This window comes from Arachis hypogaea, chromosome 5, assembly GCF_003086295.3.
Source record: "Arachis hypogaea cultivar Tifrunner chromosome 5, arahy.Tifrunner.gnm2.J5K5, whole genome shotgun sequence".
NCBI classification, from domain to species: domain Eukaryota; kingdom Viridiplantae; phylum Streptophyta; class Magnoliopsida; order Fabales; family Fabaceae; genus Arachis; species Arachis hypogaea.
Window position 1 is genome coordinate 247,857 of NC_092040.1, and position 144,179 is coordinate 392,035.

Genomic DNA, 144,179 nt, shown 5'->3' on the forward strand with positions numbered 1-144,179 from the left:
CTTATAAAATAAATAGTGAGAGATCATATTTTATTCTTTAAAATAAAATTTAAACTTTAAAAGATTCAAATTCTAACTTTTGTAGTGGAATTTAGATCTAATGTTTTCTTAAAAAACTTTTTACATTACGACAAGAAGCTAAGTTATTTCATATTACTAGTACCATACTACCATTTTTATGTGTATCACAAACATAGCTAGCTCTACATTAATTACATTTAGTTTTAGGATATATTGTGGATTACAAGTTGTATCTTTAGTAAATTACAAGTGATCTAATATATACTTGGTGTCATCAGCGATAATATAAACTTCTTCAAACAGCACGTCAACACAAATTTAGATTAGAACAATATCAAAACTATAATAGCATAAACTAAAACATCAAACCACAAATTAAAATTGAATAATTAAAAAACGGCAATAAAAAATTAGAGAATAAATTAATAATCACAACAAACATCAAGAATAAAAAACCATCAACCAAGAAAAAACATAAGAAAAGTGCAGAAAATATCTCAACCAAAAGTAAAGAACAAATTAAAACTCATAAATCAAAACAAAAAATCAAAATAAAAAATCAAAATCAAGATAAAAAAGATCAAAATCAACAATCCTAAACCTGAATAAAAAAATAGAACCAGAACAAAAAACATAATAAAAATCAGAATAAACACTATTTCGATTCACTCTTTGCATTTATTAAAAAAATAAAAAGTGCTTCCGTTTATGATATTAGGGTTACTCTTAAAATTAAGAATTGTTCAAAAAATATGTATAATAAAATAAATATATCCTAATTTAATTTTACGGACATTAAAAATAATTTTGAATCATTTGTAACACTAAACAAATACATTTTAATATTTTTAAGAATATAATTCTTAAAAATATATTTCTTAATCTGAAAACAAATGGCCACCTAGTATCTATAAACAGAAAAATATATGAACATTATTAAAAAAATAAAGAGTAAAGTATCATTTTTGTCTCTAACGTTTGGGGTAAATTCTATTTGTGTCCCTAACGTTTGTAAAAGTGATTTAATGTTATCCTATCATCAATTACACATCATGAACGCTTTGGTTTGAATTTTAAAAATCTCTTTTTGAAGTTAAAATACAAATGTCTCGAATAGAATCGATGATCCACTCCGAAAAATAGCTCATCAAAAGTTGAAACTAATTCCTACAACATCTACATAATTCACTTTTCTAGAGACATAATTGAATCTAAACACAAATAGTTGGTATAATATTAAAATCAAACACATTAAAGTGAGACATAATTGAGAATGAATACATACAAGTGTGAGAATAATTAAAAAATATAATATGATTTGTTAGTATAATTGATAGTAGAATAACATTAAATCACTTTTATAAATGTTAAAAATACAAATAGAACAATTTAAATGTTAGAGACACAAATAAAACTTATCCAAATATTAAAGATAAAAACGATACTTTATTAAAAAATAAAAGCAATATCATGATCTAGTCCGAAACACACTATAGACTAACAACCAATTAGCAATTAATGGTTGAAATAACATTTTTATTTTTGTCGGTCCAACACTTGCGAGATCCAAAGTCCAAAGACAAATACAGAGCCCTTTAAGTTGATAGGTGGCTTTCATCTGAGAAGCCAATACCAACATCAAAGGCCTTTCATTCCATCCCAATAAGGAAACAAATATCACAAGTACATTCCTCACACCAATTTTTATTTTTCCTTACTTAGCTAGATCTCAGATATTTTCATTTTTCTTTTTATACAAATTTCTGTGTAATTTAGTGTCCCACTCACACTAACCCACACTTTTTTACCCTTTTTAACATAAAACACGCCTCCCATAAATAGTCAATAAACCACTCAGCTTCAAGTCTTCACTCCTTTGCTTTCATTTGCCTTGTCCATTTTTAGGTCATTCTATATTTTTTTTTTGGTGAAAAGTTTATTACTTTCTTTAATTTCTCTTATCAAGATCGATGGCGAGGGAGAAGATTCAGATAAAGAAGATCGACAACGCCACGGCCAGGCAGGTCACTTTCTCCAAGCGACGGAGAGGTCTCTTCAAGAAAGCGGAGGAGCTCTCCGTTCTCTGCGACGCCGATGTTGCCCTCATCATCTTCTCTTCCACCGGCAAGCTCTTTGACTACTCCAGCTCAAGGTTTCTCTCTCCTCTCTCTCTCTCTTCGCTCTTAATATATTATTTTTAATCCGCATAAACAAAATTAACCATTAAATCATTCGTCTATATAAAATGTATGTTAAAACATAAAATTAAATAATACATATATTTAGTTATTTACACACAAATATATAATTTAGTAGTTAATTTTAATATATATATATATATATAATAATTTTTATTATTTTATATTTCAAATAAAATAATTTTTTTTACAATAGTATAATTAAAATTTTATATATATATATATTCGAAAATAAGAACACTCCAACTCGTTATCAGGTGAGTGTAGGAAAATGTTGCTTAACTAAATAAGTGAAAAATGATTGATGGTCTTTCTTTTGGCTGTAGAGCCTATATATACCATATTACTGTGTTTAAGCTAGCAACAATTACAAACATCTCATATTATAAAATCACTTATTCCAAAAACTTAAGCTAATTTATATTAGTGCAGTCTTGAACATCTCTAAATACAAGTTGGTAAATTATAGAATGTTTTGTTTTAATGGTGTTTATATAGAATTCAGATCAATTTTAATGTGTTTAAGATTGTTCAAGAAGTTCTTAAAAAGTCTTAGAAGGATCGTAATGTCCTAGAAGATTCTAGAAAAAAGTAGATGCGCTTAAAAGACTCTACAACTAGGTAAGAAGAATCTATAAGTGTGAGAGAAAAGTGGATATAGGCTAAATATTTGTGATGAAAATTTTGGATAGTTGATCTATAAATTGTGCATTTAGTTCATATAATGGTGTGATATCTATTATCTTGAATATGATTTTTTTTTTAAATGTTTCTAAAAACTTTTCATTATAAATTAGACTATTTTAAATCTATTTAAAAATTCACACTTTCTAGCTAACGGAAAAAAGAAAGCAGTACATAATCAAACGTGACCATCTGTGAGAAGAGATGGGAATTATTATTATTATTATTATTATTATTATTATTATTATTATTATTATTATTATTATTATTATTATTATTATTATTATTATTAAGCAACCTATATAAAGAAAAATGATTTTTATTTTTTGTTATTACTATTACTTTTACCTTAATTCTTTGATTTTAACGTGTCCCTCACTCCAAGATAAACGTCTTAACTACTTTTGACTACTCTATGATTCCGAACCTTTAACTAGCGTTTAGTGTCCATAAACATTGAACTTTTTGTCTGAGCAAATGTCACTAATCTAAATATATATAATTATAATGTCACGTATAGATAGAGCTAAGCTATCTCTATGTCAAGTATTGTCAACCCAACCTTTGATGATTATTGTTTTTAATTTGCTTTATGGAAATGGAAATTTAAAGCAGCTATATTAATATTTAATTATGTATTATATGTATATGCATGCATACATCACATGCATGCAATACATTCACTAATAATTGCCTACTTTGCTGTGCAATAATTATCCCTCGTCCTCTACCCTTAATAAGCTTTTCTTCCATCATAGATTTATGCTCCTAAAAAAACCAAAGTGACATAATATAATATTAAGGTATCCACTTTTGGAGAATTAATTTATTTATTAATTGGTTACACGGTGGCTTTTAAACCTAAGACCTCATGTTAGTAACTCATATCTTTATTTTTTCATGATTTAGTGGTTTAAAGCTTTCAAAACTTAGAAAGATTTAGGGTCCAAAGTAGTTAACGGTGTTTGTATGTTTACACCAAACAATCTGAAGTAAAGTAGATTAGCGATAGTGTTTTCCTTTACTTTGACAGAATACTTTAGAGGGTGTTTAATTTGCGTTGTTATTTTATATTTTTATTTTTAGTGTGTTCTATTTTTTAGATTTTGTAAAAGAAAAAGTGAAAACACGATGTGAAAATAGAAAACATGATGTTATTGTTTTCATTTTTTTTTCACAAAATCCAGAAAACAAGCAAATACTGGAAATAAAAATGAAAAATAAAAACGCAAACCAAACGTACTTTTAGTATCCTAATATCTCATTGCTTGAAAAAACGGATTAGTCTATTATCAAAACCTATTGCATTTGTATTGTTAGCTTCATGTTTGGTATTATATTCTTGTAATTAACTACAAAAATGATATATAGATACTAAAATTAGTTATCATGTATATAAATACATATATTGTTTAAGATATTTTTAATGTGTATTTTATATTCTACCATGTATTTTATATTAGTGATTGCTTTTAGTGTATTCCTAACTAGCATGGTTGATTGTTGTAATTAACTACAAAAATGCTATTGAAATACACAAAAAAATATATTAAAAATAAATTAAATAATATATGTATTTATACAAATATAAATAGTGACTATTAGCTGATTTTTTATGGACATATACTTTTTCACAATTCTACCTTGTTCCAAACTCCCATTTTTCACATTTTTCAAATTGAGGGATTTTATGAAATTTAAATTTAAACTATTTTCAACCATTTTCAACCATATTAGATATATATTATAATTAACTACCACAATCAGTCATAAATATATAATACACATTAAAATATAAAATACATATTAAAAATAAGGTAAACTAAATATGTATTTATATATATAAATATGGTGGCTGATCTTTGGTGTGCAATAGCATTTTTGAATTATTTTTTATTTCTAATAAATTCTTGTATTACATTTATTATTATTTAATTCTTTTATACTTAATATGTTAGTAAACAATAAAATTGTAAAAAGAATATAGTAAATGTCATGCATATTCTAAAGATTGTTTATTATATTGCTTAGAATCTAGTGGCTAGCCAAAAATCTAAGAATAATATATGGAGCTCTACTTTAACTGAATTAGTTCAACAAATTGGGTTATAATATACTAGACAAATTTTATATTAAAAAGTTAAAGATTATTCCAATCTCAAAAAGCAATACTCCATTCGTTTTTAAAATAAGGGTCGTTTTCACTAATACATTCAATGAACCCAAAAGGTAAAAGCTGACACTAGTTTTAAAATGGAGTGAGTATAATAATATAAGATCAGAGAATTTGTCTCAATTTGAGAGGATGAAACAACTCATGCACATAACCATATTTAATTTGTTCTTGCACAACGTAATATTCTGAGATCTATATGCAATATAATTGTAGCTATGAGGTTAGGGACTTGGGGTGGTGGAGACAAGAAAAGACTACAATGATTCCAATGGAATTTGTTGTCCATTACTTTGTTGCCTAAATCTTGAAAAGAATATCTACAAGTGTTTTTTTTTCTCCCTTTAATAGTTCTTTAAGCATCTTATAATTATATTATTATTGGTAAAGAGATAAACAATTCCTTCTTTTTATATTATTATTAGTGAACACTACTCGTGTTTAGGGTCCATACTATTTTTCGTTTGTTGAAATGATTAGGCTCCTCTTAATAATTAAAATAATCTTGACTTATTTATTTATATATATATCACTCTGAGAGAGATGTTTTAACTACATATTTTGTTTATTCATACCTGTTTCTAAATAATGAAAAGATGTGTGTGTTGGATAAAATCAATACAAATAACACATGTCAGTTAATTTAATTGGCCTGGGAAGCATACATTATGTGACTTTGATGCAATAAAAATGTTCTTATATATGAAGTATGAAGGAAATACTTGAAAGGCATCATTTGCACTCAAAGAATCTGGCAAAGATGGAACAACCCTCTCTTGAGTTGCAGGTTGGTGCACTTATATGTATATAATATGGTTATTAATTATTAATTTATCGTTACAAATCCTCCATTTAATTAATTAGTACTTGCAATAATGCAGCTAGTTGAAAACAGCAACTACACCAGACTTAGCAAAGAAGTTGCTGAGAAGAGCCATAAACTAAGGTCACTGGCTACAACTAACTCTCACAATTTTCATAGCTTTTTTTTTATTTTTTATTTTTATATTTGGTGTGTTGAAATGCGTTAGTGTTTAAAGGCAGCTGAGAGGAGAGGATCTTCAGGGATTAAATATAGAAGAATTACAACAATTGGAGAGGTCTCTTGAAACTGGATTAGGCCGTGTAATAGAGAAGAAGGTATATATATTTTAGGTGAAAACTCACATGCACCAGTTGTTTACATGTGAAGTTGTTAGTTGAAAACCGTTAGATAATTTAACATGTTTGACTAAATTGTTATCTAACAGTTTTTAACTATCAAATTTATATGAAGACAACTGCATGTGAGTCTTTATCTATATCAGTTATTAGCATTATCACTTATATATAACTGAATAATCTTTGTTCTTTAATTCAGGGAGAGAAGATTATGAGTGAGATCACTGACCTCCAAAGAAAGGTTGGAAAGAGTTATATTGGAGATATTCCATTGTTATTTGAGTATCCACTCATTGAGAATGATGTTTCATGAATATATGAGTATATATAGTTATCGTTTCATGCTTCTAAGTTCTAATTAAATAATAAGTTAAAGAAGTTGTTAAATTTCATTTTATTTCCTAATATTAACTTACAATAACTCTTATCCTTCAGGGAATGCAATTGGTGGAAGAAAACGAGCGACTAAGGCGTCAAGTATATATGTGATCCTATCTTTATTAATTATTTGTGTTATGTATTTATTTATTTACTAGTGATTATACTACGTGTACACCAAAATCAGCCACCAAATTCAGTCATCAGTACAAAATACATGATGGATACAAATACATGACTGATTTTGGTGTACGAATAACATTTTTGATTTACTTATAATTGTTTTGCATGCATGCATGCATTATCTATCTGAATCTAAATCATTACTCAGCATAAATATCATGATTTTAAAATTCCTTAAGGGTCAATTTGAATATTTATTCTATTTACTGAATTTATTGCATCTTCTAATGAAAATGTGTATATATATGTATGTGTTGTTGCATTGAATTAGGTGGTGGAGATTACTCATGGGAAAGGGCATCATGGTGGTGGTGAATCTGAGATCATAGTTGGGGAGGAAGGCCAGTCTTCAGAGTCTGTTACAAACGTTTGCAACTACTCCAATAATAATACTAACAACAATAATAATGATAGTTCAGAAATTTCACTCAAGTTGGGGTCAGTAGTTTACTACTTCATCACTTTACACTTTATTCATTCTCACATATATATTATTTAATATGAATAAGTATAATATTTGCTAACTTTTTTAATTATGAAATTATTTTTAAATTCTTATGTTTTGGAATATTTAAAGTTTAGAAACAGAATTTAGAGTTTACATTTTTAAAATTTAGGATAAATAATTTTAAAAAATTGATTAGTCGATAATGTAGAATAGGACACTGCATTATTCACTACGAATTTTTTTAACCACTGAATATTTTTTTCGTATTTATTGTATTACTTAAAAAAGAATAATAAAAAGTGGTGCAATATTGGAACGTTTATTATAACAATAGTGTATGAAATGTAGGAAAGGAGGACTTGATACAATTTTCGTTTTGATGAAAATTTTTCACAATTATTTGCAGGCTATCGTATTCTGGTTAAGGATCTGAGTTTCACTCTGGCAAAGATGAACAGAGATTAGATTATGGTCTAAAAATTTAATTTGCTAAAGTAATCTGGCTCTTGGTGGAGTGATAATGGTAATGTATAGGTATAATTGTAACGACTTGTACGTGGTTTTTTCATCATCCAGGAACTGATTTGAAAAGTAATTGAATGTTTCAATTTTCAAGTCACATTTTAACCTCTGCAATTAATTAATTAATTAATGTGGTACCATCGGCTCTCAAGGTAGAAGAAATAAAGGTCTGATATCTTTGCAGGATTTAATTTGGAATGAAGGCTTGTTACAATAATGGATTATGGCTAACGAATACAATATTGATTAATATTCATCAGTCACGGAGAATTCATATGTTAATATATATTTCTCATATTATGAAGAGATAGAGATGAACAAAAGTTTTCCTTCTTATTAATACATATTTTGCCTTCTTAAAGTGGATATGAATATGAATAATATCTCTATCTCTACTATATAATATATATAAAGCTATTAATATAACACTCAGATCACAAAATTAAATAAATCAATAACCTCCATATAAATAGCCAAACTAAGCAATCACAAACGAGCAAAAAAAAAAAAGGGAACACGAGCTATATATGTTCTCAAAAATTAAAATCTAACTGATGTGAGCTATTTATTTAAACTCAAATAGTCTAAGCGATTAGTTCAAACCAGGGTTAGAACAAGTTTTAACTTAATTTAATTCACGAAAATTGAATTTAGTTTACAATTTAATAAAAATTAAACTTTTTATGTGTATTAATATATATAATTATTAATTATAAATTTTTTATTTATGTCTTACATAAAAAATATAAATTGAATATATATATATATATATATATATATATATATAATTAAATCAGCTTATTATGAGTTATTGAACTGAATTTATTCAAATTCAAATTCAACTCATTTAATTTATAAGTACATCGTGTATTACTGCATCTCTACTCTTGAATCTGTGACTAACCCTAAACTCTATACCACCATCTAAATTGTAATAGTCTTTATTTGTGTTGGAAAACGGAGTTTTCTCGTACATCGCGTTCAGATCTAACTTCTAATATTGATTGAGTACAGCTGATATAAGGCCATAATTGGTTGCGGAATAAAAAAAAGATACCAAACTTATGCCTCCACCGGCGTCTCGGTACAAATTCCTTTTCGTCATCATCTTCAGAAGAACCACTATTGTTGCTATCCGCAACATGCTCCTCTTCGGATTCCTCACCATCCACATCCACGTCTTCTACTCGCAACATGTATCAATGGTTGTACAATAAGTGGGTCGTCCTGCACAAAATTCGAGTGGTCAAATCCATCGCCACCAACATCATCGACTTCCGCAAAAAGCTCCATAACTTGTTCCGCCATAATTTTCCTATAGATGTCAAATATGAGCTGCACATACTCGTCGCCATGGAAGCAACAAAACCGAAAAACTCAATTTTTCATCGGTTCTAACAATCTATACCCCACCCTTCCGATCTCTTTTCTTCCACTATCACCAACACTACTCAAAATCAAACTCTATAACTCCCGACAAAGAATTAATTCGCCGGGTGTGCAACAGAATAGGATTATCACACTCAAATATGATCCTAATGTCATTATTTTTTATATGGTAATTGGGATACACACTTACAACCACATATCTATTACCATTAGACATTTTAGCTTATTTTTTAGAATAAAAATGAATTAAAGAGAAGAAGAAATGAGATGTTTATGAAGAATACAAAAGATTGTACATCTTTTTATAATTGCTGAAAATTTATTATAATTTATCTCGTTTATACTGTAAATGTCATAATATTAGATATATAAATAAATTATTATTTAGAAAAAGATGTATTACTTCTCTTATTAAATATATAAATAAAGGATCCGCTAGGGAGACAATGGACTATTTATACAATGTGTACAATGGGTTATTGAGTTATAAAATGAACATCTCATATACTATTTAGAATAACCATCCGAGTACTAGCGATAATAAACATCTTCTCAAAAATTTAAACTAATTTTGGGGTTCACCAAAGATCGAACTCTTGACATTTCGAATCTAGTGTTCTAATACCATGCATGATACCACTCATCCCAAAAGTTTCAGCTGATGGAAAAGAATAACATTAATGATTATATCTCTAATATTCACTAAACCTCCATTGTCTACATTGTATAGATATTTCATTGGCTCCTCATACTTTCCCATAAATAAATTTACGGCAAGTGAATTTTAATTTTTTTTTTTTGCGAATGACTCAATAATTATTCAAATTTTTTACAAAAATTTCCATCAAATAAATAAATTATTTGTTAAATACAAAATATGTTCGTACATAAATGGTATGACCGTATCTGTATGAGTACCATTTTGGTAATTTAACAAATATTTTTTGTTTGGTAGTGCTCGGGCCGTTGGAAACGCGGTTGGTATTTATAGCGGTAAATCCGATCCTCCCGGGAATTTGTTCAAATTGCTCTTCACTCACTCCTCTCTCTCCATTCTCTCTCTTTTCTCTCTCACTCTCTCAATCTGCACTCTCATTTTCTCTTTTCTCTTTCTCTTTTTCTCGCGCCATGGATGAAGAATACGATGTTATAGTCCTCGGAACCGGACTCAAAGAATGCATCCTCAGCGGCCTTCTCTCCGTCAATGGCCTCAAGGTACTCTCTCTCTCCCGCACATTCTCCTCTATTTTTTTCCTTCAATTTTTCGTGAAATCACATGCGCAATTATGGATCTAGATTTAAAAGAGGAGCAACAAGGAATTCTTATTGAGAAAAAAAATAAAATACGATTGATCTAGATTGTGTTGTTTTGTTTTGTGATCGACTTGTACGAGACGAATCTGAAATTCATTAGTCAAGGTATATTATCGATTTAGAGTGTGTATAAATCTGAAAAAAACTGCGTTCACTTACGCGCTTGGATTTGGATATCGGATCAGGTGTTGCATATGGATCGGAATGATTATTATGGAGGAGAATCCACGTCGCTTAATCTTAAACAGGTAAATAATGTTTGCCACTCTCATTTTATTTAGGATCTTCAAAGCGTATTATATGATCGGAATTATAGTTTAATATCACACATTAACTGTCACTAATTTCTTGTAGTTGTGGAAGCGATTTAGGGGGGATGACAATCCTCCAGAGACTCTGGGATCAAGCAAAGAATACAATGTTGATATGATTCCTAAGGTACACACATCCTTTCAGAATTTTCTTAATCCATCTTATTTTGGATATAGAATTTGCGATATATTTTATTTTATTTTATTTCTTAAATTAAATTTTGCAATAATGGTAATCCCCCTTTCGAGAAATATTAAGTTTGTTCTCCAGAAATTATTATAGAATCCGAGCTCTCCCTTGAGCCATAGTATCCCTCTAGCAGAGTATCACCTATATTAATGTTTAAGGACAAATTTCACATGGAATACTTCCTTGAAAGACCTTATTGCCTCTGTCTGAGGGAGTGGTAATAATCAAAAGAAATTGGCTGTAGAAATAATTGATATGTGTACTTATTCTTTTTTCTTTTTCTTCTTTTTCCAAGACCATGCGACTCATTATCGTTAAACCATCAACGATAATAAAAGAATTTAAGTATATACCGTCTGTGTAAAGGAATTTTATACAAAAAAAGCCAACTAATAATATATTCTCACATTGGAAAAAGTAACTAACTTTCAAATTCACTACTTAAAAAGTCATGTAAATATCTGAGTACGTAAGACCTATCACCCTTTTAATTAACCTTTTCGGCTTTTCCCACTATATTGTTTTCTTTATCCTTAAACAGTTCATGATGGCAAATGGCGGTTTGGTTCGTGTTCTCATCCACACTAATGTGACCAAATATCTGAGTTTCAAGGCGGTAGATGGCAGCTTTGTTTACAACAAAGGAAAGGTTTGAAGCTAAATATACGTCTCTGGGCCTAGAATCAATCATATTCAATACAAAACGCCATTCTCAAGGTCGAATTCATCAAGCTGATGAATTTCAATCCTTCTTTCAGATTCATAAAGTACCAGCAAACGATGTGGAAGCTTTGAAATCCCCCCTCATGGGGCTGTTTGAGAAGCGGCGAGCTCGGAAATTTTTCATTTACGTACAAGACTATGACGAAAGTGATCCAAAATCTCATGAAGGAATGGACCTTAACAAAGTGACAGCTAAAGAACTCATTACGTACTGTATCAATAACATCCCTCTGAGTTTCTTTTTCCTGTGCTTGTGTGTGAAGAATTTGAACAACAAATGAACAGTTATTTCTCTAATATGGACACTCAATTTTGTTCAGGAGGAACTGTCAAAATCAGCATGTTCTGTTGGATTTAAAACATATCAGTGGAGTTAAATAATCCTTTTCAGTAAAAATGAAAAAATCATATATGACATGACTTTAAAGCTACTGAAAGAGAGATAGTTATTAACACCGTATTAGAGGAAGGACGTTCTTCTAGAATGGTTATCATCCTATATGACTATTCATAGCTTTCTGGTTTGTATAATAACTTTGTTTTTTAATTTAATTAGGAAATATGGTTTGGATGACAACACAATTGATTTCATTGGCCATGCGTTGGCTCTACATTTGGATGATTCTTACTTAAATCAGCCTGCAATGGATTTTGTGAAGAGGATTAAGGTATCTAATTTTCCCTTATAGATATTTCTGGTGCAATACTTCTTGTTTCCTGCATTTCTGTGTCGAACTTAACTCTTTCTTTAGGATTAAATTTCCATGTCAGTTTGTATAAGAAGCAGAAGAAGCAAGATAGCACCAGGGTGTTACAACACCGGAATAGTATAATTTCGTGTATTCTGCTTATTGAGAAACAACTTTTTCCTCTTTTGGTTCTTGGGAAGTCCCATAGACTAAGAGCACAAGAATTGGGAATGTGGGGATTTATCGCTCACCACAGAACCAGTACATCCAGTATAATTATTACTTTTCTTCACTGGGAATATGGCTGGTGCATTTAACAGAATAGAAGTAAATTTGTTTATAAAGCCTTCTACTTTAGGGAAAATTAATTAAAAGAAAAAAGAAAAAGGGGGATTTTCTAAAACTTCACCGTTTTAGCAAGAAGGGATTAGTGTCTTGCTTACTAGCTATTATTAGCACCTTCTGATTTTCTAGTTGAAGAGGCTAAAGCATGCAATCTTGTAAGGGATGAAGTTGTAAACCATAAAGCTATTTTGAAAACTTTAAGTTATTTCAAACTTCAAATCCAGATATCAAATATCGTTGTGCCATTCCATATTTGACGTTTTTGTTAGTCCGAGAATTTTTTTCTCTCAATCATGCCGTGCCTAGCTCGTTCTGAAGCACAACCAATCATAACCTTTTCATTGAGGAGTTGTGAATTGTCCAATTTCGAAGGCCTAATCTAGTTTAACTTTGTTTTTAATAAAGCTATATGCAGAGTCTCTAGCACGCTTCCGGGGTGGATCTCCATATATTTACCCACTCTATGGACTGGGAGAGCTTCCTCAGGTTTTTATGACATAACTAGAATATTAAAAACTACCCTTTGAGAATATTTTATTTACTTTGACTGTAATGATACGAATTCGGCAGGGATTCGCTCGTTTGAGTGCTGTTTATGGTGGCACCTACATGCTAAACAAGCCAGAATGCAAGGTATATTAATATATGCTTCACAATATACAAGTGGGGATGTTTATATTTACAAGTTCAACCAATCTAATAATTGAACATAACGACTTTATGCCACTACTGTGTCCTACATTTATTGAACATTATGTGTACTATTTTTGTATACATCTCTCTTGTACACTTTTCATTTTTAGTATTAAAACTTAAAAGTGATTAATTAAAAAGAAGATAAAATATTTATTTTTTATACCACAAAAAAAAAGATGTACAGGAAAATATATACTATTTCTATTTATTAACATGTAATGCGGAACTACATATAGCAGCTAAACATGTTATTATAGGAAGATTTTCAAGTGTACCCTCGTACTGGTGTATCAGTAATTTTTAACAGTTGATCTTAATTATATATATTATATATATTTTTTATAATTAAGATCAACGGTTAAAAATCACTGAAACACCGGTACGACGGTATACTTGAAAATTTTCCGTTATGGATGCATGTGCATGTGTCCATACAAAAGCTTAAACGCTAAAATACTTATCGAGTTAACTGGGAAATGAATGATGCTAGTTTCTAGATTCTACTGATGACAGGTTGAGTTTGATGAGAATGGAAAGGCCTTTGGTGTAACCTCCGAAGGCGAAACAGCAAAATGCAAAAAAGTTGTCTGTGACCCTTCATACCTACCAGACAAGGTATGTTACTTATAATGATCATAATATAGGAATACTGATCCAAGTCTTATTCCTTTGAATGAAAAGAAAATTGTATCTATCAATAGGTGAAGAAAGTGGGGAGAGTGGCCCGTGCTATTTGTATTATGAGCCATCCAATCCCAAACACTCACGACTCTCCATCAGTTCAGGTTATTCTGCCTCAGAAACAACTTGGGCGTAAATCAGATATGTATGTATGCCAACTTTTTCTAGATTAGTGAATTGTCTTTTTACTTTTTCTTTTCCTTATAGTAACTTGACTTTACCATGCTTCAGGTATCTTTTCTGCTGCTCCTACTCTCATAATGTAGCTCCAAAAGGAAAATACATTTCATTTGTGACAACAGAAGCAGAGACTGATAATCCTAAGGAGGAATTGAAGCCTGGCATAGATCTCCTTGGACCTGTGGATGAAATATTTTTTGATGCCTACGACAGATATGAACCCATTAACCAGCACGATGTTGATAGCTGCTTCATATCCACAGTAAGTATTACTTAAAGGGATCATGTTTCTTATCCTTTTATGTTTTTTAACACAGTAAGCGGATCCCTTTACTTCCTGAAACTTTATGCATGAGAGCTATCATGGTTCGATATTCCATCTTCATCTTGTACCTTGCAAGATTTTTTAAACAATGATACCGCTACTCGCCTCTATAATTTTCTCTTAAATATTCTTATGTATTTACTTCTCTGGAAAAATGAACTCTATCTTGCATATGTTTAGCCGTATTTCCTGTAATCATTAATCATATTCTGACATATAAATTCTGCAGAGCTATGATGCGACAACACATTTTGAAACCACCGTAACAAACGTGATTGACATGTACAGAAAGATTACTGGAAAGGTAAACATTAGTTATTAGACTGTTATTTCAAGGTTATATAGGACATGATAAATTTTCTTTGTAGTTTGATTTCAGCCATTGGAAGGAGTTTCTGATACTCTACTAATTCTACTAATTCCTTCTTTTTCACTGCTTTATATAAACTCAGGAGTTGGACCTGTCTGTGGATCTGAGTGCTGCCAGTGCTGCAGAAGAATGAAAACTGAGTTTTCAGTATACTTCATCAGCTTCACAGTGCTGACTAGTTGATATTAATCTTTTACTATTTTCCTCGAGGCTGAAATTGATCAAGGCTTGGTTTATGTGCTTTCTCACTCTCCAAGTCTATGGAGCCAAGAGAATTATTGTCATGCAGTTTGTTTTTTCTTGTTACGAACTCTTAAGGCATTAGCCTCTTGAACATGAGAAAACAAAGTTTTTCCTTTATTTTCAACAAAAATGTTGTATCATCGAATTAGTTAAAATAGAGTATTAAATAAGTAATTTTATGTTCAACAAATTATTTTTCTTCAAGTAGTTATTTATAGAAAAATATGGATATAAGGCTATTATGAATTTATTCCAAATAAATATCTGTAGAAATCTTTATCTTGGTCTACACCTGAGTTTTATGATCACCCAATGGAAATTGGGATCTCTTCTGAGCGTTGATAGAACCTTGCTTTGTAGGATCAGTATTATGGCATGTTGCACCTCAAAACGATATTCCTATGCCTTTCAACATAATATTAACACACTTGGCCTCGATGTAATAGCACAAATGGACTTACATTGTGAATTTACCGTGTTCATGTACCATATAAACATATATGTAAGACTGGCTCAGTTGAACTTGCCAGTGCCATTGAAAAAATATGCATTAGAAATTTAGCATGCAGAAAATTAGTCCCTCCTCAACTTCACTTGACAATGGACTTATAAAGTCACAAGGAATCCTCTTAAGTTGGAATTATACGCATTAATTATGTAGACTGATGCTATATGATCCCCCTTTTGTGTAGGACAGTAAAGTCAAAAGAAAGAAAGAGAGAAGAAAAAACAATTATACTTGTACCAATTTTTGGTATACTATTGAGTGTACTACACTTTTTTTTTTTAAATAGTCTAAAAGATATATCTTTTATTTTCTCTCCTTATCAGTCACTTTAATACTAAAAATAAAAGCTATATATGTAAAGTATACAACAAATATGATGCCTATAACATTCCCAAAAGAAACAGAGAAAGCAAAAATGCAAAAACAACTGAGATGTGTAGAGATATTATAGACTCCCCTTATAGTGCGAGTACAAATGGCATTTTCTATTTTTCTTTCTTTATCAATTATTATATGTACCAAATAAGAGCTACTATATGCCAATTTACTAACCGAAGCTTTTTGTTTTATATAATTGAAGTCGAGGAAGGGTGAGTAGCTTCAGTTTGACACCCAAAAAAGCCTCACAAATTGTTTCCTCACCACACATTCGTTATTTGGAATTTCGCATATTATTAGGTTCATGTACATTGAAAGGCATTATTAGCTAAAGGAACTTGCAACAAATAAACTAACAACAAAATACTTTAATTTCTTCACTCTTAAGCATACACTTGCAAGAAAGGCAACAGTTAGTTGGATACATATGTGAATCCAAACCAAGACAAAGACATGCCTATATCCTATGTTTGGCCAAAATCCAATGATAAACTACAACAGATGCTAATCATTCCCTCTTTGATTTTGAGAGCGCTTTCTTCCTCTGTGCAAGCATGTATGTATACATGTGAGGGCTTCCTGCATTGAGTTATGCCATTCAAACACTTATAAAGTCAGCCAAAAATTCTAAACTATCTAAGAACTGTGGCAGAGAGAAAAGTTATAGAGTGCTTGCCTGGGACATAGATTCCAAGTACAACAATAGCAGCATAGAAGTAGTCGAACGAGAAGTTCCATTTGTTTGGCATTCTTATGCAATACTTCTCAGATGCCTGAAAAATAGACATTATGGTATGTAGATAACTTGAGTGAAAAAAAAAAAAACCATGTCAAATTGTTCCTACATTCTATCAAGATATATAAACTTTTTCCTGTGTTTCCATTTATTTGCCACTATCACTATTTTGGCAATCTTTTCATCGATGTATCTTGGTAAAGAAGAAACATTGATTTAAGCATATACCAAACTATGACGGATACAAACGAAAGGGAATAGAGAGTGTCAATTGTCTCATCCACTTTCATCAGTTTGGGAATCCCAAGAAATAGAAGATGCTTAAGTGTTTTGAAGGTCAATCAACATGAATAGTTTCATAAAGAAGTGCTCTTTCCTCTTCGTCCTCTGCTTGATTAGTAATAAATAAAAGAGCAAAAGCACAAACCATATATGCTTGTGATGATAAAAGAAAACATGCAAAAACACAACCAGCAATATAGATATCCTATCCTAAAAAAATTGTGTACGATAACTGTTTCTTTACCTTGATGAATGGCAGTGCAATGTATATCAGACCAACTTCACTGCTAATGCCTGTTGGATACAGCAGTAAGAAAGTGCTATATCTGCAAGTAGAGAATTTCAGCCAATATATCAGGAAAATAAGATTTATCCATTACTCTACTATATGCAGCTACCGGACCTTCAATCATACCTTAGCCACAAAAGCCATGACGGGGCAAAACCGAAAGCCTCCTTGAAGCCAAAGAAAGAATAGCGAATTATCTGCAGTTGCAACAATCAAAAATGGTATTGGCTGATATATATTTTACCTTTTTAACACAGAAAAAATGGTACATTTACCCGAAGCAATAGATGGGGCGCCAAACCTAAAGGCCTACTGGTTTGAGTTACATGTAATAGGTGCTTATAAGTTATAACCATTAAATAATAAATTAACATTTCAAATGAAAAAAACATATCTAAATAATTACATTACACTACTATATATGTCACACAACAGGAAATTGTGACGTCTCAGGTCTGCCTCTATGTTTAACAGAATAAACAGGCACAATGCCAAGCCCCAATCTGACTATAAATACACAGTAGAGTGCACCAGGATAATCAGATCAACAATCCATCTATTTACTGGAAAACTTGATCTACAACTTCACATTGTCAAATATAACACGAAGTTATCAAAATTTATAAGGAGTTACATCCAAATATAACATGTTTGGACTGTAATTACAAATGGTGGCTGTTTTGTTGACTACGCCCTACAGCCTACACCCATACTTTCACTGACTTTAGCAGAGAAATCTTACTGAGCCTAATATCCCATGAATAATGAGTTATCTAGTTCTATGCTATGGCATCCAGCAATTAAAATATACTCATCAGTGTTAAGAACCCAAGTAATTAACTTACTTTGCTCTTAGCACTTTCAATTACTTCAAATATGATATTTGAAGTTAGAGATAGCAAACATAGAGGAAATGAAAGATAGATATATAATTAAGTATAAATAAATCAATAACCACCTAGAAATTGTGAAAGACTTACCTCAGTGATGGACCAGCTGATTAGTAGGGAGGTAACAAGCACATGATTCCGGGTCTGTCATAAAACATATATAAGTAACTTTTCAATAAATAACACGGCTGAAAATTGAATTAAAAGATAAATTAAATGAAATTTTAAGAGTTGAAATTTGTCTTAACCTCAGGGAAACTCCATAAGATGCCCCAAGTCAGGTACAACCTAGAACCTATCTGTGGCAAGGTTGCTGAAACTGGAGACCGGACAAGCCCTTCATCATTGAATTAAAAAGGATATTAAGGTCAATAAACAAGCATTCTCTAACACTGAGATCCCCATATTTATTAACCCCAATGTAATGACGAAAATGGGAAGAAGATTACTCACCTACCAAACCATGCAGAATCTGGTACACGATGCAATCCAAAGCCCCACCAGAAAACACCCCACAAAAATTACATATAACTTCAGAAATTCCCACAAATTGATATATTTTCCCAGAAAATAAACAAAAGGGTATCTCCCAATCTAGTCAAAACCTGTTTTTTCCCCCTTTATCATTTTGGGGGGTGACGTAGATACATACCTCTAACACAGCGGCGGTTTGAGCAAAAAGCAAAGGTTTTTCGGCTGCGTTGTAAACGTTTTCATGACCCGACTCCTTCAACGTTATCAGGACATGATACAGAACCTGAGACCTGTGTTCCCAAATTGAAAGCACCGTTCCAAATCAGAACCGAATGCATACATGGCTAATAAGAAACGAAAGATCTGAAAAAGCTCGGAAAAAAAAAACAATTTTTTGAATATTGAATAGTGAGTACCATCCAAAGAAGACGGTCCAGTTGTAAATGGAGAGGTAGAGGCGCCTGAGAAGAGAGAAGAAACCCGCCATTGAATGTGAGATCTGAGGAACATGCAAGTGTAGGGGGAGAGGAGTTGAGAGGATGAAAGATCCAATGTTAAATATTGTGGTGTGTTGTGTTGTGTTGTGTTGCTAAGTGGAATTAAATTTGTCATGTTGTGTTAGTTAAGAGTAGTTCAACTTCTTAACTGCTACCATTACTTACTTTCTTCAATGGATTTTGTTCAGTAGAACGTGAGTAGGAGATGCTGTTGTTCGTTGGCAGATGCAACAAGATAGAGACATCATAGTTATGATGATCCCATTTATTTATTATTATTGTTGATTGTTCATTCAAACGACAGTTGACACAATAAGCATCATTCATTAATAATTTGATCCAGGGTAAATGGAAAAAAAAATGCTAAATATTAATTGTCAAAAAATAAAATTAAATGTTAATGTAAAATGATACCAAGCTTAAAATTCAAGTGAATTACAAAAATAATTATAAGAAAAGAAGAAGGTTGGTGATGTATTCTCAGGTCATTGAAATTTAAAGTAATGGAAGAAGAATTGAAAAGAAGTGAAAAGAGAGAATAATTGATTAAAAGAACTACCACAGAGTACTGAGTACCAATTACAATATATATAGTAAAAGGAAAAATAAATTACTAACTAATAGTGCTGTAATTATGTCTAACAAACAAACCAACTTGACAGCTATACAAAAAACAAACTCTATTATGTTACATCCCCCGCAAGCTGGTATTACGTGGTTTGTGCAAATAAGTAATCCCAGCTTGGAAAGCAAATGAGAGAATGGTCCTGGAGGAAGGGATTTAGTGAATAGATCAGCCAGTTGTTCACTGGAGACAACGTGCCTAAGATTAGAAACCCCTTCTTTGAACTTGTTTCGAGCCACATGACAATCAACCTCAACATGCTTGGTTCTTTCATGAAAGACAGGATTTGAAGCAATATAGATAGCAGATTTATTATCACAGAAGATATCAACCGGAAGAGGAGGAAGAATGTTGAATTCCTTTAGTAGTTTGAGTAACCAAACGAGTTCACAAGTGCCATTAGCAAGGGCGCGATATTCTGCTTCTGAGGATGACCTCCAAGAAATAAGAGTTTGGTCAAGGAAGAAACAATAACCATTGATGGATTTTCGGGTGTCTTTACAAGCCCCCCAATCAGAATCAGTGTAACTAGATAGTGTGAAAGAATTGTTGACAGAGAAAAATAAGGCAGTTACTGGTGATTGTTTTAGATACCGGATGATCCTATAGGCAGCCTTCAAGTGGGCATCAGTTGGTGAATCCATGAACTGAGATAGGCATCCAACAGAGTAGCTGAGATCTGGTCTTGTGTTAGTAAGGTACAGAAGTCTGCCCACCAATCTACGATAGATGGTTGCATCAGGAAGAGGGGAGCCTGAAGCCTTAGACAGAGAAGTAGTGTACTCCATAGGAGTAGATGCTGGTTTTGCACCAAGCAAACCGCAGTCTGTGATCAAATCCAATGCATACTTTCTTTGATACAGTGCAATACCAGCATTGCTTCGTGCTACCTCCATCCCAATAAAGAACTTAAGAAGGCCAAGGTCTTTAATTTTGAACTTATCATCCAAAAACATTTTGACAGCTTGAATTTCACTCAAATCATCTCCAGCTAACACAAGATCATCAACATAAACAAGAATAGCTGTGAAAGTTGTACCTGTGGATTTGGTAAAAAGCGAGTGATCATTTTCAGATGGAGTAAACCCCAGATCAGCAAGTGCAGCAGACAACTTGATGTTCCATTGGCGACTAGTTTGTTTCAAACCGTACAAAGATTTTGTCAACTTGCAGACTAAGTTTGGATCGGAACACTGCAACCCCTTTGGAAGTTTCATATAAACGTCCTCATGTAGGTCTCCATGGAGAAAAGCTGTATTCACATCAAGTTGATGAAGATGCCAATTCTTTGCTGCTGCAACGGTAAGAAGAACACGCACAGTGCTCATTTTCACAACGGGACTAAAGGTGTCAATGTAATCGACTCCAGGAATTTGAGTGAAACCTTGGGCAACAAGATGTGCCTTATGCCTCTCGATAGTGCCATCTGGGTTGAATTTTGTGCGAAAAATCCACTTACAACCAACTGCATTCTTTCCAGGAGGAAGAGAAGTGATGATCCAGGTTTTGTTTTGCTCAAGAGCAGTAAGTTCTGCCTCAATAGCCTTCCTCCAACAATCATGCATCAGCCTCAGAATAGTGTTTGGGGTCCGAGTTATTTATGAGAGCAAAAGTGAAGGCCTGGTGCTTGGGAGTAAACAATGAATATGACAAATGGTGAGAAAGGGGATACTTACATGTTGAAGGTAATTGGGCCGCATTGATTGGATCTCTATGTGATGAAATATGGAAACAATGAAAATCTTTAAGATAAGAGGGTGTTTTTCTTTCTCGTTCAGACCTTCTCAAAACTGGTGCAGCAGATTGTGACTCAATATGAATGGATGAATGTTCCAATGGTGCCAATGCAGATGCTGATTCTAAGGTGGCGGGTGATGCAGAATCTGTTATATCATAAAGAGATGCCATAGGTGATGTAGAAGTGGCAGATAAATCAGGTGTAGTGTGTATGGTGTGAGGTGCAATTATGCCATGAGTATGCTCATATGAAGAAGTATGTGCAGAGTTATTATAAAAGAATGCAAAAGGGTCAAAATTGGATGATTCAATTGAAGGATGATCTATAGAAAAATCAGTGCTTGGTATTTGTTTGAATGGAAAATAGTGTTCATAAAATTCAGTGTTTCTTGATATAAAAATTTCTTTGGATTTTAAATCAAACAAAATGGACCCTTTTGTTCCTGATTGATAACCAAGAAAAACACATTTTCTAGCTCTAGGATCTAATTTTCTTCTATTAGTACTCAAAGTGGTAGTAAAAACAAGACAACCAAACACCTTGAGATGAGTCAAATCTGGTTTATTCTTGAAAAGTGCCTCGTAAGGCGTTTGATGATTCAAGAAGGTGCTTGGTAGTCTATTTATTAAATGTACTAAATGTTGCATAGCATAGTGCCAAAAACATTTTGGCACATTAGAATGAAACAAAAGTGCTCTTGCAATATTCAGTATATGTTGATGCTTCCTCTCAACAATTCCATTTTGTTGAGGAGTTTCAACACAAGATGTTTGATGTAATATTCCTTTTGAGTTATAGAAGGAGTTCATTTTAAATTACATCCCATTATCTGTTCTAATTTGTTTCACAACTTTATGAAATTGAGTTTGCACCATTTGAACAAAATTTTCTACTAACACTCTAGTTTTGGATTTTAGTTTCATGCAATAAATCCAAGTAAACCTCGTTTTATCTTCTACAATTGTAAGAAAATATTTATGGCCAGTAGTAGATAAAAGTGAGAGTGGTCCCCAAATATCTATATGTAACAAATCAAAAATATATTCTGATTGTGTATTACTAATGGGAAAAGACAATTTCTTTTGTCTAGCCAAGTGGCAAGAATCACAAACATGAGATGATGAAATGTATTCAATAAATGGAAATGTATTTTTCATGATTGACATTCTTTTGGATGGTAAATGACCTAGTCTAGCATGCCATAGAGTTCCTAAATCTTGCTGCACTGTGACATTTACAGAATGTGTGTTAACTTCTGGTGTAGTTAGTTTCCAAGGTTGAGCATCCATCACATAAAGATCACCAATGACTTTAGCTTGCCCAATCATCTTCAATGATGGGAGTACCTGTATCTCACAAAAAGAATCAGTAAATTTTAATTCACAATGTAATGACTTTGTGAGTTTAGACACTGAAATCAAATTATATTTAAAGTGAGGTATGAATAAAACATTGGTAAGAATCAAATGTTTAGAGAGTTGCACAGTGCCACAAATGTTTGTTGTAGTGGTAGAACCATCAGGTAGATTTACCAAAACTGGTCTCATATAATGAAAAGTTTTGAAAGACTCTTGAATATAGGATGCATGATCAGTAGCTCCACTGTCAAGTATCCAAGAAGTTTTAGTAAAATTTGATGATACACTCAAGCAATGCCTACCTTTTGGTTGAGTAAGGGTGGCCGAAGAAGTAATGTGGTTTACACTATTTGAAGTTGGCATGCGTGGTTGTTGAAGGAGTACTAGTAAGGTTTCCTTCTGATCTGGAGTCAACACAAGTACTGTATCATCACTCTTTTTATCCTGGTTAGAATCAGCAATCTCAGCACTAGAATTCTCAACTATCTCGTCAGTGCTAAGTTGATTGGCTACTCGCTGCTTTTGGTGAGTAGGAAAGCCATTTTTCTTATAGCATGTCTCTGCTAAATGACCAATTCGATTACAGTAGCTACAAAACTTTGAAGTGTAGCCTTGACTATAAGATTTTTGATTTCCTCCTCTGCCTGAATTTCGTCCACGGCCTCTGCCTCTTCCAAAAAATGAACCGCCTCCAGTTGAGGTTTGCACCTCTAAAGAGTTAGTCACTATGTTGCTATTTGACGGGTCACAATTCAATTCTTGCTCTTGTTGGGTTAACATAGATAGTACTGTGTTGATTTCAGGTAACGGCTTCATTAGCATGATTTGTGATTTAACATTTGAATATTGCTCATTCAATCCTTTTAAGAATTTGACAACATATTCCTCAGAAGTATAGTCTCGAACAATTCGTAATCCACATGAACATCCATTAACACAAGCAACACAACTAGGAATAGCACGTAAATTTTCTAATTCTTCCCAAATAGCTTTCAACATAGCAAAGTAAGAGGTAACAGTAAGATCACCTTGTTTGAGTGCATAAAATTCTTCTTTTAACGCACCAACTCGAAAGACATCTCCCTGTGAGTAACGATGTTTTAAATCATTCCACAAGTCTGGAGCTAAGCTAATCCACATCACGCTCTTAGCGATTTCAGGGCTGAGAGAGAGGATCCAGGAGAGGAGAAATTGTTACACCTATCCCATGCTTCAAAATTAGGATCACCTTCACCTGGTTTTAGAATGGATCCATCGAGGAATTTTACCTTGTTCTTCGATCTGAGTGCTCTCCACATATCGTGCGACCACTGATAATAATTTTGAGGTGTCAACTTAAGCGGAATTAGAGCCAAACCAGGACTTTCTCCTGGATGAAGAAAATAAGGGCTAATCGGATCAGAAATTGCAGAAGAGGAACTAGATCTGCCATAGTTGGATCTTCTCGCTCTGATACCATGTAAAATGATACCAAGCTTAAAATTCAAGTGAATTACAAAAATAATTATAAGAAAAGAAGAAGGTTGGTGATGTATTCTCAGGTCGATGTATAATTATTTTAAGGTTAAAAAGTAGTTTCCTCAATAAGGAAAATGAGTAACTTTCATTTTTTGGTATATTTTTTGAAGCTTTTTTTTGGGTTTCATTGATTAAAATGAAGGCCAGTACATATCTGTAACTACACTGAAATAAACCTTTACAATCAATATGGATAACTAAAATAAATCTACGCTTCTAATGAATAGAAATCTATACAGCTTTAAGAGTTTTGGATTATTTGATGATAAATTTAATGATTATGTGAGCTCCTCAGATCTCTAATCATGATGCTCAGATCACTTGGTAAAATTATGTTCGGATGTGTACATGTGCAAATTTATTATGTTATAGCGTCTAAGTTTTTTTTTTCTATTTGTGTTGCACTCTTAGAATGTCAAAACTCTATATCTTGTTAGAACGTTGGATAATTCGATCTGGATATCAAAAATTGTTAAGATAGAAAAAAAAGTTTATTATTATTCATATACATATACATATATATTTGGTTGTCTTATTTTAGTATTTAAGAAAATAGTGTTTAATAATGCTTTTAATTTTTAATTTTTTAAAAGAAAGCAACTCAACATAACAAGTGAAGCGAAAAAAGACTACAAAAACCAACATAAATAAAAGAAAAAATAAAAAGTACAAATACAAAGAACATTAATTTTTATTCCTTGTCATTTCTAGCATCGGCATCAACAATAAAAAGGATCCACACCTAGCCACTCTTTATAGTTTGTAAATGACGACCGCTTTTTTTATGCTAAAAAATCCTTCTATTCCTTTCTAACCAAATGTTCTAAATAATCGCACAAAAACACACCATTCATCTCTTACGCATTTCCTTACTAGTGGATATCTCTGTCCAACTTAGGAAATGCTCATTCAACGTCCCTGGACACGACCATTGTCTTCTAACAAATGATAACCAACAAACACACCAAACCTGCCAAGTAAAGTCACAACTCAGAAACAAATGGTGGCCATGTTCAACATCTTTGTTACATAATACGCATACAACATCTTCCTGGTTGATAACTCCAAACCTACGCCGTCTCTCCTTCGTATTAACCTTGTCAGACAATACAAACCAGACAAACAGTTCAACTCTTGGAGGAACTAGACCTTTTCAAATTGTTACAATAAAGCTGTAACTTGTTATATCTTCCGGAATTATTTTCGCCTTCAAAACCTGCACAAAAAGAGTTAGTAGAAAAGACTCCTTATTTATCAAATTTTCACACAACTCTATCCTCTCTGCCATAAGCAAGGTTGACTAGGCTCAATGCATCATGCATCTAGTTCACTAAATCCAACTTCCATTGGAACAGCTCTCGCCTCTATTGGAAGTTCCATATCCACTCTACCCCATCCCGAAACCCACAATCCTCCATAATGGATCCTCTTTAGTTTGAAACTGAGAAGAGCCTCGAAAACTGATCTTTCAGAGAACCACTATGCAACCAAACATCCTGCCAAAAACGAGTCCGTCTCCCATCACCAATCTCCATAGACAACCCAGTAACCATCTTCAGCCTTACTTACTGGTCTTTGAACTGTATCTGGCATATATCTTTCCAGAGACCCCCGGACAGGTAGAACCTGGGAGGACAGCAACACATTCAGGTTCAGGTTATTACAAGAACAAACTACCTTCTTTCACAGCGGACACTCCTCCTTCAAAAAGCGCTACCACCACTTAAACAAGAGTGCTATGTTACGTACCATGATATCTCTGACACCCAATCCACCAAACTCACCACCTCCCACCTGACCAAGGCTATACCATTCTTACCATCCTCCTTGCTCCATAGAAATCTTCTCTATAGAGAAATAAGTTTCTCTGCAATAGCCTTTGACACCTTATATAGACTCAAATAATATACTCAGAGGCTATTTAATACAGATTTTATGAGCACGAACTTACTAGCTTTATTGAGAGGCTTTTCATATGCTAAGTTTTTCTCCTACTTTGTCTAAAATTAGTTTTCAGGTCTTCACCAATCTCGGATTAGCTCCTAACGAGATCCCCAAGTATTTAATTGGGAGAGAGGCTTCCTTGCAACCCAGCACGCTGCACATATGTTGTACTCACTAATCATCACAGTTAATTGGAATCAAGCTAAATTTGTCAAAGTTAATACTTAACCTCAACATCAATTCAAAACAACGAAGGATTCTTCTGTAATTTTTAATGGTCTCTTCTTCTGGAGGGCAAAACAAAACAGTATCATCCGCAAACTGAAGATGCGACAGTTCAATATGATCTCTTCCAACCAATAATGGAGATATGCACCCGTTTCTAACCGCCTCTCCAAACATCTTGTGTAGGACATCCACGACAAGTACAAACAAAAATGGACAATGGATCACCTTGTCGTAGACCCATTTCCATCTTAAACGGCTTAGATGATGAGCCGTTTTATCAAAACTGACATAGAACACGTACTGACACACTCCATAACCCACCCCTCCATCTCCATTAAAACCCCATCTTTTGTAGCACAAAATTCACAAAACTCTACTTGATTCTATCATATGATTTCTGGAAGTCTAGCTTTATTATCACCGCTTCCTTCTTCCTCAGCTTGATCCATTGAACTGTTTCACAAGCAATAAGAGCCCCATCATGAATCTTCCGTATTACTGCTCGCATTCTCCTAACCAGCATCTTCGAAATAACTTTATACACACACCCTACCATACTAATCGGCTTGAGATCCTTGATTTCCTTTGCCCCAGTAAACTTCAGTGCCAGTGCCACCCATGTGAGATTAGCATCCATCGGTAGCCTAGAAGACTGGAAGAAGTCCAACACCGCTGCCGTGAACTCAGAGCCAATTTCATCCCAACACTTCTTTATGAAATTCATGTTGTAACCATCACTTTCGCCAGTCTTGGAAGACTCATAATCCCACACTGCTTGTCTAACCTCCTCATTAGTTGATTGCATTTCCAAAGCCAAAGCATCCTCTTCACTTATCATTTTCACCAGACAATCTCTGAAACCCACCAATGGAGACTCATCCTGATGATATAAGTGTTTATAAAAGTCCCTAATCACAATCTTAATCCTACCTTGATTCCTTATCAATCTTCCATTAATGACTAGTACATCTATTCTATTGTTTCTCCTTCTCGCCGAAGCTAAGTTGTGGAAGTACCTCGTGTTTTTGTCTATGTCGCTCGCATGTCTAGATCACGACATCTGCTTCTAATGTAGTTCTTTTCTCACATACCATTTCTCACAGCAAGCCACAAGCGCCCTCCTTCTTGCCTCTACCATCCCATCATAAACTCCATCACTCACCATGCCCTCAATCTTCTTAATCTCTTCTTCAAACTTCATAATTTTCTTGTCCATGTCACCAAAATTGTCTTTATGCCATCTTCCCAGAGAAACTGTCAAAGCCTTCAATTTATCTGTGAATTGCACCTCTCCTAATCCTCCTTATTCCTCCTTAACCATCCTCCAGAAACCTTCATGTGTAAACCATGAGTCAAGACTTCTGAACAACCTCAAACCATCTCTAATCCACTTATCTTCCACCATAATAGGACAGTGGTCAGACAAACTCCTTGGACCCCCTCGTAATCGAGTTTCTGGAAACTCCTCAAGCCATTCCAAACTAACTAGGGCCCTATCAATACAACTACAGGATTGACCTCTAAACCATGTAAACTTGCCGTCAGTAATCGGCAAGTCCACTAACCCTATATCATGTATCCAATTCTTGAATTCTTCCATCGACAAGATTAATCTATCAGTGTCGCGTCTTTCTTCTACCTGTACAATCTTGTTAAAGTCTCCCATGAAACAATAAGGAACCTAACATAATCCAGCTATGTAACTCAGCTCTTCCCATATAACAAACTTCTCATCTCTAGCGTGTGCACCATAAACTAATATAAAAGCACAATTGTAATTATTCTTCAGCAGAACCCCCTCAACACACAACCATTTCTCACTCTTATAAGAATTTCTAATTTTAAAAAACTCATCATCCCATATCAGCAATAACCCACCAGCTGCACCAACAGACTTAACTTAGTCCCACCCCCGCACAGCCATTTTTCTGAATTTTTGAAATATCAAAGCTAGTCACTAACTGCCTTTTAGTCTCTACCAAACCTAGCATGTTTAATCTATATTTTTGCTTTAAGTCCTTTACGATCCTCAATTTTCTATCATCTCTCATCCCCCTAACATTTCAAGAACTAAAAACCATTTTAAGGAATTATTGCAAACCTTTTTTTTTTAGTTTTGGGTCTGCTCTGTCTAGTTTTCGCCTTCTGTTTTGCCAATCTTTGTTTTTTGCAATTTCTTCAATTGTGGGAGAATAACCATAATGTCATCTCCTTCGTTATATAACTTTGCTCCTGACTCCTTTACTAATTCCCAAGTCATTTTGTTTTCTACCAACCCAATTTTAAATGCTCACTGTTATTGATTCATCATCGTTTACATGTCTTTTGTCTCCCACACTGTCCTCAATATTACTGTAGCTATCACTGTCATTAAGCTCTGGTATATTCCTGCCATAAGTCGCTACAATTCCTGCCCCTGAATTAGCAATTTCTTGATAAACTGAAATACTTCTTTCAGAATTATTGCTATGACGATGTCTGCCGTTAAATTCTAAATAGTTTCAAAAGAGCAAAAAAAAAAATTATCTTATTCTTTTTAAAAAAAAATTTCATCAAGCCTGTCATATCTTATAATTTGATTCATAAATAAGTATATGACATAGGATTTCAATTCCAAAATTATATATATATACTTATTTAATCAGATCTATATACACTTTTATCTAAAATAGGTAAAAATCAAATGAAAATTTTTTTAACGAAGTACTAAAATTAATTTTGCACTACTAATCTAGCATGAAACTTTTATTACTTTGTATAGGTAACCTTTTTGAAATAAATTAAAATAATTTTTTAATTCTTTGATACAAACATTCCTCTTTTTTTTTGGTAGAAATGCTTCTCGATTCAAATAGATTTTTGTATCTTATTTTAGAAAATAGAGATTTTTTGGTGACCTGGCAAATAAAGATTTATTTTAATTTATTTAAAAAAATTGCCACTCCATATCTGATACATCCATTATTTTTTTTATTTTTGGTTAACACATCCATTGTGTTTTTGGTCTAAATGTTTGTTGCAAATTATTCCAGAAACAAAAAGTGTTGTGAACTGGACTGAAGTCTTTTAGTCAAAGGAAATAGCAAAAGATTGGGCCAACGTATACGGGTTAGAACATAGAAGAAGTCAATTCGGGCTAAAACAAATTATAAAAATTATTCTTAACTTGGTTGACTAGTAAATATCTGAAACACCTTTTGTTGAGTGATTAGCTCGTTCGTCCGCTTAAGCAAGTGTCGGAAGTTCGAACTCCGCTTTGTGCATGCAGCAACCTATTGGCCAGCGGCAGACCCTTAAATGGAGTTCAGATCTGCGATGGATTAGTCCTTAACCTGTCGGGTTGGGGGATACCATTTGGGTAAACCAAAAAAAAAAATATCTGAAACACTTAAATTTTAACCCAAAAACAAATCAAGACAAAAAAAAATGTTTAGTTTATATATGTTCTAAGACTATTTATTAAAGTTGCTAACGAATTATAGTTTAAATAGCATAGTCTTTTCATATTTACTTAAAAATTACGAGTTTGAGTTTTACTCTTAATTTAAAAAAAAAAAAAAACTATCTACTAAAGTTACTAATTAAAAAAATATGTGTTTTTAGTTTTTTATATATTTATTAAATATTTATTAAAATAAAAATTTAATAATTTTTACTGATAATATTCTTAATATCTACTCTTAGGATACATATTAGTTAAAGTTATAAATAAATAAAATTATTGATTAAGGAACCCAAGTCACTATCAGTAAATTTTTATCCGATCTTAGCTAATAATCTATCATCATGTGGTTTTACTAAAAGGATTATAGGAGTAACCAAGTGTTACATAGTATATTTTTTATTTTTCTTATAAAAACAAGTAAATTTTGATACATAAATTTTAGGCACGTCCATATATCATAAGTCACAGAATAATAAATGTTAAACTCAACCGAGAGAATGAATTATTATTCTCCGCACAAACATTTAAAAATATATGATTCGTACCAATAATTCCCCCAATTATTTTGCCAAGATTATTATATTATATAGGAATTGAGTTTGGAGTTGATTAAGATTGGAGGGTTATAATATGGATTGATTACGATATTGTCGCTTTTCCCTATTGGATTATCATTTCTCTTCAATTAACGGTGATAACGATTTGAGTGATAACCTCTATCTCCGAATACTTACTTATCCAATAATAAATTCTCTCTCCTAATAATAATAATAATAATAATAATAATAATAATAATAATAATAATAATAATAATAATAATAATAATACATTTCAAACTTCAAAGGGACGCTTTCAGTATTAGAAATCAGCACCTTTGAGTTGTTATTTTTAGTTTTTTTTTTCCTAATATATAACAAGGCAGGGAATGTGTTAGTATTTCTTTTCCAAACTCCAAAAGGCACTAATTGAGTAACAGTTCAACTAGGTATCCTTTAAAAGTTGTATAATATTCAGCCTTTTATTACAATAATTTAAAAAAAATAAAACAAACATATCTAAAATTTTTAAATAGATTTAGTATCTTTTTAAAATTAAATACACATTCAAAATACAAACTAAATAAAACTGAAATTTAAAATTTAAATTTAAATTTTAAATTTCTATTTCAAATTTAATATATTTAATTATTAATATATTATAATTACAATTTAAATACACATCCAAAAATCAAATTAGTTATAATTCAAAATTTTGAATTTAAAATTTTAAAATAAATCTTAAACCGTCTTAAAATTTTGGATGTGTTTCAAACATGTTTTGTATATAAGTTAATAATTTTAGATGTGTAATAAATGAAAAATAACCAATATTTACAAACATACATTTTAATAATTTTAAAAGCATTAATGTTCAAATAAGTAACGATAAAATTCAACAAATAATAAAAAAATGAGAAATATTAGATGAATTTTATCGAATAAGATATAAAAAAATTAATTTTATATTTAATGTTTAAATTCAAATTTTTGATTTATGATTTTGGATGTGTTTTAGAAATATTTTTTGTATCACTTAATAATTTTAGATGTGTTACAATTGAAAACAAAATCGAATTTTTACAAACAAGCATTTTAATACTTTTAAAAGCATTAATATTAAAATAAGTAACGAAAAAATCTAACTATTAAAAAAAGAGAAATATTAGATGAGTTTTTCTCGAATAAGATATAAAAAATTAATTTTATTTTTAATGCTTAAATTTAAATTTTAGATTTATAATTTTGGATGTGTTTTAAAAATATTTTATGTATAATTTAATAATTTTAGATGTGTTACAATTGAAAAAAATTAATTTTTACGAATATACATTTTAATAATTTTAAAAGCGTTAATATTCAAATAAGCAATAAAAAAATTCAAAAAAAAAATAAAAGAAAGAAAGAAGAAAGAAAAAAATAAAGAAGAAGAAAAGAATATTGATATATACACTGATTATTTATTATTTAATTCAAATGTTGATATAATCTTATTAAAATAATGATGAATGAGTTTTGAATTAGTATGTAAGTCACTCGAAATAGAAACAAAATAGCACGGCTCATCTAATAACAATAATAATAATAATAATAATAATAAAATGTTAAATATGAAATAATAAATTTACCTGTAGAGAAATAATACTCTTCTATGAAAATTTTTGTAAAGAACAGTGAGAGAGAAAAAAAAAAACGTACACGAGAGAGGGGAGGGGGACGTGCAAATAAATAAAAAACTAATAAAACAACTATTTTATGAAGTAGGTAGGAAGTTAGAGAAATTCTAGTATTTGAAATTTAAATTAATTTTAATTACCAACATGTTTAGCTACAAATTAGGAATGTCTTTTAACTAAAATTTATTTAAATAATATTATTTAAATTTAAAGGCCGAATAAAGACTGAATTTTAAAGGACACATAGCATTTTCCATTGAGTAATTGTTAATTACAATGGAACTCGTTAGTTACAATGATGCTAATTGTTTATGGAGTGAAGAAGATTAATTTGCAATCACACTTAGCTTTTTTGAGTACCAAGAAGAAATAATTACCAAGGCTTATAAAAAAAAAAAAAAGTGATGAACCCGCCGTATCTTATTAAGTCATCTGTTCCATGATTTTTTTTATAATATTAATTTCCCCAAATATATTGATGGATATTTTATTTAGTTTAGAACTTGTTTGATTTCTTATTTGTAAAATTATAAATTAGAGTTGATTTGAGTGGTATATGCTCATTTCCACTTAAGCAAGGAGGTGTTAGTTCAAGTTTTGTTGATGGAAAAAAAATCTATTAAAGAAAACTAATTCATATTTATAACATGAATGATCATATCCCAGATAGGATTTCCTCTCCTAAAAGGAATAATATACATAGTAATTTCAAAGAAAAAAAATATCATTCTTGCTTTTTATATTCTAGAGCTTTTACTCAAGGAATTAACATATTGTATGTTATGGATATGTATCCAAAAAATATAGAAAAGAAAAAAAACCAATTAAGAAGACAACTTTTTTTAAAAAAAATTAATTTTAAACTTTAATTTCTAATTATTTAAAAAATAAGAGTTGAAAAAATAATTTTATAATAAAAATAATTAGGTGAGTTCTACCCAACCCCCTCTATTTCAACATGTAATTTACCCCTCGTGACGTGACATGCTTTAATTGGATGCTTAGTTTTAGTTTGAGTTAATTTAACTCAATAAGAGTTAATATGTTAACTAAAGTAGGGTAATTTTGTAATTAAATACTTTTATAAGAGAGATAAATATATAATTTCTATAAACATTAAAAAATAAAGTTATATTTTTATCATTGTGTAGAAATTCAATTTACCCAGTCCCATTTCTCTCTGAAATTGAAAGAAAAAATCAACTCATTGGGTGTTCCATATTTTGATGAACCAGGAAATAAAGGTGTATTTGGCAACCACGTTCAAAGAGAAAAAGTACGTTTAGATATCTTGAAAGCTGTAATTTTTTGTTTGGCAAATTTTTAATTCATGAACGCAGAAGTGATTTTGCATTCAAAACCACGTTTTCAAGAAGCAACAATTTTAAGTTTCTGCGTTTCACCAACGGACTTTTAGCCATTAATACTCAATCTTTATTTATTTTTTACCAATTTTATCCTTTATGCATACTATTGTATTATTTATATTATTTTTGTTTATATGAACTATCTTTTTTTATTATTTACTATTTTTTTTATTAATTATTTATTTGATATTATATACTTTTATAATTATAATTTTTTTGTATTATTTTTATTTTTTTTAATATAATATATTGATCCTATTAAGAAAGTAAATTAAACAAAAAATTAATTGTAAATAATAATAATAAAAAATTATAACATACTAAAAAAAGTACTAAGAGTACTAAAATTATACTGTATAAAAAATATCATAAATTTTTTTTATTTATTTCAATTACTACCAAAATAAATATTGAATTTTTTTATTATTTTTAGTACTCTCTAAAATTTATATTTTGTTAGTTTTAATTAAAAGTATATTTTGCCAATTTTTATATATTATTTTTATCTTAGTGTATAAATATTAATTTTATTATAGAATTAATTAATAACATCTATTCAAATATCTAAATTAAAATAATATACAAAAATTATTTAAGTTGATGTCTATTTTAGTAATTTTGTATCTAAAAGTGATTTTGAATAGTGTAATCTAAACAACATTTATTTTACTATAATTCATTTTGATATAAATATTGCCAAACATAAATCACTTAATACAAACTTACTTTTCATCAAAATCAAGTTTGCAAAATTAATTTTATTAAAACTTCCATTTGCAAACTGTAATCCAAACACACACTAAGTATTTAGAAAAAATAACTAATTAAATGGCCAGGGAAAAAATATTTGAGTCTGTCCGTGAGACCATCTCGACCTGTAGCGTGAACGATCCTCCACCGTTCAGATGGCATGCGCTTTGGAACAATTAATCACGCTCTGACCTCACGGTCATAGTTCAACCAAAGTCTTCTTAAAACTCAAGGATACAGATGTACGAGCCTATAGAACAGATCTTGTTCAAGTAAGGTCGTGTTCTGTGTTTTGTGTTCTTTGTGTTTAGTTATAAAAACTGCTTTTGTTTGGTGAACCTAGCCCAGACTAAGTTTACGTTTGCGAAATTCAGAAAATCTTAAAATTTAAGAACGTGAAATCGATTATGATGGCTTTTTATGATGATAGTGTAGAAGGGGAAGACGAAAAAGAAAATGAAAATAATGATGATGATGATGATGATGATGATGGTGATGGTGATGATGATATGAGATTTCTGGATGGCATTGAAATTAAATTTGGAGGTATTTAATTACATAATCACCCACTTTGGGCTATAATTTAATTACCAATAATTTAACCATAGTTAACATAGCAACCAATTAAAAGATGACATGTCACAGAGGGTAAATTACATGTTATTATAGGAAGGGTAGGCTAGAATTTACCAAATAATTAATATTAACTAATTAAAAATTAGTTCTGATATTTATTAAAAAACAACGATTCATATTTTTTCTCACTAAAATACATACATAGTAAAACCGAAATAATGTACATATATAAAATGGAATTTTGAGCAATGATTTCGTTCTACACGAGAGAAAAGAGTTAAACACAATACTATAGGCATATGATACAAACTATGAATATATAACACATAATATATATATATATATATATATATATATATATATATATATGCTAGATTCATAGGATATATCCAAGAAACAGCTTGCAACAAATTGACCCAGTAACCTCTTTGTGTTGAACAAATCCTTAATTGTGATTAGTGATTGGAAGTGGTGTTATTGCTAATGCCTTTCAAACATAGGACCCATTTGTCACTGTTGTTAATGTTGTATTCACTCTTATGGACATTATTGTGCCATCAAGATATGGTACAAACAAAAGCAGCACACACAATTTTCCAATTTCTTGTGTCAATATAATAACAACGTAACGCTTACTGCAGCACACTTTTGTTTACCTAGTATTCCAAACCAAAAATTATTGCTTGATAGATACTGTTATTAAAAGATGTAACATTTTGTTTATTTATTTTGACAAGGATGTAACATTATTTTTTGTCAATTGATTGGTATGCTGATTTATATTCCTTTAAACTTCTTTAACCACTTTTTTAGTTCTTAGCAAATATTTTTACCTTATATTATGTGACATTGCACTACTTAATAACCTTAGCTTCCTTTATTATTTGCCCCTTTTTTTAATTAAAAAAAACTGTTTCAACATTTAAAAAATAACTTAATTTTAATGTACTTGTCAGTTGTCATAAAGTAATTTTACACGTATATTCAATTATGTAATGTTACATCAATAAAAATAACTACTTTTTATATTAATTCTGGTATTGAAAATGGATGTAATTACACAATAATATGATACGTTTTACCTATATTAAAATTAAACTTTTAAAATAATAATAAAAATGAATGAATGTAACTCAGGATTCGTTATCACTATTGTGGTTGCGGGGGGAAACTTATAACGAATAGCTGTTAAATTTCTGTGTGATTCTATCATTTACACTTTTTCAAAAAAATTCTGATCAATTGTCTCACTACATGCTAAAATGTCCATTTAGTAATAAATAATAAAAATATTACGTGCATATAAAAAATTAGTTACTATATCAATTATTATCATGTATTTATTATGAATAAATACATGTATTTTTTATTATTTTTATTGTGTTTTTTATATTTTTTACAAATAATTAATTTATTGACAATTTTTTTTTATAGACGTGGTATAATTGAAAAAAGATTAGTCATGTTTGATAATGGATATCCAATCTCAGGGAGAAATAAAAAAGATAAAAAGAAAGATTGAAGAATAAATATTATTGTAAAAGGAAAAGCAAAAAAAAAAAAAAAAGAATCCATATAATTTGGGTGATAATTTAAGAATATTGGAAGGACAGAAAAGAGGTGAATGAGTTGTGAAAGAGGGACACCTTAAAAGGCTTACAAGCAAAGCATGAATTCAGAATCTCGTGTGCTTGTCATGCCAATTATCAAAGCCATGCATCTGATGCTACTTTTTATGCCCTCGTTGCTTTCTATAATTAAAATATTAAATCCAGACACAAATCTATAGTTTTTTAATTTGAAGATATATATTTTTTGATTAATTAAAAGTATACAAATATATTGTTTTTTTATAAAAATTTAAATGTCTCACATTTTAGAAAATAAAAGACATTTTTTAATTTTTAATTAATTGATAATTTATTTATTTTTTAAATAAAAAAGTTATGACTTATTTGTTATTTATTCTTAAATCTATATATTTGAGCATCATGTATCATATGAGCATCAGCAATTCAGGATAACAACAACAAATTTTTTTTCTTATCACACGGGATCCAATTTCATATATTTAATGTTTTTTTGTTTCTTTTTTTGGTTTCCTTGACCGTGTAGTTTTTTAATATGTATTTTTTTTTCTAACTACTGCCAATAAGTTATGAGTTAATATAATAAAGATTTTAAAGAAAATTATAAAGAAAAAACATTAAAGGCATATATCAATATCACAACTGCAAACAGAATATATATTTATATCTATATTTATAAAATATATAACGAGAATTGAGAGGTTAGATGTATAATTTTCTTCTAAAAATTAATTTTATCATATTTGTATAATATATAATGGGATACAGAGATTCGTTATATATATATATATATGATAAAATACTAAATTGATTTTTTATGTTTAAACGTAATTTTAATTTGGTCTTTAAAATTTAAAGTGTCTTATTTGAATTAAAAAAGTTTCATTTCGTTACTACGAAATCAAAGTTAAATAATTAACAAAATGTCCTACATGACAGCAGTACAAGAACAAAGTCGATAACTTGAAAAATAAATACAAGTTCTAGAAGCACAAAATCAATCGATCAATACATTTATTTATCATTCTCCTTAGTTCTATAAAAAATATTTTATTTAAATTGTAAAAAAAATAAAAAATAAAAGTATTGATACATCCAAGATTAATTTTGTGCCTATAGAGTTTGTATTTATTCTCCAGATTATCAACATTGTTCTTATATTGTTGTCATGTAGGACATTTCATTAATTATTTAACTTTAACCTAACGGTGGGACTACGTTGAAGCTAAAAAAAACTTTTTTGGATTCATATAGAATACTTTAAATTTTAAAAACCAAAACAGAATTATGCCCAAACATAGAACCAATTTAGTACTTCACCTATATATATATATATATATATATATATATATATATATATGTTTTCAAAAATATTTTTATTGTATATAAATTATAAAAGACATTTCATTTTGTTATACTAAAACTTGAATTAAAGATATTTTATATATTTATATGTGACTATTATACATATTTAACTTATAAAAGAATAATTGATAGACGTACACTATATATATATATATATATATATATATATATATATATATATATATATATATATATATATATATATATATACTCATAACTAAGATTGGGTCCTGGACAGAAGTATAGATAGCCATAATATTTTGTTGGATACAGATTTGGTCATTCTATTTATTATTCATTTAATAGGAAAAAAAAAAAAAGAAAATCCATGAAGAGCTAGGTCCCCCAATAATTGAATTTTCTTCTTGTTATTCAATCAAAAAAGTGATTGCGAAAACAACGTTAACCTTCAAAAGTGACGAGATACACCAAGACGTGTAAAAATTAAACTAAAAAGCACGAAATTATTCTTAACATGCTTTAATTTATACCGTATCATGTACTAATTAAGATAAGATAAGGTGTTAATAACCAAATTGCATCAATGTTAAATTTTCCTTAAACCGCAATTTAATTTATTGTATAATTATGAAACTGCAAGGTCAATTTAGTTCCGATAATTTTCTAATTCAACTAGACAACTGTCAACTAGTCATGCTTATTATTATTGTTGGAAGATCAATTTTGCATTTCACTCCAACTATATAATAAATGTGCCAACTTAGGTCTTAGGAGTTCATACACATCTACTAATAAATAGTCAACTTATCATGTTGAAAATTCAGAACATTGGTACTCATACAATGTTAGATTAATCTACACGATATGTAAAATGCACGATTGTGTCAAATAATATAATTTGTATGGTAAATATCGTGCATTCATGTAACTTTTTTATTAGTTTAAGTTTTAAAATAAATAATTTTTTACGATATTTAATTTTTTTTATGTAAAACGGAGAATAAGATGTATAATTATTATTTATGTATATTTATTTATTAATAAACTTAAATTTTTGGAATAAATAATTTTATGACATATATTAACACAAGATGATTGACATAATTAATAAAATATTTACACGTTAATCGATGCATTTTTTATATAAATTAAAAAATGGTACAAATTTATTTCTTTCTGTAATATAATTATAATAAGAACAAGAACACTATTTTAGTGGTTAATATGCAAATATTTATATACACATTTAAAATATCTGTCAATAAACACAATTTTTTAAGCATAGAATATATTCTAATATTGTTATAAAATTATTTATCTTACAATTTAATTTGATAGAAAAAGTATATGAATATTTACATATCTATTATATTTTTTTACATAAGATTTTTTTTAAGTGTGTGAATTTTGCATTTCTTTAAGTTTTTCAATTTTATCTTATGTTAAAATTCTTTATTTTGGAGTCTCGAACTCTCTATATATTTAAATCAAACCTAAGTAGAATCCAATCTAACAAACCTACATACGTTTTTTCCTTAAATTGTTCTATTTTATTGAATAATAATAGTGTTGATGCATGGCAAAAGATATTGACCATTATTTAGTATTTTTAATGCACAGAATACTGAAAATAGTATCTGGATCTATAACTTTCTCTTTCAGAACTCTCGAAATTGGACTTCCTTCTTTTTAAAGACTAAGCAATTTAATGACAACTAATAAAAAAAAGAGAGTATAGATTACGGATGTTATTTTAAAATTTAAATGATATGGTCTATATTAGGAGTGTATATGGGTCGGACCATATTGGGTTTGGTTTAGTTCAGATTCGATTTGAAATATAGATGGAGTCTAATTTTTAGATCTTAACCTGGTTCTAGACTAGATGAAAGCTACGCACTTTCGGGTTGGGTAAAAATCGGGTTTTTAGGATGTAAAAATCACCTAATCTCCAACCATTATTTCACAATTCACATAGTAAAATTCACTTAAAAAATATAACAAGAACCAACCCTTCTTTAAAATTAAAGTATAACCATAATCAATACTAATATTGTCTAATAACACCAAATATTTAAATCAATACAAATAACACAATATCATGTATTAGTCTAAAGTCTTATGCATTTTAAATACAAAACATTAACTTATAATCTTATAATGACTAATAACATAAAATATTAAGATTTATAATATTTAAATTTCATATAAAAATAACAATCATCCATCACTAATAACACAAAATATTAATTATGTATGAGAATCGGTGGGCCGAGTTTGGATGACCCGAACTATGGTCCGGACCCAATCCGAAGTAATGACCGGATCAATTTTTAAAATCCTTATTCGACCTTTAACCCAATAAAATCACACTAAATTAATCTCTAAAGTATTTGAGACCGGGTCGAGTCTTCGAGCCGGGCCGCACCATTTACACCCCTAACCTATATATATTGAGCAGCCTTATGCAACACGTCAATTTCAATAAAAATGAATTAAACATTTTTCTTTACCCCAACAAATCAAAACAAAAACTATGCCAATTCAAAAAGAAAATTAAATATACAAGAAAAAAACGTAAGAAGCCAGAAACTTTTTTTTTAGAAAGATTCTCTAGAAACATGATTCAGGAGGATTATTACAAACTTTTACAGAATGGTAAATAAATTTCAGTATTTTTTGTTCTCTAATAATTGAGTAAGTACATAAATTAGAACTAGAGTAACTTATTATTAGATATATCTTATTATTACAAACGGTAGCTAAATATAGTATCCCCTTATAATGATTATTATTTTGATAATGTATATTTATCTAGCTTTCATTATATTAGACCGTATATATTGTATCCAGTTTAGCCACATTATCAAAATTATAATCACAAGTGAACATTATTAACATTTTTGTAAATTGACAACTGTATTAAGAAACAATATATATTCGGCTATTCTTATGGAATAATGTTAAATTCCAACTGTATACAGTATAAATGAATAAAACGATAAATTCTAACCTTTTCTAACACACCATTAATGCATTTTCTTTTTACTAATAATATTATGTATCACATGAGTTCTCACACGCTAAAACAAATCCTTTACATTAATATAGAAACTTCATTATATATATATATGGCTGAGTCACTTAATTATTTTTCAGTCCTTTAATTTTTTATTCTCATTGAATTAGGTAGGTATGAAGACACACAGTACACTACTAAATTAATGTCTCAACTTAGAAATTAAACCATGCAACTGAGGGGAAAATAAAATAAAATATATTCATTTACTCGGTGTTAAAAAAATTAGTACAAAAATGGATCTAAAAATAGCATTTATAGTAGAAAAAGAAGAAATGATGAAGACTTGAGGGTCCAAATAAGGATTTTTCAGAAATAAAATAAAAAAATCTATATTTTTTCAAACACTATTTTTAAATTTTAATTTTTTAAATATGATTTTTTTTGTTTAGAGTAAGTTCGTCGCACTCCCAACGAACTCTATAAAAATTATAGAGTGTGAACTCCTTTCAATTTTTTTGAATCCCACGTTTTTAATCCATTATCATCATCCCTAAATAGTATATAGATCTACAAACAGTATATAGGAGTATACAAAAATATACAAACAACAAACATGATTTCTCAAAAATTTTTTTAATTATAAATTAAAAAAATAAATCATATTTAACAATGATATTTATTATTATCGTCTCAAAAAATACACAAATATACTGGACTAAATTATATTTAACAAAAAAATTTTAATTATAAAATGCAATTACATAAAAAGCCAAAGTTGACAGGATACTATTTATTTTTCCACTATAGAGGAAGGTGTCGGTGGTCACATTCACATAAAAAAAGAAGAAGCAATTACATATATAAAGTGGCCATTGACCAATCAGAAGTGGCCATTTATACACACAAACGCATCAGAATTGAACACCTGTATGTGACTCTTGTGACTCATGATGTGAACCCACCCACTTTATATAATCTTCCAAAAAAAATTTAGAAACCAAATTTTTCGTTAATCAATATTAAATTATTAATATTTACATTTATAATTTAAAATAAATAAAAATAATTAAGAAAATTAATTACTTAACATTATTGATAGTATCTTTTTTTTTTTTCCTTTCGTCTTCGTGATTCCCCCACTTTATGTTAAACGTAAAAATCCCTACTTTTGTACCCTTTCGCTTTGCCCTTTGGTTTTAGTCTTTTAGACACGACAATTTTTTTTATTATTTTTTCCTCATACAATTTTTTATTTCTAATATTATGTTTCTTATAAATATTATTAGGATCTCTCAGCTATGTGACTGACATGTAACTAATATGCACAAAAATTTATATATAATAATTCATGAATGCATATTTTTTGTCTGTATGTGAGGATTTTATATAATAGAAAGAATTAATATTTCACCTACATACATAAATTAATAGAATAAAAGGAATTTAACGTGTTGATTAATTGTTCATTACTATATATATTGTTGGCCTTGTAAATTTTTGTAAAAGATAACATGTGACCATTACTAATTTTAAGACGAATACAACATGATCACAGTTTGTAGTCCATATATATATAAAGAAATTAACTAATCATGATCTTTTTTATTATTGCAAAAAAAATCTGATTTAAGAAGTTTCCTTAAACAAAAAATCCTTTTAAAAATTTAACTAATTTTTGAATATATTTTGATAATTCAATTTAAAAATTTGTTGTTGATCAATAAATTATGAGCAATGCTAGGGGGCAGCAATTTTGGTGATTGTTAGCCATCAACTAGCCATCAATAATGATTTGATGGTGTGAGATTAGTGTGAGATTTCATCCAATGGTTCACCTTCCTCTGATGGTTACATGCTGGCTAAAATTCAATAAAACTGTTGGCCTTCTAGACTTTTCCTTAAATTATTATATATACAAAAGTAGAATTTAAATTTCTAATACTTATTTAAATAAAAAATAAATTGTTGGATCAATTTAAATTGGTTAATTTTTTAATATATCTATTAGTAATAATTTGAACATATACCCTTATTTTCAGGAAATAAAATTTACAATATTACATAGAAATGTAATGATAAATGATGAAAAGAAATTACAAGTGCCTGTAATTGGGAGACGGTGGTGTTGATAGGAAATAGATCATTTTTATTTTTTTATTGAAAAAAATAAAATATGATTTTATCTTTAATTTTATAAATAGAACAAAAAATAAATTAAAAAATAATAAATAATAAAATTAAACACTGAATATTATTTTTTTTTTCATTGAAGAGATCCATTCCCGTGTTGATAAGGACAGCAAGCCCATCATCTCCTAACAATTATTATTTAATTCGGTGAGTGCGTCCAGGTGTCCATGTGACCCTCCTTTACTCTCTCTACTTCCCTTTCCTTCCTTCCTTCAAAGCCATTCATTCACTTCATTTCATTTATTATTTTATTTTATTTTCACATACCATACACTATACACTGTATTCATAGTTATACTTATTTTTTTAATGTCTGTATTTAATAGTCCGTTGGATATATTATAAATAGGTGGGATCATTATGGTGAAGGGGTTTGCTTTCTCCTCCTTCTTCTTTCTTCTGTTTCTGTGCTCTTTATTATTAGTTTTCTAGTTACTTACATTACATTACACCGTTTACCACACACCGCGTTTCTTCTTCTCGTGGTGGCGGTGCTCAAAACAGATTCTGCAGTTTCCAGATCCGAGGTTCAACGAACCAACCTCTTCTCTGGCCATGGCAATGGAGCAGAACAACAATACTTCTCAGCCTCATAAGGCTATGCTGTTTGCACTTGCATTCTTACTCTCTCTCAACCATGCCTCTTCTATGTACACGGTCAGAGTTTTTTTTTTTTTTAGTTTAGGCCTTAGCTAGTTAGCTTCATTTCACTTTTGTTTCTTATCTTTGATTTTTATTGTGTAGTTTTAATTTTTTTTTTCGGTGGAACAGGTAGATTCGCGTTATAATTTTCTTTTGGTTATGCTATTTTTCTTTCTCAAGATATTTATTACCGTTATATACTTTTTTTTACTGGAAGATTCTGTGATGTTATTGTTATTATTATTATTGGTTTTCAGTTGTTGATAACTGTCGGTGTAACTTGAGTTGCGCAAGAGTAAAGTTTCATTTTGGGGATTGAAGTTCAGTCACTTTTTATGTGTGTCTATTATTCTTATTTTATTTGTTATTTGTTATTTTTAGCCAATTGATGAGGCCATTAATTATGATTTTTTGGTTGTTACAAAATTGGAGCAAATCACGGCTCCTTGGTTAGCTTCTTTTTTATTTTTTATTTTTTGGACATGTATTGTTTGCCAAGTGTCTGTAATTTTTTCTAGCAAAAAAGAAAGGAGGAAATCCAAATTGAAAAATCCGGAAAAAAGAGAGAGAAAGAAACGATATAGCTAAGTATCATTTAGCTTAAGTTCTGATATTTGGACAGAAATGATAATGATAATGATAGTGGGGTAGTAGAGATGTATCTTCTTGTCTCAAGATGATTTTACAGAGACACTAGATACACGATCCTATTTGGTAAAGTAGACATAGAACTAGGCAAATTGCTTCTATGCGGAGACAAAATTTTATCTATCTCTGTTTCTCCATATTTACTTGCCAAACACGTCTATTGTACCCCTCCTTTTTTTGAGTTCCAAAAATTAGCTAAAAAGTGTCTATTGACAGAAATATTTTGAAGTTATTTTGACCTTTATCCCCTTTTCCAAATATGATTGTGCATAGCAATGGGGAATGGAGGCTCTACTGGTTTTCAGTATACACCATTAATAGTGTTTATCGACTTCTAAGCCCTATGAGTGACTTAACATGAATAAGGTGTCAAGAAGGGTGGATTGTTTGCACTTTACTCTCATGATTATTGAACAAATATTTTTCCGTTCATGATTATTTTCATCACTAGTGTGATCATCATGTCAGAGGAACATTGTTGACATTATGCTTTCACTGTGCCTAGTTTTTTCTTTGGTTTGCGTATATCATTAATAATTAGATTATCTGATTGCCTTCTAACTTGCAACCTTGCTTCATGTAGGTCTATAATCCTATAAAACCTAGGCATTCGCGTCTTCTGAAGAGTGCTGTGCAACGCGAAACAGTAAGACTTAATTGAGCAACAAATGCATTTTCAAATGATTCTAACTGGATTATGTTATTGAAACATCTGTACTTGTTCTTTTCTCTCTGAATAGCCAACATCACAACTTTCTGAACTTTGGGCACCTTTGGAAGACCATGGATGGAAACCTTTTGTTGAATCTACAAAGCCAAGTAAGAGAAATTAGAATAAATTATTTTGTTGTTTGTTGCAAGTTTGAGAACATTTGATATGTCTACTAGTTTGTTTAATCTTTTTGTGGCTGGCTTTTTTATTGATTGAAGCAGCATTACCAGAAAAATCTGAGGGATATATCCAAGTATTTCTTGATGGCGGTTTGAACCAGCAGAGGATGGGGGTGGGTATTTAAAGTTTATTAACTACATCAGAAGCATTATCGTTTGTATGCATAATATTAGTTGTGCTAAGTATTCATTTATTTTTATGTAGATATGCGATGCAGTTGCTGTTGCAAAGATACTGAATGCAACTCTTGTGATCCCATACCTTGAAGTAAATCCTGTTTGGCGAGATTCCAGGTAAGTTTCGGACACCATAATTGCAATTTGTGCAATCTTTTTAACCCTATGGATTTTGCATGACGTGTAGCATTGAGGTTGCTTATTTTTCTCTGCAGCTCCTTCTCTGATATATTTGATGTGGATCACTTCATTGATGTATTGAAGGATGATATTTCCATAGTTAAAGAGCTCCCTGATGAGTACTCCTGGAGCACAAGGGAGTACTATTCCATCGCTATTCGAGAAACCAGAATCAAGGCTGCACCCGTGCATGCATCAGCCCACTGGTATCTCGAAAATGTTTTACCTGTTCTGCAGAGGTTTGTAACCACCTTAATCTGTTACTTTAATGCTAATTGTACACCTTGAATGTTCTGTATCAATTCTTTCATGCACATGTGATGCAATCATTATGGTATTTACCTCTTCTTGAAAATGAATTGATCCTTACTTCATGTTAGAGAAGTTTTCCATTTCTTGATGCCATTATTCTATATTCTTTTTCAAATAATTTATAATTCTTTGTATTTCGTGCAGCTATGGTATTGCTGCAATCTCTCCATTTTCTCACCGTCTGAGTTATGACAACTTACCTATGGATATCCAGTACCTGCGCTGTAAAGTCAACTTTCAGGCTTTAGTCTTTGTTCCGCATATTAGAACACTCGGAGATGCCCTTATAAACCGTCTGCGATATCCTCAACAAGCTGATGGAGAAATGAGCCCCAACTACATCCGAGAAGTCACTGGTGCTGGTGCTAGTAATGCAGGCAAATTTGTTGTTCTTCACCTTCGTTTTGATAAGGTATTTCACTTTTTCATTTATTGATAATCTTAAAAATCTATACGAGATTGTAATGTGTGTCTCTATTTATTTTTTCTTTTATTTTGGTGGTACGACTATCTATTCATTATGAGAGTGCTTGAGTTGCATCCATTTGGTGGCACCTTATAATGCAAACATTGCTTATCATGGAAGAGGTAAATATTAAATTAAGAGGTAAATATGTCCAGATCATTAATTGTCTTATACACAAGTTAAAATCTAAATTAGCACACCTATGAGAATTTTGTAGTTCAGGTGCGCTTGGGTGGTTCCTTCACTATGTATCTCTTTTTTCGTTTGTTACAGTGGATTTGTTTGTAAACTTGGAAGTTTAGCTATGTAATATATATACATTTTTTTCTGGTTCTCTTTTTTCGGCAGGATATGGCAGCTCATTCAGCCTGTGATTTTGGTGGCGGAAAAGCTGAAAAGTTGGCCCTTGCAAAGTATAGACAGGTCATGTGGCAAGGAAGGGTGGTTAATTCCCAATTTACCGACGAGGAGTTGAGGGGTCAGGGCCGCTGCCCGATGACTCCAGAAGAGATTGGTTTACTACTAGCAGCTCTGGGATTCGACAACAGCACTCGCGTCTATCTTGCCTCGCACAAGGTTTTTTAATCATGTTGCTTCTTAGTTTGAAGCTTGAAAGAATTGTCTGCTGCTTCTTAGTTTGACACTTGAAAGACTTGTCTGCAAGTGATTGTCATCTTCTATAATTAGGAAGGTGATTCCATTTTCATTGATTTTAAGAAATAGTAGTGATGATTTTCCAGGTTTATGGTGGAGAAGCAAGGATTTCAACTTTGAGGCAATTGTTTCCACTGATGGAAGACAAGAAGAGCCTTACTTCACCTGAGGAGAGGACCCTGATAAAGGGAAAAGCTTCTGTATTAGCTGCACTTGATTACTATATCGGCGTGCACAGTGACATTTTCATTTCCGCTTCTCCAGGAAATATGCACAATGCAATGGTGAGTTGCACTATTTTTATGTTTACCTACATTATTTTTCAATTTTTGTTCTATCATGTGTCTTGAAGTCTCTTCAATGCTATGCCTATTTCTTCCAACCTAACTAGTATTGAATAATAATGATGGAATGATATATATACATCATGTGGGCCTAGTGAAAGTTTGAAGCGTCATATCATAATGAAGTTCCCTGTTGGCCAAGGCAAAGAATTGAAATATCTTGATTTCTTAAAAATAAACATTAGGGAAATTTCAATTATTCCATTCTCCTTAACAATTATTGAATTGGACAAACTGCTACATTACAAAATCAATGTATTTGGATACAATTCCAGATACATTTATTTGAGAATTCGGATTAACTTTTGTTCTGAAATTTAAAATTAAATGTCATCACTTGGTACTTGGTATGAATAAATAGCAATGCTGTCTATCTAAAGACAGTGGAATTGAATTGGATCGTAACTAATGATCAATATTTTGGATGATGATATAGGTTGGACATAGAACCTATTTGAACCTAAAGACCATAAGGCCAAACATGGCATTGATGGGGCAGCTTTTCCTCAATAAAACCATGGAATGGCCAGAATTTCAGCAATCAGTGATTGAAGGTCACGAAAATAGACAAGGGCAACTCAGGCTAAGAAGGCCAAAACAGTCAATATACACATACCCTGCACCAGATTGCATGTGCCAGGCTCAGTAGTAGTAGTATATATATATAATAGTTAATATTACTATAATTACCATAAATATTGTTCACGGATGAGTAGTCACTAGCCACTAGCCAGTGTATTTTTATATAGGTTTTCAGTGTCCCTATTATTTGACATTTTGTATCTGGTGAAATAAAAGCATGTCCACCCTCTCTCCTCTCTTCCTCTATCTCCTATTCATGAGTTTGTTACCATGTTCTTGGTAAGAGTGCTTGATAGCTGTATTTGTGTGAGTTATGTACTTTTGAGATGATAGCATTCATAGCAAGAGCAATATTTATATTGTTGTTTATGATTCAATAACATGATCCATATTGTTGTTGACAAATGAGTTCCCCTGAATTAGATTATTCTTCAGCAATGGTAATTTCATTCAATTAAAACTAAAAGAAGAGGTCTACAAGACTACAAGAAATATGGTCAAATTGTCAATTGTAAATTGGCATCAATCCATTAATGCGGCAGAAGGAAAATAAAGATTAGAACATGAGGCACATGAAGACAGATTGGTTTGTATCATTGCAAGAGGGGAATATGACAATGATCTCTTTCTATGCACTATGATAGCTGTAAAGTTGCTGTGTCCCCATCTTTGACTAATACAACATTCACAGATAAATTAGAGGGCCCTCCTAATTGCAATATTCGGTGAACATGAATGAATCATATAATATATTGATCACCAATATGTATGTCTTTTCATATTCTATTGAGTCATAACACCACAGAAATTAAGCACATGATAATAAAAAATGCTCTTGCTAGTTCTCACTTGATGCACTTCCGGAAATGACCGTTTGTGCAATATGTAGCGAAGAAATTGTTTATAGTTCAATGTATGATGATCGCTAAATTTGTTGAGTTTTACCCCTAAACGGAAATACTTGTTAAGCATATAAAAATTGGTGTGTTTGTTTGTTTATATTTTGAGCTTCGGTTTTGTTAGGTAGACAATAATTTTTGTGAACAATATGAAAAATAAGCTGTAAATTTGGTCCAATAGAATAAAAAAGCATTCTACCCCTAAATTATTTCATCCCTTAATTTTTCTTTTTTTTACTCTATTATTCACATTGTTTCTCTATACTTTTCTTTTGCCGTTTATATAAAGATGTTTGATTATGTGTGCTCATAAAATATGCATTAAGCAACTCCCAAGCAAGTCAATTTAATAGTAAGTGCAATTCCGTACCACATCCATGGACATGAAGATATTGAGATTTGAAAAGATTGATTGCATTCTTCCATGGTCAGTTAATTTATTTCTTTAGGCAATCTTGCCAATTCGATAAAAATAGCTCATAGTGCTCATTAGCTATTGTGAGCCATAAATTACATGAAAAGCTAGTGGTAACTAATTTGGGAGTACGTTATTTTTCAAAAGATTTTTCCTTTTTTGATTTTTTTTTCTTTTTGTAAGAACATCTAACAGATAATCCAAGGGAAGGTGATGACGACATGTACATAGGTGGTTGTGGGGTGAGTTTCAGGTTCAAAAGTTGAGTGTTTACTAACACTAACAACACTCAGCCTTAAAACAAGAAGGTGGTTAAACCTCATTGATCACAATGGATATTAGATAACTAGAAACCCCCACTTGGAAGTACAACTATAAATTTTTCTTGTCATTTCCATCCCCGCCCTTTGGAGATCCATTTCCACCATGGGAAGCAGCCATTTCCTTTGCCTCTCTAGTTGCGGAAGTCTCAATACCCTCCTCAATAGGAAGGGTCCTCTTTGATCCCTCCAATGCAACACCAAGTACTATATTCTCTTCAAGAACAGGCCTTGATGCCGGAGGAGGTTGTGTAGCCAGTTTCCTTTCCCCTTGTTGCTTTGTTGGTGTATTCGTAGGAACTCCACCGGCTTTATCGACATTGCCTGTTCCCGAGGAGGAAACTACACTCTCGGATTCAATATTAGGCTTGATGTTTTTAACAGCCTGACCCTTGGAATCTGGTTTTATCGGCTTGTTCTCACCCACTTCAGGATCAGGCTTGGGTGTCAACACAGTCTTGGCATTTCCGTTTGTGATAGAATTAGATGTAGCGACTTTGGCATCCACCTCGGAGTCATCTTGTATTCCTGATGAACCAACCTTCATTTCAAGTCTGGTTTGCACAGTTGCCTTGTTATCTTGATCTCCAGCTGCTCGTGCTGATCGGACTTTTGCTTTATCATCTGCATTGATCTTGTTAGGTGATTCAATCATTAATAATGGACGGTTAGATACAGTTCCGGCACCACTAATTGGGGAATCTGAGTATGGTATGTTGTCCAATTCAGCATCACTGTATATTTTCTGCAGGGTGCGAACTGGTGTTGCAAGACGGGCTCTGTGATGACCAATAACTCTAAGAAGATCCAACAGTATAGCTTCCTAATCACAGAAACAGAATTAAAAGTTGGAAGATCAACATTTTTTTCTTCTGGTAAATAGAAAATCAGTTAAATCCTAGAGCAATATCACGAAAATTAGACGGCACATTGTAGATAAACAAGGCATGTTATTACCTTAACACATAAATATTCTTCAAAATGTGAGGTCTTGACGAAACATGACACCAATATCTGAAAATCATGGAAAAAGAGATGTATTATATCATTGAAAAAAAATATCCTAGGCATCTGATCATAAAATGTTTACAATGTAATCTCAAACTAATCTTCTATATGAAGAAAACCAAAGTCAGAAAAATACACCAAAAACTGCAACAAATAATTTTTTGCAATAATTTTGTTTATAATTATGGTACCATGACTATAGTTAGCAATTTATTGGAAAACAGAACCACCAATTTGCAATATAATTTAAGCACTTTATACAAACCAAAAGGGCCTGATTTTCAGGATTTATATTGTCAAGGAACACCCTCCTGTGCAACCTCTGCTGCTCAACTTGAGGATTTTTCGCTAGTACTTTTCGCATATCGGCAACAATATTCTGCAGAAGAACTAATCCATTTAGCACAAGGAGACATCACAAAATCCTATGTAGCAAAATAAACCCAGTTGGATAGAAACTGCATAACTACTGCTCACATTAATCTTTTTTACATCCAAATGACTAACGGCTAAATGGGTTTTGATTCGCCAATGTGTTTTCTGAGTGAGGTTTCGCACAACATTCACTGTGAATTTGTGGTTTGGAATGTGTACAGCTTCACCATCTTCACCTCTTACAATAGTAGGTGACCACCAGCCAACATGCTGCATAAACAGAAAACATCAGTGGCCAAAAGAGCCTCAAAGATATCCCAAAACACAAACAGTATACAATATTTTGTAATTTCCTTATATATATATATATATATATATTTACCACAGTCAATACTTAAGAATGTGTAATTTGACCCACCTCAACGGTACCAGAAACTTCATATCCTTCAATCTTTGTTTGAATCCACTCATTAATCACAAAAGGACGAGTTGCATGGATCATCGCACTTGAAAGGAAATTTGTAAATATCTAAAACACACAATATTTTATGTCAATGTGCACCAAAATATAACGGAATCAAAAGATCAGAAGCACAACAGTTCCCACCTCACGACCGGCAAGAGTCAACAAAACTGTCCCAAGACCTCCAGCAGTAACCCATCTCTGTGTAGAGAAGCCTAGCAATTCCATGAACAGTGAAAAAGCTGCAATCCATACGGCCGAATAGACAGCTTTTCCTGCAAATTGGAATCCCATCTGGTAGAAACAGGAAATTTATTATATACACTAGAAATTGAGCCGCAACTAATATGTTACTAATAACCAACAAATCACCACAATCTGGCTTTTTAGTTTTTAACAATCAACGTCAACAAATTTAAGTTGCAAGCAGCCTAGTTTTCATTATCATATCATTTAAATACATGTACACAGCCAGAATGAATTCTTTTAACCAAATCGATTAACATAAAAAAGACATACTGGAATTGTGAATTGCTATCAATGTGTGAAACAAACTGAGAGAGAGCAAGGATGCTGAATGCTAAATATAATAGAACATGGTATAGCAGGGAAAACGTATTCCCCAACTACGGGAAACCAAGCTTCAACAGTCAGTATATTAAATTTATGAAGTTGACAGGTAATAATTGGAAACTAGATGATAGTTTTTAGATTTTCAAACTTCAAACAAGACTAACATGGTAGTATCCTTCACAGAACACAAAGAATACATACATTTCTCGTCTCACTTGGATCAGTGCTCTCAGATAAGAATTTCTGCATTTGCTGAATCACACTGCATATTGCACAATTAGTTTTATCAAAGCAAAACTTAGTAAACAGATTATTTTGAAAAAAAAAATCACATTGAGGAACTCAAGCTGACAACAATGATATCTTGGAAAACATACAGTTTAATAGTCCAATAGAGAAAACCCCAATGGGCATAAGCAGTTAAGCACAAGTTATTTCAACTGGAAGTGATTAGGTGCATTATTAAGTGAATAGTGATCAAATTGTTCAGCAGTGTTAATAGATCATGACAAAAGCAAGGGAATCGGCATACCTTGATAAACAATAGGCAAAGGCCAGAACAGTTGACAATGATCTTACAAAATGCAGAAGCCGTTCCTTAATAACCTGGCTAGTTTCTGTAGGTAGAACTACTGGTTCCAATGCTCTGAAATTAAATAAATATTCACTATGCAGAAAATTGATGCATATAGAAAGATATAAAGTATTCATCTTCTGATAAATTTTAATGTGCCATAACAACGAAACCTGCAAAAGAGTATTGCTCCAGTCCATAAAAGTAATGGTCGAAGGTAAGAAGTTACTATATAATGTGTTTTACTTTTCTTCCAACTATTATCACTCCTCTGCAAAATAAAGTAAGCAAATTAGACTTGCATACTAATAGCCCTGAATCAGTTAATATAAACATGAAGAATAGAATAACTGCAGTGTAACCTGGAAAAGCAATTTCCTTATCTGACATGCTAATGGACCAACACCCCATGTTGCAAAAATGATAATGGCAACTGAAGGCATCAACTTTAATATTACAGGATTACTATGTATCTGATTAATAGACCTGCAGAAAAGAAGGGGGAAAAATTGTAATTGCAGACCAACACCAAAAGGAATAAGCTAATAAAAGAGAACTCAAATACATACACTTACTAGGCTAAAAACCACAAAATTTACCTTGCCAACAACGTAGCAGCCACCTTAACAACAGGTAGCTCACTTGGTTGGCTTGGTACTAGAAGAGAATGGCACGTAAATGGGCGAGACTTGTAAGATAATGTATATGTTGGCCTGTTAATGTGATGAAATTGTCGAATCCCCCAGCTATCCAGTTTCATGAACTAGAATAGAAGATTATCTCAGAGAACTCTCTAATGAATAGTAAATGCCAAACAATTTCATTAATGTTGAAAAGGAATCATTTTCATCTCATCATCTTTTTTAAACATTAAATCATAGGCAAATCCATGTAGACAAGAAGCATATTTTCCCTTGACAATGAGGAGAAATTCTTACTTACTCCATGGAGAAAATCTTTTTTTCCTCCACACCATTCATCTACCTTTTATTCTTATTTCTCTTGTTTTTTTTCTCTCTCTTACTTTTCAAATTTAATGAATAAGATCACACCATAGATTAAGAATTTATTAGTCATGGAATATATAAGAATGTCTCAAAAATGAGTCATTTCCTTAAGTCCAAAACATATCCATTAAATTTTATGTAACACAGATTCCACTGGTATTGAACCAGAAATTATTTTCCAAGAGAAAGAAATGATACAAGATAATAAATAAAGTAAAATCAAAAGTAAATAGTACTATTAAATCCGTGATCACATGTTAAACAAAACGGTACAGTATGTATGTCATAGTAAATTTTCATAACAATGCTATGCAAAAAATTTTCACATCAATTACACATTATCAGCAAGTTAAAACAATAAATATTTTAAGAGCATACCGAAAGAAGATATGATGGGCCTGTATTCAGTAAATGTAGCTTGCTTCTTCCCACAACCGACTGTACACCGTAAAGTGGTATCAATGTGAGAGCAGAGGCAAAAACAATTAAGTGTACACAACAACCAAAAAGAAACGTAAGAGAATTCTTGTACCGGATGTTTATGGCGGCCTGGTTTCCTGCAAAGTCCCAGTCCATGGGTCAGCTGCAGAGAACCGGGAAGGGCCATTCTTGTATCAAAATGGATAGCCAAGAAGGCCTCACTAGTAACCAAAGATCAATGAAATTCAACTTCTATAGTATTGCTGACTTTGACACAATTCGATACTGTCTCAAAACAGATAAAGTGGCGACTATGACAATCTGCTACTCAGCTTCCTGTAGTTAAACTGATATTAGTTGTGTGAGCAATGAAATATTAAGGATATTATATCAAATATTTAAATTTTCTGTGCATCAAATCCACCAGTAGATTTATAGAATGACTAAAACCAGCTCTTGAAGGGAAACATCATAAAACCCATACAAGAAACCTACATCTCCTATTCCCTCTAAAATCTATTAGAGATTGAAGTGCAAAATTATTGGCCACAAATCAACCAATTCACTTACTCTTCAAATTCCTTTTCACTGCTTCCTTAGCATCACCATCTAACTAGGCAAAATAGAGCCAAAATCCTAGCAGCTAAACATTTAAATAGCACTGCTTTCTTAACCACCAAATGCAACAGTTTCATATACCCAATATATATGTGTCGGAAAAAGACAAATCCCCCTGTGTAAATCTATGTCAACAACAGCAGCATGAGAATCAAAAGTCAAAACCACCAAATTAGGGGATAAAACTATATACATGAAATTGCGAGCGTGCAATCAAACTTAAAAATTAAGTTGGGGATATTGAGATACATGTCAAAAATATTCAAAATTTGGAAAGATTGGATTATGGGCAACCTTTTGATGAAGAAGGAGAAGAAGCAGCAGAAGCACCTAGGTCAGGTGACAAGGTTTATTCCGCTAAAAACTCGAAAAAGTGAGAATCTTTAAAACGATTTTGGTGTGGCTTCTTCTTCTTGTTCAGCTTCTACGAGGCGCAACGCAAGCGAAAGAAGTTTTTTCATTTCTTCTTTGTTTTTGTCATCGGTGATTTTGGGTGGACCCGACCGAAAGTCTTCGTTTGTGTGCCAGAAGAATTGTTGCTTCTAGCCACCATTTCTGTTCCACGTGTCCTTCTCCAACAAGCACTCCTTCCCCACCAATGATTTTATCGTCTCTTTTTTGTTTGTTTTTGGATAAGTTTTTAGTTTACTATTTTCAGGAGTTTATGAAAATATTTACAGATCACTTTTTAAAAAAAAAAGTATTTTTCGGAAAATTTGATAAAATAATTAAATTTATAATTTTTATTTCATGTAAATTTTATTATTTTAATTTAAAAATAATGTTATTTTATTTTTTATTTTAGAAATTTTATTATTTTAAAATAAAAATAATGTTATTTATATGTGTATATAATATTTTATAAAAGTAATTTACAAATTACTATTTTTAATTGGTGGAAACTCAGGTGCAGTCGACTTTACGTGAAGTTGATAGTTGAGAACCATTAGATCAAAATTTAGTCAAATAAATCAAACCATCTCATGTCTCTCAGCTATAACTTCACATGAAATCGACTCCACCTTTTTAATTATGAATTGTTAATATAAAATAAAATAAACCAATATTTAATAAATTGTGCATACAACTTTTTTCGTAATAAAATGTAGGAGGTTGTCACAAATTTCTCGGGAGTGGAGATTTCTGTCCAACAGAAGAACGTGCAGTGTCGATGGCGGAAGAGGAGGCCAAGGTAAAGAACGAAGCTTTGCAAATAATTTCAAGTTTCGAGAACCTTCCACGGCTCGTCGTCTTCGATCTCGATTACACGCTTTGGCCCTTCTACTGGTTAGTACCTTTCGTTTTGTAATTCCTTTCCACAAACGCTTTCCCTTAAACTTCTCTACTTTCTAGTTTTCACGTGCTTTGGGTCTTTTGATAATCTGCAAAGTCTTTTTTTTTTTTTCTTTTCTGCATGTGCTGGTGTCAATTGAAACCGGTAGTGTGAACTGTGAACAAAGCTTGAGACCCTCTGTTTTTCGTTTTATATTATATATATGATATGATATTGATATGAGGAAGTTGGTGTTTAGTTTGGGGAATTGTTATTAGCTTACTTTAGCTATGATTGTTTTGATGCATTAAAATAGGTCATTTTCTGATTCTGAGAGGAAAAAGAGTTTAATTTTGATATGGTTAAAAGGAAAAAGGTACAATGAAATCTTTTCTTTTGGAGGACTATTAAGCAGCGGTTGCTAAAGTAGTTACTTTTGCTGATCTGATAATAAAATATTGGATTTCTCTGCTGAATGCTTTGCAAAGGGACAAGGGATGAGCAAAATGAAATAATTAGATAGAACTGTTACATCTGATGAATCTTTCTATTGATATTGGTGATGTTTACAAGTGCGTATTACTTATCCTTTCCTCTATCTTAGTCTTATTTTTCGTGCTCTTGAAGCCATGGTTTTGGAAAAAGCTACAAAGAGAGTAGGTTTTATGAAAATTATCTTTGGTTCTTTTTCAAATAGAAAACTAAACATGCTACTAATCTGTATTGTTAATTGAATATAACTTCCTCTGCCTCATGAGCTGGTTCTGTCGGTTATGACTGGTTTTGATTGGATGGTTTTTAATCTTTCTGATGGAAATGCTAACTTTCGTTAATCACACTAACATTTTTATATCACCTAAATTTGTTATTTGCTTGATGGGTTGCGTTAGAAGATCTCTAATTTGTTGATAGTGTTTTGTTGCTCATTTGTTGTCTTGATAGTTTTGTTTCGTGTATCTTAAATGAGTAACATTATCAAAATGTATTAACAATTGGAACCATTGAATATCAAAGATAGACATTTCTTGGGTTATATAGTTTTCCCTTTTCTTTTTGGGTCCGTCGTAGCTATTGACTTGTTAATATATGCCCTTCTGGTATTTTGGCAGTGAGTGCTACTATGAAGATGACATGCCATATCTGTTTCCACAAGCTAGAGGCATACTATATGCACTTAAGGAAAAGGGAATCGATATGGCAATTGCTTCTAGATCTCCAACTGCAAAGATAGCAAAAACATTTCTTAATAGGTTGGGCATCCACTCTATGTTTGTGGCACAGGTTCGCGACTATTAAGCTGCTCTTTGTCCCATCTTTTACCTTTATGTGGATCCTAGATCCCTTCCTATCTCTGGCTGTGTTTGAAGATCGTCTAAGGACACAAAATACAGAGAAATTGTAAGATATAAGATTGTTTTGAGAAGAAAACAGCTATAGAGACAAGCAAAATATCTCTGTCCCAAGACAGATTTTCTCTGTGTTTTCTATCCACTAAAAATATATGGATATTGGAGACAGGGTTTTTCCATCTCTATCATCTTAATGTCTCTATTTTCTGTCTTATGACCGTTACGATTTGTTGTATATCTATTATTTATTTTTTAATATAGTATTTCATGTGTTTAGTTTTAGATGGTTGAGACTCTGATTTTTGCAGGAAATTTTTTCCAGTTGGACTCATAAAACAGACCATTTCCAGAGAATCCACAGGAAAACTGGGATTCCATACAGTTCAATGCTATTCTTTGATGACGAGGATAGGAACATTGTAGGGGTAAAGTTGTCGTTCATCCTATTTTCTGTGTTTCTGTTAACTTGTTTCTAGAATCGTTTATATATTTATTTAGAACTCCAGGAACTTGATATGCATGAAATATTTGTGATCAATATGTTGTACAAGCAGGTGTCCAAAATGGGTGTGACAAGCATTCTGGTTGACAATGGAGTAAACCTTGCAGCTTTAAGGAAAGGATTATCAGAGTTTTCTCAGAACTCAGGCTCATCAAGCAGTAGCTAGCATACTGTCTTTATAAGTTAACATTAGAGCATAAGGGATGGTTTTCAATGGAAAAAGCAAGGTTCAATTTATTGGACCAGTATGTAAACATCCAACACCACTTATTATTGAACATAATTTGATTCATGGAATATTTATCAATACATTTGTTACATTTGAATGTGGCCCATTTTGTCAACACCTCTCAGTTCTCAATGTAAGAATATACTATATTAACAAATATTACCAAGGTTTAGACATGCTTTCGAGCTCTTTAAGCACTAATAAAGATTCTTGCAGATCATGCACTAAAATGATCTTCATATAATCATATCAACATCAACATTCTAACTTGCATGAGTCAAATACTATTCTTTAATTTGTCAATCATGTTTGGCTAGGTCTACTAATATAAGATTGTAAAACTTTAATTTACCAAAATTCATATGATTTGTTGAACAAGTTACTGTTGTTTATTTGTTTAAATTAAAAAGTAGAATATTTAGTGTTTAATGAAATGGGTTTTCTTAAGTTTTGAAATTACATTAAAAGAAAATATTAAGAGACGTTTACTTGAAATCAAAATCAAAACTTGTAAATTAAATGTTCTATTTAGAAATAGAATACCTGTAACTTCAGATGGGATATGTACATTGCAGAGATGCTTTTAAATCTGTAGAAGGCTATTCATAAGAACATAAATTATAAGAACAAAATTATGTACATAAAAGGTATAAAAAAAAGGATTTCTTATGAAAAGAATTTGTGAAAGAATTGTATTGACAAGCAACACATATGGATACAGAAAACTTTCCATATACAATATACAATCTAAACAAACTTTCAACCTTCAAACAGCATCATTGCAATTTTACCTATAGCAACTAGCTATTCAGATCCTTAGATATTAGAAATTATTTCAGGTTCCTTTATCCCTGTTGGATGGTGCAACTTCATGTTCTCTTTTACCAGAAGTGCATCATCTCCCTTTCTATCATTCTCAAAAGACTGCACTATGCTTCTCAACATTTCTATTAGTTTTGTATCTTTAATAAGGGTGCACTCATCACACAATTTACCACTCAATCCAAGAACAAATGCCAACAAAATTTCCTTCTCTGATGACAAAATTGTAGAATTTTCTTGCAAGTTTCTATTCTCCAATGCAAGCTGTTCTGTTTGGCTGCAATTTTCCTCCTGCAATTCCAGTTTCTGTTCTATGCAACGAATATATCCCTGGAGTTCTGCTATCATCAACTTCTTCTCTTCAACTTCCAGCGCAGCTAGAACCTCTGCTGCCGTGATCCTTGCGCAAGCTTCTCTGAGCAGCTTAATTTCGGCTTGTTCTTTGGCAAGATGGAGAGAAAAAGATGTGGACCAGCTACTGCACTCGTCTTCCATAGGATTCTCTTGCTCAAGCTCTTTGCCTTGAGCCATCAAAGCAACCTCTTCCCTGGGAATAGAAAAAGATGTAAACGTGCTACTGAACTCCTCATCCATAGGAATCTCTCTCTCAAGCTCTTTGGCTTGAGCCATCAAAGCAACCTCTTCATGGGCAAGCTGCAAAGAAAAACGTGTCAATGAGCTACTGCACTCATCTTCTATAGGATTCTCCTTCTCAAATGCTTTGTCTTCCATGGGATTCTCTTCCTCGAGCTCTTTGGCTTGAGCCATCAAAGCAACCTCTTCACTCGCAAGCTGCGAAGAAAAAGATTGTTCCTCAAGCTCTTTGGCTTCAGCCATCAAAGCAACCTTATTTTGTACATCCTCAAAATTCGAGCCCTCCTCTTCTATGCTATCTGCTTTCAAGCGGACAAAGTGTTCCTGCAGATACTCTATGCTTCTTGTTTTCTGTTCTACTTGAGAAGCCAAGCTATCTCTCTCTTGTTTAAGGGTTTCACTAAATTCTACTTGTGCAAGGAGCGAACTTTCGAGCTCCTTACGAATTACAAAATTTTCATCAAGATCAGTCTTCAAACGTTCAGCAAATGACTTCCACATTTGCAACTCATACTCTATTTCGGTTATTTCGCATAATGTTTGGTCCGATTCGTTTATTACCATGTCCCAAGCATCGAGTAAATCCAGCATATCCCTGTGCCTATCAATTTCACTTGGCTCTAAGTTCTGCAAATCTAAAGGGAGAGCACAAGAATCAACTTGCCTCGTTAAACATGCTGTTCTGTCACATTCTCCATTTTTCATTTCAAACTGCTTCATCAATTGATGTAACTTGTCTTCTCCACTCTGGTTTACTACTTCCATTTCATGGCCCTCTCTGAAAGGCTTCCATTTAGCATCATAAATTCCACTTTTCAACACTATCAGCGTCACAGATAGCTCCTCATTCAGCATCATCATCTCAATACTAAAAGAATAAGAACCTTCCAATTCCATCTTGAGATCTTCAACCTCTGCAATTTTATATATCAACTGAGACCGGTAGTTTGTTATGGCCCGCGTCGAACGTTCTAGCTGAAAGTTCCATTCAGCTTGTCTAGCCTTAAACTTTGAAACACACTCTCTATGAATCTCTTCCAAAATTTTAAGCTCGGACCGCAGCTTCGACAGAGAATATTGTCCTGCTTCTTGAACTTGATCATCCTGAATTTCTCTAAGGGACGTTTGCAATCTCGGATTCTCTTGCTCTTGCTTCTTTTCATTATGGCGCTTTCTTCGAATTTCTTCAGCAGAAGCGAGGGCTTGTTTGCATATATGTAACTGATTTTGCAGATCCTCTGAGATTTTCATCCGAGACTCTAACTTGCCCTGCAAGGAAGAGATTTCGTAGAGCAATCTAGCTTTTTCCAACTCCCAACCTTTCATAGTTGAATTGAACTCTCCTTTAAGTTGTTCATGAACCCCCTGTAGATGTTTAAATCGTTCTTTCACGTCATCACTTTCTTGGCCCCCGGTTTTCTTGTTTGAAGCCTCAAGACACCATTCTAGGGTTTCAATCTCTTGTTTGAACACATTAAGCTGCAATTCTTGATTCTCCAGTTTCACATTAGCCTTCTCTAATTCCAACGCCAACTGTCTCTTCTCATCTTCCCAATTTCTACGCCGGTTGTCGAATTCGGCCCGGAGCTTCTCGTTTTCGGCGCTTAGATCTTTGATGATATACTCCTTGGAGCTCAAATCTCGCTTGAAATCCTTGATTTCGCTTTCCTTCTGAAGAATCTCAAGGTCCATTTCCTCGATTTTGAGCTTTGCTTCTCGTATTTCGTTGACTTTTTCATTGTGCGATCTCTTCAAGTTATCAAGTGAATCCGTCTTTCCTGTTAGTTCTTCAACAAGTCTTTCGATTTCAACGTTTGCTTCATCCAAATCCTTGAATGCCTTTTGATTCATTCAGCCTCTTCAATTTCTAATCGCAACAAATATTCAAAACAAATAAAAGAGGTGCAAATTATGAAACCTAAAACATAACACAATTTCAACCCTAATTTCCTATCAATTTCGTTATACGCATCAAATTGAACGATAAAATTACGTACATTTTCAAAATGTTACGTTCTTATAAGAATGCAACCATGCATTTCAATATATATTTCTATGCAACATTAAACAATACGATAATATTATCATGATGAAAACACGATTGGAATTAAAAAAATGTGAAACCCAGAAACTGACCTAAGTCGGAGGAGCAAGGACGTGTTTGGGTGTGGAATAATGAAAAATAGTGTTTTACATGAACATGCATGATTATACGCACTACTACGCTACGTACGTGCATGATAAGATAATCAAAGATTAACCAATAATAGACACTAAGATCCTGGACCAACCGTTTGCCTAAATCACAAACTCAATAGTTAGTTCATTATATCAAAATTAATCCTGTATAAAATTACGAATTGTATTAAAGTTGACTAAAAAAGAAGAATATATCAAACTCAAAGTGACGAGAAAAGAATAACAAATAATGTATACACCTAAAGTTACCAAAGTTTTTCTTATTTTGTTATGTATGTTAACATATGAAAACCAAACTCGTTCATCGACTCATCAGGGGTAGATTGTACTAAAATTGACTGAAAAAATAGCCAAAATGAAAATTTTACAATGCAAATCTCAGGGTGAAGAGGAAGCTAATAAGTCATGAGTTGCAACGGCAGTTGCGTATACCTAACATTTTTCTAAAATGAAATTATTTATGTGCAAGTTTAAAGGATTTAGCCACATCTATCATCAATTGTGGCGAGATTAATAGTTAGTTGTTTTTTTATAAAATATCTAATCATTTATGTGCATTTTTTTATATAAATTTATACTTTTTAAAAAAATAATTTTATAGATGGTATCGAAATTTCTATATTCAAAAATAATATAACGTTCGATTATTGTCATCTAAAAAAATAGCGTAAGAAAGACTAATTACTATACCTCTTTTATATAATTTTTCTAAATTACCATGCATCGTTTTAAATGATAATTGAAAAAAAAAATTGTATTAATAAAAATAATTTAGAGATATCATATATGTAATAAATTAAAGGAATGATATACTATACAAATGTAAACATGTAAATGAAGATGGAGAGAATGATGTGTTACATACGTTTTACGTGGGATAGATTCATGGTGATTGATGTACGTATATGTTGACATGGATTGTATATGGTGGAACTCAAGTGCAGTCGTGAAGTTAATATCTCAGAACTGTTAGATAATTTGATTAATTTAATTAAAATTTTATCTAACAACTTTTAGATATTAACTTCACATAAAAACGATTTCAGCTGAGTTTTCACTATTGTATATATTAGGACTCTTATTTTGTTTTATACGAGGAAGAGAAATTAGAAAAGACGAGATTTATGATGGAAATGGATGTAGAGAAACCATGTGTAGGGCATGCGGCATGTGATATGTGCATAGTCTAATAATTAGTACAATAATACACATTTATATATGTGCATGCGGCATGTGATATGAGCCATGCATGCATGCACTCACTAATTGTTAACCTAGCTAAGGGGTGTTTCATATGCATTAATAACACATAGGCGTCCTCTCTTCTTTTCTGGAAGCTACTTAACGCCTATTCTTTTCTGAGACTCACTTTTTCTCACTCCCTTTTTGGCCGTCATGAATTTGCACAATCATCGATCATCAAGGATTTTCGCCACTTCTAATTTTATCATCATCTTTAGTCTTATTATGTATGGTACAAGAGGTAGTTGCTTTCGTCAATCTCACTTCCACTTAATTATTTGTGCTTATGAAAATTGAACCGAACCCATCCGAACCGGTTCGTTTGATTGGTTTAAAGCCTAAACTAATTTGGTTCTTATACAAAACTGTCTTCTTTTAAAATCAGCGACCAACTAGAAAATTATATATTGGACACAAAAATTAACCGTACGTAAAATTAATAGTTAAATAATTAAATTATCATTTAATACGAAATTAATTGTACATAAATTTTTACACTATCAAAATTAGTTATATTTGTAGATGTTAGGGATGAGTATGAAGTAGGTATTGGATGAAGCGATTACTATTCATCATTGTCTCATATCCAAACAATTATCATAAGATATTATCCATATCTATTCCAAAATCCAATCAATCGTTGAAAATTCTATCGTATTTAGGGCGGACAGTCGGTCAGTTCAAATTGTCGTTCCTCTTCTCTAATCTATCTTTCTGTTTTACTCTATTTTTCTTTTTTATCTAGACGAACATCTCTACTCCATCTCTTGTCCCTTTTATTGGTATTGAATTGAATTAATTTTTAGTTAATAAATAAGTTGTTAATTTATTTAAGGATAAAGTATTGATTTAGTCTCTAACTCTTAATTTTATCTCTAATATTTGAATATCTTATTTTTAATTTTGTCCTAAATATTTTATTTTTTTTAATTATTCTAGTCCTTTGATCAAAATTAAAAACTTTTCTTTTAAAAATAGTTTTTTTATTGTGATTTTTTTTAGATAATGGCAACAATTATAATTGTATAAAGAGTTGAAAATTTAAGATTTTTTTAACAAAATATTTAATAACAAAATAAATTAGTAAAAATAATTAAAATTTATCTTATTTAATATTTATAATTATTTTTAAATTAATAAATATTAAATAAAATAAATTTTTAAATTTTTTTATCTCTTTAACATTACCGTTCCTCTAAAAAATTTTGGGATTTAGACAAAAGTGACTGTTTGACAAATTTTTTTCTCCTCAAATTAGTTTTGATATTCTAAACACAAATTCAAATATATATTAGTAATATTTTTTTATCTTTTAAAACTTCAAAATTATGAATAAAGCAATAAATTAATTAAACTAAAAAAATAATAATACTCAAACATTATAGCTAACTAGCTATGCTAGCTGGATAGATGTTAGTTTAGTACTGTAAGAAAAGACAACTAAAAAATAAGTAATAGCAAATAATCCAAAATAAAATAGGTGAGAGACTTTGTCGCTTTTGAATGCAACTTGCAAGCATAATAAGAGAAATGAAAGCATCATCAAGCACCAAATTCAGTGCTCCATCTTTTTGTCCTTTTAAGGATAGAAAATAAAAGAATCATCATCACTACGCCAAATGAGATCAGAAAATTTCAACATTTTCCTAAAGCAACCATGTCCATCTAAAGAAGAAAAATATTAAAGTGACTATAGCTACATTAGATATGGTAAACTGTACTATAGCATCTTACAAGAATCATCAACCACACTATATTATGACCCTTATATAAGACATTATTAATTAGTCAATAATGAAGCACTACGAAGTAATAATATTTTTAGAGGTCTGCTACACATACAAGTCTTTTTGGCTTACAAGTTTTACAAGTCTAATAAAACACACGCATTACACTTAATTAACGCATTACACACTTCCACATTCAAGAGTAAATGAAACGCACGTTATTCAACAACTTCCTATTTTCAAAACGCGCTACTCACCATGCATTATGAACGACTCTTCTTCTTCTTTCTCCATGAAAACAATTTTCTTGCCAAATTTGAAGATAATGGAACTTCAGAAATACACCCAAACGATTACAGAAATACACCTAAAGGATTACAGAAATACACCCAAACGGTTATAGAAATACACCTAAAGGATTACAGAAATACACCCAAAGGATTTAATACACCCAAAATTCGTTGAAGTACACCTTATGCATATTTTAGAACTCTTTCTCTTTCTCCTCCTCATCTTCTACTGCTTCTTCTTCTTCAAAAATGATTTCAGAGGTTGATGTCAAAAAAATAGAAATCGAGAATAACGAAGAAAGAAAACAGAGAGAAAAGCACGTAAATGAAGAAGAAGAACAGAAAGAGAAAGAAGAACGTGCAGCAAGAAGAAGAAGGAGGAGAAAGAGAAGGCAAGAAACGAAAGAAAAGAAGAAGTAGAGGAAGAGGAAGAAAAAACGTACAAAAAGAAGAAGAACGAGAAAGAGAAAGCAAGAAACGAAAGAAAAGAAGAAGAACGTGCAGCAAGAAGAAGAAGAAGGAGAAAGAGAAGGCAAGAAACGAAAGAAAAGAAGAAAAAGAAGAGGAAGAGGAAGAAGAAGAAGAACGTAGACTTTGTATTGCGTTTTTGGAGTTTATTCGTTAATTAACTTGTAAAGCATACAAGCCCTAATAACTTATATGCAGAACTTTTTTCATATTTTTATTGTGTAATAAAAACAAGAAAAATAATTGAGAGTACTAAATAGTAAGCCTAATTATTCTCCCAACTCTATACAATTAACACTTATCAAGATTTTATTCAATTCATTAATATGTGTTTCTCTCTCCTTATCATTAATTTCATGCATTCAACAAAAAAAAAAAAAACGATGTTGTGTGAATTTATCAACTATATGTAGTAGATCAAACATAAATTGAGTTTATCCCTCTAATGATATTATTAATGAACATGACAAGATTCTCAAATCAAACATATTAATTTCTGTGAGAATCTGTCAAGATATTTAATTTTTTGTGTGCATTATATATTTTGTCCATAATATTTGTAAAAAATGTCAAGAATATTTTTATTTTATTATTTTATTCCAAAATCTGACAAATTATTAACAGTTTAATTTTTCTAACACACTTTTTTTCCATTCCTTCATCTTTATTTGTCCTGTATCTACTCTTTCAAATAACACTATCACTATTTTAATAGAAAAAAATCGAGATTTTATGATAAATTAAATATATAAAATATGAAATAATAACAAGATTTAAATTGTAATACCATTTAATTTATTAAATTTTTTAAAACTTAATTAATTTATTTAAAATTTTAAGAATTAAATTAAAATTTTAATTATCAATATATAATGTTAAAATGGTCAAAATGAATATCCGTGAGTGGTTCAATAATTACTAAATACATAATATTATTAGAACCGGGAAATAAAAAATCTGTTATTACGTTGTCGTTTGGTGCCTAAGGACAGGCACATGGAGTGTCCAATGCAAATGTATGTGGAGAAGGCAAAGGCCCATAGGGTTCACCTTCAAGTTAATTAACATCAAGTTAGGATCAAGTATAAACCAACTTGGATTGGTCGAGTGATTAATTCATTTGTACGTTTAAGTAAATGTTGAGGGTTTGAATTTTGGTTTGTGCATGCAGTAACTCATTAATCAGCGGCTGACCATTAAATGAAGTTCAGATTTGTGATGAATTAATCTTTAGTTTATCGGATTGAAAAATACTGTGAAAAAAAAAATATTAGGGTCAAGTACAAGTGGTTGATTGTGTGTCCCACAGCCATCTTTGACACAATGCAAGTGGCCACAGGTTCAATTTGATCTTATACCTACATTATTTGTACTTTAGCACCCATGTTATTGATTACCTTAATTCATGTGTAAACTAAGGTAGATTTTGTATTGTAACAAGATTACAATTAAAAATGTTTGGTAATAAAAAAAATTGAGTTAAAAATAATATGAATTTTTTTATTAATTTCTTTAATTACAATACATATATTTATTATTTTTTTTCTCACTCTCTTCATTTTTTCTCACTTTAACAAATAATAATAATTGAATAAGATATACATTAATTACATTAATAGTAATAATAAAAAGTACATTAATAATATTCAAATTCTTTTATCAACTATTATAAAAGAATGGTGAACTCTATCATGCCCTCTCTAAAATAAAGGATAAATTACCCTTTGTGACATATACAATGATTATTGATAAATTATCTTTTAACCAGAGTTTCAAAGTTTGAATGAGATCGTCAAATCTAATTGCTATCTCTAATACGATCGCTAGAAAATTCTAAAAACGAGAGAGCTAAAAAACTGATAAAAATTTCTGATATATTAGTTAAAAATGATGGTAATTGGTGCGTGAAAGGAGACACCAAGGTATTTTATTTTTTTATCTTTAATTGCTCTTAAATTATTTTTCAATCATTATTCAGATGATAAAAATTCTAAGATGGTAATTATTGACTCATTGTTTTTATGACTAACTAATATTTTGGTTTGTTTTTGTTATATAGTTATACAATGCTACGAGGGTTGGTTATCTGAAGAGGAGTATCATTGTTGATCCGACTGAATTTTAAGAAAAATACTAGGAAAAAAATTTTAGGAAGGAGAGAGCTGAAAAATTAATAGATGTGTTCATTGAAATGAGAGATTGAAAGCATATGAACAAGTTTAAAATCCTAACCTAATTGATTGGAAATGGTGATTGGATTTGAGAGGAATTATGGTTTTAAAATTGAAGAAGAGGTGTATTTGGTGCGGATTATAAAAATAACACTACTATCAAATTTCAAGAGAAACATCGCGTCAATTGAAAAAAAAGAGAAGATAACGTGAATCTTAAAACTCTGGTAGAAGAATAATTTATGAATAATCACTGTATATGTATGTCACAAAGAGTAATTTATCCTTTATTTTGAAAAGAATAGAGTAAAATTCACCAAAAAAAATATTATCTACTATTAACAATTCTATTAAATCTGACAGATTTTTTCTTTTACCATGTATGTGCTAATTTCTTATCTATTATGCACATAATTTTTTAAATCTATTTTCTTTAATTTTTTTATTTGCTTGTTCTAAAGTGAAATGAGTTAAAATATATTTAATATAATATCTATAGTTTTATATATAATATTTATAATTTCATATTCATAACATTCATATACTTTTATATATATAATATTCATAATTAATAAATTTTTACGATTAATATTATTCAATTTTAAGATATATATTTTTTGAATTATCTCACATATGCTTTAATAGATTATAATTTTAATTTATTTTAATATTTTTTAGATAATATTCATATGTATATTTATTTATCGATTTTAATCTGATCAAATAAAAATTATATTTAATAATTTATATCATAATTTTCTTCCAATTTTATTTTTATTTTTATTTTATAATATACAAGTTATATATAAAAATATGAGTGATATAGTAAAAATTATTAAAAATTTTTAATTTAGCATTCATAATTTTATATGTATAACATTTATAATCTACGAATTAAAATTAATTTATTATTATTATTATTTTGCAACTTATAAACCAACAATTTTTTACATTTATGATATTTAATAAATTGAGATGAACAAATTTGAGATTTTGAATTTTTTTTATAAAATGTGTTGTGGTAATTTAAAAATATATTTTAGGATAAATAATATAAGAATTTAAGATTTTTATTTGAAATAAAAATTGTATAATTATGGATGTAATAAGCTAATAATGAGGGAGAGGTTTTTGAGATTTGATTCTTATAAAATTTGAATTAATTTTGGCACAATTAAATAAAAGGAGATATTTATTAAAAAAATTAATTGTGTCAATTAATCAAGGAGAGTAATTTACATTCTCTTATAAGTAAGAATATTATTAAGTATATATTTTATTTATTATTTGTGATTTTTGGCTACATAACATTACTCAATTATAGTACGTAGAGAATTGGGATTTGTAGTTGTTGCAGATCCAACTTAGAACCCAAACGGCCAGATCTTAACCCAATAAGATATATCCGTCCCAAAACCCACATACCTCGATGAAGTTCTAACAACTATTTGAATGTATGTCTGAAATAGTCTCAAATTTTGTTTGGCTAAGACTGGAAGTTGGTGGTGCTGTCGTTGGTTTCGGCTCCGATCACTCGGCCGAGTCAAAGAGAAAAAGCAACTGCTGGAAAAGCATCATGCTCATCTCACGCGCAAGGAGAAGAGATCGTGGGTGTGTTTTGGATTTGATTGGATAGGAGAATTTTTGTTTGGATCTATGTCAGGTTGTTGATCCGGATTTCTGATTAAAAAATTTCGTAAATGCGGGTAAAACCACACTTTCTATATAAAGAAAAAACACTCATTTTTCTAGAAATGACATTCTTATCCCTGGCCTATATTGATATATCTCTAAAATATTTGCTGACTTAATCGTCGAAGTGTCTTTATAGATACTACTCTCTCGCACTCAAAATAGCCGAACAGCCAACAAAAGGTCGTCTGAAGGAGTAAGAAAGCAATCTTCAATCACCGACCAGGTAACTCATGAACAATAGCCATCATGTAGGTTCTTTATCTAGTCTCATATGTTAGCTAGTTAAAATACAACACTTCATAAAAAATAAAAGAAGATATTTATTAAAAAAATTAATTATGTCAATTAATTAAGGAGAATAATATACACTCTCTTATAAGTAAGAATATTATTAAGTATACATTTTATTTATTATTTGTGATTTTTAGCTACGTACTCAATTATAATATGTGAAGAATTGGGATTTATAGTTGTTGCAGATTCGACTTAGGGGCCAAACGGCTAATCTTAACCCAATGAGGTCTGTCCTAAAATCCACATGCCTCGAATAAGTTCTAACAACAATTTGAATATATGTCCAAAATAGTCCCAAATTTTGTCTGGCTAGGATTGAAGGTTGGTGGTGCCGTCGCTGGTTTCGACTCTGATCACTCGGGCGAGTCGAAGAGAGGGGGAGAAGCATCATGCTCATCTCACGCGCAAAGAAAGGAGATCGTGGGTGTGTTTTGATTGGATTGGATTGGATAGGAGAATCTTTGTTTGGGACTATGTGAAATTGTTGGTCCGGTTCCCTAATTTAAAAAGATTCATAAATGCGAGTAAAACCACTTTCTTTATATAAATAAAAAATATCAATTTATCTAAAAATGACATTATTCTTATTCCTAACTCATATTGATATATCTCTAAAATACTTACTGATTTAATCATTAAAGTATTTTTGTAAGTACTACCATCTCTCATCTATGCGCGCACTCAAAACAGCCAACAAAAGGCCTGAAGAGTAAGAAAGCAATCTCCAATCACCCACCAGCCACCGGAAAACTCATGAAGAGTAGCCATTATGTAGGTTATTTATCTAGTCCCATATGTTAGCTAGTTAAAATACAACACTTCATAGAAAATAAAACAAAATTGAACTAAAAAAAATAAATGATGGTTGAGCTAGTATTCTTAATCTTGTAAAAGTCAATTTACATAAAATAAATAAATATGGACCATTTAAATCATGCTTAAAATTTCAAGGATGAAAGTAAAGCCGTACTAATAATTACTGTTCTTTAAATATAAACCATTTACGAATTCCAATTGTTCCAACCATTGGATTAGTAGTTCTATACGGTTTGATTAGTGGAAATGTGACTGAGAGTCAGAGATAATAATAATAATAATAATAATAATAATAATAATAATAATAATAATAATAATAATATAAAATTTAGCTGACATATATCTTAAAAACATAAATTAAAATTATTAATAAAAAATTATCATAAAAAATGTATAAAATTTAATTTTTAATATAATTATTATATATTATTAAAATAAAAAAATAAAATCTTGTATTAATAATAATCTTAACTGTATTGTTAAAGTAGTTAACTAAATCTTATCTTATATATAATATAACATGCGAGATTGATTTTGTAATTGAATGATGATAGACTTTTTCATTTTTTTTTTTGGTCTATGAAAATAGGGGAATATGACCTTTTAATCTGCCAAAAGCTTCATTGTGCTCTTCCCCAAAGAGTGATTGTCATGATTAAGCTAATTTCATTTCATATATAGCAATTTTCTCCTTTTTTCCTTTTCAACCTATCACCCTCTGCCCTCTTTTAATAAATTAATCATAGATGCTTTAATTTACAGTGTATGCATTATTCTTCTTTAATTTTCGCACTTGGTCCCATGTCATTCTTTACTCAGTTTCGGAATTTGTTTATGTCATTAGATATGGCCAAAAAAAAAAAAAAAAACAGAGAAAAGAAAAAAAAGAAAGTCAATTCGAAGCCAGGATTCTTTGGTGCCTTTAGTCAATGTTTTGGCAAATGATTTTAATGCTCTTCTTGTAAGGCTAGTTTTTTTTAATATTGAAAAAATTTAATAACTAAATATTACACTATAATTTTACTTATATCTAAAAAGTAAACGTTAATTCTTTTTTCAGTTTTTTTTTTTAAAATTAAGAGTGAGACTCAAATTTACGACTTCAAGATAAATATAAAGAAATCATATCATTTGAATTATAGTTTGTTGTCTTTTTTTTATCGGTTTTTCATTTGTATATTATTAATTACAATTATTGTGCATACAGATAATCACAAATAAACTACACAATTATACAATAATCACACAATAATAACAAATTTATATGCTTTTGGATCCAACCCATTGTATATATGGCAATTCCTCTTCATAGAGGGTAAAATTATTTTGAGTGTATTAGCAATAAAATTAACTATTTAATCTTGACAATACATAAAATATATATGATTTGGGATATATATAAGTACAATTATGCCGAGAATAATTATTTTTTCTTATTATTTTCATTTGATATGTATTTCATTCTTTATTCGTTAAAAAGTTTAGAAAATATATAAAAGAACAACAACATTATTTTTTGAAAAAAATTATATGGTACAAAATTGAGTGAATATCAAAAATGGGTTTTATTTGTGTTATATGAAAGTATGAGAGGCGAATTCGAAACTAACAAAATGCTGGGAGTGGATTAACATTTTTTAATGTCTAAAAAGGCAATTTTTTAATGATATTTTTTATTTTATATCTAATTCACCAGGGTGAATTATATTTTGTAAAAAAAATTAAAAAGCAATACGCTAGGATAAAATGTATTTTTTTTAAATAAAAGTTTAAAAAATAATTTGTCGTAACAAATTGTATTTTTTGATGTTTTTTAAAACGGAATTCGCCATAAAGAAGAAACAAATATTTGCCATTTCTATTAAGAGCTAAATTTACAACATAAATTGATAGAACAAGAAGCAAGGGTGAACAAACTCTTTTTTATAATAAGCACACTAATTTATTTTACCTGAATCGAATGTAAAACTTGAAATAAAGTTACAACATCATATATAATTAAACATTGTATAAATATTCCATTAACTTCTCGTACTTTTCCATAATTAAATCGAGACAATAACTACACCAATAGAATTAGAACAGAATAATGATCTCCAAACAAGAGCGAGTAACACCTTTATTTCTAATATTATATCTATGAATTTAATTTTCAAATACTATTGGTATAAAAATTTTATATAAATAATCAATCATGTATTATCACATTAATAAAAATAATTTATTTTTAAATTTATTAATTAAAAAATATTTAACTATATAAATTTAATTGAATGACAGTCAAATTTACTTCTTTTTTTTTTTAATATACTTAGCATATGTATTAAAATTTTATATTGTTGCAATTGATTGATTTGAATGCTGGCATCATGAGAGGCAAATAACGTTACCCAAATGGTAATGTTCTTAATTTTTAAAAAGAAGGATAGAGGCGAAGGGTGCAAAAGTCAAATAATTATTGGAGGAGGTTGTTCTAAAAAACAAAATGGATGGATGTCAAAAACATCTTTACATTTTTTTGGGTACGTTAATATAACACTTGTCGTCCTTATTTGTGTGCCATGTTTTGGAGATTACTTATCCTAATATTCTTTGAGTATTGATTACTCCATGTACACCCACTTTCATTTTCAGTTAGGCCGTAGAAAATTGATGAACAACTTCAATCAATATTTTCGTGTTAGTTTTGGGATCAATTACCCCGGTGTTTCTTAGCAATAATGAAAATGATTTGTCTAATGCAACAACTTCCAAAATACAAGTTATCTTTATCAATAACTCAAAAATCACATTTAGTGAATTTTTGTTTTTCATTCATTTATCCATATGTTGAGTTTTTATCTTTCATAAGATCTGAAAATATTGTACTCTTGTTAAATTTTACAATAAATTGGAGAATTTTTCAACTTAATGATGGCAATTAAAACATTTTTTTTAATAATATAATTTATGTTCGGAGAATATATCAAAATTTTAAAAATATTTTTAAGATTATGGTATTTAAACTATAATTTGTTGAAAAATATGTGACAATTATCACCTACAATGATGTGATTAATACTATAAATTTGACTTTAGATAGAATGGTAAAATTTAAACTTTTTGAATTATAAATCTACCTAAGAACAAATCTTAATTTAAAAGTCATTCTTTTGTACGTATTAAACTAACTTTTTTTTTGGGTTTCATGTAACAATTTTATCTATTTATTTCATAAAAATTTAATAAAATAAAAAAGAAGAGAGAAAATAATAAATAGTAAATAAATATATTAAAGAGCGAAATAATTTACAGCATAGAATAAATAAGAATTTTATTGTAATTAATCTAATGAAAGAAACTTTTCCTGGTGTTTTCCAATAAGTAACTAGGAATTCCTTATTCCTTTGATAATCATCATCATAATAGTACTAACTAGAAATTAAAAAAAAAAGTCACTTCATACCTAATATAAAATTAATTAAAAAATGAATTAAAAGAAGTTGATATAAAAATTAGAAAGTAGTTTCTTTTTAATTGCTATAACTTTTTATTTAAAGTTTAAAATGTTGATTAGAAACAAAAGTATTCCCTTCTGAAAATTATTAATGGTAACCAAGTGTATATATATTGTATGGTGAAAATTCAGGTTAAACTTATGTAAAGTTAATAATTTAAAGCTATAAATAATTTAATTAATTTGATTAAATTTTTATTTAACGATTATTAACTATCAAATTTTATATGAAATCAAGTGCACCTTAATGATTTAAAACTGATTTGGTCTTTTAACTTTTAAATTAACATTTTCTGAACATCATTATTACACGTGTCAACAAAATGGAGCGCACAGGCATCCCATGATTGGGTTTGTGGTCAACCACGTCAGCAAATTTGGACGGTAATGATCTCTCTTATGAGAAATCAACGTCCCAGATATTCTCATCATTTCTTTTGAAAAAAAACACCACAAAACACCGTTAATAGCCTCATACGGTAATCTCCTGTACCTGCCCCCACATGATCAATGATCCGGTGCAATCTCAACCGTTCGATTGAAAAGGCGCAACAAAACAACAGAACCAGCTTTCTATAAATTCAGATGAAGACGGAGTTAGAGTGTGGTGGGTCTGCGTCACTGCACCCAGAAACAGAATCAGGAACAGGATACAGAGAGTGGTAGTTCCATAATTGGCGAGTTAGGGTTCGGAATTTGACTCACTGAGTCACCGCATTGTCGCCGGAGTTTTTGTTTTTTTATTCTTTCTTTCTTTCTTTTTCTTTTTTTGGCTCCGATCATCAATTCATCATCATTACTCTTGCGGTTCTTTTTTTTTTCCGGCGAGGAATTTGGGATGTTCCGGTGAGGCGGTGACACTTGGGTCTTACTTGAGTGAGGGTGAATTCCCGATTTTGACCCCAAAGCGAAGGTCTTTATTCCAAAGTTCTTAACTTGCTAAATATCTAATGGGTTCTATTTAGGCTTCTTCTGGATTTTGCATTCAGTGGAGTGATTGTGATTTATGAATGTGTCATTGTGTGTATGATTTTGGGGTTGATTGTGGGATGATAATTATTTACATGTTGGTACTTTGGGATTGATAAAAAAGGATAAAAATTTGTTCTTTTGGAATACGAATAATGAACTTTTTTGTGCATTTCTGGGGATGCTTGTGTTTGAGACTTATGTTTGGAAATTTGATGAATTTGGCTTATTAAAATCATTGAATAAAGGGAAAAAATATACTGTATTTTTTTTTTGTTGACATTCCAAATTGGGCAATAGATCAGTTAATTCATGCTAAGTTTTTCAACTTGTTGAATTGGGTTTGATATTTGAGGAAACCTTGAGGAATTTACTGCTTCTGTTGCATTCATGTTATTGCCTTTTTTTTGTAGTATCTTAAAAAAAAAAAAACTTATGGCATTTATCAGATATTTTTCGTTAATGGCTTTGCTGGATTGAATTTATTTATTTATATTTATTAATGCCCCATATTTTTTATATTTTTTTTCATTTGGATTTTCTTTTTCTTTTGTTGGTGAAATTGAATTGAATCATTTCCTAATCTAGAGTGGTTACTGCAACAGGCAGGAACCACTGGCTGTCCACCACACTCTCAAAAATTTTCACTTGTTTCTTTAACAATTCATTGGATTCTAAAGAGAGAGAGCTTCTTCAACTCAGTTGTGTGAAGTGTAACCCTTTATGGCTGTCTCTTTGACACGTTTGTCATGGTGGTTATGGGGTGGCAAGAAAGAGAAAGAGCCAGTTTCTATCAATGGCTCATCATCATCATCCACTGAATGGGGCTTTCCAATGAAGGAAAGAGAGGCTGTGATGAAGTTCCCTTTGGTGAAGGGAACAAAGGTAGCTCCATCATCTCACAGGAACAAGGTTAAGAGGAAATGGCAGAGCAGAGAAGATAGAAGGATAAGGGATCATCATGATGATGACCATGCTAACGATATTGATGATGATGTTGTGTTGGTTCCTTCTGATGGTGGTGGTGGGTGCTTGTCTGGCTCTGAATCTGATGACTCTGATTGGTCCATTGGGTGGTTGGAGCCTCATGGATCCAGTTTTCAGAGCTTCGATGATGAATCCGATAATAGTTTTGCTGTGCTTGTTCCTTGCTATAGACCTGGATGCAAGGAGGTTGAGGGTTCCAATAATGAGCTTTTGAGTGTCATCAATGACCTCCCAAATGAGTTTTCATCTGGTAAGATTTACTTCAATTGTATAATTTGATTTCAACTTGTATTGTATAGTATTGTTCTCTTTCAAGTTCATTGCACTGCCTAACATTTTAGTCCCAAAAACATTGAGGTGATGACAATTTAGCCCCAAAATTGAGATAACATTTTGGGGATGTATAGAACAGAGAACATCTTTTAAGTACCATTAATTTCTTTGGTTCTTTTGGGGCTAAATTGTTGGTGCTTTACTCTGTTAAAGTTGTTATTGGATTGTGACTCCTTTTATTATGCTGGTTCTTTGAGGACAGAGATTATTTGTTGAGGTGTTTTATGAGTTCCGTTGTAAATTATGTGGTTGAGAACAATCTATAATTGATGATTTGGATTTAGCCTTGATGATGATGATTCTGATGAAGAAATGTATGTCATAATTATCATTGTTATTGTTAGTGTTTGTGACTTTTCTCTAATGACAATGAGGCACATGTAGCTAAGCAATTATAATGCTGAGAAAAATTTTGCACTGAATTTAACATTACTATCTAATCTAATGTTCCAAATTCTATACCATATAAACTGTGCAGTCAAGCAATTGATGACTTTCTTTGGTGATTCAATAGAAGTAACTTGCTAAGAAATAGAATCCAATCTCAGTAGATGGTGCCTTTACTAAAATATCAATCAGACATTGTAAGTAGAACAATGTCACTTTGTTGTATCTTTGTATTGTCCTTGTCCAAGCTTGATTTATCAATTTAAGACCTGCCATTTCAATTAATGGTAATGTTTGTAAACTGTCTAATGATAATGTTTGGATATGCAGCTGGAATGAACTACATGGATCGATGGCTGGCTTCTATTCAGAATTTTAGAGCTTAGAAGAAGACTGAGCCTGTTACTATGGGATCTTTCTGACCAAAAAACTAATATCTAGAAGTAGGGGGAGGCAAAATAATCTCATGCCACCAAGATTAGTTAGTTTTGTACATAGAATCCAACTCTCCTCTAATATCATCTATTATGAGTAGTAAATAGCTTTAGTAGATATGAATTTGGTCTTGGATATTAATCTCTCTAGGCCAATCAAGACTCTATCAATCACCAAAAGGAAAAAAAAAAATGTGAATATGGACTTTTTTGGTTGTTGGAATCCTTTATATTTCTACAGTAGAAGGTATCTATTCATATAATAAGATGTGATATTTTGCCCTGCTTAAAATACCAAATAACCATTGAATTTACATCCCCAATAAGGGTATTCTTTATGTTTGACATTGCGTGTTCATATTGTTCATGAACTACTTTTTAGGTATCCAAGTTATAATTTACTAGTGTATTAATATGTGTGTTTATTAATTTTTTTTTATAAATTAAATACGTATGATAATTATAACCAAGAAGTTTTGGGTTTGAGTTTTCGAAATACCAAAAGTATGCTTTTTATAGGTTAATCAAGATGGTAAATGTCTAATATTTTAACAAATGAATTTTGAGTTTAAATTTAAAGTATTTTTTTATAGGTTATATATAATATTTGAAGAAAATTTGCATAATAATTCTTTTATATTCCATTAATCCCATTTATATTTAGTAGATTATGATGCCTATTATTTATTTTTTTATTAAATGTATGTATTAATAATAAATATAAGCAAAGCTAAAATGAGAAATATTTTATTTTAGAATTAGGTATAAATTTTAAAAATGAAAATTTATTTATTTATCCTCGTTTCTATACACATGGTAAGAATGGGGTATACATAATGGAGTTTCTTTGTGTAGCGAGTAAAAGTGGTGATTAAAATATTTAAAATATTATTATATATTAAAATTAATTATTAATATATTTATATATAAATACATATAATTTAATTTATTTTTGATATATATTTATGTTTTAATATATATTTTATATTAATAATAATTTTAATAACATTTTAATATATAGATAATATAGTCGTGATGTCGGGCAAATTTTATAGGAGATTTTTAATTTTGATATGGAGACGGTGAAGGTGTTTTGCAGCGTTATGGGGGTTTGGGGTATTTCACGGAAATGTAACGGCGTTGTCGAAGAAATCGGTGGCACCGATTGGGGGGGGGGGGACGGAAATCGGTGGCAACGATTTCAGGGCGCGGAAAGAACGCAAATCGGTGGCACCGATTGGTGATCCCCTTGCCACGCGTCACGCATGTAGCTGGCTTCTGGGTGGCCGTGACTCCTATGCGTGTTTCACCCCTCAAAACCCGTGTTTCCCTATCTCTTTCACCCTCCCAACACTTTCTCTTTTACTCTCACAGAAACAATCCCTTTCTGCAACGCCTAAATCCCACCATTTCACCATTGTTGGACCACCAAAAAGCTCAGTAAAAAATCTGAATAAAAATGTCAAGAAGACGAAAAATTAAGGAAGTAAATCAACCAGAACTTCATATTGTTAATTATCTTGGACATCCAAATTATGTAAGTTTTTATTTTTTAATAATTTTATTTAAAAATAATAATAGTGATAATTTTAGACTTTATTAGCAATATATTATAATGGCATTAAGTAGAAATTAAGCATGTATGTATATATAATTCTATTATTAAGTGGTTAGAAATAGAAATTAAAATAGGAATAAACTTTGTATGTATGTATGAATATATGAATGATATGGTTAGTTAGTAAATTATATTGTACCGATGAAGGTGATATATTGTTGTATGTATGTATGAACGAGATCTGTACATATTAAATTAGAATAGGTGGATATTAATATATTATTGTTGTTATTATCAGTATTAGTAATTGAGTTTAATTAATTATTATGATTAAAAATAAAAATTTAATTTATTATTTTATTTATGATCATTAACAATTGAATTTTAATTTAGTAAAATTTAGACAATAAATTAATAATAACTAAACTTAGATTTTATGTTGTGTTAGATAATAATAATAATAATAATAATAATAATAATAATAATAATAATAATAACTAATTAGTATGTATGCTGTTTGAATAATAATAATAATAATAATAATAATAAAAAATTAGTATGCTGTTCTATATGAATAATAATAATAATAAAAATTATAATTATAATAAAAAAATTAGTACGTATGCTGTTTGAATAATAATAATAATAATAATAATAATAATAATAATAATAATAATAATAATGATAATAATAATACAAATTAGTGTGTTGCTTTATATGAATAATAATAATAATAATAAGAATAATAAATGCTTCATTATGTACTCATTAAGAAGTCTTTTATTACAACTCAATTAATAAACACACTTTATTATGTAAGATCGTTATAGTCTTATTTTTCGTTATTCCATCTACGTAAAGAATAACTAAATATCATTCACAACAAAGAATTATTAATTAATAAAAAAATCAACGCTATGGTCACAAATGTCTAGTCACATATCACATACATTACTCATTCGACTTATTGATCTGCTACTTCAGAGTTTCACATAGCTACCTAGGTTTACGCACCTGCATTCATATATTGCAGAAACTCTGGTGCGTACATAGCCTCCAAATCCAACGACCGCATGAAAGAAGGCTCCTGAAACGGATGCGGGTTTGCTAGTGCATTTGCAACTTCCGCCACATCTGCGTTCATGGCGCCGCCAGCTTCATCTTCGTCTTCACCTGGACCGACGATCTTATAGTTACTTTTAAATTCATCTTCGCTTTCACTATTATAATCTTCCAATTCAATGTTACGGTCCGCTTCAGATTGTTCAAACTCAATATATAACTCGATGCACGACATTCGGTGGCGATTTTCCATGTACATTGAAAACATTTCATGCATACTTGCTTCGCCCGTCACGTACTTGGTCTGAAATTGAACAAACCCACCAAACACAGGTAAAGGATACCTGTACAAAATACACGATATTCTCCTACATCTTTGAGAATCTATCCTCTCACAAATCACACATTTCAATTCCTCAAATGACAATGTGAACGGAATAACAACATCTAATGAATTTTCACACAAATTGAACTCCCTCATATGTTTGCAATAAGATCTGTCCGTAATAATAAATCTTCAATACAACTCTATCATCCATAACACTACACGTACTTGACTATTCTCAACCTCACAGAAATTTTTTTTACAAAAATAAAGAAGATGAATCAGAGAAGAGAAGAGAAGAGGATGAACATGGCGAGGAAGAAATGGGGCTTCTGTGAACTCACCATCCGCTTTTTGTATGCACTAACGGGCAAATCGGTCGGACCGACCGCTGCACCCCCAAATCAGTGGGTCCGATTGGTGCACTCCGGATTAAAATAAAATTTTCTCCCTCTAGTAATCGGTGGGACCGATTACTGCACTCATCAGGTAACGTCTTTCTCCACCCAGAAATCGGTGGCACCGATTTGTTCTCCATCAACCTCTCCCTCACACAAATCGGTGGGACCGATTTGTTGTTCTTCCTCTCTGCTTGAAATCGGTGGCACCGATTTCTTCCCCCAAAATTTCAAAAACGCAACGCCGTCATAACAATGTAAATCACCGGTAATAATCATATCCCAACATAACTCACACCCGCAAATTATATCCAAAAAAATCAGCCATAGGAATTAGTCATTAAATTACATTAGTGTGTCAGAGAATTTATGATTATGGTGGTTTTGGGTGTTTCTTACCTCGATAACCTCCCAATGGGTCTGCTTCTTAAATTGGGTGGCTTATGATTTTTACTTATAGAAAATGTTTAATTATTTAAGTTTTGTCGAAATTATAATTAGATTTTATATTTTTTTATATTATTTTAATTTTATAATTAAATATTTTATATTAAAATATTAAAATTAATAAAATATTCTTTTTAAAAAATATATAATTCAAAATATAATTAATGTGAGAAATAAAGTCTATCCAAAGTAGAGAACAATTAAGAAAGAAGAAGAAAATAAATGTTAACTATTACTATCTCCCATTTACAGTAAATTGAAGAGTCTTATTTATACATGAACTCTAGAAGTTATTAACTCTAGTTTCAAAAGTAACTAATGTGGTTAATGATTTTCCTTTATATATGCTATTATCCCCCCACAAACTCATGGTGGTTTGAATGCCAACCTGAGTTTGCTTTTAAACTTGTCAAAGCTGGCTAATGACAGAGGCTTTGTTAACACATCTGCCACTTGTTCAGTTGATGGAATATGTGTGACACCAATAGAGCCTTTGATCACCTTGGCCCGAACAAAGTAGAGATCTAACTCAAAGTGTTTAGTCCGATTATGTAGGATTGGATTATATACAAGCAGCACAGCTGAAATATTGTCACAAAATACAGTGGGGGAGGCTGGGCAAGGCTGATGCAATTCAGCCAGAAGATTTTGAATCCAAATGAGTTCCATGAACACTGCTGCCAGGGCTCTATATTCAGCCTCAGTTGAGCTTCGACTGACCGTGGGTTGTTTGCTGCTTTTTCAAGACACCAGATTTGAACCATAGTACATACAAAATCCAGTTGTAGATTTTCTATCATCAAGATCACTTGCCCAATCTGAGTCTGAAAAAGCAGAAAAACGTAAATCAGTGCATCTATGAAATTGCAATTTGAGCTCAGCAGTACCTACCAAGTATCTCAGGACTCGTTTAACTGCAACCCAATATTCTTGGCAGGGGTTGGACATAAATTGACTCAGTTTGTTCACTGAAAAATTGATATCAGGTCGTGTAATTGTTGCATACTGCAACCCGCCAACTATGGAGCGATATAAAGTTGGATTTTCAAAAGGAGTTCCAGCATTGGCAATCAATCTAAGAGAGCTTATCATTGGAGTCATACTTGGTTTGGATTCATTCATACCAGCACGTGTTAGAAGGTTATGTATATATTTAGTTTGGTTCAAAGAAATTAAGGAAGAGGAATGTGTTATAACTTCTATACCTAAGAAAAAGTTGAGCTCACCTAAATCTTTCAATAAAAAGGTAGAATGAAGTTTGCTAAGAACAATCTTTATTTCAGATTCGTTATCTCCAGTGACAAGCATATCATCAACATAAATAAGAACATAAATAGTAGAATTAGAAGTATATCTAGTAAACAGGGAAGGATCAGATTTTGTTACTGTAAAGCCAAAAGATTAAAGGGTGGAAGTAATTGTTAAGTACCAAGCCCTTGGGGCTTGTTTAAGGCCATAGATGGCTTTATTTAATTTGCATACAAGTTTAGGATTAGAGTGACAGAAACCTGGAGGTTGGGACATAAACACAGTTTCATGAAGAGTTCCATTTAAAAATGCATTGTGAAAATCATATTGTTGAATTGTCCAACCTTTTGATAAAGCAATGGTTAAAATCATCCTAATTGTAACTGGTTTTATAACAGGTGAAAAAATTTGATCAAAATCAATTCCAGCAGTTTGAAGAAAACCTTTTGCAACCAATCTAGCTTTATGTCTTATGATCTCACCTTTTGCATTCTTTTTAACAGCAAATATCCACTTACAACCAACTACTTTTTCATTTTCAGATAATTCAACTAAGGACCATGTATCATGATATAATAGTGCTTTATATTCTGTGAGCATAGCATCTCTCCATAAGGGATTGTGGAGAGCACTTTGAATACTTTTAGGCAATAAATCAAAATTAGAAGAGACTGAGAATTTTGCTACCTGAAGAGCTTTTGGAGTTCTATTACCTGTCTTGGACCTTGTCTGCATTGGATGGATATTTTCTGAAAGAGTGGTTGTAGATGGGGGGTTTGAGGAAAAAGGCAAATCAATGTGAGTAGAAGTAATCGATATGAGATCTTGGGTAGAAGTTGCTGTCCCATTAGCCTGTGAAGCTGTCTGCATTGGATGTATTTGTTCATGTTCCTCACTATGATGTGTATCACCAGAATTGATGTTGGGCATTGAAGATGAAGGATCAACAGAAGAGGGATGAATGGATACAATCTGAGGTAAAAAATCTAAAGCAGTAGCATTGCTAGTGCAAGTTTCATTAATAGTAGTAGAAAAAAAAGAGTGAGATGGAAATTGATGTTCATGAAACACTACATCTTTAGAGACAATTATTTTTCCACTTTAATGAGACACCTATATCCTTTTTGATTCAAAGCATAACCTAAAAATAAACAGGGTTCAGATCTGTATTCTAATTTATGAGCAGTGTATGGTCTCGTGTGAGGAAAACATAAACATCCAAAGATTTTCAAGAAAGTATAATCAGGTTTATGATGATATAATAGTTCAAAAGGTGATTTATAACCTGTAACAGATGAAGGCATGCGATTTATCAAATATACCGAGGTTGCAAAAGCCTCATTCCATAGAGTTAAAGGAAGTGTAGCAGTAGATAATAAAGCTAAAGCACTTTCGACTATATGCCTATTTTTTCTTTCTGCTAATCCATTCTGTTGAGGGGTATGGGGACAAGTGAGTCTATGAATAATTCCTTCTTGTTGTAAAAATTCAATAAATGTGTGAGATAGATATTCTCTAGCATTATCAGTTTGAAGTGCTTTAATAGAGTATCCTAACTGCTTTTCCATCTGGGTTTTGTACAATTTAAAAACACTAAAAACTTGTGACTTGTTTGTTAAAAAATATATTGTAGTGTGTCTTGAATACACATCAATGAATGAAGCATAATATCTAACACCTGTATGAGCAGTGATTGGGGATGGCCCCCAAATATCAGAAACAATCAATGATAAAGGGCAATCATAAGTAGTATTAGATGGAGAGTAAGGTAACCTATGAGATTTTGCTAAGCAGCAATGTTCACATACACTAGAATCAGAAGCATTTTTATTATTCAGAGGTAACAAACAATTAGTTACAATAGACTTTACAATTGGTAAGGCTGGATGACCAAATCTTTTGTGGTAAACATCCAATGTCAAGGTTTGAGCAACAAAAATTTGAGTATTAAATTGTCTAAAGTCTGATTTAGGAAGAGTCACTTTTTCAAAACGATACATTCCATTAATTGTTGTGCCTTGGAGAAGCACTTCTTTGGTAGCCTGAGATTTCACAAAACAAACATCAGGCCAAAACGAAAAATACACATTGTTATCTCTAGCAAATTTGGATACACTAACAAGGTTATGTGCAATTGAAGGAACATACAGTAAGTCATACAAATAATATCTTTTATCTGTTGGTTTATGATGCAAATATGAATTACCAATATGCTGAATTTTAATACCTGAACCATTACCAATATAAACTTGATCTTGTCCATGATATTCTTGTGCTTGTTGTAGGTTTGACGGATCAGGAGTACAGTGATGAGAAGTGCCAGAATCAGCATACCAAGATGGATCAGTAATTGTAGTAGGTGTAGCAAGCATTGCTTTGGGATTATGGAATCAGGGAGGTGGAGGGAGTGCATTGTGCATCGAAGAGGTGGGTGAATTTTGTTGTGCATGTTGAAATTGTTGGTCAAATCTAAAATAACAGTAACTAGCAATATGCCCCAACTTGCCACAAATTTGACATTGTGGCCGATTTGAGTTCCAAGAACCTCTTCCTCCACGATTTGTTCTTCCTCCACGCCCTCGGCGACCATAAGTGCATCTATTAGGTGTAGGCGGTGTGTTTCTTGCATAGGCATAATCAAAATTAGTCTGAGTAGAAGGTTGGGATTGAGTAAAATTGACCTGTACCATTGAGGGTTCTGGTTTCTTGAACCTCCCCACAATGTCTTCTTGAGCCATCAAGAGAGCTTCAAGGTTTGGAATGGAATAGGGTGGATCTTTGGCAGTGACATATGTCAAGAATGAATGATAATCTTCATTTAATCCATCTAAAATGACATTGGTGTATTCTGCATCAGTTAGAGGAGCTCCAACAGCGGCGAGTGCATCCACCACTTTTTTTATTTGAAGAAGATAATCTGATGCTGGACCAATCTTCTTGATCGATTTCAATTGCAGTTGAAGTTGCCTAATACGAGCTTTTGTTTGTGATGCAAAGTGGGTGTGAAGTCGGCTCCAAATGTCATGTGCAAAAATACAACCAAGAACTCGATGTTTGAACGAGGGATCAAGGGATGAGTAAAGCCAGGAAGAGACATTGTAGTCATCAAGCCTCCATTCTTTATATGTCTTTGTTTCATTTTGTGCCTTTTCATCAGCAGCTGATGCGTATCTTGTTGGAATCTTCTGTTGGTCCAGATGATCTTGAAGTTCTTGACCTGAAATTGTAAAAATAGCTGAATGGTGCCAGGTGAAAAAATTATCATCGTTGAGTTTTTCTGGTAAAGGAACAGAAAGGGGCTTTAGAATTGACGCAGAGGGTGATGCTTGAGTAGCAGTAACAGCAGCAGATGATGGATTATTGTTGATAATTTCTGGCTCCGTGAATCTTGGGCACTATCTGATACCATGTGAGAAATAAAGTCTATCCAAAGTAGAGAACAATGAAGAAAGAAAAAGAAAATGAATGTTAACTATTACTATCTCCCATCTACAGTAAATTAAAGAGTCTTACTTATATATGAACTCTAAAAACTACTACCTCTAGTTTCAAAAGTAACTAATGTGGTTAATTATTTTCCTTTATATATGCTATTAATTAAAATTTTTATTGTAGATATTTTTAATTTATAAAAAAATATTTTATTAATTTTAATATTTTTTATATTAATAAAGATTTAACTAAAAAATTAAAAGTAATATAATAATTTAATTAAAAAATTTATAAAAATTTAATTATAAATTTAATAAAACTAACTTATAAAAATTTAAAATAAATTGTTTTTTCAAATAAATTAGACAACTACCAATCATAGAATACATTATAAATTCGCACATCCACCTACACATACACACAATTATATGGATTCATATATTCTAATTTCTATATATTCTACTATAAGAGTTAAATCGAGGGCAATTTACTTAAATAAATAAAAAGGGGGATTTTTTAAGTAAATGGGCAAATCTGTTTCTTGTTACGTTTATGTGCAAAACGGATTTATATGTAAACCGTGGCAACCCACCACGGTTTCTAAACATGCGTAAACCGTGGGAGGTCACCACGGATTAGGAGCAAAAATTTGTAAGAGAAAACCGTGGTAGGTCACCACGGTTTATGAAGGAAATTTGGCAAGCATAAACCGTGGTAAGTCACCACGGTTTATGAGAAAAGTGGCTTACACATAAAACCCGGTAACCCACCGCGGTTTATGTGTGTACCTATATAAGTAATCTTGTCTAAATTTTTGTTAACAAGGTAATTATTTAATATAGAAAATCCAAACATAACATTTATTTTTTTCCAAAGATAGTACTATTATATACATTTTTTCACAAAAATCCTGTAATTAAATATTTTGTTAGTACACTTTGTATCATGTTACATTAAAAATAATAATAAAAATTAACAATAAGGTATTAAACATATATATAGGATAGCATGTTACCAAAAATAGTATAAAGGATATAACAATATAATATAAGCTATAGCATGATCACCAAAAAATAATATGAGCATGAGTAATGGTAGAAAAATACAGAATCAAGAGTACAGAACTAAGAAAAATCTTAAAATATAAATCTCCATCTGTAAAGTAAAAATAAAAAAATAAAATAATAATCTCAATTCGAGACCATATAAAAAAATAGTATATAGTAATACATAGCAATATATATGGCATATATTGTACTATTAGTAATTATAATGAACAATAGTTATAATAAGCACCAAAGAATTATGATCTATAACTTGAGCCTGAACTTGCAGCTACTGCTCTTGATTCTAATGGAGTTATTAGCATTAAGATTATCCACAACAATCCAGCACCTAACTCTAAAGGTGATCTTGAATAGATTCAATTTCCCAAACTTAATTCTGTACTCTTGATTCTGTATTTTTCTACCATTACTCATGCCCATATTATTTTTTGGTGATCATGCTATAGCTTATATTATATTGTTATATCCTTTATACTATTTTTGGTAACATGCTATCCTATATATATGTTTAATACCTTATTGTTAATTTTTTTTATTATTTTTAATGCAACATGATACAAAGTGTACTAACAAAATATTTAATTACAGGATTTTTGTGAAAAAATGTATATAGTAGTACTATCTTTGGAAAAAAATAAATGTTATGTTTGGATTTTCTATATTAAATAATTACCTTGTTAACAAAAATTTAGACAAGATTACTTATATAGGTACACACATAAACCGCGGTGGGTTACCGGGTTTTATGTGTAAGCCACTTTCCTCATAAACCGTGGTGACTTACCACGGTTTATGCTTGCCAAATTTCCTTCATAAACCGTGGTGACCTACCACGGTTTTCTCTTACAAATTTTTGCTCCTAATCCGTGGTGACCTCCCACGGTTTACGCATGTTTAGAAACCGTGGTGGGTTGCCACGGTTTACATATAAATCCGTTTTACACATAAACGTAACAAAAAACAGATTTGTACATTTACGTAAAGAAATCCCCCTTTTTATTTATTTAAGTAAATTGCCCTTAAATCGATGTCTCGAACCCAAATGTAGTTACATGAAAGTTAACAAATTTACCATTTGTATCAGGTTTCATCTGTAAATATTTATTTTTTTCGAAAAACTAAGATAATGTTTGGTTAGTGTCTTTCATATCTAAATAAATAAAAACAAAAACATAAAGATACATAAATTTTTTATTATATTTAATAATAATACACAAGACACAATAATTTAAACTAAATGTTAATTTTACCTTTCTATAACCACTACTTTACTATTATCATTACCACTATTATTATTTTCTACCACCATTACTGCCACGCCACCGATTCTTTAACTTCAGCCCAAACTAACCTTTCTTTTTTCCTTTTCATACTTCAAACTTTAATTTCATTTCTAATTGCTTAATTATTATTTTGATTAGCAGAACCAAGTTTTTGAATCCAATAAAGTCCCATATAATGCAAGCGATGATTCAAATTATTCTAACACCTTAACAACTTGTATTTTGCTTGATAAAAACATGAGAAGCACTGATTGTGCTTCCGATTTTTTATATTGGCACTTTGCACCGAACACCACACTCTCATGTGCTTGGTGGTCCAATGCATTTTCATCATTCATATGCGGTTTCTGCAAAAATTCTTCAACCCTTCAGACAAAAAATTGGCAGGCACCGAAACAATTATTTACCGAAAATATGGATTATTCATAGAACTATCAACTACACCACTACACATATATTAGTATTTTAATATATTTATAAATATTTTAATTTAGAATTTAAAATATAAAATTTAGAAATTAGCATATCTACCATATAATTACCTTTATATTTATATTAAACACTTCTTGTTCACACAAATTAACACATAGGGAAGATAGGTAAGATTTCTCTTTCAGAAGGATGAAGGATCTATTCTTGTTTCTTTCTAAAATGTTTAAAAACAGTTGGAAAACAATGCAATTTCTACAAATGGTAATATTTGCTGGCCATAGTTGTTCGCCTATGAAGCACGGATATTTGTTGGCCATAGTTTTTATTATTGAGATGCATAAAATCTCTTCACTATAACAGTATTATCTTAAAGCTATACTGTTACATTAGAAAAGCAATACATTTTTTATGCAAGTTATGTTCAATTAAGTTAATTGTCAAAAAAATTAGACCACTATATGTATATTACTTAACTTGAATTTAAGAAATTAATACCTTTGATGTTAGGTACCAGACAAATGACACAGCAAAATATAGAGATGAAAAATTAGAAATTTGTATAAAATATGGAAATAATTGAATAATTTTCTTTGAGAATTACAACTTCTCTCTATCACAAGGAGACTACAATAACACTCTCTCTTGACAAAAGGAGAACACACTTCTCTCTATCAAATATAGGAGAAAACTACTCAAAGAAATCTTATGTTATTCTATCTGGATGACTTGATTGAAATGAATTAAAGAAAAACTCAATTTATAGGTGAGTCTCTTCAATATGAACCATCCATCAATTAGAGGTATATAATTCTTTTCTTTTTCAACCATTAAAATCCTAAGGTTATAAACTAGGATTGTTTATTACCTTTTATTTTATTTAGTTATTATTTATTTATTTATTTATTTTCTAAAATTAGCTTTACTAATTTTCACAATCTCCCACTTAAAGCTAATTTTGATAAATTTTCAAAATTCATGTTGCTTATGTATTCCATAGGCCGTATGAGGATCTACACCATTCAAACTTTTCTGCGTTGATTGGTTTTGTCATGGCATCTGCTAGGTTGTCTTTAGTGTGAATCTTCTGCATATCAACACTTCCTTCTTCTACTACTTCCTGAACAAAGTGATATTGTACTCCAATGTGTTTTGTTCTTGAATGAAAGGCAGGATTCCTTGCAATGTGCAAGGCACTCTGACTGTCACAATACACAGAAATCTTCTGTTGTTTGTGCCCGAGTTCTTCTATCAACCTTTGGATCCAAATAGCTTCCTTGCATGCTTGTGTAGCTGCCATATATTCAGCTTCTGTAGTAGATAAAGCCACAACAGTCTGTAATTTAGATAGCCAGCTTACAGCTCCTCCTGCAAGTGTAAACACATAGCCTGTAGTAGATTTTCGTTTATCAAGATCACCTGCAAAGTCTGAATCGACATATCCATTGACAATGAATTCTGATCCTCCAAACCATAATGCAACATTCGAGGTTCCTTTGATGTATCTCAAGATCCTCTTAACAACATTCCAATGCTCTTTACCTGGATCTGCCATAAATCGACTTACTACCGCAACTGCTTGAGCAATATCTGGTCTTGTACAGATCATGGCATACATAAGGCTTCCCACCGCTGATGCATACGGTACTCGAGACATTTCCATCCTCTCTGCTTCACTACTAGGGCACATACTTGAGGATAATTTGAAATTCATAGGAAGTGGGGTTGAAATTGGCTTACATTCTTGCATATTGAAGCGTTGCAAGATCTTCTTCAAATAATTCTTTTGCGATAGCCAAATCTTCCTATCTTTTTTGTCTCGGTGAATTTGCATCCCTAAAATCTTGTTTGCTGGTCCCAAGTCTTTCATATCAAACTCCCTAGCCAACTGTGCCTTCAATTCTTGGATTTGATCTTTGTTGGGACCTACCACCAACATGTCATCCACATACAACAGCAGAATGATGAAATCATTATCACCAGACCTCTTGTAATAAGTACAATGATCTGAACTAAGTCTGTTGTATCCAAGGCTAATAATGAAAGAATCAAATCTCTTGTACCAACACCTTGGCGCCTGCTTTAGACCGTACAGAGATTTAGTTAACCTGCAAACCAAGTTTTCTTTTCCTTTTTCTTCAAAACCTTCTGGTTGGAGCATATATATCTCTTCTTCAAGTTCTCCATGAAGAAAAGCAGTCTTTACGTCTAATTGCTCTAGATGTAAATCAAATGCAGCACATATAGCCAAAACTACTCTAATAGTAGTTAGTCTCACCACTTGAGAAAATATTTCATTGAAGTCAATACCTTCTTTCTGAGCATATCCCTTGACAACCAATCTTGCACGATATCGTTCCACCTGATCATTACTATCTCGTTTGATCTTGTAAACCCATTTGTTACCAATGGCTTTCCGACCTGCTGGAAGTTCAACAAGTTTCCAGGTATGGTTCCTATGTAATGCCTCAATTTCTTCTTGCATTGCTGTCATCCACATAGAAGCATCTGGATTGCGCATAGCCTCCATAAAAGTTGTTGGTTCTCCATCTTCTGTCAAAAGACAATATGCATCATGGTTTGTCAAAACATAATTTGAGTGCCATGATGGTGTTCTTCTTTGTCGAGTGGATCGACGAACTTCTATGTCATTGGCCTCTGCTTCTTGTTCTTCGTGCTGTGGTTCTGCTTCAGAAAGATCACCTTCTCTGCATTTTTCATCTATTTGAACAGTGGTTATATCTTTAACAGTGCTGTCATTTTCTTGTTCCTTTTGCAATTCATCTTCTGCAAATATCACATCTCTACTGACAACTACCTTGCGGGCAGTGGGATCCCACAGGCGATACCCCTTAACTCCGTCAGTATAACCCAAGAATATACATTTTCTAGACTTTGGGTCCAGCTTTGTTCTTTCCTGGGAATTGTACATTACGTACACAGGACAACCAAATATATGTAAAGAAGAATAATTAGGTGGCTTACCTTGCCACATCTCCATTGGTGTCTTCAACCCAATTGCAGTTGATGGTGACCGATTTATCACATAACAGGCAGTTTTAATAGCTTCTGCCCAAAAAGACTTAGCTAAACCTGTAGTTTGCAACATAGCTCGTGCTCTTTCTAGGAGAGTCCGATTCATTCGCTCTGCTACACCATTTTGCTGAGGCGTATATGCAACTGTGAATTGCCGTTGAATACCTGCTTGCTTGCAAAATGTTAGAAAATCGCCATCGACATATTCTCCTCCATTATCTGTCCTTAAACACTTGATCTTCTTTCCAGATTCAAGTTCTAACTTTGCTTTAAACTCTTTGAACATCGCAAACACGTCTGACTTCTTCTTGATCGGGAACACCCATAGCCTCCTAGAGTAATCATCAATAAATGATACAAGATATTTTGCTCCTCCTAGGGACATCTCCGGCGATTCCCACACATCAGAATGAATCAACTCCAATATGTGCTTGCTCCGAGCAGTTGATCTACCAAACGTCAATCTATGTTGTTTGCTTGTAACGCAGTGCTTACAAAACGGTAAGTTTACCGATTTGAGCCCGGGAATGAGATTACGTTCTACAAGAATCTTCAAACCTCGTTCTGACATGTGGCCTAGTTTGCAATGCCATATCATCGTCATTTCTTCTTGGCTTGTTGAAGCAACTGGTGCCTCTGCTTCTTGCAAAGTATCTCCCACAAGCATATATAGATTTGCTGCAATCTTTTCTGCTTTTATTACCACAAGAGCTCCTTTAAAAACTTTCAAGATCCCACCTTCAATATGGGTCTTGCAGCCAAGTTCATCCAGTTGCCCAATCGACAACAAGTTCTTCTTCAAGCCCTTCACATGTCTTACCCCTTGAAGTGAACGAATAGAACCATCAAACATTTTTATTTTGACAGTACCTATTCCAACAATTTCTAAGGCATGATCGTTTCCCATAAACACAGATCCTTCTAAGACAGGTTCATATGTACAAAACCAATCACGATGAGGAGTCATGTGCCATGTTGCTCCTGAATCAACAATCCAAACATCAGTGAGCTGTTTGCTGCCTTTAGAACCAATTGTTGCTTCGCCATACAGGATTTCTCCATCATCAGAGGTACTCGCAACACATCTTTGAGAACTTGATCCTTCTGTAACCTTCTCTATACTCTTCTTATTCCAACAATCTTTCTTGAAGTGCCCTCTCTTACCACAATTGTAGCATTTGATCTGCTTCTTACTTTGTGACTTTGGTCTACTTTGACTCCCACTGGAACCACGCTCCATTGATCTTCCTCTTGTCATCAACAAAGCCTCTGCTTGTTTTGAGCTCTCTAATCTATCTTCCTTATTCTTGCGCCTAGATTCTTCTTCAAGAACCGCAGCAGCCATGTCATCAAAAGAAAGATAATCAGTCAAAACATTATTAGTTAAGTTAATGATTAGCTGATCATATGAATCTGGTAGACTTTGAAGTAAGAGCTCTGCACGTTCATTTTCCGCTATGGTATATTCCAACGATGAGAGTTGGGAAAATAGCGTATTTAGATTGTTGATGTGATCCGTTGCCGATGTGGACTCACTCATTCGAAGAGTATAAAGTCTTCTCTTCAAGAATATCTTGTTGTGAAGTGACTTGACTTCATATAATTTTGTGAGAGCATCCCAAATTTCCTTTGCTGTCTTTTTCTCTGCTACACTTGATAAAACTGAGTCAGCTAGTGCCAAGTGTAAGTTTGCAACAGCATTGTTGTCCATCTCCTTCCATTTTTCATCTGTAATTCCAGTGGGTCTACCTTCAATTGCTGTCACGCAATTGTCTTTTCTCATAATGGCTTTTATCTTCAATTTCCATATGGAAAAATTACTCCCACTGAATTTTGGAATTTCATACTTTGCTGCCATTTTTTTTAGACGGTAACTCGCAGCGAAAAAAAAAAAATCTTAATCAGCAACCTTTGGCTCTGATACCACTGTTAGGTACCAGACAAATGACACAGCAAAATATAGAGATGAAAAATTAGAAATTTGTATAAAATATGGAAATAATTGAATAATTTTCTTTGAGAATTACAACTTCTCTCTATCACAAGGAGACTACAATAACACTCTCTCTTGACAAAAGGAGAACACACTTCTCTCTATCAAATATAGGAGAAAACTACTCAAATAAATCTTATGTTATTCTATCTGGATGACTTGATTGAAATGAATTAAAGAAAAACTCAATTTATAGGTGAGTCTCTTCAATATGAACCATCCATCAATTAGAGGTATATAATTCTTTTCTTTTTCAACCATTAAAATCCTAAGGTTATAAACTAGGATTGTTTATTACCTTTTATTTTATTTAGTTATTATTTATTTATTTATTTATTTTCTAAAATTAGCTTTACTAATTTTCACATTTGAGCCTAGAACTGGAGAATCTGTGTGCAAAATGGAAGAATCTCCTCATTATTTTCCATCAGAAGAAAGAAAATCTTGGCAGGAGTATCAGCAACTCTGAAAGCTTTTGCGGTTTCCCGTACTAACCACAAGCTAGGAAAAACACTGAAAATTCAGCACAAAAAACTCAGAAAAGACACACATCATGATGATGAAAGTGAAAATAGAAAGAAAAGGAAAAATATACAGTACATACAATTGTTTCTGTACATGTTTAGGCCTCAAACCTCAAAGCATAGCAGCTAGCGACTCGAAAAAGCATATTCACTAAGCACATACACTTGACCCTCTCAAAGAACATATATACATCCTAAACACATTCCTCAATTTCCCCAATCTGAGAATAGAATTAGCTTCCTAAGATTATGGAGGAGAAAAAACCCAACCTGAGACATGATTGCAGCGAGCAGTGAGGATTACAGCAGAGTCGGCTCAAGCAGAGGAGCGAGGATATGAGGCATTGACGAGCCGACGACGACCAGAGACAGCTCAGGCAGCGCAAGGCAGAGAAGAGGGATTACAGCAGCGGCGGATCCGGGGCGGCGTAAGGTAGAAACGACAACAGCAGCGCAAGGCAGAGATAGCTCTAGAGGTGCAAGAAGCGGTGGTGGCGACTTCTCTCTCCATTGTCGCCTTCTCCATCTTTCTCTTCTTCCTCCTTCGATGGCGGATCTCCCTTTCTCTCGTTCTCTTCGCCACAATCCGTGTCTTTCCCCATCGCCGTGCTCACTTTTTCCCGTACAATGTAGAACCCTAAACCTAGCCCCTTTCCTTGCTCGTTCTGGTTTGAGAAATACTTCTATTATTTCCTGTTAAGTTGAATTCGTTTTATTTCAAAATCGATGGAAAACTGAAAACTGGGAAGCAAAGCTATACCAATTATAAGATTTATTTCTGAGAGAGGTATTAAAAATTTTAGGCAACACTTAGGAGGTGAAGTTTAAAATAAATTTAAAGACAACACTTATAAAATGTAACCTATTGACTTTATAATAATTGTCTTCATATATTTTGATAGAGCAACGCTTGTTAAGTGTCTTTTAATTTATCTAAGACATCACTTATAATATGTTGGTTAAAAATATGTTGTAATAGATCTATTTATTAGCAATTAGTATAAAGTGTTGTCTATTTTTATTTTAGGCAACTTTTTTAAAGTGTTGTCTTGAAAATATGTCGCAATATGGTAGTGCCTCCATGTTTTCTATGTCTGCCAGACTATCAGGAGATCTTCGAAGTGGAGCACATAATGAGATTGAATTCCCTCAATTTAAATTCAATTTTGCTAAATTCGTGTCAAACTTAGATATACAATTTCAACGATTGGTAATATATTTAAATTTTCTTATTTTAAGTTTTTCGTTATTAAAATAATTTGATAACATATTGTGATTTTTTCTGAAATTATCGGCCTTCTTTTACATCAATGCAATGCCATTGAAGGGAATAAAAGTCAGTTTAGGTTCTCGATGTGGCAATTCTATACCTTGCCGTATTGCATGGATAGCGGATGATGAATTTATTTAACAAGATGATGGTCTGAATTTGCACGAATTCTAAATGTCCAAACTTCTGATATTTCAGTTAGTTGTCGTTACAAGAATGACTCTAATCTATACGTGTCTAAGGACTATAATAGATTAAATATTATTTAAGTAATTTAGTTTTAATATTGGTCTTTGATTAAATTTGTTTTACATTAATTTAAATTTAAATTGTTGTCTCAATTTATATATTACGACTATTTTTATTGAATATGTTATTTTTAAATATTTTAATATAACATTTCTTTTTTCTGATATTTAATTTTTTTTCTTGGATATATTGCATCACTTTTTTTTCTTTTTGTATTTTAGATTAGTAATGCAATTCTTAAAAAAAGTGTACTTAAAACAAAATAAAAAATATCACTATTTAAAGGAAAAAGAAAATGTACGTGAAAGAAAATAAAAGAAAAAATTAAAATTGCTCTATCAAAAAAAATTGTATACAGTTTGTGTATGAATGGGACTGAGATTGGAGGCTATATATGGGTATCAAACATAAAAATTTATTGCATGCATTGTGGAATAATATATATATATATATATATATATATATATATATATATATATAATTATAACAAAAAAATATTTAATATATGTGATTTAAATTAAATATTTTGATGTATAATTAATATATATGTATGTATAAATAAGGAAATATTTAAAATTATCTAACAATTAATATATACGTATGCATAAATAAAGAAACTACTGTAATTTATGAAGATTACATATAATTTTTTTTTCTTTCAAATGAATTTATTCTAATTATATTACAATTAACTCATGAATAATGTATAATTATATTATTTTAAAAACTTATCTTTATTATAAATATGCATTAATAAAAATAATTACAAAAATGTATATGAACAATGAGTGCTAAAAATTCTTTTAAAAAATACAATAATATATATCAATAAATCAGGGTCATCTTACTGAGGGCGCTTGTCATCACTTTACGATGTTGCCTCCACGTGCATTCAAACCCCTTCGATATTGTACTGCAGTAGTTTATAATGGTTTATGAGGTTCAAGTGTCGCGAGTACTGGTACCGAGATTAATCTCCTTCTCAAGATTCAAAAGTTTGCTTCGCCTTTAAGCATCCACACACATGGTGCACCCTGGCGTGTCAATGTAACTTCAGGTAATACGGTCGGCAAGAATTAAGGCTCTAAAACTCCTCTTGATATCGCACATATACAGGCTTCATCTCCCGCGTTTAGGAGTCTTGCTCTAAGGGACCAATATCTCGACGGTTACAACTAGAGGTGATACGTGATACCAATTCAGATTTGAACTGATTCTTAAACAGATGTTAAGCTCGAAAGGTGAACGATCAATACGACCGGTGTTCGCGAAAATTCAGAAAGATGTCTGGTATAGTAATTAAATAAAAGTGGCAGATGAATAACGAAATGCATAAGGAGGAAAATTCAAGGTGCATTTCAAGAAAATGGTTCAAATTAAAGTCGCCATAGGGAGAACAAGGCATATCCAATTGAGTATGTCTCAGCTAATGTCAAAGAGGACGCAAGTTTGCAAAAGGGGAGCAACTCCACTTGTAGCACGCCCTTAAGATTCAAGAATTTAGATGATTATACCAAGATAAGTTCAGGTTCATACAAGTAAAAAGTAACATTGGAAGGAGGATCAATTCATTAAGAATGCCAAGAAGCTTGTGAAATATTTGCAATAAACCACAGATGTTTTGTATGACCACTTGATGGGAATTGATGAAGTTGGGAATTGTGGGTGATAACAAGTATGTTTGATTATAATAAGATTGATTCTAGTTGGTTTGATGGCATTGTAAGGGTTGAATTCGTGATTGATTACGATGGAAGGTGACTGCATGTGAGTTAAGAACAATTACATGATTATATTTCTATGTGAAATGCACATGGGGTGTTTACAAATAAAGACTACGGTTGCATTTAAAATGTGTGGTTAAAATGTGCGGTTAAGGCATATAGAAGTTGAGTAATTTAAAGGAATAGTCAACTCTAAAAGCTGAAAGAGCTTTTATAAGTAGATGAAAATGTGAACTAAGGATTAGGAATGAGAGTGATACCGAATAATCAATTATGGTATTGAAATGAGCTTGAGCAATGATTATGGGAATATTTGGATTGCTAAGTTGGGTTTCACCATGGTACATAAACGATTTGACAAAGTTGATATTGCGATTGGTTGTTATAGTGAATTGTGATAAGTTGATTATCGAAAGTCTTCTGTGTGTTAATTTGTTGAAAATTCAAGTAGGAATTTATAATAGAATTCCCAATGTAAGTTACAAAAGAAAGGCTAAGTTGGGTCGCGCAGATTTCGTTGTAACACTCCCCCCTCGCATAAAGCCTTCTGCTGTTCTCTTCCTTCGTCACTGGCATAACCGGTGCTTCTCACAAGAAAACACTTAGTCGGACATTTTTCTCTTCTAATACTCCTTTCAACTCGATCCTAGGTTCTATCGATTATAATGGTGTCTTAAGTTGCAGTACAATCAAAACTATTCCAGCTTCCGGCACTAAGTCTATCGCAAACTCGCTTTCTCTCCGAGATGGGGGTTCTCGTACACCTTCAGGATTGTTTTGGAAACTCTCTCGCTTTCTGTTTCTTCAACATCAGTAAATTGATTGAATCTTATATTCTGGTAGTTTCTGGCTTTTTGATGACCAGATAAGGTGTTTCCTTCTTACATTTATTATATCTGGTGTGCAGAAATATGTAGCAGACTTTTACATATCAGACTTCCAGTCTGGGTTAAGAGCGCTAGTGAAAGCAGGCTATGGTGCCAAGGTTGCTCCCTTTGTGGAACCAACTACTGTAGTTGATGTAACAAAGGACAACAGAGAGTTATCGCCGAACTTCTTAGGCTGGCTTGGGGACCGCAAACGCTCTAACGATGACCGTATAATGTTAAAATTTCCGTTTAATTGCTTTTGGAATTTTTAAAATCGAAGTCGGGGTTTATGCTGCATAGGTACATCAAAGAAGGTAGCACCGTAAGTGTGATGAGAGTTGTGCGTCGACATGATAATGTGCTCATGATTGTTCCTTCCACAGAACCTGTCTCAACAGGTTGTCAATGGATCCACTGCTACTTCATCAATATCAAAACCCGGCATCAATTTTTTCATCTTCATGCAAGAAAAACAACAAACATGGATTCACTATATACAATCATTGTGAATGTGTTCCAGAGCATGCTCGTTGGACTTGAAGTATAATGCAATCACTTCATTATAATGAAATCGTTACTTGAATAAATAGTCTGGAGGATCTCTCAACTCCCAATTATAGAAGAAATATACTATCAAATGAAGAGAAATGATCTGTTCATCTCTAAAATAATGGATTTTGGATCCATCCATGATCTATTGCCAACAACCAATTGAACTAGATAGAATTCATAATATGAAATTTTCGCAAGATGGAATTCATGGCAAGACTCACTATCTTTGGAGATTTTGATTTTGAAGTAAACCACGGGTTTTTTGGAATTGATTGAGGCTGAGCGGGCCCTACAAATCATCGGTAAAATCATTTAGCCGCATATAATTAAACCCAGGTAATTCCTGAATAAACAAAACTTATAAAATTATATATCTAACCGTTTATTAATCTCATTGTTTTCTGCAAAAAAAAGTAAAGAATCATTAGAAACAGTATTATCTAATCTAATTGATCCGTTCCATTGACTATAATTCGGCTCAGGTAAAATTAAAACTATAAATCGGAATTAATCTGGTTAAAACTAAATACATACATGGAGGAGTACGTGAAGAGTACGTGAAGAGTACGTGTTTTGTTCTCCTAACGAACTTATCATATACAATCAAATAACTACGTGCCAACCCAGATGGCATAGGAATCTTTCCACAAATCTCTCTAAACAAACTCACAAAACACGTACTCTCCACGTACTCCTCCATGTATGTATTTAGTTTTAACCAGATTGATTCCGATTTATAGTTTTAATTTTACCTGAGCTGAATTATAGTCAACGGAATGGATCAATTAGATTAGATAATACTGTTTCTAATGATTCTTTACCTTTTTTTTGCAGAAAACAATGAGATTAATAAACGGTTAGATATATAATTTTATAAGTTTTGTTTATTCAGGAATTACCTGGGTTTAATTATATGCGACTAAATGATTTTACCGATGATTTGTAGGGCCCGCTCAGCCTCAATCAATTCCAAAAAACCCGTGGTTTACTTCAAAATCAAAATCTTCAAAGATAGTGAGTCTTGCCATGAATTCCATCTTGCGAAAATTTCATATTATGAATTCTATCTAGTTCAATTGGTTGTTGGCAATAGATTATGGATGGATCCAAAATCCATTATTTTAGAGATGAATAAAAGGTTAGATATATAATTCTTTACCTGAGGTTTAACATTTTCCTTATCAACTTTAAACAACAGAGAAAGGATTATTTTCATTAAAACATTTGAAAAAAAAAATAGAAGAAGAGTATCATAAGAAACTCGGGTCTGTGAAGCCAACACATAATAGCATCTAAAGCACCCCTAAATTGATTTTTCTCAAAAGTGATGAAGTTAATGAAATCTACTCTTAGATCAAGAAAAATGTGCATTGTTTATTGAATCCACTAAATATTCAAATAGTGAATACAAATACTTTCTTAATTGACAATGAGCTTCTCACAAGTATCTCATTTCACCATTCATCAATACTGATACTAAACAGTAGCAACATTTTCTCTAAATATAGATCAAATATCTAAATTATAATGAGGAGTTAAAATAAACACTACTGCACTTTCTTTCGGAGTATCATTTTAATACACATAAGAGTACACGATCACACACACTTTCCACGAAAAATAAAAAATCGCATTATGATCTGAACTTATTCTCAGTTTTAAGTGTATCTGAGTTCAGTTCGTACCCTGCTTGTGCAAGCGAAACCAGCTGTTCATTGAAAGAAAAAATAAATAAAAGATGGAACTCAAATGGCAGTTTCATTTATCGGAATCAGATACAAACGACAAAGATTATTACCTGCATTGCAGTAACGAACTCGTTGAATCCTAAATAGCCCTGTGTGTTTGGATTAGAGTTGGCTAAACTAGAGTTTGAATAAAAGTGATTTTGTAAAATTGATTTTGGATAGAAGTGAGTTTGTGTCAACATGATTTATATTTGGCAATTTTAAACTAAAAGTGATTTTGATAAAATGAAATTGTTTGGATAATATTAATTAAAATTACTTTAAGATAGATAATTAGTTAATTACTAAAAAATATAATATTAAATTATAATATTATTTTTTAGTATATTTAATCATTTTTATACTTCTTTTAATATATTTTTTATATAATGTTTTTTATAAAATTTTATTTTAGTTTGTTATAATTTTTTTAATAAAAATTAATATTTATTTATTAAACTAAAAATAACATATAAAATAATATATTTTAGTACTTTTTATGAGTACTCTCAATAATCTTATTTTGTTTACTGTTTTGGATTCTAATTTTTGTCTAATTATGTTTTTATTATTATTTATAATTAATTTTTTATTTAATTTATCATTTTCAATAGAAACAATAATACATATTATAACAAATAGAATAATAAACAATGAACAAGAATTATAATAATAAATATTCACAATGTCAATCAAAAAAATATTTTATAATTTTATTAGTACTCTCAGTATTCTTTTATTTAGTATTATTTTGGATTGTAAAATTTTGATTCCATTATTATGTATGATTAGTTTTTTATTTACTTTATCATTTTTAATAAGATCAATCATTCATATTATAATAGAATTAAAATAACAAATTTAATAAAAAACCAAAATATAAAAAAATACTAAAAATTCAAAAAAATTTAAAATATTTGAAATAACTTGAAACAAATATAAAAATTCTTTTAAAAAAAACCAATAATGATCATCAAAGGTGAACTCACGTTGAAGTAAACGCAGAAGCAACAATTTTTTTTGCTTCCAGTAAACGCGCTTTTAAGCGGCAAAATCACTTTTGCGTTTAAAGGAAAAAGATTGCCAAACATCAAAAAACAGCGTTCAAGGAACTTCAACGCACTTTTATCCTTTGAAACGAGTTTGTCAAACACACCCCGTCGTTTGGTATCGGCGAGAGACCATAGTTGCTTGAGTTGTGAGTGAGACAACTTGGAGAGAGCAAAGAACTCCGTAGCGTCGTTTCCGGTGATACGACCATCTCCATCTGCGAAGAATCAAAACGAATCGTTTTACTATAGAAGCTGCAAATGAAGAACAGAAGAAGCACGAACATGCGATTTCAAGAGTGAAGGAAAGAAGGAACCTGAATCAGCCAAGTTGAACCATTCCTGGTACGTCTTCGTTTCCTCATTGTAACGCGCCATCTTCTTGTTCTCTCAATTCGCGAATCTGAAGTTTGCAGACAAAACTGAATACTTTTTTATTCTTCTTCTCGGTCTAAACTCTAAAGACATAGGGTGTGTTTGAAAACCACGTTCAAAGAGAAGAATACGTTTAGATATCTTGAAAGCTGTAATTTTTGTGCTTTGACAAATTTTTTATTCATGGAGGTAGAAGTGATTTTGCATTTAAAACCACGTTTTCAAGAAACAACAATTTTAAGCTTCTACGTTTCACCAACGCACTTTTAACTATCAATACTCAATCTTTATTTATCTTTTACCAATTTTATCCTTTATGCATACTATTGTATTATTTATATTATTTTTTTTATATGAACTATCTTTTTCTATTATTTACTATTTTTTTATTAATTATTTATTTGATATTATACACTTTTATAATTATAATTTTTTTGTATTATTTTTATTTTTTTAATATAATATATTGATCCTATTAAGAAAATAAATTAAACAAAAAATTAATTGTAAATAATAATAATAAAAAATTATAACATACTAAAAAAGAGTACTAAGAGTACTAAAAATATACTATATAAAAAATATCATAAAATTTTTTTGATTTATTTTAATTACTACCAAAATAAATATTTAATTTTTTTATTATTTTTAGTACTCTCTAAAATTTATATTTTGTTAGTTTTAATTAAAAGTATATTTTATCAATTTTTATATATTATTTTTATTTTAGTGTATAAATATTAATTTTATTATAGAATTAATTAATAAGATCTATTTAAATATCTAAATTAAAATAATGTACAAAAATTATTTAAGTTGATGTCTATTTTAGTAATTTTGTATCTAAAAAGTGATTTTGAATAGTGTAATCCAAACAACATTTATTTTACTATAATCCATTTTAATATAAATATTGCCAAACATAAATCACTTAACACAAAAAAAACCATAGGCTCAAGTATCACAAAAAAAACTCTATATATAGACTTTATTAAAAAAAATATGTAAATTAGTTATTATTAAGATATTGTTTTATTATTTACGTTGGTTATACTTGTATGTACATCATATATTTGTTTTGTTAAAATTATATGATTTTATCATATCATATCATATCATGATTAGAATCATTGTTCTTTATCATGAATAAAGTAACCAGGGCCAACTTCATATCATTATCATACCATATTATTATTATTAGAGTAAAGTATTGTTTTTGTCCCCAACGTTTAGGATAAGTCCTAAAATTGTTCCTAACGTTTCAATCGTCCTATTTATGTCTCTAACGTTTTAAAATTGAATCAATGTTGTCCTGCCGTTAGGGATCCGTTAATAAAATTAGCGGCGGGACAAAATTGAGACGATTTTAAAACTTTAGGGACTTAAATAGGACTAAAACGTTGAGAACAAAAACGATACATAGAAATAAATTTTAATTTTATTCTTCAATAATATCAAATTTTTACTGTGCATAGTATTCAATTATTTTTAATCATATTTACACTTAATCACTTTATTTTCATTCTAAATAATTTTTTTTAATTTTACACTTAAAGTAATATATTTTTTTATAAATAAATAAATTTTACACTTTCATTCTAAATGAATAATGTAATGTGATTAGAATGAAAGTGTAAAATTATAAAAAAATATAAATAATGTGATTAAGTAATGAAAGTAAAATTACATTATTTATTTCTCCATAGGAAACTATCAATTACCTAATATTATGATTTAATTAATAAGAATGATGACATTAATATTTTTCATAAGTCTTGTTATTATTTATAATTAGAAAATAGCCATAAATAAATTTATTTCCTTAATGAATGTTAATTTTGTTGTCAAATTCTATATTACCTTTAAAATTTTAATGTAATTGAGTCTAATTTCTACATTTTAAAATAAATTTACTCAAGAGAATTAATATATAAATCACATTATTATTAAAAATTATTTTTCTAACATAATTAGTGGTGCTTATTTGAACTATTAAATTTAGTTTCTAATGATATTAAAGTCAACCTATTTTATTATTTTGTGCCTTCAAAGAATTTATACGACTGATATAAAAATATAACAACAACAACAACAAAGCCTTGTCCCACTAAGTGGGGTCGGCTACATGAATCAAACGACGTCATTGTGCTCTGTCATGTATCATGTCTACAGAGAGACCGTTTACATGTAGATCTCGTTTGACCACCTCATGGATGGTCTTCTTAGGTCTTCCTCTGCCTTTCGCCCTTTGTCCATCTTCCATCTCATCCACCCTCCTGACTGGATGTTCTATCGGTCTTCTTCTCACATGTCCAAACCACCTGAGACGCGATTCAACCATCTTTTCCACAATGGGTGCTACTCCAACTCTCTCCCTTATATCTTCATTCCTTATTTTATCCAATCGCGTATGACCACTCATCCATCTCAACATTTTCATCTCTGCCACACTCAGCTTATGTTCGTGCTCCCCTTTAGCCGCCCAACACTCCGTACCATACAGCATAGCCGGTCTTATAGCGGTGCGATAGAATTTACCTTTAAGTTTTAAAGGCACTTTTTTGTCGCATATAAAACCAGATGCACTCCGCCATTTTGACCAACCTGCTTGGATCCTATGATTCACATCATGTTCAATCTCTCCATTATCCTGTATGATGCACCCAAGATACTTAAAACTTTTAACTTTTCGTAGGATGTTCTCTCCAATTTTCACCTCTATATTGGAGTTTTTCCTTCTCAGACTGAACTTACATTCCATATATTCCGTCTTGCTACGGCTTATGCGCAGACCATACACTTCTAGAGCTTCTCTCCATAACTCCAACTTCTTATTTAGGTCTTTCCTTGACTCTCCCATAAGGACGATATCATCGGCAAAAAGCATGCACCATGGCACAGGCTCTTGGATGTGCTCTGTGAGTACTTCCAAGACTAATGTGAAAAGGTATGGACTTAAGGATGATCCCTGGTGTAATCCTATACCAATAGGGAATTCCTCTGTCACACCACCTTGAGTCTTCACACTAGTTGTGACCCCATCATACATGTCTTTAATTGCCCGAATATATGCGATCCTTACTCTCCTCTTTTCTAAAACCTTCCATAAGACCTCCCTTGGTACCCTATCATACGCTTTTTCCAAATCAATAAACACCATGTGTAGATCCCTTTTATTACTGCGATACCTCTCCATCATCCTTCTTAATAGGTATATCGCTTCAGTGGTAGATCTGCCTGGCATAAATCCAAATTGGTTCTCTGTTACTTGTGTCTCTTTTCTCAACCTCCGTTCTATCACCTTTTCCCATAACTTCATAGTATGACTCATAAGCTTAATCCCTCTATAATTTCCGTAACTTTGTATATCCCTCTTATTCTTGTAGATAGGTACCAAGGTGCTCTTTCTCCACTCATCAGGCATCTTCTTTGACCTTAAAATCTCATTAAAAAGCTTGGTTAACCAGTTGATGCCTTTTCCTCCAAGACCCTTCCAAACCTCAATCGGGATATTATCAGGTCCTACTGCCCTGCCATTTTTCATCTGCTTTAGAGCCTCTTTTACCTCGAAGTCTCGAATCCTTCGATAGTAGTCAAAGTTTTGATCTTCTTCCCTTGTGCATAATCGACCAAGGCTCGGAAGAGTCTTCTGTCCCTCATTAAATAACTCTTAGAAGTAGCTCTTCCACCTTTCATTAATCTTCTCCTCTTGAGCCAACACCTCTCCATCCTTATCCTTTATGCACTTAACCTGATCCAAATCTCTCGTTCTTCTTTCCCGGCTCTTTGCAATTCTATATATACCTTTTTCTCCTTCTTTCGTGCCCAAAGACTGGTAGAGACCCTCATATGCTCTTGTTCTTGCTTCACTTACAGCCACTTTTGTCTCTTTTTTAGCCGCCTTATATTTTTCCCAGTTATCTGCATTGCGGCATAAAGACCACTCTTTAAAGCATTCCCTTTTTATCTTTATTTTTTCTTGTATACTCGCATTCCACCACTAGGACTCCTTGTCTCTTGGTCCTATTCCTTTAGATTCACCAAAACTTTCTTTTGCTGTTCTTCTAATAACTTCTGTCATCTCCCTCCACATCTCTTCCGCGCTTCCATTCCCATCCCACTTTGCCTCTTCTCCTACCCGTCTTAGGAAGCTTCTTTGTTCCTCACCTTTCATACGCCACCACCTCGTCCTTGGGTTCTTCGTATGATGTCTTTTCCTCAATTTTTGCTCAACGCGAAAATTCATGACGAGCACCCTATGTTGTGTTGTCAAACTCTCTCCCGGGATAATTTTACAGTTAATGCAAAATTTCCGGTCGACTTTCCTCAACAAGAAGAAGTCGATTTGAGAGCTTGTCATGCCACTCTTATAGGTTATAAGATGTTCGTCTCTCTTTTTAAAACATGTATTTGCGATGAGAAGATCAAAAGTTGAGGAAAAATCCAAAATAGTTTTACCCTCGGCATTGATCACCCCGAAACCATGGCCTCCGTGACTACTCCCATATCCAGTCACTTCTCTCCCAACATGGCCATTTAAATCTCCTCCTAAAAAAATCTTATCTCCCAAAGGTATGCCTTGAACCAAACTCTCTAGATCCTCCCAAAACCTTATCTTGTGTTGTTCGTCTGAACCAACTTGCGGTGCATAGGCGCTAATCACATGGAAAGCACCTCCCTCCACCACAAGTTTGATAGAGATGATCCGATCTCCCACCCTCTTGACATCAACTACGTCCTTCTTCCACTGCTTATCCACAATTATTCCAACTCCATTCCTATTCTTCACCTTTTCTGTATACCAAAGTTTGAAACCAGAAGAATCCAACTCCCTAACCTTTGCACCAACCCATTTCGTTTCTTGTAGGCACATAATGTTAATCTTCCTCCTTGTCATGGTGTCCACCACCTCCATGGACTTTCCTGTTAGAGTGCCTATGTTCCATGTCCCAAATCTCAACCTTTTGTCGCTTCGACCTTTACCTTTTCCTTTGTGAACTAGCTTATTTACCCTCGTCCGTTCACGAAAACGCGAGAACCCTTGCTCATTTAACACTACATCCGGGCACCGATGCAGCGGCTCTTGCTTTGACACCGTACTCGAGCCATACGGCGCGTTGCTTCCGGGCAACGACCTAGCTTTAGCGCAATAATGTCTTTGATTCATGTCATGGGGGGTTCGGCTATATTTTTACGTTGGTTGCCGAAGACCTAACACAACCCTCCTCCTTTATCCGGGCTTGGGACCGGCTATGTACCGCAAGTGTAACATAGGCGGAGTTATATAACAATTGAAAAAAATTAATTACAATGGGTATATTCATTTTAATAAATATTCTTCAATCTAATATTATAAAAAAATACATTGGCTACTTTGAATTGCTACAGATCAACTTCCATCCACAGTAGTAGAATGCCTAAATTGAGACATATTCATCAAACAAATAATCAATAAAATACTCATCTGTACTTTCTCATTTTGGGTACATTTATACATAAAAGAAGTTATACATATAGAAAAAAAAAGAAGAAAAGAAGAGTTGAAATAGCAAGAATGATAAAAATCACGATTCTTATAATTTTGTGTAGTCATCTATATATAGTAAATCAGACAACTATGATTATCTAACAAAATTAATTTGTATTTATTGCACTCAACTTGAATAAGTAAGAAATTTTAATTTAGTCTTTAATTTACATAATTTAAATTTAGCTCAATATATTTGATTTGATTTGATTTAATTATTAGTTAAAAATATCTCAATTGCCTATTTTATTCATAAATTTATTATTTTAATGACTAATATATTAATCAAATTAATTAATTAATACACACAATAAATTTGGTTTAATAAATTAAAAAATACTAACAAAACATTAAAGTAAATAAATTAAATTGATCTAAATTATAATAAATTATATGATATTTAAATATCTAATCAAATCAATTAGTTGATATAGTTAGTTTATCGTAATAACTTGTATTTAATAAGTTAAAAGAAATAAATTGAAAAATACTCTTAAAAGTATGCCACGTTAGCTCTGTCATTAACGGTAGATAAATAGAATCGATAGATAGAAGAATATACCAAATTTTTGTTGATGCTATAAATATTAAATAAAATGAAACGGAATAAATATTGACCAAGGAAGAGAGCCAATTATAAACCTTCAAGGCTACAACATGTACCTAGTAGTGAAAATCATGAAAATAAACCCAACAAGCAGATACAGAATGTTGCAGGTGCCCAATAAAAAGCCCAACGTGTAAGCCCAGTAATCAACAGTGCCACCACAACGTTGAAGGCACCAGTAAAAAAAATAAAAACCCTAACCCCAATTCAATAGAAATGGTTTTAGAACAACCTTTAACCTTTTTTTTTTAAATAAAAACTTCATTTCTTTATCTCCTAATCCTGCTCTTATCGTTATAGCAAATCCTTTTAACCTTTTTTCTTATTTTAGTACTTGTTATATATAAGAGTTTAATTTTAATATAATAATTTAAAATTTTTTATATCATTGAATAATCACATCTATTTTTTAAATAATTATTTATGTAATTAATATAAAAAATAATTATTTTTATATTATATAATTAAATATATTTATAAAATTATTTTATACGATCAGTATATCAAAAATAAATTTTATTATTAAAAGTAAAAATTTAAAAAATCCACAAAACGTGTCGTAATCCTTCCGTACAAGGAGGAGTCATGGAGTTTGGAGAGTGAAAGTTTGCATTGAATTGTATGGACTATGGATGCCGTGTTTTCTTTGTCTCCTTTTTCTTCTGATCAAAACCTTGTGCAGTTCCCATTATAATTCTAGGCCCATTCTTCAATAGGGTATAGCAAAGAAAAAATTATTTAATTTAAAGGTTTTAGATTTTATTTATGTTTTAGCTAAGTGCATTTGTTAAGAATACAAGAATATAATTTTTTATTTATAAATAATTAATGTTCTTGTATTTTTAACAAGCATTTTGTTAACAAAATCTTTTATTTAGTATACGATTTATTTATAAATTTGCTAATAAAAAGTCAATACTCTCTTACTATTTTTATAGGTGAAAAATAGTTAATACTTGGTGTTAATATTTTTGTTAATTGTTAAAATTTATTTTAAAAAGTGTACCCGGTGAATGTAGAATACTAAGGAGTAAATGTTTATGTGAACCTGATATTGGTTATCTCATTAAGATTAGATTATATTAATTATTTGTAAATTTTACCATTATAATATATACTAAGCCATTTAACTATTAAAAATCACAGCAAAAAAAAAAAACTATTAAAAAGTAAATTAAAAAAAAAAGACGAGTGACTTAAGCGGCTCTTTTTTTGTATACGAGAAGCATGTGTGTTATGCGTTGTTGTGGAAAATATGGGTGCCAGATAAAAATGTAGGACAATTTTTTCTAAAGTTAAGAGATAAAATGATCTGACTCAGACTCGATCTGAAATATACGATTATACCGAGTAAAAATCGAGTGAAAACCAGGCCGTTAACATTATATTACCTTGATACCTTCTTGTAAGTTAGCATGTAAAAATATCCAAATTTCCAAGACTCCAACTATTATTTGACATGGTAAAATTCACTTAGAAAAATATAATAAGAACCAACTCTTCTCTAAAATTAAAGCATAATCATAATCAATACTAATATTGCCTAATAATACCAAATATTTAAATCAATACAAATAACACAAGATTATGTATTAATCTAAAGTCTTATGCATTTTAAATATAAACATTAACTTATAGTCTTATATATAATGACTAGTAATACAAAATATTAAGGTTTACAATACTTAAATTTCACATAATAATAGCCATCATTCATCACTAATAACACAAAATATTAATTGTGTATGATGACCGGATCACCGGGCCGATTTCAGGTGACCTGAGCTATGACCCGGACCCGACTCAAAATAAAGACCGGGTCTATTTTTGAGACTCATACCCAACCTTACACCCGATGAAATCACACCAGATTAGTCCCAAAAGTGTTCAGAACCGGACCAAATATTCGGACCGGACCGGACCATACACACCCCTAAATCAAACAGTCCAATTAGTATGAAAGAGAAAAATTGAAAGATCCGATTTTTACTCATAATATCACAGTTACGTAAAGCACATATACATCTTATAACTACTTACACTATTTTCCCTTCCATAACTAAATTAAAAAGTGGAGTTAAGCCATTGACGTACACTTTAAAGAAAGAGAAGAAGAAACATAAAAGCCGGCTTAAAAATAAAAAGTAAAAGGAGGGAAAAGAAGTTAATTACTAATTAAGGTGGCAAAGCAGCTGGAACAGCCATGTGGGTTTAATGCTCACATATCATGCCATGCATTATTTTCTTAGATCAAAATCACTTTTTTAGTTTCTTTTTTTTTAATACATAAAAAAAAGAAAAAAGAAAAAGGGAAGGGTACTACATTAAAATGGTGCGAACTTTGCTCCCCTCCATCGTCCCATAATTAGAACAACAAACTTCTTAGTTTCCAACGTTCTTTTTCTCTCTCTTATGAGTTGTTTCTTTGATTGTTCTCTTTTTTTCTATTCTTTTTCTTTTTCATTTTTCTCTCTTTTCCATATTGACTACTCCTCCTTTGGTCTTATCATCATGGAATCCATGTCTTCTCTTTCTAATGTATAAATACAAAGATTAGATAAGAGAAGAGAATAACAAGAGAGAAACACGGTCTGAATGCTTTTGATTCCCACGTTGTTGTTGAATTCTCAACAAGGACCAAAGGAAAAGGGTTGAAAAGGAGGCGGCGGCCGCGGCAAGATGCTGCAGAGAGCGGCAAGCAATGCTTATTCATGGTGGTGGGCTAGCCACATCAGAACAAAGCAAACAAAATGGGTGGAGCAAAACCTCCAAGGTTAGATTCATTAATGAATGATGTTCATCTCCTTTTGTTTTGTTTTTCCTTTTTTTACACGTTCATAGGAGAAAAACGTGATGGTTTGCTTGGATCTTTCAACGTTAATATTAAGAGAAATTAAGTTTGTGCACCTAAATTGATGTCTTACTTTAAATATTTAATTTATAACTATTAATTAGAGTGCGATTTCCAAAACTCCATCTATTTTTACGTCTCTCATAATTTCTACCTTAGATTTAAGTTTATGTTTCGTATAGATACGAATTTGAGTGTGGAAATAACATTGCCTTAATTATTGATACACAATAACACATGCTCTGCTTGATCAATTCATAAACGAGGTTTATTTATAAATATGATATATTTGTAATCGGAAGATTTACTTGTACACCAGTGGGGATTTAAGGAAAATTTGATGCAATATCTCAAGGTATCAATGCAGTGTTATTACTTTGGAATATAATATAGGGAAATGATACTGTGACTCCTATTTTATATTTCTGGATATATTTCATTTCGAGAATTAGGCCTCAACTAATCAAAACGGTTGTCACTTAAATTGTAATAGAGCCTCTGGGATGAAATAATCTATTATCCAGATATTAGATTTCATCATTTACATCTTTTCAAAAAAATAAAATATACTTTTTGTCCATGTGATTTCAGGAAAATTTTATTTGTTTCAAATCTATCCCGTTTAATATTCTGCCAATCAATAGTTAATTAAAAATTGTTCAAATTTTGGCCCTGCTATTATCCCCTATTTCAAAAAACAACTACCGCCACCATCCTTCACCCACTAAAGGTGAAGAGAGAAAGGTAATGACTAAAGAGGTACAATTGCCAAATGCCAAGACCAAAAAAAAAAAGGTACAATTGCAAAAGATTATAATCAATATTTTAAGAGATTTATATTAAAAGGATAAAGTTAAAATTTAATTCAAATGTTAAAAGTTAAAGGTAAGTATATTTTTGAAATCTTTCAAAAACTACAGAAATAAAAAAATATACTTTTGCTCTTAAAAATTTCTAACATACTCATGGTCATGGAGGCTCTATAAAAAGATTTCTAACATACTCATGGTTATGGACTTATGGAGATTGCACAATATTTATAATAATATATTAAAAGAAAAACCTGCATGGAACCCATTTGATAGCACAAAATTCAAAACTTTTTTGTTTGGAAAAATAAAAATTGCAAGCGTGTGAAAGGACTTGAATGACTACATTTTCTCTATTCATGTTTTTTGCGTGAATTGTTATGATGATTTTATCCAGTTCCCCATACATAATGACACTGACTAGAGAAATTAGGCAAAACTTGCACTTTATTTGAGCATATTCCAAGTCAATAACTATAGCTCTAGAACTTTAGGAAATGCTCCCAACTATCCTAGATATGCTTTTGCATGCATGCTAATTTAATCTCTGAAATTAGAATCTAAAACAATGTAAAACAAACTGCAGATGTGGAGGAAAAGGTGACACATGTTCTGAAGATCTTAGAGGAAGAGGGAGACTCCTTTGCAAAGAGAGCAGAAATGTACTACAAGAGGCGACCGGAGCTCATAAGCTTTGTGGAGGAAACATATAAAGCTTACCGAGCTTTAGCCGAACGATACGATCACATATCAATAGAGTTGCAGAAAGCCAACAACCAACTTGCAGTTGCCTGTCCGGATAGAGTCCCGTACATGGATGACGATGAAGATGACGGATCACCACGGCCACCAAAAAAAATGCCAGAAGGGTCAAAACAAAACATTCCAAAGCCTCCCCCTAAAGATTTAAAAACTATTGTAACAACAGCAGCAGCCACAAAGAAACTTCACTCCAGGAAGCCAGCCAGCAAAGATACTAATAATACGGCCGCTCCTAAATCTGGATTGAATCGAAAGGAGGCAATTGAAGAGGTCGACAAACTCCAGAAACAGATTCTGGCGCTACAAACTGTGAAAGAGTTTGTGAAGAGCTCTTATGATCATTCCATTGCAAGGTACTGGGAAACTGAGGCGCAGATCAATGAGTTGCAAGAGAGGGTTTCTATGTTGCAGGATGAGCTTGGAGAAGGTGTAGTTATTGAAGATAGTGAAGCCCGCCGTTTGATGGCAGAAGCCGCTCTTAAATCATGCCAAGAGGCATTGACACAGTTGGAAGCGAAACAGGAAGAATCACATGATGAAACAAGAATGACATCAAACAGGATAAATGACATCAAGGCCAAGTTGAGCTCTCTCATGGAGGAGTTCCATTATACGCAGAGCGATTCCAAGGAACCAAGGGCCAAAAGAGAGATGAAAAAAGCATCAGAAACAAAGGACTTGGAAGAAGAAGAGGCCATTTTGAAACAGAAGAGAGAAGAGTTGCAATCATTAAAGAATAACATCAAAGAGCAATTTCACTCGGACTCAAATTCATCTCTGAGTGTGGCAGAAATGGCAGAGAAGATTGATGAGCTTGTGAATAAAGTGATCAGCTTGGAAACTGCAGTTTCATCCCAAACTGCTCTAGTGACAAGGTTGAGATCCGAGACCGATGAGCTCCAAGAGCATATTCGAACTCTGGAAGGTGATAAGGAAAGTCTGATCAATGACAAAAATAGATTGAATGACCAACTGAGAGAAATGGAAGAAAAGATGCATCAAGTACAGGATTTAAACAAAATTGTTGAAGATGAGAATAGCAGTATACAAACCCAGTTCACTGAAGCACGGTCTAATCTTGAACATATCTCAGAGAAAGTACAAAATGAGATGCATTTTGAAGAGGTTAAGGCCATGGATTCACCACAGCTAGAAAATAATGCATCTGGCAAACCTGAGTCAAAGTATGATGTAAATTCAGACTTGGAGCTCAAGCTTGGCACTGTAGAAGGTGACTCAACTTCAGACAAGAAGCTTGAGGTTGTTGATTCGACAGAAAACGTTGTTCGTGCAGATAATAAACTTGAGGCTACTGGTTCAACGGAAAACGATGTTATGTCAGGAAATGAGGTTAAGTTCACCAGTTCTGTAGAAACTGAATATGTAACCCCAACGCAAAATAAATTTCCTGAAGAGTTGAAAGAGCAGGGGAGGATACTGATTCCTGTCATAAATGGTGATGAAAGAGTAACAGTTCAGAATACTAACAATGAAAATCAGATCAGCCAACAAGCAAGTAACAAGGCCGATAGTTCTTTACCAAATCTTGGTACACAAGACACCGATCCTAAGGAAGTTTCATCGGAGACGGAGTATGCTTCCAAAGCTGAGGCCTCGGACAAGGCAATGACAAAAGATGATGAACCCGATTGGCAGGGAATGTTTCTGAGTGGATTACAAGACAGAGAAAAAATTCTGCTGACCGAATATACTAATACTCTCCGTAATTACAAAGATTTGAAGAAGAGACTTGCAGACATAGAGATGAAAGTTCATGAAGATGACTTGGATCAGCTGAAAAAACTGCAGGCTGCTAATGCCTTGAAGGATGAAGAGATTAGACTCCTACGTCAAAAACTAAGTCTCTTGGACAGAAGTTTAGAAGGAACTGAGGATTTGACAGGATCAACAGTATTGGAACGCAGCATTGAGGAGCTTCTAGAAACTCGTCTTCAATATACATCAGCCATTGAAGAGAAGTTCCGGGCAAGAATTGATGAACTTCTGGATGAGAATTTAAAATGCTGGCGGGAATTTGGTGCTTCGTTTGAGGATGTACAGAGGTTTGAGACCACTATCAAAGATTTGATGACTGAGGTATCAAAAATTGAGGCTAAAGGAAAAGCTTTAGAGGGTACTAGTAGCACAAAATATTCTTTAAAATCAGATGCACGGCCAATTTACCAGCACCTTACAGAGACTCAAACACTATTAACAGCATGGTTGGAAAGAAGTGTCTTGCAAAATGAAGAATTGGAGAGAAGGTTTGCATGTTTGTGTAACATCCAAGAAGATATAACATCAGCATTGAACACCAGTGCTGAAGATGATGATTTCAGGTTCACAAGCTATCAAGCTGCCAAGTTCCAAGGTGAGGTGTTGACCTTGAAACAGGAGCACACCAAGTTTTCTGCTGTACTTCGCACACATATAGATGTTGTGACATCCCTCCACCGTGAAGTTGAGAAGGCTCTTGTGAGGTTGAATGACCAATTTGGCCTCTCTGCTTCAAGGAGAGGGACAAGATCAGAGACTAGGAACAAGGTTCCTCTCAGGTCATTTATCTTTGGAAACAAACCAAAGAAGCAGTCAATCTTTGCCATCATGAGCATACAACATGGATTGCATAAGAAGCGTGCCTCGAAGGAGAAGGAGAAGGAGGAGAAGAAAGAGAAGGAAAAGGAGAAGGAGAGGGAGGAGAAGAAAGAGAAGGAAAAGGAGAAGGAGAGGGAGGAGAAGAAAGAGAAGGAAAAGGAGAAGGAGGAGAAGGAGAAGGAGAAGGAGAAGGAGAAGGAAAAAGAAAACAGCAGTGTGTAAAATGTTTAGTTTCATATTCATCTGTTTGGAGAATACTTCGTATTTATTTCATTAGAAGGGGGAGATAATAAGATATTCATATTTCAATTTCGACTTGTCTATAAGTTCACATGACTAAAGGTTACCTTTCTTATATATATATATATAGTGATGGGAAGCTTTGGAGCAACAGTTAAGTTGTCTCCGTGTCACCTCAAGGTCATGGATTCAGGCTGTGGAAATAGCCACTGATATAATTATCAGGTTAGGCTGGTACATTACACCCTTCGGATTCGGCCCTTCCTTGGACCTTGCGTTAATGCAGGATGCTTGCGCACTGAGCTTCCCCTTGTATATATATTGTGATTTGTCTTGCCATATAAAGATGGAATTCCATATACGATTGCTTCTTTTCATTATTATATTTAAACAACAAGAATGGACTATAATAACTATTTTGTAGTGAGAATCACATGAGAATAGATCCTCTCACTTGACAGGATCAAGTTAGTCTTTCACTATACAATTTATTGTATTGTATCCATCTCTTGTCCGAGTTAAAACCTGAACATGCATGTCATAATTGACCTTGTCAAATGAAGTAAATTGAAGATCTATTTCCAAATGCATATAAGCATTCTTACCCTCATAAGAGGACATGAAATTTCCAAATCTTATATTGAATAAATACTATTTTAACATTGATAACTGGCAATTACATAATCCATAAAGCCAGTAATCATCCATGGTGGGTTATATGAGTTCCAACAAAAACACTCATGCCAGGATTTTTTGCAAGTAAATACAAGATGTACAGAGCAGATTCAACTAATCTCTTCTATGGTATAATTAAATTGGAAAATACCCACATCAAGTTCAAATTATGGTAGAATAATACATGCTAATTTATGCTCCTCCTAGTTTGCATGGATTTGCAATCTAAAAATAACTACAGTATTCCTAATTTCCCATGCACTTCTGCCCATGTACAAATTATGATATAGCTAGGTAAGGTAACTCAGCATAGATGTATAGTTTCTTGTTTTTCTCTCATGCAAGTAATAATATCATTGCTCACTACTAACTATGCACTCCCTGGGTCCCTCTATCTACCAAGCATGTGTAAAAAACATGTTATTGGGAACATTGGAGAGTCCAAAAACTTGAAAAACCTGGATAAACTTCATTTGCCCTTCTTGTTGGCATCTTGCGGGAACTGCACCCCCATGAGCCCAAGCAAATTGGAAGCAGGACCAGGAAGCCCTTGTTGAGAAGAAAAGGAATCAAGAAAGCTCTTTACTAAATTCACATCCACATCTACAGGCGAGAAATCTTCATCCATATCTTCTGTGGCAGCTGATGTTCCCTGAAAGTAAATTCCAGAAACGTAAAATGCAGAATCATCAGTCATTCAACTCAATTCAACTGCACTCATCATATGCAGAAGTTTGGTGAAGATACAAAAACTAAACAATCATGCAAGCGCCCACATCTCTTCCCCTGTTCTTATTCCTTATTAATCACATAGAAAAAGAAGAAATGAGGAAGGTAACTAAAAAAAATGAAAATAACGGAGGGACAAGGGTGGGAAAAAGAGAATGTATCTACATTTAAGAAATTAGTATAACATAATCAATGGCCAAATTGGAACATTTTAACATTCTTATGCAATGCAGCTGGTTACTGTATTTCTTTCCTAACAATTGACTTGTTAGTTGGTTTATATGTTGCAAATGAAGTACCTCATCCTTCTTTGGAATTTGTTCCTTAGCACGAACAAAACTTCTATGAAGGGTGGTTGACTTCAACTGTTCATTCATAACATCAGAATACGAATGCATGAAAGCATCCATGTCATCCTTATTATCTTCACCAGATTCATCCATATCGCTCTCGTCAGAATCATCTACATAATCAACAACAAAAAATATAAGACCGCAGAAGAGGTAGTAAGAGGGAAGACAAAATTGACTGAGCAAGTGGTCATCTATTTCATTGACTTCTCTAGTTCTTCAATACTATGCATCAAAAAAACCTAGGAGCCGGTTTTTTTAGGATGGAGAATTTCATGTTGCTCATAGTATCACATACTACAAAGGAAACTTACAAAATCTAGCTTCACAAAAATTGGAAGAGATTTTAAAATTGTGAACTTATATATATCCCTAAAGAAATAAAAATAGAAAGTGATTAAGCACCTTTTAAGGAAACCTAGATTAAGAGAAAAATACAAACCAACAAATCATGTACGGTATAACACCCTAATAAAAATAAAGGCAAGAAAAACAAAGATCAACATCAAGAAATTGGGCTGAAGTAGGCTCTAAGTAAAATTTAAAAAAACCACAGAAAATCCTTCTTTACTAGAATAGTTGATGTCTACAAATAGTTATAGACATGAAGGTCTTACCAAAGTCCAGGTCGGAAGAGGAGCCTTCTTCGACATTACTGTTGGCAGTTTCACCACCTGGACACCTCATTATTGATTCCATGTCTTTAATAAATTGGTCTACATCAAGGTCCACTTCTCTATTTCTGTACAAGGCAGGTGCCCGAGATAAGGAAGGAGATATCGTCATAATCAAGTAATGTAGGGGGGTAAAAAAATAACACAGATGTCATAAATTAAGCATCACCTAAATGTGTATTCATCAGGGAAGATGTCAGTCATAAAAAATACTTCCTTTTTTTTCATTTAAAAAGTTACCAATTACCTTACCAGAAGCCAATGCTAATTGTATAAATAGACAGCATAAACAACTAAATAAGTACTTAAGTAGAACTTGTTAAATAGCCCAATGATCACAAGTGTTGTTTAAATTGTGGAAAATAAAGTTGGATAGGCCAAGAATGGAATTTTGACAATTTATGACGGTTAAATCAGTCCACAATCATTGTATCACCCTTTGGAAAAGCCTGTTTTTAAAAGCTTGCATTTTGATGATTATAAAATTAGGCTCAAAAAAGGTTAGCCTGGATGCCAAAAGCTGTAATGATAAGTTCAATTAAATAAACCCAAATACATCACCACACCACATTTTCTTTTTTCCTTTTTGGATACAATGTTTAAATACATATTTAGGTAAAACAATTATTCAGAAAAATAGGTGAACCTAAATACACTGAAAATAAGCTCTTCCAAGCAAGACCATACTTCAGTGGGAATATCAGTCTTAATACCTGTATAGAGAATTGACCCTATATCAACAGCCTAACATCTTGGAAAATAAATCATTTCATGACCCAAATTCTTTCCTTGTAAAGATGCTTATATAATAGGTGTCCTAAGCATGCATATCAGATATGTTAAATGAGTAAGTCACTATATTAGTTAACCTGTCATCAGGAGCTTCAGCACCCTTATAACTTGATAATGTATTGACAAATGCCTGCATGGATTTTGCTATATTGCTGGGATCAAACTCATCAGTTTTTGAACCAGATGACGGACCCACATCCGGATTCTCTTTCCCTTTCCCCTTCTTTTTGTGTTTTGACTCATACAGTTCCATTTCCTTTTGTCTCTCCAGAAGGGCAGAGTCCAACTCTTCCTCTCCATTGTCAAGCCAGGAATCATCATCAGATGGAGGAACATCATGACCCTTGAAATCATCCACTGAATGCGGTAAAGCAAGAACTTCATCTATGCGCCTAACTGGAGCACTCATCAACTCACTGCAACAAATTTTCACCTCAGCAATGGCATAATAAAGAACTCCAACATATCAATGTCCAATCCTCCAATTCCAATGACCCAATCAAATAAAATTAAAGATGGAAAAAAACAACAACAACAACAACAAAGCTTTCACATATTAGGTGGTTAAATGTTTCAAATAAACCAAGTTTGTAAACATGACTATTGAAACCTAAGTCCCTTTACTTGTTTCTTCAATAGTTTTTCCTGTACTTTCACGTATCTATAATGAATAAACTATTCCTCACATAGTCCACTCTTCTCATTGGAGACTGGAGAGTCTTCACATCTGATCTTCTAATATAAACAAACCCACCTATGACACAAAAACTCAATTTTAACGTAAACAGCTTTGTTGCAAACTCTAACTGGGTATCTACCTACATTACAGAGCACAATGTTAAATTAGTCCCCGCAAGTTTCTCGAAACATTACCTTTCTCTAGAGTGCAGAGAAGTGTTCATGTAATACTCCTCAGCACTCTTCAACAACCTCTGGTATTCACTGGAACCCGGAAGCAATCCTTGGAAGTAGCCAATCTCCTCCAAGCTCTTCCTAAACGCCTCCCATGTCCTCCCCCTCCCTTCCACCCCATCACGCTTCATTTGCTGATACATCATCTCAAACCCACACGCTATCTTCATTCCAAGTTCTGCCTCGAAAAACGCCTCCCTCTCGCCTGGCGGCGGCGCAGCCGGGTACACCTTGGGCGCCCTGAACGTCTGCCTCACTAATTGGGCGTACATCGCCCTCGACATCCTCACGGAGACAGTAACCAACTCCTCCTCCTTCCCTCTCGGCAAGAACCTCTCCATCCTCGCCGCGAATTTCATCGAGTCGACATCCCTATCGTAGAACCCCTCCACAGCCAGCGAAATCAAGCAAGGCTCGTGCTTCAGAACCTGCGCAACGGACACAGGAACCCTAACCCTAACAGTATGCATGTTCTTCATAGCCTTCTCAGGGTAACCAGATATCCGATTCTTCACCGCGAGCTGAATTGGCTCTGAAGCAAGCGATTCGTTGGGAGAATTGATAAGGAATTTGAGTGAATCGATGAGTGAGGGGTTCGGGATGCGGGTTTTGGGGACAATATGGAGATTACCGTTACGGAGGAAGAGACGGTTGAGGGCAGTTTCGGGATTTAGCCATCGGGGGAGGTGGAATGCGGCTTCGATGAGGAGGAACTCGCCATCGGAGTCCCAGAGGCGGATTGAGAGATTGGGAAAGCGAAGGGAGGTGTGGAAGAGGAGGAAGACGAGGAACCACTCGTCGTCGAGGTTGTCGCCGTAGCGGAGGTGGCCATGAAGGTGGGGGAGGGTGGTGGCGGAGGGAGAGGGGCAGGGGCAGGTAGGGTTTGGAGGGATGGAGAGGGAGAGAGTAAAGGGTTGATGCTGCCATATGTAGTGGTTGGTGAAGGGAGAAAGGGTTTGGAGGATTTGGAGGTGGAGGGATTGGAGGGCGGTTGGGGTGGTGGTGGAGTTGAGAATGAGGGAGTCAAGGTAGATGGAATAGAAAACGGTGTCGTGTGGCGGGTGGTGTTTTTGGTTGAAGATGGATGAAGGAGGTGACTCAGTTGATGATTCCATTCTTGTCTTGTGTTGAGCTTAGCTTTCACTTTCACTGCTCATTCTACTCTATTCTATTGCAGTATTGCTAATTTCTTCAGTTTTCTCCTTCTCGAGGGAAACCGTAAACCCTTCTACTGTTTTTTTTTTTTTTTTTGGACAAGGGCCATAACCCTTCTACTGTTCAAACTTTAAACCGTCTTTCAATTGTTGGGCTAATAGCCTTGCTTTGCGTTTTTATATTGTTTTGGGCTGCATTCTTATTTTTGTATACTGGGCCGAATTGGGCCGCATTCTTTATTCGTACATTTCATCATGTAAATTTGGGTTAATTCAATCCAATTGATCCAGAATTACTAATGTCGTTTCTGAGATTGCACTATTAACGTTTCTATGATTGATTTTCAGGCCCCATATTAGTTTTCTTTTATTTTTATATTTTTTACTGTATCCGTTATTATTTTTATATAAAAATTTACCGTTAGCCAATAAATTATGGAGACCACTTTAATAAAGATATTAAAAATGTCTTTTTTAAGATATTTATATGTGTCATATTATTATTGGACGTTTTATTAAACCGGTTAATAATTTATTTTTTAATAAAGCAGAACAAAATTGGTTTATTATAGCAACAATAAAAAATCTAATGTCTGCATTATAATTATTAGACCTGGTTTGATTTGATTGAAATACACAATCTAAACCGAATATTTTTTAATTTTTTTTTATAAAAAGACAAATATATTCCTGACCTTTTGTTTTGAGGACATTTAAATTCCTAAAATTTTAAAAATACAATTAAATTTTTTAAAAAAATTAGATTTATTGTTATTGTTATAAAAAAATCGGTTTTATTCTAATTTGTTAAGAAATTCAAAAATAATTAGTCCAATAATAATGCGACACATAAGCATCTTTACAAAAAGTCATTTTATGCGTCTTTATAGGATATTCTCCATAAATTATTGTATGTATAAAATAAAATTTAAACCTCTAATTCTTATTTAAAGGAATGAGTAAACTAACTAATAGGTCAACCTAAATTGATTAATACCATATTAGTTCTTTGACCTCTTCCATGCAGGACACAAGTGAACGACATCATTTTGTTTTTACACCCAATGAAAACAAATGCGGTATTATTGTGTTATATCTGGATTCTGGATATAAAACAGTTTGCATACACAAGCTTTTGTTATAATAGAGATAGAGATATTAGTATATGTAACGTGGATATATATAACAATGTGGAAGATGTTTAGTGCATATAATTTTGTTTTCCAGAAATACTTTTCATGATATAAATCTCCTCTAGTTTAAAGAGAGACCAAGACAAAGCTCCTCTAATTTTTCTTTTGTTGAACTAAGATGTATATTATTTCATCGTTTAATAGAATATAGAATATATGAATTACAAATGGCAATAGTTTTAGTCACTGTTAAGCACCCTTATGAGTTATGACTTCATTGTTTATATAATCCAAATGCATTTTTAATCAATTTCTGATCTTGTAATAGAGCTAACAGTTGTCCACTTCACTTCAGTTCAGATCATATATACGTTTGGTTTATCACTTTATTGTTAGCAGTGTCGGTGAAGATGGTACCCTTGAATTTGTACCCTATTTTCTTTCATTTATAATTTCTCTTTGTAATATATGATGTTTCGTGTCTATCCAAGCAAAATTGCATTAAAGTAAAATAATTAATAATGTAATGTATGTAAATATTAACAAGGGATTTTTTTTTTTTTTGGGTTCTGCTTAATGTATTTTGTTGTTCTGTTTGCTATGTCTTCAACTTTTCATTCACAAATTCTTCCCAGTTATAATATTGTAAGTTGATTGATGATTTTCACATCCCACGTTGATGCTTAGTATGTAAGTTAATATACACTTTACACAGTAGCAATACTTTATTTTGTACCTCTTTTAATTAATTTGGTGGATCACTTTATTAAGACAATCTTATCTCTTAAACCAAAAAAGTCTCTAAATTTAATTATTTCTGTCTAAGAATAAGGCAAGCAAAATCTTTAGCTTGAATTCAAATGTGACACAATGTCTTGACTTTTCATTACAAAGTTTGCAATGAAAAAAATTAGTTAATTTGAAGAAGAACAATGGAAGCAGTGGCCCTCCATTTGAAGATAGTTTTCTTCTTCCATCAACAACGGCCATAGAAGAGGGACTAATTGGTAATTTCACCACTCAAATCACTCTCCCTCCTACCTTCAACAGTCACTATCAATTGCCAACAAAACCACATTGCTTTTCCACACTCTCACTGTTAACTCTGTTGCTTCCATTGTCTCTTTCTCTATCTCTTTGTCCTTGCTTCTTGTAAAAATCTAATCTTTCTTCTTCTTGCTATATTGGGCCGAGCTTTGTTCAGCTCCTCACTGCCATTTCTGAATGGACACTGGGTTTAACGCAGAACCAGTGGAAAGGGGTGAAGCTCTGAGGAAGAGATATGGTGGTGGTGGTGGAGGAGGAGCAGCACCTCCCGTTGCAGGCAGAGTGGACCCATTTGTGCCAAGGAGTGAGCACAGTCCAAGAGAGTTGAGATCATGGGCAAAGAGAACAGGTTTTGTTTCTGATTACTCGAATGAAGTAGGGTCCACCAGTGCAAGTGAAAAGTTTGAACCTTTGGAGAGGAACAACCTTCACCGGGGGTCTTCTCCTAAGATAGAGATAGATCCAATACTTGGGAGGTTGAGAAACAACAGTGGGAATGAGATCCAACCAGCTTCACATGGAAGAGCCACTACTACTAGGACTGAGAATGTTAATGGTAATAGTAATGGTGATGGTAATGGGGTAGCATTAGGGATTGGAAGGAGGGGAAACGAGAATGAACCTGTTTTAGCTATGGCTCCTGATGGTGAGAGGAAGGTTGGTTTGAGAGGGAATGGTAATGCTAATGCCAATGGGATGGTGAATAGGGATGGCAATGGTCATGGAACTTCTGTGGTTACACCTGTGCCGGAGCAGAAGGAGGAGGAGGACGTGGAGGGTGATGTAGCACAAGGAGATTTCAAGGTGAATCTTTATCCTGAAGGGGAGGAGCCTGTTGATGGTGGAGGGTGGCCCGGACCGGAAGAATTGAAGTGCAGGCTCACAGAAAATCCTGGTTTTGGTTGGTCTTGTGTTTATCCTTTTTTATTTATATCAGTTGTAAATTATGTTTCTTACGTGCTTTGCTTGGTTCATGTTAGAGTGTCAATTTTTTAGCTAAATGCCTAATTTGTTTTTACTAATTACTGTCTCACTATGAGCTGAATGCATATACCATTTTGCTGTATTTAAATCTTTGCATCCTTAATTGCAGTATATCTCTTCTATTATGGCCTGCAACACTATCTATCATTGGCTGGCTCACTTGTATTAATCCCTATAGTTATGGTACCTGCCATGGGTGGAACAGATGTAAGTATATGCCATAATTTACTTAGGATATAAATTACACTATAGCAAAATTGATAGCTTATCTTATTGTATTGATTCATTTTTATATTGATGTATGATAACAGAAGGATACTGCTACTGTAATTTCGACAATGCTGTTTCTTTCTGGAATAACGACCATACTGCATTCGTACTTTGGTACTCGTCTGCCTTTGGTTCAAGGAAGTTCATTTGTGTATTTAGCACCAGCTTTTGTTATTGCTAATGCTCAAGAATATCGGAATCTTACCGAGCATGTAAGTTCATTGGCAGACAGGAAATGTTACTTCATTGTTTTTCAAGCTACTGCCTGCATTTTGAAATGCAATGAAGTTTAAAAACTAGTGCGTACTTGAATTACCAGCCTAAATTTCTCATTTCTTGTTTCCCGTTTCTTCTTGTTATCTATGATTGCAATCAAATTTTTGGCAATAAAATGCTTACCTTGATTACCATTTGTTTACAAATTTTGGCTTCTATTTTGGACATATTCACTGTTTGCATGCTAAAACCTGCTTATTTAATTGCAGAAATTTAAGCACATAATGAGGGAACTCCAAGGAGCTATAATAATTGGTTCGATGTTCCAGTCTCTCTTGGGATTTAGTGGTTTAATGTCTCTTCTACTCAGGTAACAAGAAGTTGCATGTAATATCTTGTATTCACATATCTTCTTTCTTGGGATCAAATAGATAGAAATTTGTATATTTTGTTTCTCTGCTCTTTGTGACCTTGCTAAATATTTCATTGACATGCATGCATTAACAAAAGTATAAAACATAAACTTACATTGGTCGATGAAGTCACCATAAAAGCAATCTTTTATCAAATGTAAGCTAACCTCAATTTCTTGCAGGTTAATAAACCCAATAGTTGTTGCCCCAACTGTTGCCGCCGTAGGCTTAGCTTTCTTCAGCTATGGTTTTCCACAAGCTGGCACTTGTATAGAAATTAGCATTCCACTCATAGCACTGGTTCTGATATTCACTCTGGTGAGTCATGTACCATGTATATAAAAAGCAATCATTCTTAAAGTTACACGGAGACAACACAACCATTATTCTAAGGCTTCCCTTCATGCAATTTTGGACTTATTTTAAGTAATTTTAATTGTGTCCAGAAACTGATATTATTTCTTTATGTCTTATTTGAAGTATCTGCGTGGAATATCTATCTTTGGGCGCCACTTGTTTCGAATTTATGCTGTAAGTATTTTTACCTAACTTTTATTTTATTCTGTTTAACCAAGTTGTTGACTGTGGCAATCATTTTCTTTCATGTATGCTCACTCTACTTAGTTTATAAGCCCCTTTAATGAGTCTAGATAGTAGTCATTTTGAGACAATGGAGCATGAATATAAACAAGAATTTTGTTGTTATGCTACTTCGGATATAAACACATGAAATAATGCTAAAATTAGTGATCTGGTGGTTACTTTGTATCTCAGATCCTTTGTAACCTTTAACAGTCTTACAACCATTGTGATGGAGAAAAAGAATATTACTCAACAACTCAAGCATAAATTACTTTGGTCAATATTGGTAGAGTCAATTTCTTTTGAAAGATAATCTTGAAGATTCTGATTACTTGATATTTGTTATTTATCTATGATTATATATGTAATTAAGCATAGAATATAGCTAAGTTAAAGAGGAAAAGGGGTCTAGGAGTAGAGAAATAACAAGAGTTTGTGTAGTTTTCAAATTTTATTTAATAGTTCAGAGTGCTTTTTTCCTTTTGTGAACATAATTTTAGTTTTTAATGTTTGCAGGTTCCTCTTAGTGCAATAATAATATGGATATATGCATCCTTTTTAACAGCTGGAGGAGCATACAATTATAAAGGATGTGATCCCAACATACCAAGTTCCAATATTCTGTTGGATGCTTGTAGAAAGCATGCATATACGATGAAGCATTGCAGGACCGATGTCTCCAATGCATTGTCAACCGCAGCATGGGTCAGAATTCCTTACCCTTTACAATGGGGTGTCCCTATTTTCAGTTTTAGGACTTGCATAATCATGATCATAGTGTCACTCGTTGCTTCTGTGGATTCGGTAAGGATATTGTTTTAAGAATCAATTGTGAACAGGTGATGAAACATTGAAACTACAATTTTTACTTTGTAAATGGTTATTCATTTTGCAGGTTGGAACATATCGTACTACTTCTCTGCAAGTTAATTTAAGGTCTCCAACACCAGGAGTCGTGAGCCGAGGAATTGCATTGGAGGGTTTCTGTAGTATATTGGCTGGTATTTGGGGTTCAGGTACTGGATCAACAACTTTGACAGAAAATATGCACACAATTGATATAACAAAGGTGGGGAATCGAAGAGTAGTCGAACTTGGAGCAGCTTTCTTGATCCTGTTTTCATTTATGGGTAAGAAACAAAGTTGGTGACAAATCCATAATGTCAAAATTCTTAACACTTGATTACAAACAAGTCATTCTCTTTTATTTTTTGCTACATGTCTGAGGTGGATTTTATGACGTCGCAGTTTAAATTTTGGATTCTTAACCCTTTCATTCTATATTGATAAGTCATTTTGATTTTTCTGGTACACTTATAAATAAATTTATCTGGTTAGAAAATTGCAACGAGATGAATGTACCAAAAATGCTAAAATGACTCATCAATATGAAATAAAAGGGTATGTCTCAAAGTATGTAGTGGCAGAACAAGGAACATCGATGCTTGTTTATTTCTAAAGACGGATACATGCATACTTGTATTGGATCAAAGTTTGATTCCAGCCATATTAACTGAAAATTTAGATACATTACCACATGAATCGAAATTCCGGATACTTTCTATATACAGGTTGATTATTGTCATTGCATTGACGGAATTAAGTGCTTCCTTTCATTTCTTTGTAGGAAAAGTTGGTGCCCTTCTTGCTTCCATTCCACTGGCCTTGGCTGCTTCTATACTGTGTTTCATGTGGGCTCTTACTGTGGCATTAGGCCTGTTGACATTGCAGTATTGTCAATCAACGAGCTTCAGGAACACAGCAATAGTTGGTGTCTCATTGTTCCTTGGCATGTCCATTCCATCTTATTTTCAACAATATCAACCTGAATCTATCTTGATCCTTCCCAGTTATTTGGTTCCCTACGCAGCTGCATCGAATGGACCGTTCCATTCAGGCTTTAAACAAGTAAGTAGTCACTCACTTGGGCTGCATTGAAGGAAAGGACAATATATTTAGTGTCGATATAGTTTGTAATTGTTAATGGTTTTATTAATAGGAACATGTCATTTTCTTTCAGCTTGATTTTGCAATCAATGCACTTATGTCCATGAACATGGTGGTTACCATGTTGGTAGCATTCATACTGGACAACACTGTACCGGGCAGCCAACAAGAACGAGGGGTGTACGTGTGGTCGCGAGCCGAAGACTTCGCAGCTGATCCCTCGCTGCCATCCGAGTATTCGCTGCCTAAGAAATTTGCATGGTGTTGCTGCGGATTAAAGTGTTTGGGAGTGTAATTCTTGGTAACATTTCCTTCTGAAAAATGGTCAGTATGTCTATTAAGTTTTGTTCTCTTATACTGTTTATACATGGATATGTAATATAGCTTGAAACATTATAGTTATTGTTGTAAAATGGCATAGCTGGACTTAGGCATTCATAATTTTTTATTACAAATATTTCTTTTGTTTTTGTAGTTTGGCATTTGATATTTAGACTTATGGGAAAAAAAATGTAGAGTGATTTACATTGACCTTCTATATAAGGTTAGACAACACTATATACATTATACAGGAACCTTTCATTTGTAAAAATATATATTAATTTTGTCCAATGAACATTATTGGATTAACCGTAAAGAATTTGGTATTGTTGCTAATTTAAAACTGCAGATGATGTGTTATTCTTGGTATGCCAATCTTCAATTAAGGAGCGAAGGCTGTGATTAGGGGTGAGGAATGTGTGTTTAAGCCTTAAGTTTGTCATTGGTGACGTGTCATGTCCCGTTTGCAACCAGTGTTGTATTGCTTCAAGCTCGTATGAAAAGCCATCTGCCGCCACGTGTGGATTCTTCATTACATCCTGAAGTATAGGGCAAAGATAAACACTCGGTACAGCACTTGACCAATCTCTATCTGCACCACTTCCACTCCTCATTACTCTTCGCCCTTCTCTTGCTGCTATCTCATCACCCTTTCTTCTAATCTCTCTCAGCTCCTCCATCACCACTCCAATACTCAACTCTCCCCTCGACATGCACCTCATCCCTAGGCCCGCTATCTCTTTAGCTAGATCCAACGGCCATGCTCCGGCCGTCTCATCAAGAACCCCAACAAATGCTTCTCTATCCGTGTCTACTATCATCGCCTCCTCAACAAGCCCGGCCCAATTTCTTCCTGTTAAAAGGTGTAGCAAAAACACCCCCAAGGCCCGGATATCTGACTCAACGTTACACTCCTCGTCGTTGCACTCATCAAGCCCAAAGCCCGTGATCTTGGCTACATAGTTCCGGTCTAGGAGGACGTTGGATGGGGTCAAGTGACAATGGATAGCGGGCCTTGGTTTAACTGAGTTTAGAAAGCTTAGGCCCGAGCAAACTTCTGTAGCTATTCGTATTCTATCATGCCACTTTAAAGCCCGGTTTCTTCTCCTAGAAAATAGTATGTCTCGTAAGCTTCCGTTGTGCATGTATTCGAATACTACGCATTTGGGCTCGGAGCAAAAGCCCACCATAGCAATCAGATGAGGCTGCCTAATATCACCAAGAATTCTCACCTAAAAAATGCAGGAGAAATTATATTAATACGACCAAAATTAGCCATTAAAATGAGTGCTAATATAAAATACATATTAAAATGTAAATATATGTTAAAAATAAAATAAATCATTCGTATATTTATAGTTAATGCATACCTTAGATTGAAAATCTTGGAGGGACAAAGAAGAAGCAAGCATCTTGATGGCAACGGTGGAATGAGGCATGCGTCCTTTATACACATGGCTCCAATCTCCACCGGACTTGAACCTCAATCTGTCGGAAAAGTTGTCGGTGGCCAGGCGCAGCTCCTCCTCGGAGTACTCCCTGAAAGCACACGCAGCCGCCTCCTCTTGGCTCATGAGCCTTGCGGCCATTCCAATTGCGTCCTTCTGTTTGCAGAACTCGATCCTTCTGTTGAGCACGTCCCTCTGTCTCCTCAGCTCCTCTATCTCCCTCACCATCTCCGCTCTCTCCGCAATCGCTTTCTCCAGCTGCCTCTCCGCACGTGACTTGGCTATCTTGGACACGTGCACCCTCTTTGAGAGCTCGGAATGGAGCTCTGATAGTGACTTGAGCCTCCTCTTCCTCTCTTCTACGTCTATTCGAATCTCCTGCGTTTGTTCTTTTTCTTCCTCTACTTCCTTCTTAATTTCTTCCCTTGCGCTCACTTCTTCCTTTATTCTTGATTCAACTTCTTCAGCCTAATTATATATGTATAATTGTTTTCTTTTAATATTCACTTAAAATGCACAAAAATATTATTTACGTGTACAAATAATATTTTTGTAAATAAATAAAGAGAAGCGTTAGAATATATTTTGTGAGTTATAATTATTAATTAGTTATCAATAATATTTTTAATGGTGTGAGATTTTATCTAATAATAAAAAATTACTTATTTTTTTTTGTTAATTAAGTACTGATCAAATTTTAATAAAAATACTGACAACTTTCTCATTAATAAATATGGCATGATATTGCTTTAGCATTACCCTACTATTGCATAAACATATTGCCCATTCTGCTTTTGTGCGCCTCTCTATTTGATCCTTGGCTTCTTTCTTCTTCATTTGGATGGTCATTTGAGCTTCATTCAATTTATTTTGTAGGATCTCAATTTTTTCTGTAGCACTCTGAGTGGGTAGCAAAGTTATTAGGCCAATATTTTTGCATTAAAAAAATGCAAAAAAAAAAGGGAGGCAATATTTTCCATAAACAAATGGGCCGGGCCATGTGAAGCAAGTAAAGCAGAAAGAGAACAAAAGCATATACAACATTCAAACATATAAATAAAAAAACAGTATATGACTGCGCCATAAAGTCTCTATGTTTATCATTGAAGAGCCTTTTGGGTCCCAAAGGATGCATGAAAAGCTAAGCAAGGTTGTATTAAGAATTTAGGATATAAGATTGAGATTTGAAAAATAGACTACAGTTGACATTTCATGTAACCCAAACATTACTTTACAGTTTTAAAATAACAAACGGAAATGTTCCCATCAATATTTAATATATAAAATAATAATTAGATTCAAACTGAAAGATTTTTAGTAAGAAAAATGACCATTGGAATGACATGGCTTGTAGACTTTCTTTTCAATATTCATTATTATTTATTTATAATTTAATATTTGTTTCTCTGTTATTAGATAGAATATACATCTCATTTAAAAAAAAATTACACGCGCTATCCAATAATAAATGAAATATGTATCCTTCAACCTGATAAGATCAAAACAAACACAAATAATATATAATCCTTCACTTAAAATATTTCTACCTTCACCAAATATAAAGATAAAAAATACTGAACAGTGAAAAAAAAAACACCAACAATATTCCAACAACTCCACAATAAGAAACAAGGCAAAACACAACAAATCAGATAAAATATTTAGCAATTGATGATGAAGGACCACATATTTTTTGAAAGAAAAAGATAAAAATGTGAAATTGATTGATTACCGTATTAGAAGAAGAATTGTTCTGTTCAATAATGACGCCTGTCTCAATTGGACCAATCTGTGATGAACCATCATTTTCTTGCACACAGCTTCTCTCATCCAAATTGGAGTATGACATCAACAATTCTTGATAGTAATTATCAATTTCTCGAAGATAAAATTCCCATTGGTTCTGGGTAACTGCTGATGACTCAAGATTTTTTGAAGTTGATGCGTTTGATTTGTTATTATTATTATTATTATTATTATTATTATTATTATTATTATTATTATCGTTGAACATTATTTTCTCAAGCCAATCTTTGAAGGTTACCTTGTCTTTTAACCTTGCAACCGTGACACCATTTTCATCCTCCATGATTTTCTCTTCATTTTTTGATCTCAGGAACACTTGTTCTCCACCACAAACTATGAACAATTCACAGAATGATGGTTTGTGCTGGTGAACATAGAACAATCCACTTATGGCACTTCTTGATTTCCTAAACCACACAGAAAATTCAAAATATTAAGAACAAATCTAATGGATTTAATTTTATCTAACTTGTATTAAATTTGACCCAAACACTAATAAAAATATTGGCATAATAATAATAATAATAATAATAATAATAAATCTTATTTTAATTTTATTTATTATTTTATCTTTTTTTTATAAAAAAATTGCATGCCATTTAATAAAAAGATAAGTATTACAAATTTTATTTCTAGAAGAAAAAAATAAAATAGTAAATAAAAATAAAATAAAAATTTAATAAATAATAATAATAAATTAATTAATAAATTATAATTAGTTTTAAGTTGAAGTAAAATTCCTATTTGAGAGAATAAAACTAATTAGACTAAAACATGATTTAATGAGAGAGAGAGAGAGAGAGAGAGAGAGAGAGAGAGAGAGAGAGAGAGAGAGAGAGAGAGAGAGAGAGAGAGAGAGAGAATATTTAATGGAAATTAAAAAAATTGGAAATGATTAAATGAAAGATTACAAGGAGGGCTTCATGAATGAAAAGCCAATGACCAATTTGGTAATTCCAAGGCTAAAGATCAAATCTAGGATGCGCTTTTGGATAGGTTCATCAACTTTCTCAACTTGAAGAATTTCTGCCGGCACCTAAAAATATATTTTTAAAAAATATTAGAAAATTTGAGAGCAATTGAGTTATGTTTATGTATTCAATAATTCAAGTACTATTTTTTTTTTCCACACACAAACCTTGGCTTTATCACAATAAGCAATATACTTGGAAAAGAGCTTCTTGATTTTATCTTCTTCATACTTCTTTAGAACTTCAAGCTTCTCTTCATTCACAGATCTTGCTGGAAGTTTCCCAACTGCAAATTAAACAGAATCATCACAAAATTTAAGAGAATCCCACTTGAAATACAGAGAAAACTAAAGAAAAGAAAAGAAAAAATTTCAAGGAAAAAAGCTCAAAATAACTTACATGGTGTAGAAACATAATCATTGGAGAAGTTGTGAGCAACATGGAGAATAACAATAGAAATTGGATGAGAATTATTATTGTTCCAATTCTTGAGAACCCAATTCAAAACCTTGAATCCATCTTGCACATCAATTCCAACACCAACATAGACTTTTTCCCTCTGAATTTCATCCATTTGTTGATTGTAATTACCAACTTAATCAAGAAGAAGAAGAAGAAAAGAAGTTGCAGCTAACAACTTAACCCAACATGCTACTAATTAATTAAGCTAAGATTCTAGACTCTAATAACATATGACTATGTTAATATTTGAGTATGAAAGTATGCATATGAGTGTAAAGGAAAACAAAGAAAAGGGTTGGCATATACATCATCAATTTCGAAGCTAAGATTTCATTTGTTATGAAATTTTCTTTGGTTTAAAACTCATATATATTACATTAATGCTTAGTTTTTTATATATAAGGAATTTTCCAAGCGAAGAGATGAAGGAGACGGCCAACTTTGGACTTTTGTATATGGCATGTCATGTTTGGAAATTTTAATTAATTAATTAATTAATTTGGTAGGTCCCTTTATCAATTATCATCATCTCTGCCATTTGTATATTTCATCAGTCATCATTTCCATGGCTTTTGACAAGAATCTACTTTTGTTTTCCTCTCTCTTTTGGATTATAAACTAAAAGTTGCAGTGTGAACTTACTAGCTCCATATTTAAGACTTTATTGATTATCATTTGGTTATTTTGTTGTCTCATGAAATTAACCAAAAAAGTAAAAATAAAAAAGTTGTGTTTAAAAGTGTTTGTTTAGACGCTATTAAATCGATAAAAAATATCTCTTTTAATTAAAAAATATTTTTAATTTATTTGACAAATTTTTAATAGTAAAAATAAAATTATTAGAAAAATAAAAAAATTATCTTTTTAAAAAAATTACAATTTACATATTTTTTTAAAAGGTTTTTTTCTTAAAAATAAAATATTTTTCACATAATAAATAAATACAAAAGTATTTTTATTTTATTTTATCTAAATATAATTGATAAATAAAAAAATCTTTATATGAAATATCCAAACATAAACATTAAACAAGATCTAACTCAAAAGTGTTCAAGTTACGGCAAAAATAAAAATGATTAACAACCCATTTATACTTGCATTTTGGAGATACGATTCAAGATGCAGAAATATCATTCTGTAAAGACGAGATATGTGTACAAAGATCTCGTTCTTTCTACAGCCAAGATATATAAGACAAGAGAAAAACATATTTTTTTGGATCATGTCTATATCATAAATATTATACTTATTTTATTTATTTAAAAATTAAAAAAATAGAAAGCGAAAATATGATATTAATACACTTAAAATCGTTATAAAATAAAAGGTAGTTATAATTAATTGTTAGATTATAATAGTTGAAAAATTAATAAATTATTGGTTAAATAATATTTCTCTTTCAGTTTTACGTGTCTTGCGTGCCTAATGAAAGTGCAAGTTTCGTTTTAAGGGTCTAAATGCACTTATGTGTTTTTGGGTGCTTGTTAGTTGTTACCAATGAAACAAAGCCCAACCGTAGAGCCTATTTTTATAAAAGGGCCTTCTCTCTCTCTCTCTTTTTTTTTTTCAATCAAATACAAGAGTGTCAAAAACGGGTAGAATCTGTTGCTTTCGGATCGACCCGCTGAACCCACCGAAAGAGTCGGTCAGATTAGGAGTCGGTGAAATTCAAAAAATCCACCAAATTCGCAGGTTTTTGTAGGTTGGGTGGATCGGCTCGTGTGACCAAAGGTTATTTTATCTTTCTTTTAATAAAAAAATTATTAGTACTACAAAAATTAAAAATTATATAATTTTAAAATATATTTTTTTATTCTTCTTTTTGTTATTAATTTTATTTATTTTATTTTATTTTATATTTTCATATATATATTCAAATTATGTGAATTATTTCTTAAAATAAAGATAATTTTATTGATTGGTATTGTCTTAAACAATTCTATTAAAATTAAAATTTTAAGAGAATAGTAAAAAAATTATATAGTAATTTAATTATTTTTTATTATTATTTTACATCAATTTCAGTTAATTTTATTAATTTTTTATTAAAATTTTGTTTGAACAAGCTTCTAATCTACTAATCCGCTATAAAAATAAAATAGGCTAACACTTTAAATTCATTTCATTTGGTAGCGAGACTTTAGTAGGATGAGGCAGAACGAGACGACTCTCTACTTTGTCACCCTTAATTAGACTGAAAATCTAGATTAATTTAATATAATATTTTTATTTCGTTGATAATTTGTTTTTTAACTTAACCTTTAATAAAAGTGACACATTGACAAAAAAAAATAAAATAAAAACAGTATATTCCGTTGACATTTGATTCATTAAAAATATTTGGTATTGGAGAAATAAAAAAAACTCCGATTATACTTTAGGATCTAGGTAAAAGGTAATTGTTAAGAGGAGAAATATATGGTAAAGATGTTGTTTTAAAGATGTGCTTACGTGGCAAAATTTAGACCACTCATTCTAAAACTACACTTTTAACTTAAAACCGTAACTCTTCACATAGAAAAGCGTCACCTAATGGAAAAAAGTAAATTAGAAGATTTAAGAGAAGAAATAATTAAATTATCAAAACTAATAGATCAAAAATTAATGATTTTAACCAATGTTAATTGTAATGACACTGAATTCTTAAAATCAATACAAAATGATTTTTCTCAAAATCTTTATTTTACTATAAGTTTTATTGAAGGACTTCAAAAACCTGAAAAAACTTATTTTTCACATGGAATTTCTAAAAAATGCTACCATGGAAATGATTCCCCACATCTTCATCATACTTTTAACCCACAATTAAATTCTATAGTAGATATGCTTGAAGAAATATTAGTATCCATAAAATTTCAAAGAAATAAGGAAAAAGAGAATCCCAAAGAAGAAAAATTTCAAAATATAATCAGCATAATAGACTTAAAAGTAAAACCACCATTGAAATTATGAATATTGAAGAAAAATTAGAAGAAGTTACAATGCTTTTTAAACAATTAAAAATGGCTCAAGAAAATAATATTATGGAACGTGGTTTTCAAATAGAAGAAGAATTAGTAAATTCTGAAAACATAGAAAATGAAGAACACATTCTAGATTATTCAAGTGACGAAGAACCAGCAATTCCAATACAAGTAAAAAATGAAGCTGGAACATCTAAGGATAATCAATCTCAATGGGAAACAAGTTTTGATAATTATGCCTTTAAAAAAGGGTTTATAAATAAAGATTCAAAATACACAAAAATACCATCAAAATACGTTCCTAAAATCCAGGAAATGGAAGGAGAAAGAATGCTCGACTTAGACTGTAAAAAGAATGAAAAAGAAATTTTCGAAAATTGGTTGAATTCCTTTTTATTAGAAGCTTTTACTAATCCAAAGCTTAGTGAATTATCTGGAAGAGATATTTGGAATTACATAGGGTTTCATACTAAAGGAACTATAAGAGATTATATGACATCAATAGAAAACCAAATAATAGAAGATTTAGCAACAAAAACAACAGCTTACGATAAGATATTATATATAATGATGATTCTATATAAAGAATTTTTTGGAAAAAATATTTTAGATCATAGACAAGAAGTCTATAATAAAGAATATCAAGAAGCAAAAAACCATCTAGCTAATATTCAGATATATGATCTATGTAATGTAGAGTCTTATATATGTGAATATAGAATACATTATTACAAGTTAAAAGAAGAAGATAAAAATCATTATCTTAGTATGTATATAACAAAACTTCCATATCCTGCTAATGAATTTATAATGGGAAGATTTATAAGAGAAATAAATAGAGGAACAATTGAAAATAATTTTGGTGGAGCAACCTCTGCAATAAGAGAGGAAATAAATGAACGTTGTATGCAAGAAGCAACTCAAAAAAGATTTGCAAATATAATTAGAATTTGCTATCAGGATAATGAAGAGATACCTCAAAAATATGGTCTTAATAAAAATTTTCAAAGAAAAAGAAAATATCAATTTAGAAGAAGAAAATACTATCCAAAATGGAGAAAAAAGAGATATTTTAGGAAAGAAAATAACAATAAAAACAAAAGACAAAGAAATAACTATTGCCCGAATAAAAAAGAAAATTGTAAATGTTGGTATTGCCAAGAAGAAGGACACTACGCAAATGAATGCCCAAAAAAGAATAATAAAAAGGATCTTACTAAACAAATAGAAATTGCTAAGTCTTGTTTCATGGAACCATTAGAAGAATCTGATGATAACTTAGACTATATTTTTGAATATGTCTCAGAAACAGACTCAGAGACTGAGTAATAATGCTACATTTATTACTATAAAAATAACAGAAAAATTTATAAATGCTTTCATAGATTCTGGAGCAACACAATGCTTTGCTAATTCAAATATAAAACTTGATTGGAAAAAATTAAAGAAACCATTAAGAGTTAGAATAGCTGACAAATCAATACATAAAATTGACCAAAAAGCAGAGATGGTTGAAATTTTTATTCAAAATTATAGGTTCATTGTTCCATCTATATATATGTTAGATTCTGGAATGGATTTTATCATAGGAAATAACTTTTTAAAGCTATATCATCCATTCATTCAAGAATTAACATATATAGTTTTAAAAGCTCCACAGGATTCTTCAATAAATCAAAAATCAAAACGTATAAAAATACCAACTACTACTATAGATAAGATCTTAAAATTTAAAATATTTTATATATTAGAAACATGTTATTTAAATCTATACTTTCAGATAAATATTCCAAAAAATAATCTTGAAATAAAGATAGAAGAACTTTTGGATGAAATTTGTGCTGAAAATCCTTTAGATATTAAAAATACAAATAACGAATTAGTAAGCATTAAATTAAAAGATCCCACAAAAGAGATAAATGTTCCAAATAAAATTCCTTATTCCGCAAGAGATAGAGAAGAATTCTCACTAGAATGTAAAGATCTTTTGGAAAAAGGAATTATAAGATTAAGTAAAAGTCCTCATGCGGCTCCAGCTTTTTACGTTGAAAACAATAATGAAATTAAAAGGGGAAAACGAAGAATGGTAATAAACTATAAGAAAATGAATGAAGCAACTATTGGTGATGCTCATAAACTTCCAAGAAAAGATTCTATTTTAGAACAAATCAAAGGAGCAACTTGGTTTTCATCTCTTGATGCAAAATCAGGATATTGGCAACTTCGTTTAGACGAAGAAACAAAGAAATTAACTGCTTTTACTTGCCCAACAAAAGAATCAACAAGTGTGTTGCTCTATGAATGGAATGTATTACCATTCGGATTGAAATAAGCCCCAGGTATTTATCAAAGATTTATGGAAGAAAATCTAAAGGAATTAAATTAATTTATTTTAGTGTACATTGATGATATACTAATTTTTACAAAACAGGATAAAGAAGATCATCTTCAAAAATTATTAATAGTTTTAGAAAGATGTAAAGAAAAAGGATTAGTTATTAGCAAAAAGAAAGCAAGAATAGCAAAACAAGAAATAGAGTTTCTTGGATTAATTTTATCCACTCAAGGAAAGCTAAAACTTCAACCAAATGTTCTAGAAAAAGTAAACTTATTTCCTAATAAAATAGAAGATAGAAAACAATTACAAAGATTTTTAGGGTGTATAAACTATATTTCTGATCAAGGATTCTTAAAGAATATAACAGAATATACTAAAAGCTTATTTCCAAAAATAAGTACTAAAAAAGAATGGAAATGGGATGAAAAAGATAGTATGCAAATTCAAAGAATTAAAGAATTATGTGAAAAACTTCCAGAACTTTATATTCCAGAAGAAAATGACTACTTAATAGTAGAAACAGATGCCTCAGACATAACCTGGTCAGGATGTCTAAAAGCTAAGAAAGCTATAAAAAGCTTGGAACAAGAAAAAGAATCACTAGATTCTAAATATCCCCCAAAGGAATTACTTTGCAGGTATATTTCAGGAACTTTTACTCCAACAGAACAGAGATATACCACTGATGAAAAGGAAACTCTAGCAGCAATTAAATCTCTTAAGAAATGGAAAATTGATTTACTACCCAAAGAATTTACATTAAGGACAGATTCAAGTTACCTAACAGGTTTTATACGATAAAAGTTGATTATAATCATGGACGATTGGTAAGATGGCAATTATTTTTGTTACAATATCCAATAAAAATTGAATATATTAAGGGTGACAAAAATGTTATTGCAGATACATTAACAAGAGAATGGAGTTCGTCTACAACGCATTAGATCAAGAAATTCAAAAATACGAACAAGAACTCAAAAAGTGCAAGCATTGTCAGCAAATAAGGATACAGATCCAATCCCTCAAGCAGGCCATCGAAGCAATGAAATCAACACAACAACCCAAACCATCAAAGTTCAGCCAGCTAAGCATGGTGGACAAATCAGGTGAAGAAAAAATTTCTGAAAATAAAACAATTGCTGAAATTATCAAAAAATCCACCCAAGATAAAAAATATTATGTAATTTATAATGGCCCCATGAAAGGAGTATATGATGCCTGGGAAAAAGCAGCACCATTTACACATCAATCAAGGATAATTCATAAAGGAGGATTTTTAACACTGGAAGAAGCAAAAGAATCCTTCAGGGAATATGAAACTCTTCATCCAGAGCAAACCCTAAAAAGAGCAGATAAAGCTCCAATTCAAACCCAGAGAACAGGGATAATAAAAAACATTCCTACAAGGGCTGAAATCAAGGAAAAGAAAAGGGTCTGTAGATCAAATCTCAGAGAAACCCTTAACATAGTCCTAAATTGGACTGAAGAAAAAAGGGCAATCTTGGGATATTATCCTATTGCGAAAGAACAGCTAACAAAGCTGGTTATATTTCCAGATGCTTCCCCATCTGACACCTATCAATTTTTCCAGTATGGATTAATTGATACAATTTTAATTTTTAATGATTTAAAAATTATTAGTGAGTTTCCTGCAGGATTCGTTGATGTAGTAAAGAGATTTAAAAATATGATTGACAACGTAAATCCAAGGGATATATCCCTAAAATTTACGAATAGTCAACCTATTTTTAATGAAGAAGAAGAATGCTTGGTTCCAGCACATCAAGTAATCTTCATGTCCGTCTTCCCAGGAAATTTTCAACCAATTGATCAAGTTCAAGATTTAACAATCTACAGTCATGAAGGAAGACTAGCCAGCACACTAGCAAGGGTCTTCGAAAGAACTCAAAAGATAAAAAGAGAATCTCACACAAGAATCAATTATAAAAGCAGAAATACTTTGCTTGTGTCCAGTAAAAGAAATGAAATTGAAGAAAGAGAGATGAGACTCTTAGTAGAATTTGAATCAGCATTCTACAACTTATCTGGACTCTTAGAAAAGCTCCCCGAAGGGATAAAGAGGAATCTCTGCTATTTGATAAAAGACAGAGAAGACCACAAGTGCCAGCTATGTGTCTCAGAGTTATCTGAAGAAAGCAATAATGAAACGGAATCAACCCACATGATAAAGGAAGAAGACAACGCATCTGAAGGTCACATAATGAAAGAGGAGGACAGCACATCTGAAGCATCTCTCAACATTATTGCATAGTGACGTAAGCGCTTAGATCATAGAGCACCAACGATGTAGCTGGTGCAAGATAATAAACAATGACGTAAGCAATGACGTCATAAGAAGGGTAAGGATGGGAATTGTCCATCAGACCCAACCATTATAAATAGGTTGCTTAGGCAATTGTAGAAGGCATCAAACAATAGAAAGCAGGAGGCTACGAGTACTCATATGCTAGGAGAGCAAGGAGGAAGCGGCCGAGGCGATTCTATAGTTTGAAGAAGAATTCCCTTAGGAAAAACCAATTCTAAACTTCCCTCTGGAGTCAGTATCTACAATCTCCCCTCTGGAGATAAAAACATCTTATGTAAAATATTCTAAATAAAGAAAGTTTTTCTCCAGAAAGGTACGCCTTTATCTTAATCTCATAGTTATGAATTATTTAGAAAGTTTAGAATTAACGGAAGAATCTGATTATTATAGATTATCTGCCTTATTAGATAACGAAAAACAGGTTGTTCTAAAAACGGAATTAAATCTCAAATCAAATGAAAATTTTAATAAACAAAATCTTTTAAAAGAAGTTTTTAATAGAAAAAATATAATATACTATGGAAAAATTCAACTTGAAGCCCCTATAAAGATAAAATCTGCTAATGGAGAACTTGAAATAGCTTTGATAAATGATGAAGAATTGAGTAAACAGATTGAGAAAATTAAGGATCAACAAAAAAGATCTAAAATTGGATGGATTCATATTAGTACTATACAAGTCTTAATCAAATCTACATATATGAAAGGAATTAATTCACCAATAAGCTTAGCAATATGTGACAAAAGAATTACTGATGACCCAATAGATCAAATAATTGGAATTGTTCATGGAAACTTGGCAAACGTAAATGTTAAATTCAATGCCCATCTTGGATATGCTATACCTTTATCAACTGAAAATCTTGGAAGATCTATAAGTTTGGCTTATAAATTTCACAGAAAGAATCTAATGGAACAAGACGATGAACCATTTTCAATTACATATGCAATAAATTATGCTTTAACAAATAGCCATCATAGTATAATTTTTAAAAACAGAGAAAGAATTTATGTCGATGAATTATTTCAGAAAATTGTAAAAACAGAAATACCAAAATATAAAGCTATTGAAAACCCAGTTCTTTTACTAAAAGAACCATCAGGAAAATTAGTTTCATCGAATTTTCAAATAAGAGAATCCAAAATTAATAGCCCTTTAAGTTTATCTAAGTTAAAGATTAAAGAAGAAAATTCTGAAATAAAAGAATTAACAAAAAAGGTCAAAAAATTAAATGACACCCTAAACACTAAGTTATGACAATAAATAAAGAGAAAATATATGTAACCTATCAAGATAAGAAACAAGAGCTCTTTGAAAGAGAAAATCGGTTGAATTATTTACAGTTTTCTGAAATAAATCAAAGAGCATTTGAAGCTCTCAAAATAATCTATGACAAATTGAAAGGAGAAGTTGAAGAGTTAGAAAAATTAATAGAATCTCTAGAAAATAGTGATGAATCGATGATAGAATTTGCAGAAATTCTAAGATAAATAATGAAATATACAAAGATTGAAAGACCAGAAAACAAAATAAAAAGAAAAAGAACGAAAAAATTAAAGAGTAAAATAAAGGAGTATAAAAGGGAATTAAATAATCTTCAGTTCGAAATTAATGACCTTATAATAAAAAGGATAGAAATAAGAACAAATATAAACAAGTTGGAGCTAAACTTAAAAAATTTATAAATGCCTGGAACACCATATGACTTAAAAGAATTAAAGATGTTGAAAGAAAAAATGGAGAATGAAGTTGAAAAATTAAAAAGATATTTAGAAACAACAGAAAGTGTATAAATAAAAAAAGTTTTGGAGGACTTGAAAAATTATATTAAAGAAAAAGACAAACAAATAAAAGATTTTATATACAATAATCAATGCAAAAAAAGAATATTATAAACTAAAACAAGATTGAAAAAACTATAAAAATGAAATCAGAATTAGTAATAGTAGAAATGCTTAATACTTTTGATTATGAAATTACAAATTACCACCAACCAAATCTATACAAATCATAAACTTATTTGAAGCAAAATATGAAGAGTTAATAATTTTGAAAAAGAAATTACATCTTAAAAATTGGTATCAGAGCCAAGTTAACGATTAAGGGTAACACTTTCTCTTTAAGTGACACTTTTAGTGATACGCTTTTAAAATCAACAAATAACCATAAAAAACAAAAATCTTTACAAATGCATCTGTACACTAGATGCCCCCTTGTTAAGATTATCTATGTAAAAAATTATATTAAAAAATTAATTTTTCAAATTTTTAATGTATTTATTATCTAAAATTCTCTATCATGGCTAAAAACAAATGTTGCTTTTTTTTCGAAGAAGTGAGCGGAATGTTGGGCTTTATTTTTCTCATGACTTGTTGTTGGGCTAGACTGGGCTTTTTTCTTTAATTTGTTGTTGTCTGTGGAAAACAAAGGCGAGAGCAAAAAAGACAACAGAAACTATCAATTTATTGATCCGAAAACTTCCGAATAATATTGACTTGGGAACTACTCTAAAAGTTCGAAGATCCATGACAAAAAAAAAGTATGAAAAAAGCAAAGGTGTATACATAGATGATAGAGTAAATTTGAAATAACAAATACCAAAAAAAAAAAAAGATTTGAAATAACATAATTTTGCTTTCGGTCAATTAAACATTCTTACTATTATAAGAGGAGTGTCACTATCCTAGGAGACATCGTCCTAATAAGGACAAGTAAACCAGGCCCAAATCTTCATAGGAGTAAACCATGGAAATACTTCACGTGAGGATATAGCTATTGACCCAAATAAAAGTTAACAGTGTCAAAAATAATATGAAATTATTCACTTTTTTTTACTGTTAAATATTAGTCAAATTTTAATAAAAATGTTGGTCTCGTAGACTTTTTCTTTGCGAATTGTGTTTATAGTAATTAGCTAGCTAGATTATTTTTTAGAGGATGATATTTATAAGAGAATAAGAGACTCCAAATATCAAGTATCTATAGTTGTTGTCCAATAAATATAAGGATTTAAAAAAAATATCATACTTAGGTTGGATGTTCCACCTAATATTTATAGAATTATAGTATATTTATTATGAATTTAAAAAAGAATTTGTACTAGATTTTTTTTTTAAATTTGGTGGAATACGATTTGGTTTGATGGGTATCTTGTGGTTTAATTATGGGTTAAGGAAGTACATTTGGGCCAATAAGAATGTGACATTTTGTTGTCTTTGATTTTGGTAAGAAAATTTAGATAAATTTAACAGCAGTTAACCTATTTAGCAAGTGCTTAGGAGGTAATAAATACAAATTCTGCGGAATATATATAAATTATGGTGACATACTTTATTATTCTAAACAAGTATATATAATTCTCACCTACCATTTTCATTCTATTATGTGAATGATTTCATTTCTATTATTTATAAAACTCAAAACACTAATCATTTAGCTTTTTCTACTATACCGTTTAATTTTTAATTACTATAATGTTAATGTTGATGTTGATGTTGATGTTGATGTGGTGTTTCCTTACCCCCGTTTTGGGCTACTGAGATTGTTTAATTATTTTAATGGCGGTGTCGAGTAAGCAACAACTGTTTATACTTAAATCGGTTATGATACCAAATTATATCATACTAAATTACAAATACTATATACCACTACTTGCTTCTCTCATTCTGCATAAAATAACCTTTCATTTCACGTTGCACTTCAACCCATCTCACGTGCCCTGTGGGTCCCACTTCCAAATTTCATATCATATCATGCCCTTACCCTCAAAATTAACTGCCGGATTCTATTTTTTAAATGCGTGAAAATTTAGGTTCAGTTGAAATTGATAGGTGAGATTCGTTTAATAATTTAATAGGTTTAATTAAAGATGAAAATTCAGGTGAAATCGATTTTATATAAAATTGATATTTGAGAGTTGTTGGATAAAAATTTAGTTAAATCAATTAAATTATTTAACGACTTTTAAATATCAATTTTACGTGACCTGAATTTTTACTTTAATTAAATTATTATCTAATCATTTTTAATTTTCAATTTTACATGAAATTAACTGTATTTAAATTTTTGCTTAACTATTATCTTGTCCCAAATTCAATTAAAATGCTATGTTTACAAAAAAAATTAGTCATTAAATTAATTATTACATATTTATATATAAATATATATTATTTAATTTATTTTTAATATATATTTTATAATTTTAATGATTGATTTTTAATATATACTTATAAGACGGTGAGTATGTAATAAATTTCATGATCAAAGTTGTTTTATCTGATAAAAGTAATTGGTGGAGTTAAAAATTTGTCGTATTTTCAACATCTAAATTCTATTACCACATAAAAATTTTTGTTTAATTAAAAAAGAAATATTTACTCTAAGTTGGTACAGCAACATTAATTTAAGAAGGAGTAGTGTTCAAAAAGGAGATTAAATTAAGAGGGAACAGAAGAGATTAAATAAAGAGAAAGTTGAATATTTAAGAGATGATTATGTTAGAGTAATGTCGGGAGAAGAGGGAATGCACGTGCGTAGCCGAAATCATCGTTGAATGAAAAAGCGAAGGGATGCGGTGCACGTGGTTTAGTGGTCAATGGTCAAAAGAGAGGTTAGCTTGGCCTTAATTAAGCTTTGGCAGAAAAAGA

The 144,179-nt window shown here is 31.7% G+C and overlaps 12 protein-coding genes and 1 pseudogene across 21 annotated transcripts; 7 read left to right on the forward strand and 6 right to left on the reverse strand.

Moving 5' to 3' along the window:
• Positions 1-1,545: 1,545 nt before the first annotated feature.
• LOC112799942 (MADS-box protein SVP-like) lies at positions 1,546-7,905 on the forward strand. 2 transcript variants are annotated; one of them, XM_025841945.3, is made up of 9 exons: positions 1,546-1,704; positions 1,988-2,173; positions 5,785-5,863; positions 5,958-6,022; positions 6,117-6,216; positions 6,437-6,478; positions 6,673-6,714; positions 7,070-7,236; positions 7,653-7,905. In XM_025841945.3, exons 2-9 carry the CDS (start codon positions 1,992-1,994, stop codon positions 7,669-7,671), a joined length of 696 nt encoding a protein of 231 aa, XP_025697730.1. In that variant the 5' UTR covers positions 1,546-1,704; positions 1,988-1,991; the 3' UTR covers positions 7,672-7,905. The 2 variants fall into 2 exon arrangements, with proteins under 2 accessions (XP_025697730.1, XP_025697729.1); XM_025841944.3 differs by lacking the exon at positions 1,546-1,704 and having other exon boundaries at positions 1,713-2,173.
• Positions 7,906-10,163: 2,258 nt separating this feature from the next.
• On the forward strand, positions 10,164-15,415 carry LOC112799943 (guanosine nucleotide diphosphate dissociation inhibitor At5g09550-like). The gene is made up of 13 exons (XM_025841946.3): positions 10,164-10,372; positions 10,657-10,719; positions 10,826-10,909; positions 11,514-11,621; positions 11,731-11,903; positions 12,252-12,363; positions 13,135-13,215; positions 13,300-13,362; positions 13,939-14,040; positions 14,127-14,251; positions 14,338-14,548; positions 14,841-14,915; positions 15,064-15,415. Exons 1-13 carry the CDS (start codon positions 10,286-10,288, stop codon positions 15,112-15,114), a joined length of 1,335 nt encoding a protein of 444 aa, XP_025697731.1. The 5' UTR covers positions 10,164-10,285; the 3' UTR covers positions 15,115-15,415.
• A 1,043-nt stretch (positions 15,416-16,458) lies between these two features.
• Positions 16,459-19,620, reverse strand: LOC112799944 (very-long-chain (3R)-3-hydroxyacyl-CoA dehydratase PASTICCINO 2A). Its single transcript, XM_025841947.3, has 10 exons — positions 19,444-19,620; positions 19,198-19,280; positions 18,960-19,071; positions 18,761-18,779; positions 18,556-18,644; positions 18,398-18,451; positions 17,544-17,614; positions 17,373-17,454; positions 16,787-16,883; positions 16,459-16,689 (listed from the first exon to the last, which is right to left on the reverse strand). The coding sequence occupies exons 1-10, from the start codon at positions 19,603-19,605 to the stop codon at positions 16,619-16,621; spliced, it is 840 nt and encodes a 279-aa protein (XP_025697732.2). The 5' UTR covers positions 19,606-19,620; the 3' UTR covers positions 16,459-16,618.
• A 14,944-nt stretch (positions 19,621-34,564) lies between these two features.
• On the reverse strand, positions 34,565-34,745 carry LOC112804661 (small nucleolar RNA U3; annotated as a pseudogene).
• An 8,572-nt stretch (positions 34,746-43,317) lies between these two features.
• LOC112799946 (O-fucosyltransferase 39-like) lies at positions 43,318-48,467 on the forward strand. Of its 2 annotated transcripts, none has more exons than XM_025841953.3 (10): positions 43,318-43,823; positions 45,040-45,102; positions 45,197-45,275; positions 45,390-45,460; positions 45,553-45,641; positions 45,740-45,943; positions 46,161-46,428; positions 46,831-47,058; positions 47,223-47,420; positions 47,917-48,467. In XM_025841953.3, exons 1-10 carry the CDS (start codon positions 43,722-43,724, stop codon positions 48,127-48,129), a joined length of 1,515 nt encoding a protein of 504 aa, XP_025697738.1. In that variant the 5' UTR covers positions 43,318-43,721; the 3' UTR covers positions 48,130-48,467. The 2 variants fall into 2 exon arrangements, with proteins under 2 accessions (XP_025697738.1, XP_025697737.1); XM_025841952.3 differs by having other exon boundaries at positions 43,334-43,823; positions 45,387-45,460.
• Positions 48,468-49,359: 892 nt separating this feature from the next.
• LOC112799945 (mechanosensitive ion channel protein 2, chloroplastic-like) lies at positions 49,360-55,368 on the reverse strand. 3 transcript variants are annotated; one of them, XM_025841948.3, is made up of 14 exons: positions 55,029-55,368; positions 54,229-54,452; positions 54,075-54,134; positions 53,289-53,452; positions 53,052-53,175; positions 52,863-52,960; positions 52,648-52,761; positions 52,317-52,377; positions 51,687-51,836; positions 51,498-51,608; positions 51,182-51,349; positions 50,970-51,083; positions 50,654-50,710; positions 49,360-50,519 (listed from the first exon to the last, which is right to left on the reverse strand). In XM_025841948.3, the coding sequence occupies exons 2-14, from the start codon at positions 54,301-54,303 to the stop codon at positions 49,749-49,751; spliced, it is 2,067 nt and encodes a 688-aa protein (XP_025697733.1). In that variant the 5' UTR covers positions 54,304-54,452; positions 55,029-55,368; the 3' UTR covers positions 49,360-49,748. The 3 variants fall into 3 exon arrangements, with proteins under 3 accessions (XP_025697733.1, XP_072052271.1, XP_072052272.1); XM_072196170.1 differs by having other exon boundaries at positions 53,265-53,452; positions 55,029-55,315; XM_072196171.1 differs by lacking the exon at positions 53,289-53,452 and having other exon boundaries at positions 55,029-55,334.
• Positions 55,369-55,419: 51 nt separating this feature from the next.
• LOC112799948 (uncharacterized) lies at positions 55,420-58,263 on the forward strand. The gene is made up of 4 exons (XM_025841954.3): positions 55,420-56,021; positions 57,117-57,288; positions 57,665-57,781; positions 57,911-58,263. The coding sequence occupies exons 1-4, from the start codon at positions 55,906-55,908 to the stop codon at positions 58,022-58,024; spliced, it is 519 nt and encodes a 172-aa protein (XP_025697739.1). The 5' UTR covers positions 55,420-55,905; the 3' UTR covers positions 58,025-58,263.
• A 640-nt stretch (positions 58,264-58,903) lies between these two features.
• LOC112799879 (uncharacterized protein At4g38062-like) lies at positions 58,904-61,354 on the reverse strand. The gene has a single exon (XM_025841870.1). It carries the CDS (start codon positions 61,352-61,354, stop codon positions 58,904-58,906), a length of 2,451 nt encoding a protein of 816 aa, XP_025697655.1.
• Positions 61,355-74,415: 13,061 nt separating this feature from the next.
• On the forward strand, positions 74,416-77,303 carry LOC112799949 (uncharacterized). 2 transcript variants are annotated; one of them, XR_003201280.2, is made up of 4 exons: positions 74,501-74,814; positions 75,476-76,107; positions 76,669-76,774; positions 76,908-77,303. XR_003201280.2 is itself a non-coding variant. In XM_025841955.2 (3 exons), the coding sequence occupies exons 2-3, from the start codon at positions 75,594-75,596 to the stop codon at positions 76,961-76,963; spliced, it is 570 nt and encodes a 189-aa protein (XP_025697740.1). In that variant the 5' UTR covers positions 74,416-74,814; positions 75,476-75,593; the 3' UTR covers positions 76,964-77,303. The 2 variants fall into 2 exon arrangements, 1 of the variants encoding a protein (XP_025697740.1); XM_025841955.2 differs by lacking the exon at positions 76,669-76,774 and having other exon boundaries at positions 74,416-74,814.
• Positions 77,304-109,961: 32,658 nt separating this feature from the next.
• On the forward strand, positions 109,962-115,091 carry LOC112799950 (protein NETWORKED 2D-like). The gene is made up of 2 exons (XM_025841959.3): positions 109,962-110,535; positions 112,009-115,091. Exons 1-2 carry the CDS (start codon positions 110,442-110,444, stop codon positions 114,999-115,001), a joined length of 3,087 nt encoding a protein of 1,028 aa, XP_025697744.1. The 5' UTR covers positions 109,962-110,441; the 3' UTR covers positions 115,002-115,091.
• LOC112799951 (protein ecdysoneless homolog) lies at positions 111,753-120,406 on the reverse strand. Of its 4 annotated transcripts, XR_011861768.1 has the most exons (8): positions 119,113-120,406; positions 118,317-118,655; positions 117,391-117,515; positions 116,723-116,886; positions 116,153-116,346; positions 113,725-115,544; positions 113,237-113,628; positions 111,753-113,123 (listed from the first exon to the last, which is right to left on the reverse strand). XR_011861768.1 is itself a non-coding variant. In XM_025841962.3 (6 exons), exons 1-5 carry the CDS (start codon positions 120,264-120,266, stop codon positions 116,164-116,166), a joined length of 1,965 nt encoding a protein of 654 aa, XP_025697747.1. In that variant the 5' UTR covers positions 120,267-120,406; the 3' UTR covers positions 111,753-113,102; positions 116,153-116,163. The 4 variants fall into 4 exon arrangements, 3 of the variants coding, with proteins under 3 accessions (XP_025697747.1, XP_025697746.1, XP_025697745.1); XM_025841962.3 differs by lacking the exons at positions 113,237-113,628; positions 113,725-115,544 and having other exon boundaries at positions 111,753-113,102; XM_025841961.3 differs by lacking the exons at positions 113,237-113,628; positions 113,725-115,544.
• A 1,791-nt stretch (positions 120,407-122,197) lies between these two features.
• Positions 122,198-127,534, forward strand: LOC112799953 (nucleobase-ascorbate transporter 11-like). Of its 2 annotated transcripts, XM_072196173.1 has the most exons (11): positions 122,198-122,445; positions 122,643-123,386; positions 123,579-123,676; positions 123,781-123,951; positions 124,225-124,325; positions 124,551-124,686; positions 124,849-124,899; positions 125,467-125,754; positions 125,846-126,080; positions 126,578-126,858; positions 126,971-127,534. In XM_072196173.1, exons 2-11 carry the CDS (start codon positions 122,663-122,665, stop codon positions 127,190-127,192), a joined length of 2,307 nt encoding a protein of 768 aa, XP_072052274.1. In that variant the 5' UTR covers positions 122,198-122,445; positions 122,643-122,662; the 3' UTR covers positions 127,193-127,534. The 2 variants fall into 2 exon arrangements, with proteins under 2 accessions (XP_072052274.1, XP_025697752.1); XM_025841967.3 differs by lacking the exon at positions 122,198-122,445 and having other exon boundaries at positions 122,520-123,386; positions 125,467-125,655.
• Positions 127,325-132,329, reverse strand: LOC112799952 (putative U-box domain-containing protein 50). The gene is made up of 7 exons (XM_025841964.3): positions 131,843-132,329; positions 131,611-131,729; positions 131,384-131,508; positions 130,399-130,879; positions 129,426-129,566; positions 128,589-129,134; positions 127,325-128,450 (listed from the first exon to the last, which is right to left on the reverse strand). The coding sequence occupies exons 1-7, from the start codon at positions 132,015-132,017 to the stop codon at positions 127,551-127,553; spliced, it is 2,487 nt and encodes an 828-aa protein (XP_025697749.1). The 5' UTR covers positions 132,018-132,329; the 3' UTR covers positions 127,325-127,550.
• Between the last annotated feature and the right edge of the window lie 11,850 nt (positions 132,330-144,179).

Excerpts from the sequence above, each read along its gene's own strand:
- LOC112799951 (XM_025841962.3), bottom strand. The coding sequence starts at position 120,266 with ATGGAATCATCAACTGAGTCACCTCCTTCATCCATCTTCAACCAAAAA. Across the intron at positions 116,887-117,390 it reads CTCTTCCGACCTGGACTTTG|ATGATTCTGACGAGAGCGAT; the intron begins GTAAGACCTTCA and ends TTGATTATGTAG. Across the intron at positions 116,347-116,722 it reads AAATTCCAAAGAAGGATGAG|GGAACATCAGCTGCCACAGA; the intron begins GTACTTCATTTG and ends ATTTACTTTCAG.
- LOC112799945 (XM_025841948.3), bottom strand. The coding sequence starts at position 54,303 with ATGGCCCTTCCCGGTTCTCTGCAGCTGACCCATGGACTGGGACTTTGC. Across the intron at positions 53,453-54,074 it reads GCCCATCATATCTTCTTTCG|TTCATGAAACTGGATAGCTG; the intron begins GTATGCTCTTAA and ends CTTCTATTCTAG. Across the intron at positions 50,520-50,653 it reads AAGAATATTTATGTGTTAAG|GAAGCTATACTGTTGGATCT; the intron begins GTAATAACATGC and ends TTCTGTGATTAG.
- LOC112799950 (XM_025841959.3), top strand. The coding sequence starts at position 110,442 with ATGCTGCAGAGAGCGGCAAGCAATGCTTATTCATGGTGGTGGGCTAGC. Across the intron at positions 110,536-112,008 it reads GGTGGAGCAAAACCTCCAAG|ATGTGGAGGAAAAGGTGACA; the intron begins GTTAGATTCATT and ends AACAAACTGCAG.
- LOC112799953 (XM_072196173.1), top strand. The coding sequence starts at position 122,663 with ATGGACACTGGGTTTAACGCAGAACCAGTGGAAAGGGGTGAAGCTCTG. Across the intron at positions 123,952-124,224 it reads ATCGGAATCTTACCGAGCAT|AAATTTAAGCACATAATGAG; the intron begins GTAAGTTCATTG and ends ATTTAATTGCAG. Across the intron at positions 124,900-125,466 it reads ACTTGTTTCGAATTTATGCT|GTTCCTCTTAGTGCAATAAT; the intron begins GTAAGTATTTTT and ends TAATGTTTGCAG.
- LOC112799949 (XM_025841955.2), top strand. The coding sequence starts at position 75,594 with ATGGCTGTCTCTTTGACACGTTTGTCATGGTGGTTATGGGGTGGCAAG. Across the intron at positions 76,108-76,907 it reads CCCAAATGAGTTTTCATCTG|CTGGAATGAACTACATGGAT; the intron begins GTAAGATTTACT and ends TTGGATATGCAG.
- LOC112799946 (XM_025841952.3), top strand. The coding sequence starts at position 43,722 with ATGGCAATGGAGCAGAACAACAATACTTCTCAGCCTCATAAGGCTATG. Across the intron at positions 43,824-45,039 it reads ATGCCTCTTCTATGTACACG|GTCTATAATCCTATAAAACC; the intron begins GTCAGAGTTTTT and ends TGCTTCATGTAG. Across the intron at positions 45,944-46,160 it reads GTTTTACCTGTTCTGCAGAG|CTATGGTATTGCTGCAATCT; the intron begins GTTTGTAACCAC and ends TATTTCGTGCAG.
- LOC112799948 (XM_025841954.3), top strand. The coding sequence starts at position 55,906 with ATGGCGGAAGAGGAGGCCAAGGTAAAGAACGAAGCTTTGCAAATAATT. Across the intron at positions 56,022-57,116 it reads ACGCTTTGGCCCTTCTACTG|TGAGTGCTACTATGAAGATG; the intron begins GTTAGTACCTTT and ends GTATTTTGGCAG. Across the intron at positions 57,782-57,910 it reads AGGATAGGAACATTGTAGGG|GTGTCCAAAATGGGTGTGAC; the intron begins GTAAAGTTGTCG and ends TTGTACAAGCAG.
- LOC112799952 (XM_025841964.3), bottom strand. The coding sequence starts at position 132,017 with ATGGATGAAATTCAGAGGGAAAAAGTCTATGTTGGTGTTGGAATTGAT. Across the intron at positions 129,567-130,398 it reads ACAATTCTTCTTCTAATACG|AGTGCTACAGAAAAAATTGA; the intron begins GTAATCAATCAA and ends CTACCCACTCAG. Across the intron at positions 128,451-128,588 it reads TCCAAGATTTTCAATCTAAG|GTGAGAATTCTTGGTGATAT; the intron begins GTATGCATTAAC and ends TGCATTTTTTAG.
- LOC112799944 (XM_025841947.3), bottom strand. The coding sequence starts at position 19,605 with ATGAATGATGCTTATTGTGTCAACTGTCGTTTGAATGAACAATCAACA. Across the intron at positions 17,455-17,543 it reads TCATGGCTTTTGTGGCTAAG|ATATAGCACTTTCTTACTGC; the intron begins GTATGATTGAAG and ends CTCTACTTGCAG. Across the intron at positions 16,690-16,786 it reads ACTTGGAATCTATGTCCCAG|GAAGCCCTCACATGTATACA; the intron begins GCAAGCACTCTA and ends AACTCAATGCAG.
- LOC112799879 (XM_025841870.1), bottom strand. The coding sequence starts at position 61,354 with ATGAATCAAAAGGCATTCAAGGATTTGGATGAAGCAAACGTTGAAATC.
- LOC112799942 (XM_025841945.3), top strand. The coding sequence starts at position 1,992 with ATGGCGAGGGAGAAGATTCAGATAAAGAAGATCGACAACGCCACGGCC. Across the intron at positions 2,174-5,784 it reads TTTGACTACTCCAGCTCAAG|TATGAAGGAAATACTTGAAA; the intron begins GTTTCTCTCTCC and ends TTATATATGAAG. Across the intron at positions 6,023-6,116 it reads GAGAAGAGCCATAAACTAAG|GCAGCTGAGAGGAGAGGATC; the intron begins GTCACTGGCTAC and ends TAGTGTTTAAAG.
- LOC112799943 (XM_025841946.3), top strand. The coding sequence starts at position 10,286 with ATGGATGAAGAATACGATGTTATAGTCCTCGGAACCGGACTCAAAGAA. Across the intron at positions 10,720-10,825 it reads CGTCGCTTAATCTTAAACAG|TTGTGGAAGCGATTTAGGGG; the intron begins GTAAATAATGTT and ends AATTTCTTGTAG. Across the intron at positions 14,549-14,840 it reads ATAGCTGCTTCATATCCACA|AGCTATGATGCGACAACACA; the intron begins GTAAGTATTACT and ends TAAATTCTGCAG.